Raw genomic sequence first — 104346 nt, 5'->3', positions numbered from 1 at the left:
GCTACAGTGTAAGTAGCCTATGGAATCCAATGTTCTTCAGACAATGGTTGTCCCAAATCAGTCGCTATGACAACTCTGTGTTTGTGCCAAAGCTGGGCATCCACTGGTAATGTGTTGGACAGTCGCATTAAATTCATTGCATACTCTACATTTCATATTTATTTATATATTTATTTATTTCAAAATCACAGATTGACTTCTCCCAGGAAGCGCTGCTTAGTCAAACCCAACGAGAGGTTTTCGGAGAATGTGAACAATGCAGCCTTCTGCGTTACACCCATTGTCAGAAGGGCTGTATTCCTGGCAGCAAACCGGGTACTCTCCCAATGTCAGTCAACAGATTGGGAGTTTTCGGGCCTATTCAAACCAGTTTGTGTTTATCATTTTCCACGATGACTTTTACAGAACAACATCAATGTATTTTGGGAACTTGTTGTCTGGTGGGATTAAGCCCCATCCACAGGTACCAAGGGTACCCAATTCCATTACGTTGTAATTGGTACCATGGGTAAAACTGAGAAATTTGTCTTTGTGTAATTAGGGTAAGCATTGACTGCGAGATTTACATGCATAATAGAATTGAGGTGAGGCGGTGTCTGTTTGTACGAGTTTGGACTAATGTCTGTTTCATAGGATAGACACAATTTTTATGGATAACAACTTCTTTAATACTGTACAGTATTAAAGAAGTTGTTATCCATAAAAATTGTGTCTATCTTGTCATCCGTCAACTTCTAAGTAATGCCTATCAAACAAGTTGTCTGTTTCATAGTACTATCCAACTGAGAGTAACAAGAAGTACCGTCTTTTAACGTATTTTGGTATGATGTGAGATCGAAAGACCTACATTCTGCTCTCTGGGCAGACGCTCTACCCACCAGATCACGGACGCAGGGTTTAGCTTCGACTTGAATGAAACCTGTCTCCGAATGGATCATTAAAACACCAGGTGTGTCATCAGTGTTCACAAATAGGGTAAGCATATCCTGCTCTACCGGTAACACCCGCCACTCACACAATTTGCATAAAACAGCATGCGTTTGATGCCTGACACCACACTGCAGTACTCCTGCCATGCGACGGCTATATGTAAACAAGGCAGATAATGAAGTGATGGATCAGAAATCCAGACACAACGATATTTTTTATTTTGTTGAAACTAAAAACGCTATGTTAATTTTAAATTACATGTGCTATGTACAAGTGCAGATATTCTGCTGCTTATAAATAAAGAAATATGTTCGTTAAGAGTAAAGAAGTAGACAAGTTCTCATAGCCACTGTCCAACATAGTCAAACACAAATGTCAAACACGGAAGTTAATTCATAATTTTGATTGGTTTACTTCAGCAGATTATTGACAGGTGAACGACTGACTGGATCTAGAACGAACGAACTGTTTTGTATCGAAGAAGAAGAAAAAAAATAATGCCAAAAAAAGATGCCAGGTGCTGTTCAGATGCAAACAATTGTTTCGAGTGACAGTGGGTGAACAGTTTGTTTTTGCCAAACGTTAATGGTCATGTTTAGTATTCTTAAACAAGAAGGGGTGTGTCGACCCTCCGATCCTTCAGCCCACCCTTCCTTTGACATGTTTCATGTTTCCATAATACGATCAAATACCGGCTCTACAAGTGTGTGTATTTATACCCCTACTTACTGAAGGCAATCTGGTATCACATATCCTGGTGCAACAAGCCCTGTCAACATTGTACTCCAACATTCGTTGAAGTTTTCTGTGTTGACATCTACCTAGGCTTTGTCGATAAGGTGAGAAATGTTGATGATGATACAGTTGCATTAGATTTACATTTAAAGACATTTGTCTCACCTCAAAGTACACAAACACGTATTGTAGAGTGTGGAATGTAGATTGAGTCTACGCTCCAGCAGACAAGTATGTCCCTGTGCGCCATATCGGTTGGCTGGTACATAGAGATTATATGCTGAACGTTGTTTCGTATCGTAAATGACTATAGTTAATCTATCATGGTCAACTGAAAACATTGGGTGTTCTTTAACTTTATTTGAGTAGTATACAGTAAAGTCCCGTTAATCCGACATTGTTGTTTGCATATGATTATGTCGGATTATCGAATATGTCGGATAAACGAAATTAAGTAGAATCAACGTTCGTGGTCGAAAATCGGACAACTAAACGATAGATAACGAAACAAACACGTAATAAAAATAATATAAATGAAATATTCATATTGTTATGTCACATTGTATTGTATTAGCGCATGTTGGATTTATTGCTTACATGAGATCCTTCCTCACAATGAAGTAAGGTTTTGATTTAAGAAAAATGTAATATGAGTTTGTAAAAAATAGGGCGTTTGTACTAATCAGACGAATATCCAATTTTATCTACTACATACTTACAGTGCTTTCAGAATTGACTTATCCTTCAGCATTCCTATATCATTTGAAGTGTTGTATTCATGCATATAATTGGTTAGCTTTGCATGTTAAGGTCAAGAATTATGAAATTAGCATGCCTGCAGGTGATAACGTCAATTACTTGAGATTTTATGACAGGATATTCACTTCAGAACACCTGACAGCTTGACAAGGCCAACAGTTGCATAATATTTTATTTGACGTTTGTGAAAGTGTAAGGTCACCATAGTTAAATAAATGTTCAAACTTGCTATAACAACCTATTTTTTTAATAATGGATAACGGTCAATACTGACAGGGACTAAAGGTTATATAATATTGGAGAATGTATACGTTCTGAGGAGGTCTTTCAAAACGAATTATTAACGTCTTCTTCCCCAGATGCCATGAACCATGCATGAAACCGATCCACCCATGGTGGTTTTCACACGCCACAATTCCCTACATGCACTTGTTTATCTGTTACGAATCACCTAGACACTGGGCTCTGTGTCAACTGGGACAGCACGGTTGTTGAATAGGACATTATTCGGTTACTGTTGACTGTGACACATGTGATGTTTTTCTTCTTCTTATAAATGGGCCCAAAAAGCTATCACACACAAGTAATGTGTTCATTGCGATGTTTAAATGTCTTGTTTAATGTAACAGTGGGGCTATTTCTTATCTCCATTTCATGTATAGCATAGGTTTCTATGGTGACTATAGACTATTGACAGATTGTCCAGAAATCAAGGTGGCTTTAGGAAAATGTGGTTAAATTCTGAACTTATAGTAACTTGAACAACAAGTAATATGATCATAGAAGGCGTTTTATTTCATGAAAAAGCTTGTGGCGAACAATTACTTAGCGACGTGCATGCAATGTAGATAGTTTGAATTACATTGAGTTACGCAAACCCCTGGTATCGCCACTTTGTATAACTTTATTTCCCTCGCTTGAGGTAGAAATATGGTATGCTACAGTATACGTATACTTTGAACACTTTGTTCCATACTGTATAAATGCATTGTACATTCATTGTCCACAAAAGTAATGTTCATATCTTAAGCCACAAAATGCGTACAGTTTAGTATTAATTAGTGGCAACGCATTAAAAACAACAAACGAATCATGTCTAGTGGAAGTCTTTGTTCTACACTGAAGTGCTTTTGTTACAAATATATGTTACCTGTCCATGCGTGCGTATATGTTAGGTAAGGTAGGATGGGGTTTAACGTCGCGTCTGCTTGTACTTGTCCGGACTAATGCTGATTTTATAGAGCTTGTCTACTGATACATCATGCCGCAGTTTAACATGAATTCCTCACTCAGACACAGTATACTGATTCAAAGCCGATCAGTCCTTGTTTTAGCCCCTAAAAGCTGAGCGCCAGGAAGGGTAATAACAAGTACCACCTTTTAAGGTATTTTGGTATGTCGTGGCCGGGGTTCATATCCCGGACCTTCCGGTCTGCGGATGGATGCTGTACCATTAGACCACGGAGGCAGCCGCGTATATGTCAAGTTCACAATATGCGGTATCAATACTCTGTTATTGTGTTCTGCATACATTAAAGGAACCCGCTACTTGTACAGAATACCATTCAAATTCAAATCAACATATCATGGTTCCATCACCTTCAGACCTAGTATATCATATATTATACAACTATATGTTCTGCTTTCTGCTACAATACTGGATGTTAAGGGTCGTGTCCATAAGATGTTACTGGATGCATACATAGTTGACTGTAGAGAATTGCATGTTGGTAATTTTGATCTGGAGGAACGGGTTACAAATAGTCATATAAGGACATGTACATGTACATAAGAACTAATGGATGTAGTTCTCCCAGTTATTACTTTTCTATGGGTGGCTGAAAAGTTCTATGAAGGTCTGCGTTTCGGTGGTAGTTCACCTGTAGAATTCCTTTTGAATACCAGAAAACCGAACCCATCAACTTGTCAGTTGATGGAACAGGTTTTGCCTTCGTCTTCGGAGTTGCCGTTCCATGTTTCCACTGCATTGACTGATGTTTAGGCTCTGTTTGACATTGTGAACCCAAGACTCATCCATGGTTGCAACTCGCTCAACAAAATCATCTAGGTGTCCTCTTCCCAGACATAATGAACCTGGAGCGTCTAAAGCCTTGGAGCCCAGCATGCTTAAACCTGTTCATTCCTAAGAATGTTGTCAACTCTCTTCAGAGAAATGCACAGTCGTCGATCAGTCATAACCTAATGCTGTACTTTATCAACATTTTCATCTTCCCGCGGCTCTCTCTTCCCTCTTTAAGACTCTGCAATTGCTGTCACCGCCCTGTACAACGTAACGCGTGTTTGTTTGTGTTAGGCACTAAACGAGTTTTCGGTTACAATCAGGTATAATGTTCACATATTTCAGTAGACATAGAGCAATGATATGTGGATGAGTGTACATATGAAGTAGAGGTGATTGATTTTTAACAGTAGTGTTGTTTAAAGGTTGCATGGGCAAGGCGAGTAAGTACGCTTACAGCATACGACCAATGTGTCATCTGTAAAAATACAATTCCCACATGTTATTTTGAACGTTTTAGGGAAATCAGTGGATTTTGATGTGTTTTGTTAATGAAATGTTCATAAATACTAGTATTTCCCCAAAACGTAACAATCTAAAAAAAACATTATACATTCGTGAACTGTCTCTTGCTAATGAATAGGCCTACTATATGTGACAATATAAAAATAGATTGTCATCATTCTAAGAAATACCTAATGCAGTCCACTTCAAACAGATTATCAGATGAAATGCATCTTACAGTATATGAGTATAAACTTGTTGGATGTTTGTGGCCAAAGATAAGGTTTTTTAATGCTTTATAGACACAACAGGGTGTCCTGCTGAGGACAGTCATTTGTGTAATCTATGGACAAATATTTTAACAGAGGAATGGTCTTGTTACTTTCTTTCATTGAATTATATAATATTTTCAAGCAGGACATGTCAAGAATGACTGAATGTTTTAATCGCTATACTATCGGCATGGATATTTGCCTTTAGTTGATAACATAATGGTACACATACCAATGATATATTTTATATTTCATACATAGTGTATTTAGATTTTTATTTGCATTTGTTGTAAGATCTTAATTCTATTATGGCTACTCTGTGATTGTGGGATTCAAAAGAAATATCTGATGTGAATTTGAGTAAGAAATAGCTTTGCATGTATATATAAACCAATATCATGAATTGGATAAAGAAATTACTTAATGTATAAATCAGTTTATCCAAATATTGTTTTTTTTACCAGAGGACAGACAATGAATTAGGATCAGGGGTTTAAATATTCAAATCTATTGCAGCTACCACAACCTCAACTCCAAGGGAGACACACAAGATGGCGACAACGCCGTCAGCGCCGGCACAGGTTATTCTGACCTGTCTCCTAATGCTGCTCACATGTATACAACTAACAACACAGCAAGTCAGTTTTTACAGTAAGTATACTATTGAATGTCAGTGCAGCACTTCTATACACTTTGGTTTTATCAGGTTTGTCCTGGAGCAGCTACTGAGATTAGTGTCTAAAGATTGGAAAGTGAGTGCTTTGAGAAATACTGACTAATAGAGTAAATTTTACTCGGAGAGAAGAATGTCCTATTCTAGTGTTGGCAATTAGTCTGGATGTTATCATCAAACATTTTGCTCCATCCTATAAATCATCATATAGTTGGTTTATAATTTTCTGTATTTTACGTCATATAACCTGTTTTTATGAAGAGGATCAATACCGTACTTGATAAATGATAAGAATCCTATTTCTTGAATATAAATACTTTATATTTTGTATATTGAATTTGAAGAAGACTTATTATTTTAAGATCAAAGATCTAATATATTTGTATATCAACATGACTCAACAATGCTGAACACACATGTTAATAGCATTATTTTTTAACTTATCCTGCATTACTCACTCCTCAATGCATTTGATGCTGTCTTTTGACTGAAAGACGAAGCTGTAAGAGGTCTAGCTGCAGAAGATGTTGTTCCAATCAGTGGTGTAGCATTACCCTCATACAGCTGCTACGTGACCCGGAAGTGGTGACGACCCATATGCCGAACGTCCCACTGTCCTACTGTCAACGTCTACCTGCTTACGGCCACTTCCCTTGACCGCTTGGTCAACAGTTACCTTACCAGCCTTACCACATCATGTCCTGCCTGCCTCTTGTATGGATCCTTCGTGGATGCAAGCTTGGATGCAGCTGCTACATCCTCTCCGTCTACGGTCTCAGTGGTAGTTGTGGTGCCTCCTGGGACGTCGGCTCCACTGGCGGCTCCAAGCTTATTGGCAGTCCCGACGGCATCGACGCCTACTGTCAACTCCTTGATTCATCTCACGGTGCCAACTGTACTACCGTCCTTTCCAGTCATCATCTCATCAGCAGCGCCACCGGCGCTCTCCTCATCTGCCTTTTTAACGACAGATTATCCGCCTTCTCTCCCAGTTCGTCTCAACGCAGCGCTACATCGACCAGATCTCGTCGGTGTTCTCGGAGTCGCTCTCACGTCAGTAGAAGTGAACGTATCTCCTCTTAGGATGCCTTCGTCCCGAACTATGAACCTCCCTCTCAGGACTTGGACATACATCTTGGATGGCAGACAGGTTGGCCTCCATAGCGCCGTCCTCGGGACCGGACGTGGACAAGAAGGACACTATCTGGTCCCACCCGACGTCTCTTCCTCCTGATCATCTGTTGACAGTACTCACTTCGGCTCTCGACGAAGAATTTGTGAAGTTTCGCTCACTTAGTCACTTGGTTGCCGGTGAGAAATTGATTCGTGGAGCTCAGAAATCTCGTCAGGGAGGATCAACTAGAACTTCCGGTTTGGCCAAACCTTCTGCTTCACCAACACAACATGCTACTGCATCCGACCACCGACAGGTTTCGTCTGCACGCATGGTGCATTTCCTACCTATGCTTCCCACCAATTCTTGGCTGAATTCCTACTCTTCCTGCGACGCAACCGTCACCTCAAAGGTTCGACTATTTCTACATACCTAGTTGCCATACCTAGGTGCTAGCTATTCCGGAAAATACCGGAACTAGAACCTTTGCTGCGCTCGTTTCGTCTGGAAGATCAAAAGGCCAAGTTCAGACCTCCGGCCGTTGTTGTGGACGACCCCCTTTCATCCATTGCATTCTTCTTTTAACGACCTTACCAAGAAAAACATTGTTTCTTTTGGCGTTGGCTATGGCCACAAGGGTAAGCGAACCACATGACGTTTCCCGTGTCCGGTTTGAGCAGGGAGCTCCCAGGACAGCCAGACAGGTCATTCACCTTCCTTCCACTTGCATCGATCGTGAAGTGGAGCTGTTATTTATTATGCCTTATTATTAGGCTGTACGATGTTTTCTCTGTCTTTCTATGACGTTCCTTCACAAACAGAGGTCAATCGTAATACAATCTCCCCCTTGCTGCGGGCGGTCATTCTTCAGGCATACAAAGCAGCCGAACAGTCATCTCAGCACTTATGAGATTAGTCATTCTGAATCAGCTTAACTATCTCCCTGTAAACATGGTAAATTAAAACATTATCATCTATAATAGAATAAGTAATTGAACATTTTGATATTAAAATATTTTGTTATATTAAAAATGCATTGAAAACAGTAGGATCATTCAGTAAACAGTTTGGGTGGCTATAGTACAGTACACACATATAATTGCAATATAACAGAAATGTTGAATTTTATCTGCCTCTCATTCTCATTTGAAAATACGATTTAGTTGTGTTGGTATGTTAGTGTAGCAGTGTCTATATGACGCCAACAGTATGACCACCGTGTTTTAATTGGTTACGGTGAAAAATCCCACTGTGATCACTCTTCATTTTTCCATTCCCACTGTGACCACTCATCGTTGATTGGGATCTTTAAATAAAAAATATAAAATATCACAAAGTATTCATATTATACATTTATTTACCGTTTGCATTCCAAATGTTTTGTGTGTTTATTTTTCATAGTTCACTATTCATTTCACTTTAATTGTCAAACGTTAACGGCTCCGCATGCTGGAAACATCTGAACCAATCAAGCAAAATGTCTGACCTGTAATGTTTACCGGCTACAATGTCACCTCTAAAAAATCTTAATCTTAATTTCCCTAATTTACTGCTCACATGTGCGGAGTAGATTCTACGAACCACAATACTTAAGAAGGCTTTAAAAACAAGACAGAAGGTTTCTTTATCAGTTCAGAATTAGTTGCTAATCCATCCTTACTCAATTACTTAATTAATTGCGATCAGTTGTCCCAGTGTGGACACTGTGACTTCATCCAATTTCCAGTGTGGACACTGTGTTCAGTGAGGCGGAGATAGGTCGGTGGCCACACTAGGAGGTTACCCGACACATTCCTGTGTGCTGATGGCACCCCTGTTGCTCGTATATGTGACGGGATTTTACAGTGTCCAGATGTCCAGATGTCAGATGAGAAGGATTGTTCCATGAATGGATTAGGTACACCAAACTTGGATTTTCTGATCAATAGATATGGTTTCTATGCTTGGTTTAGATGGATATGTAAAAGGAACATACAGAGTGTGCAGTTGTAAGAGTACTTAATGTACATCTTGCTGCCTGCAGAGGATGATGGATAGATTTATTTCAAGAAAGTGCCTGATGTGTTTCTTATATCTTGGTAATGAAAGATTGATGGATCTGGGTTGATGTTTATGTTGTTGGTCTACTGTTGTTCAAATATGCATGGATTAAACCTGTTTCAACATGTTCAAGCATGTAAATTTAACCTGTGGATTGGCATGATATGCATACATTTGATATTACTGTCTTCTATTTGTTTTGTTGAATACACTTTCTGAATTACCCCTTTTGCATGCAAAGTTCAATAAGGCGTGATGTCATGGTGATTACCATGATCCGAGAATGTCATGGAATGTTATTGCTGTGGTCCTATAACATCTATAATCAAATGTATATTTTTTTAACATTCTATTCTAAATTCAATCATTTTTCTGTGTTCATGATGTTCAAAGATGAACTTTCTATTGTAATCATGTTCTATATATTTATATCTCGTCCAAGAAGGAATACAATGTAAAGGTCATTCATGCAATACATGTCAATATAATTGTTTGGAACTGCACAAAAATAAGGCCTGGGATATTTTGTGTATATGACTTGATCATATTATCATATAAGTTTCATTTTATTGATATGATATTTTTGACAGGGTATTAGATTATATATTAACAATTTCTGTAAAAGATTATGAAGACTTTGTGTTCATGCTTAAGTGTAACCAAAACTCCCCTTGAAAGTGGATGTAACCTTGATGATCTTGGTGATATGTGTTTTGTTTGTTTGTAGACACTTGCGAAGATGCATCAGCTGTGGGAACTTTGAGCGTGTCTATCAAGGAATCAGATACTCAGGCATCGATTGATGGTAAGTTGTATATCTGGATAAACCCAGTGGTATAATTAGAAGATTGTGTGCTTGTTTAACATGATATGCCCATATTTTACTCTTATTTTATAGTGGATATGCAACCTTGCTACATTCATGGGTGCACCGGTGCATCATACTTTTCTATATCGATAAAAGACGAAACGTTTGCTAATGTTACTAACAACTTGTTTAATGACCTCCAGTGTTTTTTGTCAGTCAAATATTGCAAAATGTGTTGCCATATGCATATCAAGTTTAATACTAAGAATACCCGCTAAGAACATGTGTCTACAGCTAGCCTTTCCTTTGGAACATGCGCTGAAATACTTATAGTCAAGACATTTCCACACGATTTGATGTAACTGTGTGTATCGCGATACATATTGTATTGTGACCTTGCTGCATTCACCTCTAATACTTACAGAGAAGCACTACTTCCTTACAGAATGAATGAGAAATGTTGACTGTACTTCATAAATATGTACGATGAGGGACATGAGGTAACAAAGATGGTTTTCGTTTTAGCTTCACCAACAGAATACAGAGCTGGACTCAGCTTGGCAGGCAATACAAATAGTATTGGGCTTCAGTTTGATTCCAATGCTGCTGCAAAGCTTCCTCCTGGGGAGTACTTTGATCTGGAGTCTGGCGTCCGAAGTGGCAGCTTAACTGGAAGGGAATGGTTCCTGAGGCTCAAGAAGCCCATTAACAGAGATGTATGTTCTAAATTACACCTGGCACTTGTGTGTTTCCCACACTGATGCATACTGTTGTTTATGCAATATATATTGGTCAGTCGATAGCATGTTTAATCTTTCTGTTATTACTACATGTACTAGTGACTTTAAGACAGTAAATCATATGATTATCATGGACCAATCTCAAGAAATTTCAAGTAAAACATTCTCTAAGTCCACATGAAGAATTAATGCTCACATTGTTTCCATTCCTTGTCACTGTTTGTCACTGGGATATTAGTTCAGAAACGTCTCTAATACTTCAAAATGCATTTGTGATAGTATTCATAATTTTAGAAATTAACTTGTTTGGGGAAAAGGATCAGGTGTTAAATACAATATTGATCTTTTAGGGTGATCGTCCAGATTCACTTGATGACAATACTGTGTTTGAGTATACCCTCCAGTGTACAGACCTCACCATAAACACTGTAAGTAGTCCTAAATGTTGTTGCGTTTTGTTTAAGTCATGAATGCAATGAAGAATTAATAATTGACATTTTTCCAATGTATTTCTCTATTCGTTTTGACATTGTCATCCTGACCTATATGTAGGTTGATAAACTGTCTTCTAGACTTCAGAATTTGTTTGACATGTTTGACAAAGTCATCCTACCCTCTCCATTGATGATGACATTTTCTCCCAACCTACATAGATATTCACATTGTCAAATATGTTATCCTTTAGCCTTGACACAATCTTCAAGACCTTCATGATATTTTCACACAACCTCTTCATAAGTTTTCTTGCTGTCTTCCTCACTTCTTTCCTGACATCATCGTTGATACCAAACTTGACAGTTATGTTGATAGTATCTTTCTGACATAACATTGAGACCAAGTATTACTGGCACTGACTAGCCGACCTCAATATTGATGCTGATACTGTTGTCAAGACATTGGCATCTGATGTTGACCACATCTTCATAGGACCTTGTCATTGATGGTGACACATTCTTCGTGTGACCTTGACAATTTTGACGCCTTCTTCAAGACTTCAACACTTGTGTCTTCATATGACCTTGACATTAGCATTTACAGTTTGATATAGTCGGTATTCTGCACCTGACTATGAATATTTGCACTGTTTTACTTGCCTCTGTCATAACTACCTTCACTGTTCATCTACACAATGCAGCCATGCATCAAACAACTTTGATTGTTGCTTTTGTTGGTTCTGAGTAGTTGCTTATGTGTCTATCTGCTTTTTGTATATAAAAACTTGGGCTTTGCTTATTAGATTTGTGGAGTAGAAGTCCTATTGTTTGTTTAGCGGTACACACCACTTGGTCTTTTTGCAAATCCTGACGCAGTGAGTAGTATGTAGGGCATGGGCATGAGGGTTGCATGTTGTCACCCTGTGAGAGAGAGAGAGAGAGAGAGAGAGAGAGAGAGAGAGAGAGAGAGAGAGAGAGAGAGAGAGAGAGAGAGAGAGAGAGAGAGAGAGAGAGAGAGAGAGAGTTTAATTATATATTATCATTTGAAACAAATATATTATAAAACGTATAATTACATTGAGATATAAAGCATGTGTACATAATCATTGTTTGAATAAGTTAGCACAGGAAATGGGTCAAATGTAAGAATGCATATAAGCATGTTCACATGTAGCCCAAACATACATGACAAATTTAGTATTAGGATAATGACAAGGACCCTTAGAGCTTTATGCTCAAATTCAAACACTGCATAGCCATGATAGGTAGGCCATACCAATTCTTGTAAACATAATAATTTTTGGGTTTACGATACAGTTGAGAAAGTGTTGAGAAGGTAGCTTCTTGTTTCAGGTATTTGAATAAAAAATTACTTTTGTCCACTTAAATTTATGCAATGTCCAAGAAGATTATGTAGAAAAAGTAATTACCAGATGATTACAGATTATATGATATCTCTTTTCCTTTGAATCACAGAATGGACAAGTATGTATTTTTTTAACTGATGCTTACTAATATTTTCCAGTTTTCATTACTTTTATTGAACCAGTTTAGGGTGTTTCTAGGTTTTCTACTATTTTTAGCTGAAACCTTAACCTGTTGAATTAGTCCTAGCTAATGTCATGAATTTATTACCATCTTATACCAGCAGTATTGCTATTTGCCAGACGTGTTAATTTGATTTCTGATGAGACTTTCATTCCAACTCATCTCACTTAGAAAACATTCACATCACTTGATTTAGTCACAACTTTAGCATGTTTAGCCCTCCACTGATGCCTTGCCTTGTAAGACAAGATCGCCTTTTTTCTTGTTTTACATATGAGCCTCACTTTGGAAGTGTTAACAAATATCTTTTTTGAAATATGTATTTGATTGACCAAAGACTTACTTTTGACACATTTGCATTTGTTTTGTTGTTTTGTTTTTTTCAAGAGTTAACATCAAATCTTATCCATCTTATATTTGTCTATATTTTTTTTAAATTTTGCTACCTGTGTCTTAGCACATTTGCCAAGAAAAAATCAACTTATGAAGACCAATAGGTCTGGATTAAGTTCCTGTTGCAATGGTAGATGTAAAATAAACAACTGCTAAAATGATACTGAAATACAACCTCAGGCTACTAGACTCACAGAACATAGTTTCCTTTTTCCTTTTTTACCATTTTCTTTGGATCACATAAAGGACAAGTTTGAATCTTTGGATTTAATGTTACTAATATTTTCAATTTGCATTACTTTTATTGAAACAGTTTGGAGTGTCTAACTTTGCTATTGTTGCTGAATCTGTGTAAGTTAATGTCATGAATGTTTTTGCATCTGATATGACGCTTGTTAACGAAAAGCTACATGGCTCAGCAGTCTTGCTATTTGCAGGACATGTTCCTTTAGTTCGTTATGAGATTTTCATTTCAACCCATGTGTCATTAATGTGATTAACCAGGTTGATGCATATATTTTTGTTCTTTTTTATCTTTTTTTTTAGTTTAAGAATTAGATGACTTTTATCCAACAGAGATTTTCTTTTAATGTGTTGTATCGATAATGTTTTCGGGTACAATGGACTTAAATGTTTATCAAGAACACAAATACATAAAATTTGATCTTTTGAAAATGCCTTTCATTATTTTGAAACATTTAGACTAATGCTTATTAGTAGATCAGTATCATTGCATACTGTTTAGCTGAGCCATCATGTAATACAACATACATTTGGTACATTTGTCTTCAGGTCATATAAAGCAGGTATATTGAAAATACTTTTGATGATACAGAATCCCAGTTTACAAGATTATGTTTCATTCCCAAATGTCTGGTGTAAGGGACTGTCTTTTATTTTTATTTTTATGATACGCAGATGATTTGTCATTTATGCCTCAAGATAATTATTTTTTAAGAATGCTTTACGCATTTAAAATTGCAATTACTGTCCTTCAGGCAGTTGCATATGTCATCAGGACCTGTGGCAAATTATGAATATCATACAGGTTTTAATTGTCATTTTTGTCTTCTTAGGCTCATTTCATCTTGCTGAGGGTTCAGATTTTGGATGTCAACGACAACAGTCCAGTGTTCAGTAAGGCTCCCTATGCTGTCTCTGTCAATGAGGTAAGTTGATAATACCTGGTAGATAGAGAGAGATGATAAAAACTAGATAGTTCACTCTTATTTGGGGGCTTCAATTGCTGTAAAGTCACCTGCAATTGCCAGCAAATGTGACATTAAGCATGGACATTACACTTGCCCACAAACCTTAAATCAAGCTTGTCTCAAGTTTATCGTTTTTCCCAATTATGATTTTGTGGAATGTTCAAATGTTATCACTATTTAATCTAGTACACTTTTAAAGTTAATTTCCCTCTTGCCTTAATCAGAATTCCTTTCTTTGTTTCAGCTTACTCCAATTGGTACAACAGTGTTTCGAGATGTTACAGCCACGGACTTGGACTTCGATTTCAACAAGAACATTGTGTTTGATATTCTTCCTGTAAGAGTTGCTTTCTACATTACTCATGTTCTTTCTTATACAGCAGTGTAAAGGAAAACAAAACTTCATAAATCATTCTATTTAACATTGTTTGTATGGTTTTAATTTATATGTCTTTTTCAAACAAATTAAATGTCTATTTGAGCAATCGATAATAGTTAGTATGACTTACTCTTTCAGAGTGCAGGATCAGATAAATTTGCTATTGATATCCCATCCTTGGGATATGTGACAGTCAAAAATACTCTGGATTTCGAGGTCATGAATGCAGCTGGAAACACCAACTACGTCCTGTCAATCAGAGCAAGGGTATGTATGCAGCATAGAATGTGATATAAATTGCAATTTATCTAAGATGTCTTAATGAAGCTGTTCGTAGCAATGTTCTTTTGATCATGTCTACAAAATACATGTCAACAATTTCTTTCTTCCTGTAGGATTCTGCTGTACCACCAGAGGTTCAAAGAAGCAGTACAACCACCCTGAACATCACAATAACAGATGGAGATGACCAGAAGCCCATCTTTGAATATCCAACATGTTACACTGATACTGCAAATAAATGTTTCAACCCATCCTACTCAGCATCCATCGTATCGGGACAGTCGGTAAGTTTGTCTGAAATACCAAGTTATCTTTTGCTGACATTGGGTTCAAATTTAAGTATCCTCGTGTTAACGGTTTAAGAGCACCTAAGAAGTATTTCTGATTACATGTCTTATATTCCCAATACACTAATATTAGGTCTTACCTTTGAGAACATGTTGTTAGCACTTGGATGGTCAAATAACCATCCATGTCTTGTTAATTTTAGAGTGATAATGCTTCATCGAGTGAAACGAGTCAGTCAGGAGCCATCTTGTTACCGTCACATGATTTCAAGCCCCTCCATTACAGTCAAATGCATTATTAGTGCTTACAAAATCATCATCAGTTCAAGTTTGTTTCAAATGTTTTTGATGTATGTTTTCATTAACGTAGTGAATCTCTTACCTCAAATAACTTATTTTGTGGCACAAGCTTAGCGACAAGTGACGAACACTTTAGTGTGTTCAGTGGGCTTTGAACCGTCTACCTTGATTGCTTCATTAAGCACATGGTTACATATTGTTTAGGGGCTCAAAAATAGGTGAGGCTCGAAGACATGTTGCATAGGGGTATATTTGACGAAAATGTCTGATTTGATGTAATTAACGAGGGACTGATTTACACCAGGAAGAAACACATTGATACTAATGCGTAGCGGGGGTAGATTTATAGGATTTCTACTAGCCCGAATAGTGACAACATAAAGCAGTACCCCCCAAAATGTTTGAAAATTCAACTAGCCCTTAGGATATCTTTAACATTAACAAAACTGGTCTGGGCTTGCGGGCCAGTGCTAATTGCTACGCAGGGGCCAAGAGTCAGGGGGAGTCGTCATATATTTTGAGGGATATCTTCAGGGAACACAGCTTCAGATAACTTTGTTGAAAATGTGTGAGATCAGTGATGATAAACATCGTAATCTGTGTTCCAGCTTGGCGAGATTTCTGTATTTCCAATTCCTGCTTCCAACCCCAATGTTGCCATCAACATCCAGGCCAGGGATCAGGACACTCTCAACAGCCCCATTACCTTCACAGTGGAACTGAGTGAGCATTCCGTCACCTACATATGAATACCAGTGACTATTTTATAAACATCCAAACGTCACCATCTTACAAATTTGTTAAAAAGGGTACTTTCCTTCTATCTCAATTCCTAATTTATAAGTGGCAGGGGGAATCCAGTCCAATAATGCCTTGAAGAATTGCCTTTCTGAGTGTGCCAGGGTTCTATGATAATGGCTACTATTCACAGAATCTTACTGATGTTGATCATTGGTTTATCAGCAAAATACCAAGCACACTATGTGATTGATATCATGAGCATCGCTCGACACAATTGGGATACGATGACATGCATCAACTAAGTCAGCGAGTCTGACCACCAGATCTCGCTAGTCCCCTCTTACGACAAGCATGGGTTGCTAAAGACCCATTCTAACTCGCATCTTCATGGGTTTAATATAAATGAAAAAGCGTTCAAAGACGCACTTGAAAATTCACATGATGCTAAGTTGATGTATAGTCTAATAATTTCAAAAACATCCAGGCATGATAAAAAGAATGAGTACTGTTGCGACAAGTTTCTTATATAGTTATACCAAGGAATTCCGCCCATCCCTTTGTGTAGAACCTATTACTTGAAAACTACGCTATGGATTCTTTACAAATTTAGGGAACAGTCTCCATACTTTAAAAGAGGTACAGTGCAAAGGTTGTGTATTTGAAAATATGAATTTTTGCAAGTTTTGAACAGAAAGTTTGTTTTACTTCAACACTTGTGCGACCTGTAACTTGAGAACTGCTTTATGGATTCTTTTCGAATTCCAGGAACACTTTCTATACCAATAGGAGAGGTGCCGTGCAAAGTTTGGTTTTGATGTGTGTATTTTCTGAGAAAACATGATTTTTTTCATGTTTCGAAATTATTGTTTTTTTAACTTCATCATTTGTGCTACCTATAACTTGAAAATTTCTGTCTGATTTTTTTAAAATCGGGGATACAGTTTTTTTACCAGTAGGAGAGGTGTAGTGCAAAGTTTGAGTTCGCTAAGTTGATTTTCTGAGAAAATATTGCTTTTTCATGTTTTGAACTTAGAAATATGCTGGGAGTCAAAGTCAGGGGTATTTGTGAGCCCTGTGCACTTATTGCCTTGTTTCTATCAGTGTTAGTTCAAAACTGAAATAATACAAGAGACATGTTTTTTTCGTCAGCTGAACCTCGTGGATATGAGAATAGATTTCAAGTGACAAGTGAGCAAATCTCAGGTACCAGCACCTACAGGGCACGGCTTCAATTGGTAACAGGCATTGACAGAAGTCAAGTTAGAGATCTGAAAGTCATTATTCGGGTAAGATTTCAGAACTAAATGAACTTTCCTTCAACTCAATGTCATTATGCTAGTTATATGCACATGATGTAAAAAGTTCATGTTAACTTATATTCATAGACTACATGGTACTCTTATGACCATTTGACTTGAAGTTCTCAGGTGTGAACATAGGGAAGGGAACAAAGAATCATGTCCCTGTTCCTAGATCCTGTTATTGAAATTCTCCTGGAAACAAGTGGGACTTCGATTTGATTGAGAATTGTGTCTGTTTTTAGAATTCATCTTGAAACTGTTTAATATTTGTTAACATAATCTCTTAATGACTTGTTTATTGTTTAGAAGTATGCTATCCAGGATCCAGATGTTTGCATCTTTGTTGATTCACTGGTGTCTTAGGGCAAAGAAAATATTTTCTTACATATAGAACTACACCTATATACATGAAGGCATTGTTACCCTAACCTTGGATTTTGTTTCCCAGGCACGAGAATCCTCTGCCAATGCGCGATACAACCGTGCTGTTGTGTATCTGACTGTGGCCCAAGCAAACAATAACCCACCCTCTGTGTCAACATCCATCGGCTCTCCGATTGGGTACATCCGAGAAGATGCTCTGGCCCGAGCTTTTGTCAAAGACCAGCCGCTTCAAAATCCTCTAAAGCTTGTAGTTACAGATGCAGATATTGTAAGTTGAAAGATTAAATGTGATACAGATCAAGATATTGTGAGTGAGTGAGTGAGTGAGTGAGTGAGTGAGTGAGTGAGTGAGTGAGTGAGTGAGTGAGTGAGTGAGTGAATAAATATTGTCTAATGCTGCAATCATCAATGTTCCAGTTACGTCACAGTGACTTGTCAACAATCGGGTTTGGATCAGTCAAACCAGTAGTTGATATCATGAGTAAAGTCCAATGCTGCTGGGATGCAATGACACTCAATTAACCAGGTCACCAACCCTCACAACCTGTTCAACTTTTCTGAGGCAAATTCTACTTGGAAATCCTGATGGGATGAACATGATATAATAAGTTGATGGATAAACAGTTTTATGTCACACATACTGTACACTGGCAAATGAAATGTTGAAATGGAGGAGGTAATGCAGACCATAAACGTTTCTTTGTGTCCTGTTGTTTCAGGCTGCTGGAGACACCCGCCAGAGGTATACATATGAAGTTACACCGTCAAGTCCATTCTTTGTGGATAACGATGGTTTCATCCGAGTAACAGCTGGAAACTTGGATTATGAGTCTGTGCAACAGTACACATTTAATGTGAGTAGCAGTCGCAGTGGGAAGAGATCAAGGAACTCCTAACTTTTCACTTTTAACAATGCAGAAATAAGTCGTGAACATTACATCTAAGTTTATATCTCCAGTGAAATCTGATACTGCTTAGCTTATTTATTTGCTTTGTGTGGGATTTGCTTCTGATGGTATGCCATAATTTGTTTCTTCTGTTTAGGTGATTGTGCGGGAGCAGGACACCACACAGCAGCGCTCAGGAAGCATCAGCCTGACAGTCAATGTTGTGGACATCAATGACAACACTCCATTCTTTGTTGGAATCCCGTACAGTAGATCTTTGCCTGAAGGGGACTACACACAAGGAGCTGGAGAATTTATTGCCCCTATAGGTCATCGCTTGTTTGTAATAAGGATATTGTATCATTAGCATTAAGAGTGAATCCAGCTATTGATGAGCCATATAAGGTGACTTTACAGAAGTGTGTTGGACCACTTGCTTTATCCTCAACTGATATACTTTCATGTTGAAAGCAAATGAAAGCAGTGCAGTGGTGCACCAATTTCAAATTGTTTCTTGTAGAATAGATGAAAATATACTTCATGGCTCTTTAACATCAAGCTGGGGATTGACAGAAACATAATTGGTTGCTGATTTACTCCTGTAGGTACAAGCCCAGGACCGTGACTCAGTGGACACAAGTATTACGTATGAGATTCAGAGCGTCTCTACCGGAGGTGCTGGCAAGTTTACGATAAGTAGTACCAATGGACAGTTGCTTCTTCGGGCCGTGGTTGGACTTGGTGAGGAGTACACGATCATTGTCAATGCTACTGACAGCACCGTACCAAAAAGGAGGTACTTGACTTTATGTTTTTGATTGATTTGATTTTGATTAGCAGGGTTAGAAACTAACAGTTTTCGTCCGCTAGTCCTTATAATGATAACATATAGGAAAACCCTTAAAAAGGGAAAATTTCTACTAGTCCTTATGATACCTTTACCATTGGGCAGTTTGGCAAGGACTATAGGACTAGTGCCAGTTTCTAACGCTGATTAGTAAAAATAATATTAGAAAATTGCATCCTGTCTGCTTTTAATGTGTTAGTGAGAACCTGTATAAGTTTACTGGTCAGTCACTTCGGAAGTGATTTCATATTCAGAAATTATTTTTATGTATTTATGTTTCCAGTTTCATGGAAAAGGAATAATTTAATAGAATAAACCAAATGATTGTAGTTGAACTATGAGTGAGATATTTTTCTTCTGTTATTGTTAATCCAATCTATTGTTTATCCACTAGGCATGAAGGACCTGCATTATTAATGGCATATTTGCGTTATATAATTGGCAAAATTTAAAAAGGCTATATGTTCTATAGATATGAACCAAATTGTATTAAAGCTTTGCATATGTCAGTGTTTGATTCCAATCATGCCACTAAGGTCAGCTGTCACAAGATTGGCCTAAGTTTGATTGCTGTTAATTTCAACCAAATCATGAAATTAATGTTTTAATGTATTGAGGTTCTTGTGAAACAGATTATTTGCCTTTTGATAAACTTGTCCAGTTCCCTTCTGTGATTGTTCTGACTGTTATTGTCCTTGTTGCAGTGCCTCAGTACCTGTCTATGTCACAGTAACATCCTCTGGCAACAAAGACCCCCAGATTCCAGCAGGACTGTACACAGTCTATGTCAGTGAAGGCATTGATGCTAACAGGGATATCTTCACTATACCGGTTTGTTGACTCTGTGGATGACATTTATAGTAATAGTTGATCATTAATTTCGTGCTTCTTAAATTGTAAGAATAAAGTGCTTTCCTTCAGAACCTATTTTTTTATGTTTTTTTATGATTAATACTGTTTGCAGTATTTACTTATTTTATTTGGATTTATTGAATCATATTTATTAGTAATGTTATTGTATATAGTGCACTCATGGAAATATTGAGTTTGTGACAAGAATGTTGATATTTCATAGTTATGAGAGACAATGCAGGGAGATGAGGTGATTAGAGGATATTCTACTGAGTAGTGGAACACATTTTAATGTTTAGACTTTTCTTATGATGTGAAAACAAAGATAATGTTAGATTAGTAATTTCTTTTACTATTCATGCTGATCATTCTGAAGAATGTTTAGACAATTTTGATGACATCTTTTGCAGGCTACAGATCCAGATAATCAGCCTCTTACATTTTCCATTATTAATGGAAATAATGGCAATACATTCTCTATAAACAAGTGAGTTTTTGTCATTACTTTTCTATTTGAAATTTTGACATTGCTTTTGGAACAGCAATGTTAAAAGTTAGGAAGTGTTCTAGGTACTGTTTTTAAGGAGAATGTCCAATAGTGTAGATGCTATCACATGAAGACAAGTTGTATTTGTAGAATGTCCAATAGTGCAGATAGTATCACATGAAGACAAGTTGTATTTGTAGAATGTCCAATAGTGCAGATAGTATCACATGAAGACAAGTTGTATTTGTAGAATGTCCAAAAGTATAGATAGTATCACATGAAGACAAGTTGTATTTGTAGAATGTCCAATAGTGCAGATAGTATCACATGAAGACAAGTTGTATTTGTAGAATGTCCAATAGTGTAGATGGTATCACATGAAGACAAGTTGTATTTGTAGAATGTCCAATAGTGCAGATAGTATCACATGAAGACAAGTTGTATTTGTAGAATGTCCAATAGTGCAGATAGTATCACATGAAGACAAGTTGTATTTGTAGAATGTCCAATAGTGCAGATAGTATCACATGAAGACAAGTTGTATTTGTAGAATGTCCAATAGTGCAGATAGTATCGCATGAAAACAAGTTGTATTTGTAGAATCAAATGATAACCACTGGTTTGACAGCTACAGAGGTTCAACAATAGTAATGATAGCATCAGATATTTGCCATTGGTATTGCTATTGTCACAGGTTTGATAATGATGTTGATGTTCTTTTTCAGTAACGGCATTGTGAGCAACCGTGTGACACTTAATCGAGAGACAGTACCGGAGTACAACCTCACCATCACTGCTGCGGATCTCGGATCTTCTGTAAGTGCCACTTCCAAATTAAGATAAGTTACTATGTACACATGACTATGTGCAGAACTGTATCATGTCTCTTACAATTATGAGCAAATTCACTTAAATGAAGCATGACTTGAATGTGGGAACATGTTACTTTTACAGCCAGCATCCACTGTGTTGAGAGTCATTGTCACCGATGTCAACGACAACTCCCCAGTCTTCCTCAACAGTATCAATAATAGATACTTCTTCAATGTCCAGGAGGCTCAAACACCCCCTGCTACAGTGGGAAATGTTGCTGTAGGTATTTCTAAGTGGCTATAGTATTGTTCTTCTTAATGTCAAGCTAGGTTAAGGTGTGGAAGTGATTGATTGTTCTACATATGTTAATGCAATGCCAAACATACAGAATTCCAGTTATACCAGCTTGTATTTTTCTTGTTATTATGTCAGGCCAGGTTATGGTGTGGAAGTGGCTGATTGTTCTACATATGTTAATGCAATGCCAAACATACAGAATTCTAGTTATTCCAGCTTGGTATATTCAATAGAATTGTTTTTTATGATTTCAGGCTGTGGATGGTGACCAGAGTGGTACACCCCAGGCGACTGTCATATATGACATGGTTGGACAAAATTCATTGTATGTAAAAATTCCTTGTTGAAATTTGTTTATTGTGGAGAAATGTAGAGACTAATCCTGTTTTCTTTGTCATTTACTATGTACCTTGATATCAAATGACCCAAAACATTAACCTGTGTATAAAGTTGGATCAGTGATCATAATGAAAAGAACTTTAAGTTTTTTTGAAAACATGTTTTATTTGAAATTGAACTCTTAAAAGTAGTGTCAAAACATGTCAAAATGTCAAACTCCCTTTCCAAAATTGATGATTAAATTTGTTTATTAGTTAAAGATATTCAGTGATAAGAAAAACTAAAGAAAATATTTGGGGACCAAAGACAGACAGACAGACAAACAGACACATATATAAGAACAATCATCTTGAATGTGACGTTAAACCCCATTTCATCTCACCTCAACAGTTTAATTTCAATGCACATTTGTGAAGTTTTCAATGATAAAATTGTGTCATTGTCTTGTTTCTTCCCAGCTTCCGTATTGATGGTCAGACTGGCGCTATTACTACACTTGTTCCTCTGGACTTTGAGACCCAGAAACAGCATGAGTTCACAGTGAGGGCGAGTGACTCGGGGGCTTCACCCAGGGCAAATGTAGCAACAGTTGTCGTCAGTGTCATTGATACACAGGACAGCATACCACTGTTTGTTAACGTTGACTATGAAGGATCGATACAAGAAAACCTCAACGGAACATCTGTCCTCACAGTTTCGGTAAATTACTACTGTGAATCATTTCACCTTTGCTTAAATATGTTCATCCATCTGTGAACACCTTGAATTGTTCCACCATTACCATGATATTTCATGAAATATTTGTTAATCCAGATGGCTCCATGACCTCAATGACCACGTATTCACTTTTAAGGCTCTTTCCTCCCACATGATTGTTGCATTCATCAAGATGAACAGGTGTGTAACATAAACGTTTGTGATTTTCAGGCAATTGATGCAGACCAGACAGACAACATTGTCTACCAGTTTGCTGGCGGAGAGTTCCAATCATTTTCCATCAACCCATCAACTGGTGTTATCAGTACTGTCATACCACTAGACTACGAAACTAAGAACCTGTACACTTTGACCGTGACAACATCTGATGGGGTGAACACAAACACTCTGTCATCCACTGCCACTGTCACCATCAGTGTTATTGTAAGTAGAACTTTTTGGTTGCCACTATTTTATTGATGATCAGGACCTAATATTCCTCAGGTAGATATTGTAACTTTTACAATTGTATTGTCAGTATGGATTCTCTATTCAAAAACTATAAAAATCTGTTTACATATTAGTTACATAGTTGATCTTGTTGATGCCACATAAGTAGAAAATTGCCAAACTCAAATTCTGTATTTCAGGACCAAAATGACTTTACCCCAGTGCTAAGAACCACCAATGGTGTTGACGCTATCACAGTATTGGAGAATCTAGCTATCAGTGAACAGCTGGTAGACATTGATGCAGCGGACAATGACCCACCGGTAAGTAGAGCATGCACAAAGGTTTCGTTTAATGTTAACTGGTTTCGTACAGGCTTGAAAAAGCTTTGAATTTTAAGGTCCATCTTAAAAAGCCTTGATTTTTGTGTGTGTGTCAACCATGAAAAGCCTTGAAAATCACAAAATTACGTTGAAAAGCCTTGAATTTGTACAAATTGACTGGTTAATCAAAATATTAAAGCGCACAAGAATATCTACCAAAGATGTTTAATTGAGATTTATCCCATTGTTAGATTTGTGTGACAAACACCCTGAAGAATTCATGACAGACTTAAGTTATTCTTTTGTTGGGTGAAAAATAAATCTTCTTTGAAAATGTGTGATGGTCATACTGCTCTTTAGGTCTTACTAATATTTAGCATGCTGGATTTAATAATGGCAGCCTTGAAAATCTTTAAAAAGGCCTTGGATTTTGGTGTTTACATCTTTATGAACCTTGGTTAAGCATGTTATGTGTGGCAGTTGATTGTAAATTTTTAGAATGTTGTACTTGGGGATGCTGTATTAACTTTGGTTTCCTCATGCATTTTTTTAAAATGTTTCAGAACACCCCTAACAGCCGTGTGATGTTCAGTATCGGCAGTGTGGTACCCACCTCTGGCAGACCACTGTTTTTTATCAACCCCACCACAGGACAACTTGTGTTGAGCAACCCATTCACCGATGATCCTCGTGTACCTACATATACGGTGAGGCCTAGTTACTGGTTTTGTTTTTCATATACCAATACAAATAGTGTCATCCCTTTACATGTTTCAGTTCATCAGAGTAATTACAGTGTAGCGGTATGTAACATTGTTTTAGGTCACCGTCGTAGGCACCAATGAAGGAACTCCACAACGAGCTGGAGTTATCACTATAACAGTAACGGTGATCAGGAACACGGCACCTGTGTTCAACCCCACTACTCTCCAGGCTAATATTGATGAGAACAGCATCACTCAGGTCGTTCCCGTCATCACAGCCACTGCCACTGATACTGACACTGCTGTGAGTACTTTGTTATACATTTTTATGTTCAATATATCACACTCATAAAGTATGTAATGTCATCCTAATTCAGATATGTTTTGAGAAATATCTATTTTAGAGTGTTAAACACATATAGAACAATTACATTTATCTGGAAGAAATAGATGTACACTAACATGGTTTTGTTAAGCTTCCAAATCCTCTGAGACCACCAGTACCCTTTGACTTATTGCAGAGCCCCTTCAATGTGCTGACCTACACACTGCGTGGTGATGGACCTGCTATTGATTATTTCCAAGTCAACTCTGCCAGTGGAGAAATTCAAACCCGAGCCTTACTACCGTCAACTACTGATAGATCATTCACTGTAAGTAGTGCCATAAGAAACATCTTATTGTGCAGAGTGACAATACTAATATCTGGCATGAGTTTATATGTTGTGCAGTGTATGTTCAGGAATATGTACAACAACTGACAGATCATTCACTGTAAGTTGAGTGAAAACAAACATCTTATTGTGCAGAGTGACAATACTAATATCTGGCATGAGTTTATATGTAGTGCTACAACTGATCAGGAATATGTACATTTATGGTGCAGTATATGTTCGGGAATATGTACAAATATTTCTCTTATCTAAGCTAAGTATTGAAGATCACTTCTCTCTATCTCTGTGTATTCAGTAATTCAGTGGATCACAACTTCAACTGTTTCAAGATTACATTTCATGTATTTAGAATAATGCAATATAAGCATCACAATGATAACATGTCCTGTACCTGCTACATGTGTACTCTACAGCTTCGTATTCGAGCAACCGATGGCGGTGGACTGTATGCTGACTTGCAGATTGATCTTACTGTCAACAAGAACCTCAATGCACCCAGTCTGAATCAACAGAACTACACTGAGACCATCTTTGAGAATCGTGCTTTGGGATCTGCCATTGTTACTATCAGGGCTACTGATGCTGACAGACAGGTAGAGTAAAAACATCTTTTCATTCTTTCTTTTTATCATTTTATTTTTGTATTGTGTGATCACATAATGATTCTGTTGTTATACTTCCATACTTGATATTTTCTCATTGAATGTGTTTTGTTTTGCAGCCCCCTCACAATCAGCTGTCTTACAATATAACGGGAGAGGCCACTGCTCAGCAGTTCTTTGCTGTCAACAGTCGGGGTGAGATCTACCTTATTAGATCTCCTGCAGAAAACCAAGCTATCAGCGCATTTAATGTGAGTTCCACTAAAACTACTTTTGGAGTAACAGAGCTGTAAAAAACTTTATTCAGTGGGTACCTTAATAATGCATCTAACAACCACATTTGTCTTTCACAGTAGTTGTTTACAAAACTCAGGTCCACTGTTGATACATGGTATTGCATATTGTACAGATGCAGTGACTTTCCTTTGTTTCAGATGATCGTGGATGTCCGTGACCAAGGCCTTCCAACCAACAGGCCAGCAAATCCCAACCCAGCCTATGTCATCATCAATGTGATACGCAATGCCAACCCACCCGTCTTTTTCACTAGAGAATACAACCGGGTCATTCCAGAGAACACAACAATAGGCCAGTCTGTTGAAAGAGTAGTCGCTACAGATGCTGATACACAGGTACTTGTTTATTCAGAAATATCATTTACTGACTAATAGTGTAAACTATGGACGATGGTAATTTAATAGACCAAACCAATGTTCCAATGATTACATCCATTTGATCACAAACAATGTGTTGTATGATGATATATATAGATTGACTGATTTTATCATTTATATTTGGGTTATATTGAAACTACTATTAACACATCATAATAAACAAGTCATAATTTCTTGTATACTTAAAGATCAATTTGTCGATGTAAAGAAAGACAAGTGAATTTTCAATACCAATTATTTGAGGATCAGATGACAGATAAAGAAAAACATGACTTGGATCAAACAAAAGGATGCCGTTGCCAATGTCTTCTGGTTATATATAGAAAGTAAACTGAAGATTAACTTTATGTAGTACTTCTCAGTAGTGGTTGCAGATTACTGATCAAGTGAAATACTATTTGAAGGTCGCTTTTCTTTTAACATTACAGGGAAACTTTGGTACACTGAGATACAGCATTATTGGCGATGGGACTGCTGATGACATCTTTCAAATAAACGAGAACAGTGGAATTGTTTCAGTGAAAACAAGCCTGACAACCACACCCATCAACGACTTTACAGTAAGTATGAAGAAGCCTCATTCAGTGAATATATGTAAGGTGTTCAGATAAGTTTTAACCAAGTTTGTATCTAGGTATTTACTTGCAGAAGTCATGATAAACAGGTAAGTTTTCCTTCTTGGTTCCATTTGTAGTCTCACTGTTCTGTGTTGATTGATTCCAGGTCCGTATTGTGGCACAAGATGGCGGATCCCCTCCACGGTCTGCCACAGCACTGCTGTATGTAACAGTTACAAGAAACTTTGCACGGCCACTTTGGAGTTCTGCAACTTATGCGACTAGCATCCCAGAGACAGCCCCAGTGCTTGAGAATATCCTGCGTGTCACAGCCACAGATAGCGACGCTCAGGTATTGATTACCTCCCTTGAAAAAATCCAAGTTACTAATGTGTTTAAGTTGTAACCTTGCATCATCAAGTTTTGAACATTATTACACTTCAGCCCCCCAACAATGAAGTGTCCTATGAGCTTGTCGGAGATGCCATTCAACTGTATTACTTTGAAATTGTCAGTTCCACTGGCGATATCCGCCCCAGACGTCCGCTCACACTGGATACATCCAGAAGAAGTCGGTTTGATGTGAGTTGTTAAAGGAATATGACTTCCATATACACATATTAATCTGCTTTTGTTGGATTTAACCTTCATTCATTTTTCTGATGTACCTACCTGTAATCATGCTATAATCGAGTAAGATCAGAGAGAGATTTCCTCAATGTCATATCACTCAGTACTAAGAATATATGGACCTTTTGAGAGTTTGAACTTGTTTGTTTCAGTTTGTTGTGAACGCTCGAGACAATGGCAGCCCACGTCTCAGTGCTGCATTCAATGCCTCTGTGACAGTATCAGTGTACAGAAACAACAATGCCCCTCGGTTCATCCAGGATCCCTACTCCATTACAGTAAATCAGGGCCTAGGCAGCGGCACGGTGATCTCTGTCAGGGCAGTTGATGATGACCCTACTGTAAGTGAAATCACCATGAATATTTGGCAACTATTAATAGCAAAAAGACTGATCTTGATCCTGTGATCATTAAATAGCTGTAAGTGCATTGTTTTGATGGACCAAGACTTACCCTTTGACAACTATGACAGGCTATGATGAACTTTTGTAACAAGATCATTGAGTAATGTCCATATATTTCTTCTGTGGAATAACTTATTGCATTTTAATTCTTATATTCTTTACTTGTGACATACCTGTATTAAATGTAATATTAATAAATATATTAATAAAACAACTGAAGTATTATCCTCTTATAATAATAAATCACTCTTTACATTATTTTACATCATTAATGAAACTTGAGGAAATTTACTGTTTTCTTCCATTTTATTTTTGTCAGAAGGGGTTGACATTGTCATATATTCCATATTTCCTTCACAGACTGAATTCAACCAGATCACATATTCCATTGAGGGTCCAGCAAACGCTCTAGCTCTGTTTACAATCGATGGGTCAGGCAATATTCAGCCAACAAACCCTGCAGCTATCAACAGTGCCTCCCAGACAGGTTATAAGGTATTTGTGAAACCTAGTATCCCATTTTTACTGATAGGGACACTGCATAAATCACACAGGTGTCGGAGTCGTGTCATAGTTTGCAAGTGTCAAACTCCGGGGGTACTGACTTTGAAACACACTACCTGCAGTTCCCATTATGTAACGATGAGCAGGAGGGGTTGCAGTCGTAAGGAGTCTGTTTCAAGACTTAGATCAAATATATAAGATTATACTTACTTTAAGCACTTCAAAACGTTAGTCATTTTTTATTCAAGACGTGTTATACATTCGACATATTTGCATTTTCTTGATGTGCAATCTTACAGATTTATGTACGAGTCGAGGACAATGGCAGTCCCAAACTGTATGACTTTGCCCTTGTTGAACTCACAATCAACCGGAACCTCAACCCGCCAGTCTTCAACCCAGTCAACTATGAAAAGGCCATTCTGGAGACCAGGCCAGTTGGAGACGTTGTTCTCAGAGTGACAGCTTCCGATGCTGATAACCTTGTAAGCGTTGGTTATATTTTTAAAATTTAAGCTGTTAAAAAACTGATATATTTGTGTCATTAGACAAACTCTATCTCTTGTGAAATGAAATATGTCCTGTAAGAAATTGCAACAATAAATTGATTCGTCAGTCCTTTGGTGTGGTGAAAGATTTTGAAACTGTTTTTTTTAGCTTTTGATTCCTGTGCAAGGGCGTGTAAACTGTCTGTTTGGTTAAAGGTCTTCATAAGCATCAGCTTAAGTATTATAAATTGGATTATCCTCAATAGAATATGAAATTGAACCACGATTTTATGTTACGATGTGTGTCATGTGCAGGGTTTATGAAGAGTCATCATGTTTTCAGTCAGCTACAATGTATCAACGTTTGCCATATGCCTCGGATACCTTTATGAGGTACATATATTTTAGCCCTAAGACAAGTTCAGTTGTATCAACGACATATACGAGGTAAGGTGTCATGAGAGTCTGTGAAGGTAAATGAGACTATGTTATCCATGGTTAGATTGTGTACAGGTCGCCAGTGCATTGCAGGAGAGCTACACTTACTATTTGTGTAAGTGGCGGGTGCTACTGCTAGATTAGGACATTACCTTTCCGCGAACGCCTGGTCTCATCACTGATTTACAGTGATCCATTTATATATTTTCCAGCACTATGTTGTCTTTTACGCACAAGGGAACCTGTTGCGGTTGATAATCAAGACTGATTGTTTTGGGTTTGGATGTATTTCTTAGACAGATGGTGTAGCTAAAGTCAAAACGTTGATGACTACCGTTGATGTGATTGGTCTCACAACAATTTCCACCAGTGGCTTTGGTTGTGTTGATAAAATGTGTTAACATCTTCTTTTTCCTTTCTGGTGTCCATTGTGTTACCTGATTGTAACCTTGATTTCTATGCTCGATGAATGTTTTCCAAGTCCAAATTCACTCACGACTAGTGTTATAAGTAGGACAGGATATATGAACTGCTTTCGAAAACAACTGTTACGATTTACATTGATTCATGAGTATAGAAATAAGACTTCCGTTTTGTTTGTTGACTTTTTTGCTGTCCGTTGTGACAGATTCATCAATATAAAGAGTCGTGTACATAGAAGATATTGAAGGTTTAATATCTTCTTAATCCAGGCCCCATACAACACTGTGCAGTATGAGATCAACAGCCTCCTGTCCAGTCCTCTTGGACGCCTGTACTTCGTGGTGGATCCAAACACTGGCGACGTCAGCCTTAGGTGCTATCTGGAATCGGACACAAGTAACACTAGTGTATACACAGTGAGTTAAATCACCACACATTAATAAAAAGCAGAAAATCACATCAATTTGGGTATAAATATAAATCTAATTTTGCTTATTCTAATTGTCAATGTCATAATTATCAAGAGATCCCGTACAGATCCCGTACAGATCCCTGGTCTGTAATGTTATGCTAGATAACAGACCTGCAATGTTGGTAAGTGCGACATAAAATAACACTCATTTGTATCGGCTCTTCATCTGTCCCACTATCCACTAAAAAACACCGTGTCCCTGCCTGCCTGCAACATACTGGTCTGACTCTTACTAACTTGCTGATGTAATTTGCATGGAGATTATACAAATGTATTTTGATTATACTATTAGGTTGCAGTTTTTTAGCAACATTATATTTTGCCTGTTTTCCAGTTGGTTGTTGATGCAGTAGATGGAGGTGGTAGAAGGGCAAACCTGCCTGCCAATGTTAAAATCACCGTGGACAGAAAGACACCGCTGCAGCCACCTAAGGACAACAATACCATGTCACTCAGAGCCTCTGTCTGTTGTCAGGAACCTCTACCACCGTACTGGGGTGGAAGCAGTAAGACTTATATCACTTAGGTACTCGGCACCAAAGGTACTCGAGTTCCATCATATAAAACAATGATATTTAAACAGTCACAATTTGCTAAAAACTTTAATTTACAATACTATCTGGTTAAAATATGTCATAAGCGTCTTCATCTGTCCGAGGTAGATTTCCATGAAGAGGAAAGTCTTCACGCATGCAAAATATATTCTGTGATTATTTGAATTCCAGCTGAGCACATTACTATCCTGATACTGTAGTGCTGTTTTTCAATGTTCTGAAGAAATCAATTTTAATAGGTTGATATTCTCGCTAAAGGGAACGACCATAAAATTTGCTAAGGAAGTTCAAATCTAGAAAGTGTCAGTCCATCTATCCACGGGGTCCGGTACATGTCAATGAATGAGTTGGATGGAAGTGTGTGTCTGTGAATATATATTTATCACTGTGTTCATGTTTACATGTATTATTCGTATTTTTGTTGTCAGTTGTCAAACTATGCTTCGATTGATAATTATATATTGATATCAATATTATATTTTACAATGTTTAACACATATACCTTTTCTTCAGAACAACTGTTTTGCTCAACCATTTCCAATGCTGTTTTTGCAGTTGACGCAGACAATGTGCAATGGTAGAATATAACTGTATGTGTATTCTAGTCATTTGTGTATTCAATCATCTTATGCACTGAGGGAATACAATATCGGAATACTAAATGTGTATGAGGAAACAAGTATCATGCAAGGGGGATATTTATTTATTTATTTATTATTTTATTTATTTATTTATTTATTTATTTATTTATTTATTTATTTATTTATTTATTTATTCATTCATTCATTCATTCATTCATTCATTCATTCATTCATTCATTCATTCATTCATTCATTCATTCATTCATTCATTCATTCATTCATTCATTCATTCATTCATTCATTCATTCATTTATTTATTTATTTATTTATTTATTTATTTATTTATACGTTGCTATTCCTGTGCAGTTTTGAATTAGGTATTAAAACATACACCATATATGTTTAACTTGCAAAGTCACTACCATAGGTCTTAACTACTAAGTAAGATGTCAGATAAATTAGAAACATTGCTTGCTAAGAAATTGCACAATGTTTGATTCTATCATAATGTCATTGCTAAGAAATATTATCAAACAGGTTATACTGTAGGTATAAAACTGACCCTTTGCCGTAGCACTGTTTTTATCATTATAAATATGAAAAGAGCTTTGTCGCTTTTATGTAACCCTGGGCTTGTTCACTTCTCTCTTTTTTCAGGGATCCAATCATATGATAGTCAGCGCTATTTTGCCTTGTTTACGCCCAATAAACCCTGCCACTCCAAACTATCTCGCGTAGGCTGATATCACCATGGCAATCTGGAGTAGCTTTAGGACTCAAATGTTTCATGAATCATCACTGTTGCTTTCTACAATTAACTGCGTTTTCTCTTTTCTGATAGAGCATCCATGTATCAGGTGAGTCACATCAAATGTCACAGGTAAGCGTAAACGTGAACCAAGGATATGCCACACCCTGCCGAAACAATGGACATAGCGCATCCTAATAAAATGCCTATGGGTAATGGCGGCAAAGACAAAGAGTCGACTCATGAAATAGATTGGTGAGCTGGAAAATATACGGTGGGTAACATACTAGTATATGGCCCAAAGTGATTACTTTCGTCAGTTGAATACCATAAAGAAGCATGGGTTCCTGTAATGTATTCACAAAGCCAGCAGTATTGGGGCAAATCAAACACACTTAGAATTTGTTCAAAGTTCAACCAAAAAGGAATCTGCTGATAGAATGCCAAGGGGAGCCGTGCTTCTCGATTATAGCAGGTCATATCGGGGCCTTCCTCACGTTCAGCTTCATTCAACAGAAAGGTAAAACATGTAAGTTATACAATTATAGATAAAGAAATAATAACATGAAAGTTGATTCATCATCTAAATTTGGTGTATGGTAGTGTATTAACGCTCGTCATACTCATTTGAGAACACTGTGAAACATTACAGATTTATGTGCGGACCGAGGACAATGGCAGTCCCAAACTGTATGACATCGCCCTTGTTGAACTCACCATCAACCGGAACCAGAACCGGAACCTTCTAGAGACCAGGCCAACTGGAGACGTTGTTCTCAGAGTGACATCTTCGGATGTTGATAACCAGGTAAACGGTTGTTGTAAAGTCAGTTGCTGTCACTCAGACATAACCAATCATTATCATGTTACCAACTGCTGATTGTGTCAGAGAGTAGATATTTGTTTAAGAAATATTGTTTTTATTTCATTATGTCCACTATTCACGAGCTAGTTCTAACAATCATGACATTGCAGCTTCGGATCAGATAACTGAAAAAGCGAATGTGGCATGCACGACACAACCGCGCGTTTACAGTGTCAGTAGGTTTAAGGAAAATGCATTTATCTAAAATATGTGATACACCCTACCAGAAAGAAGACACAACTGTAATATATCAGTTAAGCATAGATATAGGCAATAATTCAGAACTCCGTTTTTCAACGTCCACATTTGATAAAACATTTTATTCCTTTTTTTTCAATATTTTGTACAGGACCCATGTGACCGATCGAAAAGGAGTCGCCCTACCTGTTTCCTGACACACCTGGAGGCATCCCTAATAATTAAAGTGTCCACACTCTCTCACACACGCGAAGGGCCCCCATTATTAAACACGTGAAAGAAGTCGACTTATGAGAATAGGATGGTTGATTGTGTGTCAACGTGTATGGTTGTTCATTACTTCAGTCACTAGTTTGCCCGACCCGTGAAGATCCAGGTTAGAATAGGCCTTTAGCAACCCATGCTTGTCATAAGAGGCGACTAAAGGGATCGGGTGGTCAGACTCGCTGACTTGGTTGATGCATATCATCGTATCCAAATTGTCTTGATTCTATTCTTTACAGACCGCCGTCACATAGCTGGAACATTGCTGAGTCGGCTTTAAAAAACAACAAACAACCAGTTTTCCTTGTCAAGATTTGTTTGTTTACAGACCGTAACTAGCTACAATATAGCTGAATACAACATTAAAAACGCATTCACTCAGATCTTGTGTACATTGTTTATCTTATGAATTTATTTACATATTTGTAACCCAATAAACAATTGTTGTTAAATTGTTGATTGTTGTCTCTCAATATAAGGATTCCTGTACATTGATGAGTGAGTGAGTGAGTATGGTTTTACGCCGCTTTAAGCAATATTCCAGCAATATCACGGCGGGGGACTCCAGAAATGGGCTTCACACATTGTACCCATGTCGGGAATCGAACCCGGGTCTTCGGCGTGACGAGCGAACGCTTTAACCACTAGGCTACCCGACCGCCCCTTGTATATTGATGATTATTTAGTCTCAAGTAAACAAGTACTATAACCCAGAAGTACACGTGTCAACCTTGTAACACTGTCCAATGTAACTGTATAGTCATCTCTTTTCCAAACATCCGGTATCATCATTGTAATTTGACGCTACATGTTCGCCACTTAAAGACCACAAAACGCCATTTTCTTTGGGACAGCGTGTTTCAAACGCTTGTCAGACCTCACCCAGCAATATCTACCTAAATTCTACCTGTAATCACACTGGCCCCATACGTTCATTTAGAAGACAAATACTGTGTGTGTCTATTTCCGGGATTTTATCGAGTATTTGCATCCTGGAAATTTTTATCTTTGAGATGAATTTCCAAGATGCAAATACTCGATAAAATCCCGGAAATAGACACACATAGTATTTATCGACATTTAAAACCTATTGTTATCGATATTGTAAACCTATTGCTTACTTCAGGGAATGCAAATCATATTTTCACCCTTTGACATTTGGTCATGTGACCCAAATTAGCCAATCACAACACAGAACACACTTTCTATAGGTTTACAATATACAGCATCTATCAACAAATTGCATAATACTCTTAATTCGCATCTATATCAAACACTCGTTTCCCGCGATGGTGCCGAAATCATTGCAAAACACAGATATAGCCTAATTCATGATACCAGTAAGGGCCGATAGCTATTTTAGCTCTGAACAAAATGCAAATAGAATGTGTGGGTGATAATTTTGACACCTTTGGTGATATTTTCCTTTTTCTCCGTATGTTATATAGAAGCATCACTACATTAATTGTTTGATCTTGGTACAAGTGACATATTAAATAATGCCACAAATCAGGCAAGTATGTTAACTGAGGAAGACATTTGCCTAAACCATGCATCAGTGCTATTAACTTTTGACGTGACTCCAAAATCTGAAGACGATGTCCATTCCTCTTTTGTACTGTGGTGACCATAGATATAGTGACATACCTATCTTCAGCGGTTCAGGTCAGTTTGTCGAAAATGAAAGCAAATGCCGTCTGATGTTTACTGAGAAAACAATATATAAAATTCTGGACTCTTTGATGACATCTATGTAAAATGTGGGGATAAGACATTGAGCCAAGAAGAAGGCATCCCCATGGGCACCAATTGCGCTCCCCTTTCTTTATGCATTTGAATGAGAATGTCTGCTCGGATTGGCAAAGTCAAAACAAGCTTAATTTGGCCATGACATTCAACATAAGCTTCAGGTACATTTGTATATCGATGATCTGATGTCGTTCAAGAAACATCAAATACCAATTCCCTTTCACCGGTTTACCCGTGGATGGACCTCTGTGTGAAAACCACAAGCATGGCGGTTATAAATTGATTGAGCCACTCCATCATGTCACTTAAGATTCTGTGTTTGTGCCAAAGCTGGGCATCCACTGGCAATATGTTGGTCAGTCTCAATAAATTCATTGCATACTCTACATTTCATTACATTACATTTTGATGCAAAATCACACATTGACGGTTTCGAGTCGGAAGTGACTGGGCCTGAGCAGCAAACAGAAAGCCTTCTGTTTCACTTTTCAGGCCAGCAGACTTCATCCAAGCGAGGGGGTCCGCAGGGTTACTGATTGATCCTCTCCACACACTGCAAATAAATTCGATGCAGTGGTCGTTCATCAGATAGCCTCTTCTTGAAAAACTTAGTCTGGGTGATTTGATATGGCACTTCACTTGGTTGACACTTATTCTGTACCGTCCAGCGGTACGGTACCATCAACAATATCAACATTGATATTGAGATTATGTCCCACATCCTTTGCTCGTATAAGAAAACTGTGGAATGCCTTGTTTTCATCATGAGTCTTCACGTGCTTCACAAGAGGATCATCAGAGAAATAAATGTGTGTAAAAGTGCACAATACAATTATATCATGAAGAGCCTCCACGTTAATTAAACCACGCCCTCCCATTATGACGCGACTGAGGGAAGAGCGAGGGTGGTGAGATCTATTGTCTGACATGATTCTTCATGTAAGGGTGTCAATACCCTGAATTTCTCGTTTCATCCAATCAACAGGACCAAAAGAATATGAAAGGCGATTACAGCATCAGTATTTGTGGCTTTGACTTGACTGCGAGCGTTCAGCTCTGAACTCAAGATTTTCAAGTGCATATGTGCGTGTACGTGTGCGTGTGCATGTGCATGTGCGTGTCCGGATTAATAGAGATTACGTCATGAGTCAAAGAAAACAAATATGAGTAACAGCTTCTTTGTTTACCATAAAGCCTAAAGCGGAAAATCACTGACTAAGACCCTTTTCACCCAATGTGTATCACAAATAGATCAATCAAAGCAGGGCACTTTCGACATCAAGGGCCAAAAAGCCTACTTGACTGGCTACAAGTGTTGGAACGGCAGTAGTTGTCACACCCCAGCTTCACGTGTAGCCCTGTAGATTTATAGTGGGGGGTTTCTAATTTGAAGAAGACATCCCGTCTATGCCATGTCCATGTTGAATTGCCATGGTGTCGTAAAGAACAGAGGGCACGGGTAGCCCAGTCGTCTGAGGCGCCACAATTCGGTATGTAGAATTGCGTCCCTATTCTTGAACCTATGGTTGTGGGTTCGAATCCAAGCTCCCCTAATGTTTCTAGGATTGTCAGCACCATACCCATGCCCGTGGCTGTCCCCAATGTGGTAAACGTCTTAGACCTGCATCACTTCGGGATTTCCTCCTACATTAAGCTGACACGTCGTGTTATAGATGGAATGCTGTTAAAAGCGGCGTTAAACCCAACTCACTCACACACGTTAACAATATATACTGGAAAACGAGTACCGCTTTGTATTGGCACGAGGGGCAAAGTCTGATCCATCAGCTGGCAAGTTATATGAATTCGGGTTTATGGGATTCCAAAGGACTGGTTGACTACATCCCGAAAGGTCAGGCCATTAATGTAGATATTATGCTAACCTGCTTAGCTAACTGTGTGTGACTTAATCGGTACAATTGTTTACCTTTCCTTTGCAGTCAATCTTCCAATTCAAAAAAGGGTATTTATTGATAATTGATGATGATGAGATGAGAATGAGAATGGAGATGGAAATGTGAATGGTAGTTTTGATCTAGGATGAATTAACATTTATTGTGATCCTTACAAGGAGAAAGGCTACTACACCAGTGAGGTTCAGGTACTCCATCATCGTTGGCAGAAGTGTGTTGACCTCGAATATTTTAATATCGTATAATTGGAAGACTCTATTAATGAAGTGTACAAAGTAAAACGAATGTTACCTATCTTTCCCAAATATCAATGTCCAGCTATATATCTCCTAGTGTAACCAGTGTATATACCTATCACCGTCCTTGCAACTTATACCCAGCTATCTCTCGAACTATACCCCGTATGGATGTTACCTATCACTTCCCTTCTCTTGAATATCAGGTTATCTCTTGAAATGTTAGTACGCTTACCTCAAGGGGCACAACCCGGCTGTTAAATCGTTGTATAAAAACAACCGTTCAAGTGTTTTCGTAAAGGGCCATTTAACCGATGATTTCCTTATCCATAGCGGTGTAACGCAAGGTTGCTGATGATATTAATGACCTGAACTGTGGTATCAATATTGATGGGTCTATGCTGAGTATGCTGTTATATGCCGATGACATCGCATGAAGACTCACTTTGATAGCGCATGCTGCATTGTGTAGATAACTGGTGCAAAAAACGGCGTTCAAGCATTCATATGAAGAAGACTAAAATTGTCCACCGTAGAGGGGCGGTCGGGTAGCCTAGTGGTTAAAGCGTTCGCTCGTCACGCCGAAGACCCGGGTTCGATTCCCGACATGGGTACAATGTTCGAAGCCCATTTCTGGAGTCCCCCGCCGTGATATTGCTGGAATATTGCTAAAAGCGGCCTAAAACCATACTCACTCACTCACTCACTTACTCCACCGTAGAATGCAATCTGTACACCAATCTAGCTAAGTTTTTAAATGTGGAGACGTTTGCTTAGAATATAGTCATGCCTATAAATATTTGGGTCTTTGGCCATATGAGCATTTAGACTTATATTTTACAGATATGGAAATTGTAAAATCTGCAGGAAGAGCACTCAGCGCCATAATAGGTAAATTTAGATCGATTGGCGACATGCCTAACGAGATATTGAACTGTGTATAATAATCTTATCCATCCCATTTTGACATACGGTTCAGCTGTATGGGGGTTCTGAAAGATGCACCAATGACAATCAGAATAAGGCATGTCGGTTTTTCTTTGGTGTGGGCAGAAAATCTCCTGATCTGGCGATCCGAGGTGAGATGGGCAGTGTTTCGTGTTTCACTGAACAACGTATTGAAATTATTCGGGGTTTTCCTGGAGAGTATATACTGTTCCGTTTTATCGTATCATTAGTTCTAATAAAATTTGGTCTTTAAGATAGAGAGAATGGTGTTATCAAATTACAAAACACTCTTCATATACCACATGATAACATACATTATTGTTCGTTTCCTGATATTGAAGAAAAACCACTAAAAATATGATTGATCACGAAATGTGGCCAAGAGGTCTTGGGATATCACAGGCTTAGTTAACGGTAATAAGCTTAGGACATAACAGGCAGTTCAAAACTACCCTCTTTCTATCTGTGGAGCCTTACATTCGCACTGTTATGTGTAGATCCCAACGTGGTACAGTAGCCTAATTCAGATGTGGAACTTTGACATTAGAAGTTGAGGTTGGTAGATTTACTAGACACCTTTAGAAAATCGTATATGCAAATACTGTAAAGGTCAAACTGTTGAGGATGAAGTACGTTTCATAGCAAGCTGTGATCTTTATTCAGACATTAGATATTCGTTATGGAGATCTGTAACTGAGGTGTATCGTAACTTCCCGAAACTATCACGTGCTGACCAGTTGAACATTTTAATGCGTTCTGATGCCATTGTAAAATTCCTGGCTGCCTATCTTTCTATGATGTTTAGACTAACGAAATCGTTTGTGTTATAATGATCTCTGTATACTGATATTTAATATGTACATGTACATATTGTGAAATATTTACGATATTTATAGACGTGTAATTCGAAGCATGTAATGCTACGTTAGTATGAGTACGGAGACATGTAGGCGGTTATGCATGTAGTTACAGTTATAGTGGGATGGATGTAAGGGAATGGTAGGAGGGTGTATGTATGTAACCTAGAATACGGATACACGAGGGCGGATATAGTTATAGTTCGCTGGATGTTGGGGAATGGTGGGAGGATGGAGTCTGAATGTAAGCATGCGCATGGATCCATGATGGCTGACATAGACATAGTCAATATGTGGTAGGGATATGGTTGGGAGAGATGAATATGTGTATGTGTCTGTCAGTGTGTGTGTGTGGGTGTGGGTGTGGGTGTTGTGTAAAAAGGTGCCCTTTTACAGTATGACACGTACCAATCGTTGTTGTAAACGAAGCCGTTAGTGACACCAAGAGCAACTTCACAACTTCCCTCTTGTCTCTGTTATCAACAGAATAAACAGAACGGTTGCCTCTTGCAGTAAGTTTCATTTACGTTATAGTATTGCTGCCGGTCGGACATCACTGCAAGAAAACATGAAGACGAATGGGAAAAATCAGAGACGTTCAGTGGATATCTTTGAGTCGGGTGACCTATTCACAGGAAGGGGAGTTCGTCCACTGGTAAAGAAAAGAAAACGCACCAAATCCAAATCAATCCAAAAGATGAATGTCAAGACAAAAGCCTCTCGACAGGCTAAACCCAAGCTACAAACAAAAATCCTGTCTCAGATGGAAGCTACAATCAATCGAGTAAAGGCTGAAATATAGGCTGAACGTAAAAGGAAGAACCCGCACACGCACGCACGCACGCACGCACGCACACACGCACACAGATACGTACTCACACGCACGCACACACACACACACACACACACACACACACACACACACACACACACACACCACACAAACACACACACAAACACACACACACACACACACACACACACACACACACACACACACACACACACACGCACACCACGCACACACACACACACACACATACCCATTTTGTTGATCGCTTTACTTTAAGAAAGGTTACAGAGTGAGAGATGAATGTTTCGAGAAGCTGGCTCGATGACTGATTCACTAACAGTTTAAAGGGTATGTGAGTTTACAAATGCAACAGATTTCATATATTGTTAAGAGAGCAAATATTTTAGTATATTTGTCATGATGAGATATAACAAATAAACAATTTCAAATTTTAAGATTCAGTTGCATTGTAATATTCGTAAATTCATTTTTGAATATTTTTTGCGGGGCTTTTTGTTGTGAAGGACAACGACCCAAACATATCTTGATAATATGTCAATACAAACGAGGAGGTAACGTATACCATCGTTCTGCTTGGTGTATCGCGATAAATCGGCTAAATCCAGGTCAAACATGTAGACGTCGAAATCTATGCTTGACTGGCTTGTGTAGGCTGTAAGCATCTCGATCGTTTAGAAACTGCTTCACGCGACTCAGTCTGAACCGATCTTTGTCGCGTCTTTTCAATGTCTTATGGAATTTAACAGGTCCATAAAAAGCGCCAGGTTTACAGGAGTTAAAGTAATAATCTTCCAGAGTTTTCTTATCACTATCGCTAAAAGACAGTTGCTTTGACGTAGACATGATTCAAATGAATGAAAGTGAAACAGTCTTCTTGCTATATACAAAAAACATTTTATTAACAAATATATGGTTTCGCAGATTTATATATAAATTTTATGATGAGTAGCATATATATTATTAGGATGAAATACATGTTATGTTCGTTACAGTGTATGTTAAACATACACACCTTCTAAATGTAACATTTTTACAACTCTCGGTTTCAGTTCATTGATCGAATTCGAAGCATTTTGTCACCGCCTCTACTGCCGTTATAAGGACTGTATGAACAGCCGTTGATGTGGATTTTTATACCCATTCAGCAGGGGAGCCTACATGCCTAAATGCAGGATCCTGTGCTGCACGTTTTTTACCTGCGGTTGCGTTTGGATGAAGCTGTAAAATTGATCCCCAAACGCTACGTTTATGTGCTTTGCATGTGTTTTCGCGAATTATAGACACATCATCTTTCTGTTTGACTTATTTGGTTCTCATTTTATATTATCATTTTAGATATTTGGTAAAAAGTGGTTTAACATCTATGTCAAGTTTCTTTTTTTAAAGAGTATACATACACCATTCCGTCGCTCATCTGATTTTGTGAAGGCTGAGGAGGAAGCCACTTTGACAAAACAGCCACTCGCAGTCAACTATAATCTTTGTTTTCACACGCTAAATTTCGTGTTTGGTATCCCCACACTACTCTATTTCAATAATAAACCGGTTCAACAAGTGGATGTATTTATATCCCTGTCCATTGAAGGAAAACTAGTATATTACCGGGTCAACATTGTACCCCAACAATCACTGAAGTTTACCGTGTTAACATCTACCTGGAAGTTGTCGATAAGGTGAGAAATGGCACATATTTGAGTATGTAGATGATGATATTATTGTATTAGGTTTGCATTTGAAGACATTTGTCTTACCTCAAAGTACACAAACGCATGTTTGAAAGAAATCGGAATGTAAAATGAATCTGGTCACGCACCAGCCGACAAGTTTGTCTCTGTCCGCCATATCGGTTGACTGGTACATAGAAGTTATGTGCTGAGCGTCTCGTTTTCGTCACGTAGATATACTATATTTGAAGGATTTCATCTCACCCCAAGGTACACAGGCACATGTTTGAGAGTGATCGGACTGTTTTTGTTTGTTTTTTGTTTAACGCCGCACTCAGCAATATACCAGCTATATGAAGGAGGTGAATAATCGATTTTGGACCAGAAAATCCAGTGACAGACACCGTGAGCATCGATCTATGGAATTCAGATACGATGACATGCATCAACCAAGTCAGCAAGCCGGAACACACACACACACACACACACACACACACACACACACACACACACACACACACACACACACACACACACACACACACACACACACACACACACACACACACACACACACACACACACACACACACACACACACACACATCGAGACAGAGACACACACACATCGAGACAGAGATACACAACGACAGAGACACACACAAAAAGACACACACGGAGACAGAGACACACAGAGAGAGACAGACAGACACACACACACAGACACAAATACAGAGACACACACATACACAGACACAAATAGACAGCGACTCAGAGACAGGAACACACAGAGACACACACGGAGACAGAGACAAACACACACAGTGACAGATATACACAGAAACAGAGACACACAGAGGCAGAGACACGCGCAAAGAGACACACAAACACACACCGTGACACAGCCACACAGAGACATACACACAGACACTGATATACACAGACACACACATAGAGACACATACAGGCACACACACAGAGACACACACAGGCACATACAGACAGAGACATACAACAACAGAGAGAGACACACACCCATAGAGACAGAAACACAAAGACACACACATAGAGACATAGACACACAAACACACAGAGACAGATGGACACACACAGGGAGACAGAGAAACACACACACAGATAGAGACACACACAGAGACAAACACACACACACACAGGGGGACAGAGAGTCACACAGAGAGACCGAGACAGACACACCGGCAGAGAGGCACACAGAAACACACACACAGATGCACAGAGAGACACAGAGAGAGACACACACACATACCCACGCAGAGACAGAGACACACAGAAACACACACTTACAGAGGCACACAGAGACACAGAGAGAGAGACACACACAGAACCACGCAGAGACAGAGACACACAGAAACACACACACGGATGCGCACAGAGACACAGAGAGAGACACGCAGAGACAGACACACAAACAGAGACACACGGAGACACACACGCAGTGAGGGAGAGAGAGAGACACACACACATGGACACACATAAAGAGACATACACACAAACAGAGACAGAGAAACACAGAGACTGAGACACACAGAGACAGAGACACACAGAAACAGAGACACACAGAGACAGAGACTTACAGAAACAGAGACACACAGAGACACAGAGACTGAGTCACACAAACACACACACAGGGGCACAGAGAGAGAGACACACGCACAGACACAAACACAGAGACACACACAGGAACACACACAGAGACACACACGCAGACAAAGACACACAAAGACACACAGAGACAGAGACACACGGAGACAGAGAGACACAGACACACATACACAGACACACACATACATAGACACACACACACACACACACACACACACACACAGAGTCATGCCCCCCTCTTCTCCCAATGGCTACTTCAGCCTTTGTCGTGTATGAAAACTGATAGGACATAACTGTTGAATGTCTTGCAGCATCTAATATAACTGATCAAATATAAACAGTCATAAAATTGTTTTATTTAATTCACGAACGCCTCATTATGTTCACTTGAGATGTATCCTATATGAAGCTTGGGCTCTTCTCATTTTTTAGGTATTGTAACGTTTCCAAAATGAAGTAAGGCATGCAATAGTTGCAATAAGTGGATGGTTGAAATCATGCTGTAGACATGTTGTGGATTGTTAGAAATGATCAGTTCATTGATATTCAACTATCTTGAAAAGCATCCGTATTTGAAGTTTTGTCTTTATATCGATAAATTATTGATATGAATATGTACATTGTACGAGAAAACTGTCAAGCCTTCATCGTTAGCGTATGACAAACAAACCAGTAGTGTATATTATGTTATTTGTAGAAATATAAAAAATCAACGCCAGAGAACAACCATTCCCTGAAAGACTTAAAAGCAATGACAATTTTATGATTCAACCATTACAATGAAGAATGCTTGATTCTGATTGGTTAAAAAGAGGTTTCGTTTTTGCAACAGAAACCTCTTAAGTATATTGACCCTTTTTACACAAAAAACGTGCGTATGAATACATTGATAGCCTACATATGGATCAATAAAAAGATGTCTGCTGGGTCTCTAAAAAACTTAATATGCGGCTGAGCGTCTTATAGAGTAACTACGGTATATTTGATATGGGATGCTTTTGGTGATGATTTTGACGTTCTAGTCCGTACCTCTGACTGCTTTGATGAGATTACAAGACTAAACGAAGCATATCTTTTGCATACAAATGATAACTTTTATGAAACTGCCAGGGACATGTTTGGTGTTGAACATGTAATTTCCTCATTTAAACAAACGATAATGAAAATATTGAATATAACACTATAAAAAAAGTGTTTTGAAAAACTTTATATTCATGACAACATGTTGTTTTCAAACCTTTTTGTGATCTATATTTATTGCCACCATATTTAGGATTTGGCGGAGGGGATTTGAAAGTCCATGAAAACACTCCTCCCTTCGAAAGACCACGCACACTGACAAGTGTCCCGACGTCACTGAAGTCATAGCACAGGAACTTGATCCCCACAGCTTATCAAATTTGATGAAATTCATATCAGAACACGCACAATTAAGCAAAACAAACACGAACCGCTGTGTCGGGGCCACAACTGTCACATTTCTTTCACATTGCATCGAATGCCACACTATCTTGAATCCCTCTTGTAGAAATGAGGGCTCGTCAGCTGCAGCGTAAAAATCACATACGCCATGTGGTTCCATTGCCTATCACCTTGTACCGGCAGGCTCATTCCCAGTAAATCTACAGGATAATGTTGAACCATATCATAGATCGGGATGCCATTGGCAGCCATTTTATGACTGTTGTGAGTTGTGAAAAACCGCGATGCCCGTCATGTTCTTTACACATCCCAGTTGGGGTCGGAGAGACATTTATTTTGAATTTGTATTACTTGCTTGGGCTAATTGCTGACTAAATAGACTTACACGTGTAAAATGAATAGTAGAATGTTAATTAATCAAGTTTGTTGGAGAAATAGTTCAATGTTAATGAATAAAGTTTGTTGGAGAAAGTTCGTTCAGCATTTACAAGCTATTTCTACAACCTGTCACCCCTACAATGGGAAATGGCATATTCGATTTCCAAGAAATGACTTGTCGCGCTTATTACCAAAAATGACTTAGTGAGTCCTCACAGTGCACAACATGTTGCAGTGAAATTATAACATATCTTTGGACTAAGTTTGGAGAGTTACTTGTCAATTTCTTTTTGAAAAACTATGTGTTTTGAACCCTCAATTAGAACTAGTCAAGACTATTGGATGTTTGATTTTGAACTTAAGTATATTTGCAACATGTACAACTACCTGTGACCCCTTTGCGGAATGGTCTTAGATACTGGACCTTTGTATGCTGTGTAGTTTTTGACCGTTTTCAAAGCGCTCTTACTGTCATGGGAGACTGGAAAGAAACCTCCTGTGTTTAGAATTTGATGTAGTCCCACTGTGGAGTAGATTCCTCTCATTTAAATTTGAAACCGATGGCTTAAGTGCCAGGTTTCAAAATGTATAAATCTACCGAGGGACTACTCTGCAGTGGGACTACATCAAATTTCAAAACAAATAGGTTTATCTGCTAATTGACGTATGCTGTTACAATGTGAACCTGGTGTATGTAAAAGTTGAATACCACTTGACACTAAACTAATCCCATTTCTGCATGTTGTCGATCTATCTTAAATTTGTTCCTTTATTCTATTCACAATCATTCTGATATTCATATAATTTGCATAACGTATTTCATAGAATTGCTGTTTTTCATATATTGACTGTATAATACTCTATTTACGATATAGCACGATCTTGTCAGTATCTAGCATCAGTCTGTCAATAAATAAAATTGACAAAGCCCTTTCCATATTCATTTCACGATTCGGACTATACCAGGAGCATGTGTTTATGAATCACTATCAAATAGTGATGATTGATGATACCAGGTGTTCGCGAAAAGGTGAGCGTATCCTGCCCCACCGGTGGCACCTTCCACAAACACATGCAAAGGCAAGTGAATTGTTAAAAAAAGGATTTCCCCGGAACATATGGTACAATTACAAATAGGAAAGTGCATCACTTTTGTCACTGATGCTTCAAATTTGGAAAGCTGTTCTGGTGCTTTGGATGATGTAATCTTGATCAAACAACTTCTGACGTTCTTGAAATCTTCGTAGAGAGCATGCTTGGTGCCTACATTTCAACTTTTGAGGTACAAACTCTGGAGCTTCTTTGATATTGCTCGAAATAAAGGGATAGTTCACCATTGGAAAGTTGAAGTCATCCCCCGTCACATACAGTCTTGCACGGAGTTGGATGTCACTTTGAATCTTTACGCATAGATCTACATGTGAAACAGACGAGGTGGTCTCTTTGGTTGCCTTTATTTCTAGTTCGGGTGGGTAAATCAGTTAAAAATGGAATTGGCTATTTGATGGTTATTGAACGAATTCAATCATTGATATACCCGAATTCGACTTCTTGGCCAAATTACCTTGTTTTGACTTTGCCAGTCCGAGCAGAAAAAATCCTATTCATATGCATAAAGAAATAGTTCAGCAAGAAGGGGAGCACAATTGGTTTCCCTATGTCTTACCCCAAAAGTTTAAATACAGGTACTCAATGAGGACGTCCAGCATTTTGCATTTTGTTGAAAACGTCCGCTCGCATTTGCTTTCATTCTTGATAAATTGACCTAAACCTCTGAAGACTACATCTATAATCTATAGTCTCACACCCACCCTTTTCATACAGACTTGTGGACAGGTCTGTGTCACACAGAATCTATATGAATAGTTCTATATACAAGTATGATGTGGTTTCGTTGCACTCTTATTTCCATGTTCATTATTAAGCCTTGTTTGACAACGGTAAAAGGGTCTATACCGAAACGTCGCCTTCACAGTAAATAAAGAAGTTTTTTTTCTATAAATTGTGTCTACTTTGTCTACTTTGTCTACAAGGTTTTGGTTTGAAAACAAACAAATGTGGGTACATGTATGAGTTGTTTATTAGATAACTTTGACACATTTAAATTGCTGGTCAGGTTACCCACTGAAGCATTCATTTTAGTCTCCACGTTGAAGGAATTAACCACATATTCGCTGCAATGTAACGAATAGCCATTATTTTGTGGATAGTTACAATAAATATTCTAATTTACTTCAGGTAGCCCCCAGATAGATGCACGTGATGGTGACTATGCCATCAGTTCCGACACCGGTCCCAGTGGCCTGTGTCCTAGTCCTGGTGTATGTACAGCTAACAACACAAGCCACCCCTCCTCCTTGTAACCGTAAGTATTCTGTTCAAGACGGCCGGGGTTATACATGCCTGTTGAAGAAGGCATTGGTGAGAATCGTGCAAAGAACTAGGTTTCAGCAAACGTTTATTATGATTTTGTAAATGGCTTTTGTTACTTTAACAAATTGTTTATAAGTAGGACTAATATATAGATATATGAGCTCTTCACAAAATGAAACGCAACACGTATATTTTGGGCCATAAAAGCAAAATAGAGCGGACCAAGAGGTGCAGAATGAAGCGGTTCAATGTGTTATAGTGTCAGTGACAAATTTCCCTGATCAAAATGATCACAAGGACATGCAAACCATTAGACGGGAAACATGTACGATTCGGAAAAACGCACCCAGTGCATTAACAAAAGGGCCGTGGAGCTGCACGTACTGCACGTGCAGCAGCACTATGAACGGTATTAAAGTGCAGGGTTTTTCATTTCCTAGCATCTGCGTCAATCGAACAGTGACAGTTCAACGATATGCCAAGATTAACAGAAGTGCACAGAAACAACGTCACCGGCCGCTTGCAGGCAGGGGAATCCCGATCAGCTGTAGCCAGGGTTTTCAATGTAGCGCCCAGCACCATCACAAGGCTATGGGATCGGTTTCAACAGCATGGGTCAACATGTAATCGGCCAAGGTCGGGACGACCAAGAGTAAAAAATCCCAGGATCCCAGGATCGCTACATACCACTGCGCAACCTGCGTGAAAGGACGACCACAGTCACCTCAATCGCATCCCAAATACCCGGACTACGCAGAATATCCGACCAGGCCGTGCGAAACCGTTTAAGAGCAACAGGTCTACGAGCAAGACCTCGGGGAGAACGTTACGGCGGAAACTGCATACAGGAAGTGGACAGGTTTGGTGGGGGTAGCGTTATGATATGGGCGGATCTCTCTCATCATAGCAGGACAGGTTTTGGTCCATATCGAAGGCAATCTTACGGCTCAACGATACAACAACGAAATTCTCCTGCCACGCGTCCTCCCAATTGCAGCCAACTGCAACGGTGTATTCCAGCTGGACAACTCTCGACCGCATACAGCACGGATCACAAGAACCTGTCTAATCAACAACAACGTTGATGTTCTTCCCTGGGCATGGCCCTCCAGATCCCCGTATTTGAACCCGATCGAGCACCTTTTGGATAAATTAAATAGACGGCTACTCCGACGTCAACCACAACCCCAAACGTTGCAGCAGTTGGCTTTTGCGTTGCAGGCCGAGTCGGCTACCATTCTCAAGGATGTGATTCGCATACTTGTCTCTTCCATGAGCAGGAGATGTCAGGCCGCTATCGCATCCAACGGGAGACATACGCGTTATTGATGGTAGCTGACCTTCACCTTGGACTTTTCCTATGTACTGATAACTAAGATGACTACAATCACCAAGTGCTTTCTCTACAACATGTTTGGCTCAATAGCTTGTACGGTTCCTCGTATAAATGTATTTTCCCACCTCACACAAATCTGGCTTTGCGTTTCTTATTTTGAAGGGTGTCTATAGTGCATTTGGTTATTCCCATTTTTTTCTCCAAACAAAACGGTCGGAAAATCGATGGCGCCTTGGTGGGGTTATAGTGACGATGTGAAAAAGGTGTGTGAAATGTCACATATCAAAAGAAGAACTAAGGATATTTAGCAAACATTACAAAAAAGAAAAAAACCCTCTTTAGGTTGAATACATTTATTACAGTCAGCAACATTCACATCAGGTTAAATGGCGTTATATTACAAAACATTAGTGTTGAGAGTTCTCCTTTGTTTCACAAAGACAAGCAGTGCAGTGAATACAGACACTGTTCCCGCAGGGCCAAAATATCAATGAATCTAACATTGTTCCATACTATTCCGTCATAGCATTCAAATGTCATTTTTACACATGTTCAGAGATGTTCCGTGATGAATGTTCGAGTTAGGGATCGCAAGCATGTGCAATCACACGGATGACTAACTACTTGGTGACAACAATCATGTATTACAATACAAGAAGTCAAGAACATTGAAAATAAGATACATAATAGGCTACATTTCCATGATGGACAATGTTTTTGGCAAAGCCAACCTTATTTACAATTAAACCCGACGTAATCATTCCACATATTTATCGTCAAAATAGCACAATATTATACTCACAAAAGCCTCCTTCTTATACAGGTCTCACGACAGTGAAAGATCAGCTGTCTTAAAACTGCCATGGCATGGCTTTATATATTAACGTCAGAGACAAAATGCATATTTTTCACATTTCAAAATTGTGTTTGGGCGACCCGTTCCAGTATTAAGGATGGCATCTACCCCCACTAAAATACATCCCAAAAGTAAGCATGATGAAAGAGCACATGATATGACAAAGGTGTTCTGATGGTGTATACTTGGTGACAACATTATAAGATAGGATAACTATTTAGATATCTTTTTCTTTTCCCCCTTATATAATCAATATGATGGATAGTAAATTTGAATGAGTTTCGCATTATATTTCATTACCAATGACCATCAAAATGCAAGTGGACCCAACATGTTGAGAAAGTACACATAGAGCATTCCATCCCATTCCATCACAAGCTAGCAGAGTTGGGTCTATTTCCTGCCATTCAACTCCAAACTAACAAGTCTTTGTCCCAGAGGAACCTATTCAGTCCTTAATTGATTTTTTGCAAGAATCAATATAATTCTGAGCCTGCTATGTTTTTAGTGTAAGCAAGTAATAAAAACAATTACCTGTTAAAATTGTATAATGATTATAACCCTGTTTCATCCAGTAAACAAATTTCGATTTTTCGGTACAAATATCCGGTAATTATTTTTTGATGGGATGTACGTCAATTCTCGCTGCTATACAGTTATTTTCCCGAGCGTCAAAGCCGTCCCCGTCATGAGACACATAGAATATCCTATTGGTTATATACTTTTTGTGTAGTTGTCTACTGGAAAATTGATTTATTTAATTACAAATGTAAAACCTTGAAGCGTAAATTCTCCCTACCTAAAACACAGGGACGGTTCACCACCCCTTGTAACTGCGAAAGTAGTTTTGTGTTTGCAAAATCTAGAAAAATAAAAACCAAAAGTATCAAAAGATATTTGGGGTCACGAAAATTCTCTTTCATACATTTACATGTGATTTTATACAACATCAACATTAATAAATGTATTCTTTAAAACTACGAGACCGCTGTTGGAAGCGAAAGAATACACGCTGATCTTGTAACAGTCTTGATTGACGAGTTAAATGAGAAATTACTTTTTTATAAGGAAACATTTTCAAGAGAATAACGGCAAGAAGTGATATTAACCCCATAATTGACCATCTGTCATTATTTCGCCTTGTAAATGTGAAATAAACGTGAAAAGGAAGCCAGCAGTTTGTGTACGGGCTAGACACTAACCATAAAGGGAGACAATTTGAGGGGAGGTAAATCTTGTATGACAATAGTTCCCCAAAAGTGTTATATTCACTGCAGTGTAATATCAAGTGTTATGTTCACTGCAATAAAAAAATCACTTTTCTCAGCTTCTGAAAGCTCAGCCTTTCACACTGAAGTATATCATAAATGATACGGAAATGGTACCAGTGTAAAAGGCAGTGTTTTTGACATTGAGTTTTCCTACTCTGATATAGAATGTATAAGCAGTTGGTTGTACATGTGTTGTAAAATTCATAAATGCTATTCTTGAGCCATAAAATTAGAAGATAGAATAACTATTTAAATGTTTTGTCCTGTCCCTCATATAATCAATATTATGGATGGAACATGTAGATAGTTTTCTATTTAATTGATTAGCAGTGAATACTTGGATGAATTATATCAACATCCGTGTCCTTTTGTAATAAAGGCAATTTGTATATGGATACAGCATGAGGTTAATGAACACACAGAGTCTTACATCCCAGCAAAGTGGGTCTTTTTCCTGCCATTCCAGTTTAAGTTGACAGTGGCTTTCCAGGGAAACTCATTCAGTCCTTACCATTATTCCAAGATTCAATACAAGTGTGAACATGCGAATTGTTTTCTTTCTTGTGGGAACATGTGATAGAATCAGTTACCTGTTAATCTTCCTTAATTGCTAATGTTAATTGTGTTTGTCCAGTACAAATATCCTGCCATTTGTGTGTAGCAGGATGCTATTTGATCAGAAAGAAGGAAATGGTACTAGTGTATTAAGCAATGTATTTGGCATATATGTTTCCCACGCTGGGAATGATATAGAATCAATGATCAGCTGTATAATTCATACACTCTTCAAAAAAAAAGAAACGGACAGGTAGATTTTTAGTAAATTTAGTCGATATATTTATGTAATAGATACAAATATGAAATTTTGGAGCTCGATAGTCACATATTGTCGTTGTACAAAGGCACTGAAAACTGTTCTTTGTCATGTCACAAAAGGCCACAAGGTTGCGCTGAATTCAGTATCTCGTGTGACCACCCCGGTCAGCAATCACCCCGGACGTTGACGTACACGTCGATCGAGTTCATCTCAGAAGTGTTCGATTGGGTTGAGATCTGGAGATCTCGACGGCCGGGACAAGCCGTTGATGTTGGCATTATGAAGGTAGTCTATCGTGACATGAAACACCTCCCTCTGGCGGTCAATGATTGGAAGAAAGTGAGATTGAAGAATTTGATTCATGTAGCGATTTGCTGTCAAATTTCCTGAACCACAACCAAGTCAGATCTCGTGGTGTGGAATATGACCCCCCAAAACCATGACATCCGTTTCTCAAATTCAAAGGCTGTAAGGTATGGCACCAACGCAAGCGTCGCTGTCGATAGATCTGTTGCAAAACAAGGACGATAACTGGTCTTCTAGGTCGGATTCCAGCCTCGCGAAGAAGGTTCCTGACAGTCTGGTCCGATATGCTCCTCAACCAGGGATGAGCCCTGCAGTGGTAACACTTGGTCGGCCGGTTCTTGGACGGTCTGCAGTGGAATTGAACTGTGTGTATCGGCCCCAGAGGCGGCAAATGGTGCTGTGGTGGACGTTGAAGTGGCGTGCAACAGAAGACTGCAATTCCCCTCCCCTCCTATGACGATGTTCCGATTGACAGCGCTGTCTCGGCATTTTCGAACTTGAAAAATGTTGACAAATGAATGACAAATTATTGGCTCATGCTTGCCTTTTAATAGCCACTACCACGGGTTACGAATGCCATAACTTGCACGTGCATTTTGATTCTCAGTTTTCTTCAATGACAATTTTGAAAAGTGTGAAAACAATGCAGCTCAAGACATTGCAAATCGATAATGACTGCGTTTTGACGCACCGTTTGTCGAATATCAGGCAACCAACATCTTCCAATAACATATATCCAATTAATATAATGGCTATTTTGTGTAGTCAGGCAGGTTCAATGAACTACATACTACCTCAGCGTTACCTTTTTTGAAGAGTGTACATGCTAATGTAGACCTATTTTAAATAATACACTATCTCACGTGTAAAAATTCCATAATTATGGAATCTTTATAATTAAATCTAACGTTGAGTATATGTACAGCAGACTATATGGGACCTGAACATATACAGTGAATATACACTGCAAACACGAAAACGTCGTTTTTTCCGTATATGGTCTTTAGACGGAAAAACGACTAAAAATTCATTAAAATTGATTAATTGGATAGCGTCTAGAAAGTGTCCGGAAAAGCGTCGAGTTTTTCAAGCGTAAAATGGACGGAAAAACGATGCTTTTTGCTCCGCCTTGTACAACTGTTAACGGCCAATCAGATGGCGCTGGTCCCCCGACGCACGTAATGCCCAAGGGTTCCTTTCGGAAGCATTAGGTTTCGTATTTCTGGCATGCCTTGCTCTAGTATCTGTCTCGCGAAGTGCAGCGAGATTTGCTGATTAGTCAGTTTTAGGATATGTAACATGTCAATGGAATCCAGACACGCGGCAAGAAGTCAAACGAAACCATGTTACCAAGTTTATTGAGATAACATATCTCTCCGCTATGCACATTTACCTCTATCGGATAATGGGTTGTGTTTCATTTGGTTTTAACAGTAACTAATTTTGCAATGTGAAGTTTACACGATATACGGCTTTTCCATAGGACGAGAGGTCGGTCACAGGACGTGTTTCACGTGACTGTATTCTTGAAATGACGTAAACACTGACTACTTCCACATTCCTGGGGAAAGCCCTGGGAATTCCATAGTACGAATTCATACAGAAGCGTTGTTTCTCATCATTTAGAGCCTTTAATTTTGAACGTAGCGTCTTAGCATACTCTGGGAGTCATAGAGTTTTGGTTGCATGCACGTGCAAGGATGCCCTCGCTACAACCCATCCTAGAGAAAAAAACAACCCCAAAATCCAAACTATAGTAGTGACAATCTACAGCAATCTATGAATTTACCTTAGTATCTATTTGACACTTTACTATCACCTGTCAATGATGGGCCAATTGATCAGTGATGAAAAAGGCTTGAAATCGCCACAGGTTAATTAACAACTTCGGAAATATCTCCTGTCATGTTTATCGTGTCGGCCATTTTGACGTCTTGTACTTGATGTAAATGTCTAACGACTCTCTGTCATTGTGATTGACTTACTGAGGTAGTTCTTAACAGACTTTCTCATCTTAGGAGGTTATTTTTTGGAAAACATTTCTTGTAAACAAACTAAAACAGATGTTCCTCGCTTTTGGAGGAACTATTTTATTCCGAAATGGCCTATTAAAGCTAATATTAAGTCAAGGCACCATGCGTTTATATGATCTGTTATTATATGTGTTTAACGAATACGGTTTTGGGCGCAAATAAAATACACTGACGCAAGTGTATTCTAATCAAATCAATTGGATACCGGTAATTGAATATGCTTTATTTTACATTTTACGTAACATCACTACACACAATTTGGACAGTTGCAGTAACACACTACGGTGATTAAAACACCACTTTGAACAGTATTTCAGTTGTATCACGGTGTATCAGACTGATGTGGGATAAAAATCCGAAGTGGTTCAGGCCATCCAACCGGTGTTCGCGAAAAGGTGAGCGTATCCTGCCACACAGGTGGCACCCGTCAAAAACATGGACGAGTATATGAAATCAGAAGCTGCTATAGCGCATTTTTACATTTTATCTTTTAATTGGCATGTTAGACTTCTATTTCATAACTCAGTTTTATTTGCACGGATCACTATGGAATCTTGGAAGGGACATTGTCGCGTTGACGTATTGTCGCATTTACGCCCTTACAAAAACAAGCAAAACGTGTCAAAATTAACCAAAGCGCGACAATTCGACAACGCGACATTTTGGCCATTTGTCGCATTGTCGCGTTGTCGCTCTTTGAATAATCTTTTTCTATATTTTACTAAAGGCCGACAATGCCGTAACGCGACATTTTCAATGTCAAAAGTATTCTCGTTGTCGCATTGTCGCCCCACAAATGTGTATAAAGGCGTAAAGTTCAGTTAATGTTACAGTTAGAGAGCGGTAACCAAGTTACATCTGTCGTAGAAGTTCAACCTGATACATGTACGCCTTGAACTGAAAACACAAGTCCGTTCGCGAGTCCATAACGGTTTATTGTGAGCTCTTCTCTAAAAGTGCTTAGTGTTCAACTTCCAGTTCGAAACAGGCTGTAAACATCAACAATCCACATTCCTCTAGTGCAGTGATCGTCCGGAAGATCTTACTCTTGACTGTATAAGACAACTGACGGGTGCACGCCTGACCTGTGACCTCATTACACCCCCCCACCCCCCCACCCCTCCATCCCCACACACACATGAGGTGTTTGCCAAAGGGAGAGGGGCCCAGCAGGGAGCTCACGACACACTGTAAACTGCATGTTGTATACAGTATATTGCAGTTGATATACTGTATACTGCATGTCATACTGATTTCAGGAAAAGTTACAACTTTCAAGATTCAAGATTCAATTTGCATTTATTTCATATACAACAGACCGACGTCATATATCACTGGAATACTGCTGAGAGCGGCGTTAAAACAATTTGTTTTCATAATGGAGCGCTGCAGTCATTTAAAATAGAACCGTATACATGTATAGTACCAAGCCAACCACTCTGTCTCGACTATTCAGCAGAAAAAATATATATTAACCAGCTGTGAGGAGAGATAAAAGATTTTTATAAGCAGTCAAATAGGGATGATAAAGGACCCCTCATTGATTATGTTCCTGTTTACTTAAGAGCAGAGTTGGCCATGTTTGATGATATAACCAAAATCCAGGAGCTCCGGCGAGGGGGCAAACTGGTCTTGTTATTGTGTGGTATGAGCTGTGACGTAGGCCTAAGAGAATAAAGTGAAAAAGGAGACCAACGCAAGGCTGCAATGATTGGGAAAGTCTAGATATCCACAGCTCTAGCCTGAAATTAAGCATTTTTCTGTCCTCCTTTTTTTAAATTTTGTTTATTTTGTAGACATGGATAGACCAACCAGGAAAGAAATTGATGGAATATTAATATCACATGTCACCAATGATCCAGTTAAATTCATCACACAATAACATATTAGTATTTGATATTACCAGATACCATATTAGATAATAATAATAATAATAATAGATCTATTATATGGTCTCTGATATTACGAAGGACATGATCAGGTACATTATCACTGTAGTAATGTACATACTAGTCAATCTGATTATAAGTTTTATTATAGTGTAGCGCGGCATCAACGATTATTGTATGATATCCTACCTTGTCATCGATGTATTGACATCAAACAATGGACGATAATTCGAAATTCTTATTCGAGCTATAAATAGCTTCAATAGAGACAGTACCAGTGTCAGTAAAATTTTCGTAGTTAAAAATATGTATCTACATAATATAATCTAAAGGAGCCAAGAACAATATTGTTTTATTAATGTTTACTTCCATGGATAGAATTGAGGCGATCTAGGCTTGCCAAATCGTTCTATACTTGAGCTGGATTCCTTTTAAATTTATTCTCTATGGTCTGGGAGACGTACAAGGGTGTCACAGTCAGTATCGCATGGAGAACTGACATTTGGGAGAATCCAGCTGGGGCCAGTGTGGGTCAGTGGAATCGGATATATTGTGGAGTTTCGGGTTTGGGCTGTTTGCTGAATAGAACAAGGACTCACGAACAAGGGCACAATGCAGAGATTAAAGCATCACCACCTCTGTTTATATCAGATATGTTATTGTGATTTGAAATCTCTTTTGAACAATTGCCAGTTATAGTATACTCATGGTAGAATACGTTATTTTCTATGTTGCTTTTTGAATTATCCACAAATAATGAGAACTACAATATAAACATATATCTGGAGATATACAATAATACTACTGAAGGGCATATCTGAAAAATGGGACTAATCGACTAATATTTCTTTCTTAAAAACTGTCCGTTACAGGCATTCTAACCGTTATACTATACTTTGTATAGTTTAAAAGTTAAGAAATATTGCATTTCAAATAATAGCCAAATTGTGTATCTTTCTACATTTTGAATTCATTATAATTTCTGCAATAAAACCTTAACATCAAATAGTGATATAAACGAATATGATCTATACTGTGATAAATGAATTATTAATTTCGTATTATGAATTAAATGAGTGAGTGAGTATAGTTTTACGCCGCTTTTATTAGCAATATTCCAGCAATATCACGGCGGGGGACACCAGAAATGGGCTTCACACATTGTACCCATGTCGGGAATGGAACCCGGGTCTTCAGCGTGACGAGCGAACGCTTTAACCACTAGGCTACCCGACCGCCCCTATTATGAATTAAATAAATTGAAATATGATAGTACAAACAAGTTATTTTAATCTGTTCGTGTGAGTAGGTAACAAAAGATCGAGGCAACTCACTAACGTAACCATTTGTGAAAAATCAAATATTAAGTTTAGGGGTTTGAACATGTGCATTGAATAACAGATAAGAAAGCAACGCAATGATTAAATTATGAATCAAATTATTTTATAAATAAAACTAAATATATCGAAAATAAAAGTTTAATTTCTTATTGTTGGAAGGTGTTTAATAATAGTTTTTGTTTGCTTGTTGTTAAACGCCGCACCCAACAATATACCAGCTATATGACGGCGGTTTGTAAATAATCCAGTCTGGGCCAGACAATCCAGTTATTGACATCAAGAGCACCTATCTACGCAATTGGGATACGATGACATGCATCAACCAAGTCAGCGAGTCTGACCACCCGATTATGTTAGTCGCCTTCGTACAAGCATGGGTTGTTGAAGGCCTATTCTAACCCGGATCTTCACGGTTATTCTTTTTAATAATAAGGTACAATGAAATTCTGTATATGTCCATAATAAGTGTGTATAAGTAAATGGATAATAAATCCATACAAGCCAATTAAAAGGGTTAGACTGCATATCGTTCAATGATGAACTCTTTTACAAGTCCATATTTCAAGACATGTATTTGATATTCATAATAACTCCACAAAAGCTACACAATGGCGACAAAACCGTACCAGCATCACAGATACCTATAATACATTTTTGAACATGAGATACATATAATTACTTTAAAGTTAACTCATGTATCTAAAAAGTAAATTAGAAGGATTAAATATATACACTTCCGACATTTATCGTATTTCTGTTCGTTTGGAGAGAGAAGTAGTGACAGTAGTGACTGGTATCTGACAGGTGTCGAGTCGCTGTCTCAGATGGCTCTGATTTCGTAGCTCTAAAGATCACGGCGGCGATACAGACAGTGAAGTAGTTTGTCTCACAGTCCCTGAACAATATTATTTTCCCTTCCGCCTAGGTCTTACTGCAATGCAAGCCTAGATGTTCAACAGGTTCAGGCTGAAATTTCCATCTCACTGGGGCTCCTTTTTAATTTAAATATAGTTTCTCGTTTTAACCAAAATAATATATTTTCAGAGACTAAGCGTTTGTCTAACCGTGAAGTACAACTATCCAAAAGATCCCATGCATGTCTATATTTCTTCAGACAGACTCTCCATGTTCATATCGATATGTATCAAAAGACAAATGAATAAAATATTACAGCACTGGCGAATAGGTTATATGCGCATGCCAGCGTCGATCCTACAATATCCTTTTGCGCAAAATACATATATACTGATGAATTAACGTAATAATGCTACGCAAATATATGTCCAGATGTATACATCAGCCAAGAGACTTTCTTCATTTTGCCAAATTTTAGGCTGTATTGGACATATTTGTTTCGGGGTCTGTATGACAGACAAACCTAATGCTTTTAAGTATAAAGATAAGTAAGTATAGCAGTTGTATATATTCAAATATGTTTGTGATTAACCCGACCTTGAAAAACAATGAAGGATGAGTGGTAACTATTTATGTCTTTATTTCAAATTAGAATGATAGCACATCAGGAAAGCATAGCACTTTAATATACGTATCTTGTTAGCCCCTATAGTGTTTTAAGTAAGAGCAACATGTATATCGAGAGTATAGGTTTGGTGCGTGACTTATCACACATTACTGTCAGAAAGTGTGCATATTCTGTTTATCGGCAATAAATGACACAAGGCGATTCATGCAGGTAAACACGATTTACTTCAGAACTAGTATAGATTACTTTAGGTTAGGGGATAATGTATGTGATTAACAGAACTTTGGATTTCGGCAAGCTTCGTGCTCAGGGGGTTGTTAGGGCGGGTGTAAAGGATTCGGGTCCTGGCTTGGGCTTTGTGTTTGACGTGTAGACGGCATTTCCAGGTTTGACGTATCAATGACCAAAATGATGTCTGATGCAATTCTCTATTTTGAATTGTACCGTTTGTTTCCGTGCCTTTTCAGGTGAACACTTGGCTTGTCTTTGCATGTGTTTGTGGCGGGTGCCACTAGTTGATCAGGATGAGCTCGCCTTTTTGCGAGCACCCAGTGTCATCATTTTTTATGGTGAATAATGACACATGCTCCCGGTGTTGTCGGAATCGTGCAGTTGGCGCTACTTTTGGCAAGGGTTTCTTATGATGATGGAACGGCCCATGTCGTTTTTGTCAACTGATAAACATGAGATATAATGTCATATATAATGTATATGGTCACAAACCGTGAGTGGGTGTTGTTTTTTGTACGATAAACAACGACCACGAATCGTTTATTTCTTATATGAGATATCAACATTGCGTACAGCCTATTTAAGGGTGTTAAATTAGGAAAAAGTACACGCTTTAAAAATATTTACCCGTACTTAAATAATGATGACACCCTGAATAGAATCCGACCGCGGCAATGCCCGATAAATCCATTTTATGAACAGGAGGGTTTGAATTTGGTCTTTCCCGCATATTCTCACAATTTTCTCGTCGATTATCTGTACCTTTTCTCCCAATACCGATTGTCATTTCGCTCTCACTTTCGGATGCGATTGTTCGGGCATTGCATTTATCTACCTTCCCCAGCTACATCTATTGGGAACAACTCACTAGACACTTCCCTCTCACAAACAACGTCAAATTAACGACGTCCTCAAGTTGCGAGTGCATGTTCGAATCTCCATAAATGACGTCATGATCGAACAATGTTTTATCGTGAAATTAATATCGCTTCCATCTTCTTTGTTCTTCTCGATTTATCGCGTAGCTGTCTTATATCATCAAATGTCAATTTCTCATTGCTTTATCATGACGTATCCGTGTCATAACCAATCATGTAGCAATAGCATACACCAATATAGTTGATTTCGGCATAGAATAGTGTCATGATATATGATTATCCTTTGGTTTGCAATATTTCTGATTGATAAATCAACATATGCATACTTTTAAGAATAGCGACTATACATTTTTATATCACTCTATCAGGTCTCTGTAACATTGGCAAAATAAAACAAATTTAATAATACAACTGAACCTAAATGTATGTATGTTGTTATATCCTTAAGTTGCTGAGTGCGGCATTAGACAATAAACATAAACATAATATCTTTAATAATTATATTAACAATGCCGATGCTAAAAAATAATCTCCAAAATATCCATACCTCTTTCTCTATGTTTAATATGAAAACATAATAACTCTTTTCAATAGTCTGAAGGAATACTAATGACAATAATATCATAATGATATCATCATTATTTATCCTCAACTGAAGTAGTCCTCAACACTATACGTTCAGTGAAGAAACCCATGAACATATTATCTATGTAACATACATCAATAGAAATTAGATGAACAGTTGAAGTTACCAAATGATATTATTCGGTCGAACGTCTATCAGCCAATACTACATTATTTAATTGTGAGTCTACAATGATTTTTGCAAGGCTACTCTCATTAAATGTCATGACGCATTTTAGGCCAGGGTTCTATACTCGCATTATTGCGGTAATTTCATGATTTACGGTATTCATGAAGAACATTTCACGTGGGACCAACAGCGGGAATTATGACTATCGACTATATTTTATATTTAGTTAGCTCAAATGATCTATTGGTTTGATTTATTGTTATGGTATCCACAAAATAAGTAGGATCAGGTTTTTTTCCCGTTTTTGTTGTTCTTTGTGTAACGCCGCACGCAGCAATATTCCAGCTATATAACGGTTGTCTGTAAATAATCGAGTCTGGACCAGACAATCCAGTGATTGATATCACGAGCATCGATCCACGCAATTGATATACAATGACATGCATCAACCAAGTCAGCGAGCCTGACCACCCGATCCCTTTCGTCGTCTCTTACGACAAGCATAGTCGCCTATAACGGCAAGAATGGGTTGCTGAAGACCTACGCTACCCTGGATCTTCAACGATCAAGTGGGATTCAACTGATATATTAAGATGAAATAAAACTGAATTATATGTGCTGTTTACATATCAAAGTTTGCCAAAATGTTACAAAATGTTTGGCCACAGCAAGGCTACGTATTCACAGCATATTGTTCTAGGCACAGTATAACTCATGATTCTGGACTGAGGGAGGGCCGTACCTTGGCAATATGGGACGAGAAAACTGCAGGGGGCGAGGGCAGTTAAGTTGATGGTACAGACAGATAACAGAGATCATTTTACAAATGTGAAACCTCATTCCACAAAGGAAGAGGCGAAAGCTGAAACTTGGTGAGATTTACAGAACAAAGGCAGTTATTTCTAGTTTCTTACTGACTCTCGGGGATACATTTAATATAACAATTAATGTGTGTGTGTGTGTGTGTGTGTGTGTGTGTGTGTGTGTGTGTGTGTGTGTGTGTGTGTGTGTGTGTGTGTGTGTGTGTGTGTGTGTGTGTGTGTGTGTGTGTGTGTGTGTGTGTGTGTGTGTGTGTGTGTTGGCGAATGATGAAAACCAACACGGCCACCAGTCACTAAATTTACGTCACAATAATTCTGTCTTCTTTCTTTTGTCACCTGAAATAACATCCCCTCCTGCACTTGTGCTTCCTACTCAAGTTACCAAACACACCCTGTTTACACACGTACAAGATATATATTACGCTGGGGAGAATTTATGATTATACGTTGATACGTCTAACTGCTGGGCTGGTATGCAATGCCATATTTCTTATCGCCAGGGGTCACAGATGTGATACCAATCTCCCTCAAGGAGACGTCTGATTAAACTCTTTGCTTCGTCAATGCTTCGTCTTGCCCAAACTGGTAACTGGTACCACTAGCAACGATACAATGGCGTACAAAGACTTACGATGATTCAAGCATTCGTCACTCGATTTCCATTTTCTTGCATTTAGAAAGCACGATTGATTGGTTGATTGATTGAGTTGTTTGATTGAGTTGTTTTATTAAAGTGTTTTATTGAGTTGTTTTATTAAATTGTTTGATTGAGTTGTTTTATTGATCGATTGATTTGTTATATTGATTTATATGTATTGTTTTATGAAGTTGATTGATTGTTTTATTGATTGTTTTTATTGGTGAGTGAGTGAGTGAGTGAGTGAGTGAGTGAGTGAGTGAGTGAGTGAGTGAGTGAGTGAGTGCCACTGGTATGTCCGGATCTGGGTGCGGGTCACCGGCTCAGCGTCACAGATCTAGATATATCTATGCAGGAATAGGTCATCCATGCGGATAGCGTAATCTCGAGGTGGAATCATTACACTATTTCACATAACCGTTAACGTACTTCTTGAATGTTGTCACGCCATTCATTCAGACAGATCTCGAAGATATGTTAATATTTATGTGAGGACAACTGATTGGACATCGCGAGGCCGGTTCACAATCCGTATGAATAGCCCATTGCATCTCCTGTACAAAACCTTTCTTTTGTACGTAGAGAATGCCGCGCATGAATGTATTAATGGGATTCCCAGGTACATGGGGCCTTTTCGGCAGGAATAACCACACAGAGGAGACTTAAATGAGGATCGGGTGAACATAACGTGGTACCTGGTAGATTGTGTGTCATCAAACCGGACAACTTTGGTCTTTGACTGATTGTGGCGTAAAACACACTTATTCATTTACTTGTATCGGAAATTGAATGTTCATCTTAATTGTTATTGATGAACACGTAATATATTTTTAAAGAAATAAAACACTGACATAATAACTACAACTTTATGTGAGTACGAGTAGCTCTATTGGAGATGGAGATGAATAAGTGTTATAAAGTTGTAAGATTCTTCACAACCGTGTAGCTATCCAAAAGAGATAGTGACCTAAAATAGGCAAATGTCATACGATTTCACTTGTCCACCATCTTGGATGCAAGGCGAAAACATTTCAGTGCGTTTGAAGCTACTGAGAATGCCCCCTGCAGAGTTGGACGAACATTCTGTGGTAGCGCGGCGGTGTTGACCAGAGGCTGTCAGCAGTATTTCCTGTCCAGGTTAATTAGGTCTCTGTGTGTGTCAGTGTGCGTGCGTGCGTGTGTTCATGCGTGCGTGCGTGCGTGTATGTGTGTGTGTGTGTGTGTGTGTGTGTGTGTGTGTGTGTGTGTGTGTGTGTTGGAGATGGGTGGGGTGGGTGGAGAGTGGGGGGATAGATGATGGATTTAACAACACGTAAGGTCATCTTGAGCGGGACGGTTTTCGTAGATGGATTAGCATATGAACTATGATTCTCTTTAGGTAGAAAATAAAGATCCACGATGTTCGACCTGGTAGAAGTGTTATCAAACCGCACAGCATTGGTCTTTGATTGACTGTGGCGCCAAACAAACTCATTCATGTACTTGATCTGAATGTCCGTCTTAATTGTTATGGATAGTCACGGGGCCGTGATCCAGAGAACAGGGTGTCATTAGATAAAAATGAAGTAATAATAGGATTACCAGAAAAAACGGGGTATAACACCCAAGCCAATAAGCTTCGCTCAGGAACATCAGAGTAAGTCAGTACACGGATGAAAACTGCCCCATAAGTATGTATGACAGGCTAGTCGGGTATTGCTAACTGTATATGTGAAAACAAAGTTATTAAAATGCATAGCAAAACTGATGAAAGTCACCAATAAACGTGTATAAGTGTTATATCGTCACTGCAAAAATAATGAGTGTTTGTATTTTGCATTAACATTCAAATACGTGATATCTGTATTAGCGATATTGTCTACGTTCCACCGGTGAGTAAGCGTTTGGCTTACTATCTCGTAGTATAAATGTTGCAAGAACTTGTATTTCTGAAGACATCACGACACAGTTTTTACGATGCATCACGTCTGCACTAGCGCTTGATAAGAACCTTGTGTTTGGGTATTTCAGTAGTTTAAATTGCAGCTCTTGATATTGTTGATTAAACTTTGATACTATGAACAATATCATGTTATATGAGAGTATGACCTTAGAACGGTAACATGCGTTAATGTATATCTGGTATATATATATATATAGGATGACATAAATAGAACAATGTGTAGTACGCACAGATTAGTGTATAGGCAACATTAGTAATTAAATTCAACACCTCTCCTTTTAAGAATACAATGTATAATTCTGGCGCACTTCCATTTGACTATATAGCATACAGTAAGCTTTCGGGTCCCGTTTGGATCGGTTTGGGTGGCAGCTTAGATATCCATAGAATAGGTTCATCTCGGAATATCCCATATAACTGGGTCTCCTCCTCAATTTAAATGGAGTTACTTGTTTCTTTCAAAACTATAAAGTTTTAGAGACTAAGCATTAGTCAGAATGGACATCACCAGTTTGGAATTTGAAACTAATCTGTTTACAGTAACAGGACACTGCTTAAGTGCCATGTGCAAATGAGAAAGTGGAATCCCGTTATTATAAACATTAAAATAAGCAATATCGGAAAAATGTATCTGCATATAATATCTGGCAATATACACCAAGATCACCTTCTACAAAAATAAGTTTTAAAAGCCGGTTGATATTCGTTTGCGTATTTGACGATTATATAACTTTCGAAAGTATAAATCCCTTTCCTACACTCAGACGTTCCTGAGCCTTGCGATTTCCTAATTATTTTGACTAAATTTATTACCGTTATCATTGTATTAGTTAATGGGAAATGCGTGCCGATCAAGTACGTGCAATACATTAAAGCGACCTTATACGATTCCGAACTTATCACGAGACTGTGTTTATGAATCATTGTCAAATAGTGGTGACATATGGAAAACAATACGCGAAGTCGCGCATCCACAGAACGGACAATTTGGACAAGGCATTAAGCAATCCGCATGCGCAGAACGAATGATTTCAGTACTTCCGCTAAGCGCTTAGAGTACAGCGTCAAACTCGGGCCTGTAAGCTAACACGCGAGAACTGACCAATGAAATCTGAGAAGTAGGAAATCCCGATAGAGGCTGTTGCTTGATTGACAATGTCGATCAAGAAAGGGAGGAGCTTGTTGATATCGTTCTCTCCCAGAAAATTCCGATGTCAAATAACGACGTTATTTTGGACGGAAAAACGATGGTTTGAAAGCGTCCAAATAACGTCGTCTTTCCGTCCAATGACCATATACGAAAAAAACCCAACGTTTTCGTGTTTGCAGTGATACGCGATACGTTAAAGAGACGTTCCAACTGACAGTTTGCATGAATAATACAATGTGCTTTTGTTTATGAGCACCCTTTGGTCACTATTCCAGCTGGAGACAACCTCTATGCCCCAGTCTTCACTGATTCAGAGGTGCGCAAGACCATTCCAGAAACATTACCTACAGGCGCCAGCGTCGCATCACTGAGAGCTTCAGACAACGACACTGTGGTTTGTTTCATGTCCAGTCTTCTTATTCAGGAGTAGTTCAAGATATCTGATCTACCTTAACTTTACCAAGGTAACCAGGTAATGTTGCAAGATACAACATGGTACATAGTATGCTGATGCTCGGGTTCATTGTCGTTCCCATAAAAGTAATTTCCTTGTTATCATGATCGTATTTACTGTATGTATCATATCTATGAAATGTGCTTTTGCATGTAGGGTAACATGAACTTGCTCAGAATGCCGTTTAAACATTACAGTGTAACTTTGGAACACTGACGTACACCATTACCGGCGATGGATCTGCAGTTACCTATTTCCAAATAGACCAGGACACAGGAACAGTTTCTGTGAGAACTAGCCTGACCAACACATCCATCACTGACTTCACTGTAAGTAGGAACAAGTATTACAATACATAGCACGGATATTTCAGGCCATGTTTTGATCAGCTTGAAAACGTAGTACATTGCCTTTTTTGTGTAGGAGGTTTTAGAGAACGAAAAGAATGACAGAAAGAAAGTTTCTCTTATTTCCTTTTATAGTCTATGTAGTCTATTTTTTGTTTACCCGGGGAGGTCGGGTAGCCTTGTGGTTAAAGCGTTCGCTCGTTCCGAAGACCCGGGTTCGAATCCCGACATGGGTGCAACGTGTGAAGCCCATTTCTGGTGTCCCCCGCCGTGATATTGCTGGAATATTGCTAAAAGCGGTGAAAAGGATACTCACTCACTAACTCTGTTTACCCAGTTGTCTCAAAATGTTTTTCATCAGAGATATTAAGATATAGAAAACAATAGCTGAAATAATGGAAACAACCGTTTAGGTTTGTCGTCATTATTTGTTTTTGTCTCATTGCGCTCCATTGATTGTTTTCAGGTTCGTATTGTGGCACAAGATGGCAGCTCCCCTCCATGGATTGCCACAGCATTGCTGTATGTAACGGTTACAAGAAACTTTGTAGGCCCAGTATGGAGTTCTACAACTTATGCGACCAGCATTCTGGAAACAACCCCAGTGCTGGAAAATATACTGATGGTCACAGCCACAGATAGCGATGCTCAGGTATTGATTACCTCCCTTGAAAAAATCCAAGTTACTAATGTGTTGGAACATTGCATCATCAAGTTTTGAACATTATTACAAACGTCATATCTTACATTTCAGCCCCCCAACAATGAAGTGTCCTATGAGCTTGTAGGAGATGCCATTCAACTGTATTACTTTGAGATTGTCAGTTCCACTGGCGATATCCGCCTCAAGCGTCCGCTCACACTGGATACAGCCAGAAGAAATCGGTTTGATGTTAGTTGACCGAGTTAAAAGGCATATTTCTTCTTATAATCCATGCACAGCTTCAGTTTACTCTGTAAGTTTCCATTCGTTTTTCCTTAACATTGATTTGTTAAAATAATATTTGTATCATCTGTATTTGAAAGATGTATTTCCCTACATGTATGATACATCCTAAAAATATGATGAATGTATTTCTTGTACACAGATGCAAGTGGTGGCCCGTGACCATGGTTCCCCATCACTGGACAGCACTCCTGCTTCTGTGACCATCAATGTACGGCGCAACGACTTCCCTCCAGTTTTCAACAATGAGCCATATACAACCGATCTGCGGGAAGATGCCAGTGTGAATGATACTGTCTTCACAGTAAATGCCGTGGACAGGGATCTTGTTGCTCCTTTCAACACCATTAAGTTTACTCTCATTGGTGATGACACAGCTCCTGTCTACTTTGATATCCGTCAAACTGATAACAACAATTCACAGATTTACGTCAAAGCACCAGTCTTGAATGATGACAAGACAACTTATATTGTGAGTGTATATGCAAGCTTTTATGCTGAAATGGGTCAGCATTGCCTGAATCGGATAAGCATGTAATTGTATGTTCATCTTGCTCTAAGTATGATGTATATTGTGTCTCATTATATCTTTGTGCAGTGAAGAACTGTTAAGTTACCCGTGTTTGGTTTCTATTTTCATGAATACACTTTTTTCATAAACATTGAACAAACGAGATAGGAAAGAACTACTTCATTTTACGGCTGGGTGGATTTTTGTGTTTCAGATTATATAACCAGCATATTTTGTGTTGCATGTTTCAATGTTTCAGTGTTTCACATACAAATCACAAATTCACTCGTTTAGTGTAGCTTTATTAATTTGCATTTTAATGGTCAAACTGGACTTCTAAACTTAAGGAAAATAACTCATACTCAAAGTAAAAATTACAAAAAAATGTTACTTTTTCAATTCTGCAAATATTTTTCAAGTATGATCAATGGGAGGTTAATACTGTTGTACACATTTTGATTATCTAAACTAAACTGTCCAAAGATTTGTCTGAAAAACAGCTGTATTGATAAAACAAGAAAACAAATCAGATTTCTTTTAGCACAATAGAATAAGTATGTAATTCCGTGAACAAGTGAATACTGCAAATTACTTTCATATTGTTGAATTCTTCTTCATTACTGTATGATACTCGGTAGTGCTCATTGTAACTCATGGCTCATAACATTTAATGTGGTCCCAAGGTGAGAGTCCAAGCTGCTGATGGAGGTATTCCTGGCGAGTCCGACACGACCACTGTTCGCATCACAGTCAACAGGAATCTGTTTGCTCCTCGCTTTGATCCAATTGATTACAACATCACTATTTCCGAGACTCAGGCTTTGGGACTGTCCATCTTCCAAGTGACTGCCACTGATCGCGACAGCAAGGTAATCAGGAATAGAGATTCTTCTAAGATTAATTATATTTCTGAATGTTATATTTTAATTGTTGTATAGTTGTTAGCTACACGATTTTCTCACATTTTGAAATATTGAGGGTGGTGAAATGTTTCAGGATTGTATTTAATTCAAATACCATTTTCTTTGCAATGAACTTTGCTGTCTTAGTATTCTGTTATCTGTTGTTGGTTCTCAATCTCATTTGAATGCTCTTCATAGTGGGACAATGAAGCATGTAGAGGCGAAAATATTTTTTCTGCTTTTCTGCACAACTATATTGCCATGATGTTTGTGTAATTCAGTCTCCCCACCGTGATGTACGATATGAAGCAACGGGAGATGGCACTGCACTCACATACTTCAACATCTTTTCCGATAGTGGTACGCTGTATGTACAGAGAGACCTACGCACTGATACACAGAAAAGGATCAGATATACTACATTATTCCTTCTACATATTCCTTGTCTGTTACGTGTCTCTGTATTTGTGTTAGGACAAGATAAGATACAGTTTGAACTCGGAAGTGATCCAGAGAGATGTGAGTATCGGTCCTGTTGGCTACTTCTACATTGACACAGACACCGGACTCATCACGCTGAGAAGGAGCGTCCTTGGGAGTGGAATTAATCAGTTCACGGTCAGTACCTTCTCTGTATGCTAACCAAAAGTACTTTCAGGTCATCATTTCTTGGGTGATGATTCTGACATTACTTCATCTGTAGCTACTGATCTTGAATTTGTGTTTTGCTACTGTATTATGTATGACAAATTACATTTCATGATGCATATTGTTATATTATTCCTCGTGAGTGTGAGACATTTTTACTTTTAATTGTTGACTTGCTAATAAAGTTTTTACATTGAAACATCTGACTTTTTTGACAGCTTGGTATCACTGCCTGTGATAATGGCTATCCAGTCCGCTGCATCAACACCACAGCAACAATTTCCATCAACCGTGATGGTCAGTCACCCGTTTGGCAGAATACCCCCTACACCATTCAGATCCAGGAGACTCATGCTGTCAGCTCATTTGTTTTGGCAGTCCGGGCTGTTGACCCAGACTTGAAGGTATTTTTCTCGCAAAAAAGACCATTTCTTACCTTTCAAGAAATGGTTCTATTTGTCTCATGATTCTCTCTACCTGCAAAAGATTTGTACTTAAGTACTTTCATAATATTCTTTTTTATTTACTTTGTGGGTATGTGCAATGTAAAGACTGGTATGTGGAAAATTCCTTAGAATAGAAGTACTTTCAGAGTTAGCAATATTTATTAAATATGTTTTAATAGGGATATTAGGTACAAGCTTCACTGCCTCCGTGTCCTTTTAAATGTTGTGTGTGTTGGCCCATGAACCAAGGTGAGTGAGTGAGTTTGATTTTACAGCGCTTTTAGCAATAATCCAGCAATATCACGGCGGGGGACACCAGAAATGGGCTTCACACATTGTACCCATGTCGGGAATGGAACCCGGGTCTTCGGCGTGACGAGCGAACGCTTTAACCACTAGGCTAGCCGACTGCCCCCCCCCCCCCCCCCCCCATGAACCAAGGACCTTAATAGTAGGCATGGCAGAGATGAACTTATGACAATTAATGGTTAGTCTGCTCGTTATAAGTTCCTTCCATGAAGAGATGTTTTTTACTCTATTTCAGCCTGGTAGCCAGGTGGTGTATGAGTTTGTTGATCGGCCTGCCTTCTTTGCCATTGATCGCTTTTCTGGGAACATCACTCTGGAAAACAGTATTCTCTATTATTCCAGCGTACAGTACAATGTAAGTAGTCCCCACATATCCTATTACAAGACAGTGTTATGCTTTGTACAGTTTTCTTTTGTACAGTGCCAAGGATTCTTTCTTATATGTGAATGTTGATTTCTTCACCAGTTCCAAGTTCGAGCATATGACCGTTTGGATCAGCCTCGAAGTGTGCTAGCTGATGTGACAGTGTTTGTCATCAGGAATGTCAATGCTCCAGTCTTCCTTCTTCAGCCATATCAGACAACAATCTCCGAGTACCATGTTGTAGGCTCTGGGGTGCTCAATACTACAGCTGTGGATCTGGATGGGGTAAGAAGACCTTTTCTTGTCAGTTAATCACTGTGTTGTGAAGCTATTTCCATTGGTTCTGCACAATTTGTAATCTCTGTCTCAATATTGAAAAATAAAGATATTGTCAACCATTGCATAAATGTATCCTCATGTAATGTTTTATGATGAAACTTACCTCTGTTTCTTTGGTATAATTCAAGGTAATTGAAATGCCAAAAGAAAACCTGTGATAGATGTTTGTATGTTTCATTCCACTTTTGCATATTTTATTGACAATAGACTTTTATCAATATTGTTTCTTCTGTTCAGGATGTGCCACTCTACTCCTTTGTGAACCCATCAAATCAGTTTGCCACCGGGTTCTATATTGACCCTCGTAATGGAATCATCTACCTGAGGAGCTCGATGGAGAGGACCCCTATCACTCTCTTCAATGTAATATATAACTATCATTAGTCCTATCATTTCTCCAGTAAATTGGTTCAAGATATTTGAAATATATTATTGCAATTTAACTTCTCTTAATCATGAAGACAGGTACTGTGTTTCAAGAAGAAACAACTTAATAATGACATCCTTTCCTCAGGTGACCATCTCAGCATCGGATCAAAGACTTGTGTCTCCCAGAAGTAGCAGTACATATGCTGAAATACGAGTGGATCTAGATGACACCCCACAGTTCACCCAGAACCAATATAGTCAACGGATTGAGGAGAGCTTTACTGTTGGCACCTCAGTCACTACTGTCCAGGCCATTGATGCTGATATAGAGGTGACTACCTCTTCATAATTGCTTGGCTTACATTTTTAATTATAGTAGATATTTTACAGTTATAGATTGAATACGGAAATTAATATGTTGAAACTAATATTTCTTTCATATTTCAGGGTGAAATTCGTTATGGTATTGATGGTCTCTACCCAGCTGAATCCTTCTTCAGCATTGAGCCCCAGAGTGGCGTAATATCTCTCCAACACGACATCAAGAATGAGCCCCTGCAGCTGTCCAGATACACTGTAAATACATAATGATTTCTTTCAAGCTAACACACATGAGTATTAAGGGCTGCATAATATAATTAGACTTTTAGGCATTTATTTGAACTAATACACAGCATGCTGATGTAAAGTAATCCAACAAAGGTAATGGGTACATTCCTGGTGCAAATGATCGGTATTTCCAGCCATCCTTCCTAGTTTGAGAAATTGTTTGTCATTGCAATTGTGTACTACATCATGCAAACCACCACCCTTTCAGCTCCGAGTATTTGCTTATGATACTGCACACCCTACCCGCCGAGGATCATCCTCCGTGCTTCTGAACCTGGTCCGAGATCCCAATGCTCCACGCTTTATCCCAAGTGATCAGTATGAAGCAACTGTAAATGTGAACCTGCCAATTGGAGGAAGAGTTGAAAATACCACTGCAATTGATCTTGATGGAGTAAGTATATTTTTCAATGAGAAAACTAATGGCATGTTGTTTCCAGGATTTTAAAAAGCATACATTTATGATTACTTGTCAGTGCCGGTATGCAATGCCTTATCTTTCTATCTGATACATTGTTGATATGATATGCACTGTAATGTTTAGGTAGTGTTGTAAAATGTTATCATCAGCTTATGCAGTGCCTGTTTTAAAAATGCCATGTTGTCTCATGGATAATGAGATATGTTGTTACATTGTAGTGTACTGTCATTAGGATATGTAAATCTCAACTTACATAATTCCATGGTATCTTCAGGCTACTTAGACCTATAGTTATATAAGGCATATTATTCACTTGATTTGTAAAGCTGCAGCTAGATGATGCCATGTAAACTTCAGGATACATAACCCAAGGTGCATACTGTCGTGTTATACACAAGATATGTAGAATTGTGCTGTACATTTCCATGTTACCCTGAGGATTTGAAGAAGTGTTTTGACACAATGCTTTTAATTTCAAGTTATGTAGAAATGTTGTTATGTAATGTCTTGCTAATTTCAGGAAATGTAGAGGTGTTGTGTAATGCCATTTGCCATTCTTTACATGCAATAGTGTACTTATACCATGACCTGTTTCTTCAGGACAAAGTGACATATCGTGTGGTAAATACCTTCACCAACACACTGAAGTACTTCTATCTGGACCCAGAAACCGGTGATGTCCATGTCCGTGCTCCACTCACATCAGCACCTGAGAACTTCTATAATGTAAGATACGACAAATGTCATCCAATATTGTGATGTATCAAGCAGTTTTTCTTAAAATACAGTCAGCATGCAGAGATGCCAACCATTACACTTTTGAGCCTAAAATTACACTATTACACATGTCCTTCTAAAATCATGACGTTATTTTCCAGAATTATTTATGGATGGTTTTGTTATTTTCTTTTGAGCTTTAATCATATAAATCATCCAAATTTAAGCGGATATTTCTCCTGCTTAGTTTTAGATATATCGCCCTATGTTTCAAATAGTGATACTGTCACTTGTGGCTATGTTACTAGCATCAATGCATGTGTACCCATGTTTCACATACGGCTGGGCATAATGAAAATGTTGAAGTAAAAACCTGCATCATGGTACAATTAACATTACGCTATTTCACATGAAATTACCCTCTTTACTCCACTGATTACTCCAAAGCTTCAGTTAGGGTTGGCATCACTGAGCATGTCATGTAGATCTGTTACCATTTACTGTACCCCAACAGCATTCTCTAGTTGCTGTATTTGTTTATTGAACATGGTTTTATTAATAAGCAGGTTTTCAAGGTGTATATACACTTTTCTTTTGATGATATTATTTCTTTTCAGTAAGTTGGAATAGGGATCAAAACTACTGAATACCAGTAGAAATGATTAGTTCGTAAAATCAGTTTATAATGGTGAAGTTGTCATGACCAGTGGCTGCTTATCTAGATACATTACTTTGTAGGGTGATAAGTGCACATACCATCTTGTTTGTAAAGCAAGTAGATAGCTAATCATTTTGTAATACACAGGACCGTAATGGTAGTGCATTTGTTAGTATTATTATCAATTTTAATATGTATGGTCAGAATACATTGTTTTATTTGAACTAACACTTTGAATTGCTTTGACATTGTGTCAAATGCTTTCTTAAGCTTCTATATGAGTCGCCCTAAACTTGTTTAGTCCGGTTGGCCTGAAGGGTCTGAGGGTACAGTGATTACACCTTCCTTCTCCCTTGTTTTCATAGTCTTTAAATCCTTGGCATTTTTTGCTTATCCTGTACCACCTGATGGAGTCAGCTGAAATTTAGTTTAGTTTCTAACCATAAAGAGGGTTAAGCTTGTTCTAGGCATTCAATCTGTTTTCCATCTATATTTTTCTGAAATTGTCTCATCAAACACCAAAAGGCTTACAAGGCTGAAATGTTTTTGTGATTGAATGATGAATGAATGATTTCAAAGTTCAGGTGGAGATACAGTTGCGTAAGACGCAGTAAATTTGTCTAAGACCATGCATCAAAAGCCAAATATAACAGCTGGCAGCAGTCTTGACAATAATCAGAAAATAATCATTTTGCTGTTGATTTGGTTGTAATATGTATAAGAGGACTTTGCCCTATATTTGGCCTGTGCAAACAAATTACAAACACATTCTTTCCCTTAACGTATGATTGTTTTCTTATATATGTAGTTATAAAAAGATATTGGCCAAAATGAGCTGCACCATTCTTTTCAGTTCATTTAGAACAAAAAGGGCATCCTGTTTCCGACAACTTTAATGAAATAGGTTTCACAGATAGTTCACACTAATGTTACGTCTGAGTCAGCAGAGTTTAAGGTTTCTCCTGTGCAACCCTGAATATTTGTGTGTATAAGTTTATTTTGCCTTACATTTCAACAAATGTGTATTTTTCACTTGGTAGAAAATATATGCTTAGTTGTACTGCACCTATTTTTTAACTGAATAGTTGAAAAGTTTTTCTTTGCTATTAGGTTACCCGACCTGTAATCTCCTAGAATTTGTGCTGATAAGAAGATAGATCTTATCATGCTTGCTGCCTTGTGAAAGTTACATTATGGTCATATCTGTGTCAGTTCCTAATACCAAATTTTGAGTCTATATATTTTTATATATAATTGATTTACCCATTGAATGATTCAGTATGAAATTCAATATCCTCATAATATAAACCATTTTCAAAATTATTATTATGGTTTTATGTCTCGCTTTTCTTTGACCAAAATTGTGAAAAGTGTCCATATGTATGCCTCCTCAATATCTTTTCTTTAATAGACATGTTCAGACAGGCACTATGATGCATATTCACAAACAAGAGTGGTACTTATCTGTTTAACTTATTAGATTTAAGCAAATATTTTAAACACCCAAGCTCTCTGCTTTAACAAGACAGTATCTGAAGTAACCTGTTTGTATTTAGTATCAGTTGTCTTTTACCTGGATTGCTCTCCATGACCCTGGTGGCATTGAAGTGATGAAGAAAATGCGATTGTCATGTGATGGTCAACTGATAATGTATGAAACATTACAAAATTAGAAAGGAAGTAAATTCAAGCAAGCATTCTTCTATCCTATCTTGAACATTCTCCCAAATATCTGAGAATAGAATAGTGTACTCCTACCTTTAAGAATATGGAGTTCATTTCCATCCATGGAAACAGGGATATCAATTTTTGTTTCCTCGGTGCTTCAAAGTTGGTGCATTGAATGCAGTTTGTTAGTTTTACAGTTGAACAAATATTTACCATATTGGTTGTGTCACTTGTGCAATATTTTACTGTTGAATAGTACCAATGAATGTTAATGCATTCGATATTTATAAAGTTTGTAGCTCAATCTCTATTGTGAGCTGTCTAATTGCCTTACCTGTGTTCTCACTATCCCATAACGATCACTCTTATGGTTGCTCTTACAGAGACTAAGATCCTCCTGGAGATATGTCGCATGTTAATGTCACCCAAAGCTTTATGTGTCATTTTTGTAATTGGTTATAGATGGTGATTGAGGCATCTGATGGCCGTGGAGGAGCTGCCAATGCAACAGTTACAATAGAGATCAACCGACCACGAAACCGTAATACCACTTTTATTGGCCAGCCATATAATGCCAATATCCTTGTTAGTCAACCAGCCAACACGTATGTGACGAGAGTCTCGGCAACAGATCCAGATCTTCAGGTATGTCTGTCGCAGGATCACTTTTACAGATCTGCTACGTGTAGTTGTCACAATGTTTGTTGTGTATGTTGGAAATTCCATGTTGTGTATGAGTTGGTATCATTGCTTCAGGGGAGTATTGAGTATGAGGCAGTTGGCGTGTACCCAGCTCCTGACTTCTTCCGTCTGAATAAGACCACTGGAGAAATACATGTGTCGAAGAACCTCACTACTGACAGCCTGAGAACATCCAGATACACAGTAAGAATACCTTTTCATTTTATGCAATCAATTGCTCCTTTAGTAAACAACAATCAGCATAGTTTATCATTATTCCACATTTTGTGTACTTAATACAAATGTAAACATTGTACACAATTATGGTTATCAAGTAGCGCAATATTGCTGGAATCTTGTAATAATTTGCACTGTTTTTCGCTGTCTGACAGATATCCTGTTTAAAACAACTCTGTTTTCTAGCAATTTATTCTGTGCATCACCGTTTTAATGTTGGTACAGTGAAGAATTCTGTCATTTTCCAGCTCCGTGTGCAAGCATATGATACAGCATTCCCAAATATGCGTGCCAGTGAGGATGTGGTCATCTTTGTAAACCTCAATCCAAGCACCCCAGTATTTGCTGAAGGAGAGTACAGAATCACCATTCCTGAGACCTATCCAATCAACAGCATGCTGCTGACAGTCAACGCCTCTGATGCTGATAGGGTAGGAATTTGGACCACATCTGTATTTTATGCAGTTATGATGATGTCCTTGTAGGAGGGCTTCTGTTACTGCAATGAGTATTTGATTTAATTGTATACATGTGTGTTGGCCAGGACTCCATCCAGTACTACATTCTTCAAGATACTGAGGGCCAGACAGCTTCTAGATACTTCTCTCTGGGAACCACTTCTGGCATCGTCTTTACCCGCAGTAACTTACAAGCCCCAGGAACAGCTAACTTCTTCAGGGTGAGTCCAATGTATAGAGGATCTACAGATATATGAGTAATTACAGATAATCTGACCCAAGTGAATGAATGGTGTAAGCTGCCCATGAAGATCTGGGGTAGAACAGGTCTTCAGCAACCCATGCTTGCAGTAAAAGGCGACTATGCTTGTAAGGGGAGACTTACAGGATCGGGTGGTCAGGATCACTAACTTAGTTGATGCATGTCATCATATCCAAAATGTGTAGATCAATGCTCATGATATCAGATAACTGGATTGTCTGGTCCAGATTCTATTAATGAAAGACTGCCGTCATATAGCCGGAATATTGCTGAGTATGGCATTAAAAAATAAAGAAATGGTGTAAGCCCCGAGCCTTTGGTGAAGAACTTAAAATATTCCTTCACAATGGACTGATAGTCTGTAAATCCAAGTTTCTAGAAGGTGGTTCTGTATATTTTTACTCATTGTCATTTTGAGAAACTATGTAAATATAAGGAATATCAGTCCTACAGAGAACATCACTGAAATCAGCTTGTTGTTCAGATGACATAATGTTATTCATTTGTGTTGTCATGAAAAATGGTTGACATTATCACATATTGTTTTCAACAACGAAGCAATGTCACGTTATATTGCTACGACTGACCAATCAGCATTGAGTATTGATAAGACTATGGGTAGTATTGTCTTTATGATGTATCCAAGTATATACAGGGCCAATTTGATCTGGACATTGTGGTACATTTAAGTTTGTTTTACGTACTGTACATTCTTTGTGAAGTGCCTAGCAGCCTTTGTCAAGCAGGTTGAAACATGGTTTGGTTTCATATGTTTCTTGGTTTGGTTTCAGTTTGCTGTACAAGCAATCGACAATGGGTCCCCTCGTCGAATAAGTCAAGCATATGTTTATGTTACCATTGAACGAGATGCTGGTGCTCCAATATTCAGCCAGGTTGAATACCAGACAAACATCCCAGAGAACACTGCAGTAAATGACACACAACCAGTCCTTACAATATTTGCTAATGACGCAGACAGAAAGGTATGTGCATGGGTATTATTCTGTTACAGCAGTACTTTCAATTCTGTTTCAGTACGGTAGCTTGATTTCTTTTGAAAGGTAAATAGAGTGATTTGGGGATAAATAGAGGTGTACGATGGATGTCTGTTATTTTTGAAAATTTTGCTAAATGTTGTACTATTTCATGAATGATTTGTGACAATTATTTTTTGTGTCATACCAGGGAACCGTGAAATATGTGATTACTGGTGATGGCCTGGGAATGGCTTTCTTCTGGATGGATAATGGAAGACTATATGTCAGACGCCCACTCACATCCACATCAACTTCCAGATTTGATGTAAGTAGGCTATCTGTGGTGACCACGTGGAACTTACATGTTAAAATAGGTGTCTGGCATGCTGTGTTAACAGGACAAGGCATCTGAATGGATCAGGTGGTCAGGTTCTCTCACTTCGTTAACTGCATGTTGACTTCGGTGATGTACTCTGATGGCATGGGATGTTGATCATAATATCAATCACAGGTTTCTGACAATCCCTTGATTGAGGTCATATAGCTGGTATATTGCTGTGTGTGACATTTAACTATCAGACCAATGGTGTTGTTGATTGATTAAATTTTGATGAGTAGAGATAGCCGTGGTATGTGGTAGCTCAGTTACAAATCATGGAGCCAACCTTTCCTTCATTTTCAGATGACAGTTGCAGCGTACGACTCTGATTTCCCCCTGAACAGAGGGACAGCAAGAATAACCGTCTATGTTGACCGTAATGTTGGGGTACCTCAGTTCACCACCACTCAGTACAGTGCTCAAGTGTTTGAGTTCACCAACACAGGAACCTCAGTACTTCGTGTGAATGCATCAGACAGTGATGGGGTGAGTGTGCAATATTTTCTCTTTTGTCTTCAGTAACAATGATAGTAAGGCACACCGAACAGATTGTGATGCTGGTCAGAATCATATCAGTAGAGTTCAAATTGCACTCTCGTATGAAGGGCTTGACCCTGTTCTGTCAAGGGAAGGTTCTTGATCAGAAAAGATATTACTTCACTACCTTGATACAGTGGTAGAAATTGGCACTACTCCTTGTCAAACTTCTGAATAATTAAGGTATCATAAGGACCAGCAGAAATTTGCTAGTATTAAGGGTTTTGCTATATGATATCATTATAAGGACTAGTGGACAAAAACAGTCACTGTTGCTGTGTTAACTGATTTTTTTTTTCTCAAAAGGTATCTAACTTGTGTAATGCTGATGTGCATTGTTTGTTGCAGGACACTGTGCGGTACGGTATGGTTCTGCCTAATGATCAGGCTCAGACATACTTCTTCATCGATGATCGAACTGGTGAAATCTATGTTAGGAGATCCTTGTCTCTCAACACCCAGTCCCAATATGTGGTAAGTACTGGCAACATGAGTGGAAAGCGATTACCATTTCATTTGGAATGTTTCAATTTGGCCTCAACCTTCACTTTGCCTGTTTCTTGGCAGCAATCTTAATGTGGAACTTCTCCATTTCATTGTTTCTGTTACAGTTCCAAGTTCGTGCAAGTGATCAGAGAGATCCACCAAGGGTGTCTGATACTCAAGTTGTTATACAAGTTGTGAGGGATGACCAACCACGCTTCGTGGGCACACCATACTTCGCTAGTGCATCTGAGACAAACGCTGTGGACACAGTCATCTTTGATGTCAATGCAATAGATGATAATCTAAGGGTAGGTGTTTTATGCTGGCATTAAAATACACAGTTTTGAGTTTTGTATAATAAAAGCTTGTTATGTAAAGTGTTCTGAAATGATACTGTAGTCTGTCTGTACTTACTTACACATATTATCTATTCCTGTATGGTATTTTGCAGGGTCAGCTAGTCTATGAAATCGTTGGAGACATCCCAGCTCCAAGCTATTTCAAGATCAACTCAACAACTGGAGTCATCTCTGTCCGATCAAATCTCACAACTGTTCAGACCCGGCAGTTCACAGTAAGTCATCTTACAGGTTCATCGTCCAGTTCTTGCTGGTGTCTATCATTGTCAGCCCCAGGTAAATCATCATGAGAACTAAACATAAATCATAACTTCATAAATCATGTAGTTTGAAGTTGTTATTTCTAATAAACTTTATTTCTGTTCCTTACAGCTTCGTGTGTCTGTCTACGATTCGGAGATCCCATCAGTGCGTAATACTGAAACAGTCACCATTGGGGTGAATGTCAACAGCAATGCCCCCAAGTTCACCCTCAACCCTTATGTCATCAATATCAGTGAAGACAAGCAAGTTGGAACCCTTGTCACCACGGTCACAGCTGTAGATCCAGATGGGGTAGGAGGAGATACAATAACTTATAACTTTATGATGGCATTGAAAACTACCATAAATCCAGTATCATTTCCTCACAGACAGTTTAATAATGATGAAATTTGATAACATGACAAAAACACAAGTTACAGACCATATGTATGTTTTCAGGACAGAGTAACCTACAATCTTGAGGCCACCACAAATGCTGGCAGCTATTTCTTCCTTAATGGAGCAACTGGAGATGTCTTCCTCATACGCTCTGTGCAGAATATTCCCACCACGCAGTTCACGGTATGAATATTTCAAAATAAGCATATGATACGTTAACCTAATTCTATTACTATTACTTTTGCACTTTTTTTAATTGTGGATCACATATTTTGGTTTTGTTTATTGCATGGTGGTACTTTCATATTTATATTATTACATATTTTATTTCATCATGTGCTTTTGCAGCTGCCAGTGCGGGCATTTGACAGACCAATTCTGACCCAGGAAGATCGTAGCCAAGTCATCATCAACATTCAGAAGGATCAATTCCCGCCAGAGTTCCTTGGAACCCCCTACGTTGCTAGTGGAGTGTCAGAAATTGGCTCTCTGGGAACAATCATCTACAGTGGCGTAACAGCAAGAGATCCAGATCTGAAGGTGAACAGCCACAATGTAGTTCAGAATTTGAATATGGTTAACGTCAAAGATATGTATTTTCAATTTTGTCTAAGTTCACACATTTGAATTGCTTATACGTTGTTGTTTTCTCCAGGGCTCCCTTGTGTACGAAGCCACAGGTATCTACCCTGCACAGACCTTCTTTGGTGTCAACAGAAACGATGGCAGAATCAACATTACACAGGATCTGAAGAATGATGGTTTAGGACGTGATTCTTACACTGTAAGTATGTCGAGCAGTCTACTACGTTTCAGTTGATCCGATAGGCAGTATACAGGTATGCAGTATATACACAGGGTTGTGTATCATGTCTGTTTATGAAAGTGGAGCATGAAGCCAATGTGTTCCGATCTTTGGGGAACAAAATTTACTTGAAAACTCAATGATTTGAATCTAAATATTTAACTTGTTGCTTTTATTTACCAGTACATTTTCTCATAGGTTCATTATTTTATGTACACAAATTTCACCAAATAGCCTCCAGCTGTTGATGGTAACCTAACAATAGTTTTATATAAGGTTAAAGAAAGTTAACAGACAGACAGGATCCAACATCAGAGGATTTGATGATCTGGTACATCAAACTGACAGAGTACTTTGTGATATGCTAACAAGTTAACAAAGTTTGTTGTTTTCTGTGGAGTTTCATTCCTACAATATTTTGTGATAAGCATGAAGCATTGAAAGCACGATTTCCATTTCATTATTCCTAGGACTCAACTATAGACTGTGTAGTTTAAAGTTTCTTTCTTTTTGTATTTCAGCTCCAAATAACTGTGTATGACAGCCAGATGCCTGATGTCCGCGTGACTGAAACTGTGCAGATCAACGTAGTGCGTAACGCCAACAATCCGCTGTTCTCGCAGTCGACCTACACAAACACCATACTGGAGACTCACCAGTTGGCAGTGCCTGTCATTAATATAAATGCAACTGATCAGGACAGGGTAAGTAATCAAGGTTCCTTTTATTACGTACATGTACATGAATTGATTCTTCTTGCTCCTTAATGATTGTTAATGGCAATAATTTTTGTCGTTAGGATACTGTCATTTATCAACTGACATCTGATCTGAATGGTGCGGATGGCCTGTCCTACTTCTATATTGTGAGGGAAACTGGAGTTATCTACCCTCGAAGGCAACTCCTGGGCTTAGGAGGACGCACATACACGGTAGGATCAGTATGGTTGCCTGTCTCTATAGCAAACTTCGATTGAATATAATTAACCCATTGTGTTCTTATATTTCTACTAGTAAATTCATGTCATTTCTTGTATCATGAGTCACTGGAAGAAAAACAGCACGTAGCAATGTTTCACAGCTATTTCTTTCTTGCATGTTTTCTAGATGAATGTGAGGGCTACAGACAGTGGCCGTCCTGCAAAGAGCTCTGATGTGAATGTCAATATTATCATCACTGGCATCCAAAGGCCATCCTTTGGCAGCAACAGATTCGACACAACTGTTCGAGAAGATCGTCCAGTCACTACCAACATATATACTTTGTCCGCAAGCAAAGCTAATATTGCTGTACGTATATTTCTACTTGATGAGTAATCCATTAATATACAATAACCAGATACATAATAGATACATGAAACTAATAAGGTCCAAATGGATGTATTTCAATGACTGTGGTTACCTTATTTATTAAAGAATACTCAAGGTTGATTGAGTGTGTAAGATTCAGTATTGAAATTCTGTTGACAAACTAGCTGTTGTATGACAGGGCGCATTGTAATATGAAGTACTTTTGTTTTCAGGGAACCATGGTTTATGAAGTCCAAGGAGAGGGTCTAGCCCCATACTTCTTTGCCGTCAACCAGACAACTGGCATTGTGTCAATTCGCAGGGACCTCCGCTCAGGGCGTGATGCACAATACACTGTGAGCAGGGCTTTGTCACTGTTAAAGAGTTGAATTGTTAACTCTCGATTCTGAGACATCACTCACATGATTAAGGCAGCCATACTATTCGAAACTTGTCAGTGTTCATGTTTTGCTATAAACTTTGGTAAAAGTAATTGACTAATGAACCATGTTTTTAAGGTAACAGAGTGTACATGTGTATTCTGTTGCATTGACTGAGTTCCCAAGTATCTTTCTTTTTCAGCTTCGTGTTCGAGCCTATGACTCTGAGTTTCCTACATTCTGGGTTGAGAGTACTTTGGTGATCACTGTGACAAGGAATCCATCATCTCCATTGATTATCGGAGGACCATATGTCGCCACCATTCAGGACAACGCAGGTCTTGGTACCACTGTTACTAATCTAGTCAGTGCACAGGATGCAGACCAAAATGTAAGAACCAGTCAACGTGTAATGAGTTGGTTTCAGTTTTATATAAGTATATTCTTTTGTAATGCTTGCGTTCATGCACTCATGTAACATATGTGTATGATTGTGTTCAGGACAAGTTGACTTTCACCATCACTGGAGATGCACGATGCCAGGAAACCTTCTACATGAATCCTGACACTGGCGTGGTCCTCCTCAGCAAGAACATACGTGTGGCCACTACTCCCAGTTTCACCGTGAGTGCTCCATGAAGCATAGTCTCATTCTGAAATTAATAGAAAATCCAATAAGTATATGTCAGCCCTGCATTCACTGCATTCTTCTCACAAAGGGACACATCAAAAGCTCTGCAATTAGCATCCCTTTGTTCTATCGATAAACATGGGTTTGATCCTAGATTCGCCAGGTTGTCATTTGTCCACCATATTCGTAGATTTCACCAAAATAGTAATCCTCTAAGACCTGCATCACTTCAAGATTTCCTTGCATGTTAAGCTTTCCTTTCACTTTTCAAAGCAGTGTTGGAATGACTCTGTTGTTAAGTAGTAGAGTGTCTGTCCAGTGGGCAGAAGGTCGGGTGTTTGATTCCCAGTCGTGTCATACCAATAGACATTAAAAGATGGTGCGTGTTGTAACCATGCCTGGCACTTGGTATTAGGGGCTAAAACAAAGGCTGGTTTGGTGGTACACTGTATACACACACACACCACACCACACCACACCACACCACACCACCACACCACACCACACACACACACACACACACACACACACACACACACACACACACACACACCCATCGCTGTAAAAGTGGAATAATCTTGAACGCGACGTTAAACCCCATTTCACCTTCGCCTCACCTCAAAGCGGTGTTAACTAAACTCAGTCACTCACTCACTCTGTATGAGAACATTCTGTATCACAGAGCAAGCATTCCACACAGACATAGATAGAGTGTTCAATGAAATGTCTTGAAAGCTTGACTGCCTTTACTGCATGCAGGCATACTCAAATATAAAACGATGAAATAATTTGTGAGGAAGATTTTGATAAGAATTTCCCAATGTGATAACAACTATTATCAGAACATTAATAACACGTATGAATAGGTGTCAGCCCTGGACAATCGTTGTTATCACATTTAGGGCTAGTTGAGTGAAACGCATTGAAATGACTTTATTGGCTTTGAAACTTTAAGACACATAATTCCTTGAACATGTTATGCTGCTATGTGCCGATCGTTAGAAATGTTTACCAATGATTCAATCACTGTTTCAGTGTAGCATCCAAGTAACAGACAATGGCTTCCCAACTGCCAATGTAGATACTACAACACTTCAAGTCAATGTCGGCTCAATCCAGTTCCCCCAGTTTACACAGAATGAGTATTTTGCCACGGTTGATGAGAAGAACCCTATCAGTACATTTGTTGTTGATGTACAAGCTACAAAGACTCCACCGGTGAGTTTATGATCCCTCTCAATGTTTCTATTTAATTTCAGTAAATCAATCAATATTTTCAGTATTAGTGTGCCTGCCTCTTTGGAGTTGAATGTGTACAACATATTCTCAGAAATAGATTACAGAAGTTGCAATGACTATTCTCTCACTTTGCTTCAGGGTAACATGGTGTATGAGGTTGTTGGAGAATACCCAGCACCGACATTCTTTGGTGTCAATAACCGTACTGGTAGAGTTACTGTTATCAGTGATCTACGACCAGACGGCAACCGCGAATACAAGGTATGTAGATAATCAGACAAAACATTTAATGATAACTAGCTATTATATTGAACTTTTCCTATTTATCCTTCCAATTTCAATTGAAAAATCCTTTTAACAGATGCGTTAAGGTAATAATTGTAAGCTTTTTCAATATGCCAGCCTACAAAATGTTTGTTAATTGTGATAAAATATTTTTTCCCTTGACAGCTCCTGGTGGCTGGTTATGATTCCTTGTACCCAGATCTGAGAAGCACCTCTACAGTCCGCATCACTGTAAACAGAAATGGATTTGGCCCTGAGTTCAGTCCTCCCAGCGTTACCCTGGAGTTGCCAGAGACAACCAGCACAACCTCTTGGTCTCGGCCAATCAATGTCACAGACAGGGATAGTGTATGTAGACTCTGTCTTTGTTATTGCCTTCTTTGATGATATTGTATGACCTAAGAGTGACATCTAATATGTGACACTGAATAATACTTGATGTTATTTCCTTACAATTTTACAGACCGTCACAACCTGTGAGATCAGTGGCACTGCCAAATCACAAGAATTCTTTGCTGTCGATTCCCGCACTTGTTTGCTGACTCTCAAGAAGAACTTGACAGCAGACACTGACCGTACAACGAGATATGATGTGAGTTTGGACAAATCATAGGCTATATAACCATGATCTTGATCAATTTTTTGCAATGATGCATATACTTTAGTCAGATGCTAATTCTAGTAAATTTGTATATGTGTGTTGTTTCAGATCACAATTCTTGCTAAAGACAATGGAAATCCTGCTCGAAACGGTACAACACTGGTGACAGTGAACGTTCCACGTGACACAGCCATTCCTATAATCCGTAACCTGCCTGCATCAGTAACCATTGAGGAGTCTGCACAACCTACAGACCTTGTGTATACCTTGGACCCATTTGATGCTGATCAAGACGTATGTTGACTGTTAACTTTTTCATTTTGTCACAATATAGTATACTATTACAATTCCATTCTTCCTTTTTATCATCTCACCTCTGATTCAGGCATAATGTAGTGGAAATATTTAAAAATGTTGAAAAAGCAAATACATATTAATACATTTTCAAAATTGCAGCTACACTGACAAAGCTAGTCAGTAAAGTTGTCAGTTGTCACATTCTTGTTATTCTGAGATTTCAATCAGTACCATTTTTTTCAAGCAATATTTGAGTTATTTTCTTGTAAATGTTAATTTTTATGTTTAATAGGGGAATGTACGATGCCAAATGACTGGAGATTGGCCTTCATCCACTTTCTTCACTCTTGATGGTGCTACTGGACAAGTAAGGATCAACAACTCTCCAAAACTTGATACTGTCAGCAGAGCTGAATACAAGGTAAGGATTCCCTGGTTTGTCACAGGTACAGTCATATGTCATTCTTTCTATGTCAATATGTTCGTCACTTGTCTAACGACAGACAAGGCATGTCAAGGCATGGTTGTGTGAATTTATCCTTCTGTCCAATCACAAGCTAGGTCATATTTCACTGAAACGTAGACTAAGATCATGAAATCATTTCACCTGAAGTATGAAAGAAATCTATCATTATGATCAGTTAACAATATTAAATCAATATGGAAGGTTATACCTGTTATTATTACTCGATGTTGGTTACCTGAACAAAACATAACAAAATTAGAGCAAATCAGATTCATGGTAACACCTTTGCTATGGTTGCTCAACTTCGTCCCGTTTGGCTACCTGCTTATCTTTCAGTTCTTGTTTCTTGTAGGTACGGGTTCAGTGTTATGATACGGCCTGGCCACTCAATAAGGCAGAGGGTGTGCTCACCATCAACGTCCGACGCAACCCTGCCTTCCCTGTATTTACCAACACCCCATACACAAGGAGCATTCCTGATACCTTCCCCTTGGGCAACACAGTCTTACAACTCTCGGGACAGGACTCGGATGGGGTGAGTTCAATTTGGAGATTAAGGAATGTCTACAGTATGTTTTATTTTTAGTTGATGACTATCTGAGAATTCAGTTTATGAAAAGCCAATCTAAGAAGAAAATGTTACAGTCTGGGATGTGTTTTTTTAGGATGCTGTAACCTTCAGCAACCAAGGTAGTGACACGGACAAGAGCTTTTTCTATGTCAACCCAACAACTGGTGTTGTTGTTCTGCTGAAAGATTTGAGATCTACTGACAGCACATCATTTGAGGTAGGATCATGTTATTAGCAACTCTAGGTTAAGCTTTGAATCCATTTGACTTTTTGTCACTGTTCAGAGAGTGTTGATTCCGGAATAAAATTGGTCCCAAAAACCTATGAGAGGCAACTAACTTAGTCAGTTGGTCAGGCTCTGTGATTTGATTGATCGTGTATCATTGTGACCTGAATTTGTTATACATGTGCTCTAAATATCAAACACCTGTTTGTCTGGTCCATTTCAATTACATACAGGCCTCTGTGCTATGACTTGACTTTGGCTGTAGGCAACAAACAAATGCATAACATCATATTTTCATTCCTATTTTCTAAACCATTACATCACATTGTCTTGTGATGCTGGGAAGCTTGGTTAACAGATAATGTACGAAATGCTTCCACCCAGCTTCACGTTAGTGAGGAAATCATTAGAAAAATTATAGTTACATGTATACTTAACGCCAAAAGAAATGTGAATACCATACATGTTGGGTAATATATGAAGTCTTACTCCCATTCAAGAGATATAAGATTGGTTTGATGCACAAATGAACATACTGGTATGTTGTGTGAACCGATGCTTATGAACATATCTCGTCATTTGTCTTGTGCAGGATTAGGGTGTAAATTAGTGTTTGGAAATCACGTGCAACATATAATGATAAAAATAAAGTCACTCTGTGGTAACACTTGACTGATTGCTAGTTTTGTCATTCATTGGTACACATTGGAAACATCTCTTCTTGACGTACATACTTCTCTATTTGTTTCTATGGTTCACGTTTCTTTTGGTGGTGAGTATATATGACGTATACAGGATATTATATTACTTTGTCTTGCAGGGACAAGGTTCTCCGTTGTTTGTCAGTTCAGGCTTCATAACACCAAGATATTCCACTGTTTGTGTTATAGCCCAGATATTTTTCTTCACATTTGACTTTGCTCAATACAGTTCCAAGTGCAAGTTTCCGATGGTCGTGGAAAAACTGGTGATGCTATTGTGAGGATAACAGTGACTAAGAACAGCGGCCCCCCTGTGTTCAGCAATCGTCCATATAACACGAGAATCCCAGTCACACAGCCTGTTGGAACTCGTGTACTCTCCCTCTCCGTCAGTGACCCAGATCGTGTGGTATGTTCTGAATGCAGTCATAGTTTTGCATTTCAACTACTTGCACTTACGATGCCTAATGTTTTTTTCATCTAGTTGATTCAAAGTATGTTCTATTATCCTGTAAAATTCACACAAATTCAATTCCATTCTACGTAATCATATTCCGCTACAGTGTTTATTATCATGTGACTGTTTGTAATATGTAACTGTTCCATTATTTGAATTTTTCACACACAGGGAACAGTTGTTTGCCATCTTGAGGGCTATGAACCTGGACAAACCTACTTTGAGCTAAACAATGTTACTCATGCCATCAATGTTCGGGCCAACCTAACTCAAAACCCACAACCGGATGTTAATTATGTGGTAAGCTGTGTTTTAAAAAGTTATTTTTTTCATCGGAATATGTTCTTTTTTTCCCCCACAAATGTTTTATTCTGAATATTCAAAATGAATTTTTGCTTTTACTTCTCATTACAGCTCCTAGTGAAGTGTTTTGATTCTGGTAACCCTGGTGAAGTGTCTTACACTACTGCAACCATCACAGTTGACCGCAATCTGGCCAGCCCACGATTTTCACCTACTCAATACACAGCTAACATCAATGACTATGACCCTAAAGGAACAAATGTTGTTGCTGTCACTGCCACTGACAGTGATCCATTGGTGAGTAAAACATACCTCTGAGAAAATTGGGATAATGGATTTGAAGCAGAGATGTTTTCAAGGTTTAATCACATGATGTTCTCAGTCCTTCTAATTATCTATGTAAAACGACCAGGTTTTATGTCCGGAGTCGAAGAAGATATCCTTGACTGTTACAGGCCCCAGAGAATCAAATCATGTTCAGCCTGAGTGATGGAAGCCGTGCTGCCAATGACTACTTCACAGTTCACCCCTTCACTGGTCTGATCACAGTCAGTAGGCGTGTGTCTGAAGATCCTACCACACAGAACAGATACATAGTAAGTCCCATGCACAGGCGATATAATATCAGTATTATGTTCTAAAGAATGTGGATGCCCTCATAACCCAGAGTGTCCCTAAATAGTGTCAGATCATTGCTCCTATAATAGATGTGTAACTTGTGACACTGACTAGCAGCACGGTCTGGAAATGTTTTCACTGATACATTTTTAAGGAATGGAGAGTTACAAGAATATTCCCCTACTTAAACCCTACTTTTACACTTCGACAAGATGTTCTGTTGTGGAAAATATTTGAAACATACACCAGAACTCTTTGTTGTCTGTATTTATACTGCGTGAATCTCCCTTGCGTGATGCACGAGGAATGCGTTCTCTGCCGCTGTTGCACGTGCGCCAAGCTCCGTCGCGAGCTGACATTTACAATGCATGGTTCACAGCTCTTCATAATTTCGTTGGGTCCTAAACTAGTATTTATCTATCGCTTGCACATTGTCAATACATGCTGACGGGAATAATAGGAAAGAAAGGGCACCGAACAAGGATATATACATTACCTGATTTGTTTTTTCTCGTCAAAGGCTTATCTAATTGCTTTAAATATAAACCTTGTTGTAGGTAACCTGCTCTAACACAAAATATACTGAACAACAAAAGTACCTGTGACATTGAATAAGATTTAATGCAAAGTTATGTTTTTGACCAAATCTGAAACAATTTAGGTTTGCAACAGATAAAAGACTCCCGTAAGTGTTCAAATGGTTTAATTGGCCATACTGACTTTACGAATCAATAGCGTGGGTGTCCACCTCTGGTTCCGATGCAAGCAACACTTCTTCGTCTCATGGAATGGACCAGGCGTCGCAAAAGTCCTATGGGATATGTGTCAATATCTGCTGGAACATGTTTCGAAGTTCCAGGAGTGTCTGTGGACCACGTGGTTGACGTCGAAGGCGCCGATCCATCTAATCCTATATGTGCTCGATTGGTGAGAGATCAGGGGAGCGAGCCGGCCAGGGGATGACATTCACGTTGTTATGTTGAAGGGAATCCTGAACAAGTCGAGCAATATGAGGCCGTGCGTTGTCATGTTAAAAGGTAATGCCTGGGCCATGAGAAGCGAAAACGGTAGAACAACAGGGCCGATGATCTCGTCGCGGTGGCGCTGTCCATTGAGATTTCCCTCTACCACTATCAAACAGGTCCTCTGTCTTGCTGTAATCCCACCCGATACCATAACGCTGCCGCCCCCGAACCGATCTTCTTCCATGACACAATGATTGACGTAACGTACACTCGATCAATCGCTGTGACAACGAGACTCGTCAGTGAATAGAACTTGTCCCCAATGCATGGCCGTCCAGCGTTGACGCTGTCTGCACCACTGTAGACGTGCTTGACTGTGGTTTCCTGTCAAATTGGCACGTCTGGCAGGTCTTCTGGCGACAATCCCTGCACATCTGAGGCGGCGATGTACGGTTTGAGAAGATATTCGACGAAGGCCAGGGATGCTTCTTGCAGTCACTGTTGCTGGCTGGAATCGATTTCGTAGGTGTGTTGTTCGAATCCAGTTGACTTGTCGATTATTGGTTACGCGTGGCCTACCACTCCGAGGATGGTCTCTGACTGCATTCATCTGTTGCCAACGTTGCCGTAAACACCAAATGGTGTTTCTGTGGACGTTAAATTGTCTTGCAACATCACGTTGACTCGATCCTGCTTCAAGCATATCAATGGCTCGCAGACGCTCATTTTCGGACAGGCGTGGCATTTCATAATGTTGAAACGTGTATGTCTTGAATAAAGATTGAGTGGATGTATCTGTTTGCTCTGTCATCTGTCATGAGTTGCATAATTGAAGGGAAGTAACTCTTCCAGTATGAAGCTGGTTTCAGTTATACGGAAATTCGTTTTTCGGACAAATTGTGAAATGACGCAAGTGTCCGTATAAACGAGGCACGACTGTAATTGCGTAATTTTGTTGTTTTGTCCGAGTGGTTGTTGTCAGCACGATGCTAAACAATGCCAAAGCCAAAACAAAGCCAAACTTCACTTGTTTGAAAAATACACTAAAATATTGGTGTCACGGGAACTTTTGTTGTTGAGTATATATACAAATAATTTTGAGCTTTTAAGCATTATACAAAATTATGAAAATATTTTATAATTCATTATACACTATACATTCATGTTCCGCCATGGCTGAGGTTGATTATTACACGTTCTCAAATCAAACAATGCGTATTCGAACCCCGCATGTTTTCGGAAAAAATTGAAGTTATTCACTTTTCAATAAATGTACAAAATGGTTCCATCTTTTCCAAGTGGAAATTAATTCAAATGTTGGTTCAAGATAATGAATAGTGTGAATGATGTGTTTTAATTTGAAGACATAAGGTGTAAAAATAAGGAATAAAGCAGAGGTATGCCTGTTGACAGATAAATGACCAGTCCACTGCTGGGATATTTCTAATAAGAATTGTAGGATTTTCATCATCGTAATTTCTCTGTTTAAATTATCTGGACCAGAAAGTCTTGTCTTTTGTGCTTATGTTAACTATCTTCATTTGCCTCAGTTTTCAGTGGTGTCTACAAAAACATTAAAAATGACATGGGACTTTCAATTGCACAAATTATTGCAGGTTATAGAGCTAATCATTCAATTATTGATCTGAGTTTTTCAAAATTTTCAAGTTGTTCATCCATATATCTTATCCTTACTTTGTACTTCACTTCTAAATGCCTCTTAAAGAAGATTTGATTTCTAGATTGAAATCTGTCCATTCATCTACTGAATCAAAATCGTCAATTAATATTTATACTTTTTCGCAAGCACAAGGGTTGTTGATATTCTGGGAATCTTATTTTAAATGGGTCACTAGAGACTCATTCAAAATACGATACCAGTCTGCATTTAAAATATAATCCTCATTTCCCACCATGTCATTAGCCTGCTCATCAACCTACCCATAGAATTCTAGTGAGTCTAAATTGGGACCATAAATATTCGTAAGTGCTACGAGGGCTGGTTAACAAGTTCTAAGCCTGACTAACTTTCAACTATGGCCATAAACAAAGTGAACTAGTCACTGTAGTACACTGTTTGAATTTTCACTGCAAGTGTATTTGATCTGTTGAGGACGTTTGTGTATTAGTGACAGCCAGTTGAACATGATAGGACAAATGAACACAGAAATGGAAAAGAACGAGTACCGAGCACACATCAAGTTAATGACTTGTCACAAGTGTATGGGGATAAGTGCCCTAGCTATTCCACTGTTAAATATTTGCCAGCCATGTTTAAGGCTGTGCAAACAAGTCTTGATGATGACCCTAGGTGTGGAGGTCCCTCAACTTTCTTCAAGAAAGATTCAGTCAAGGAGAAAGAAAAGCTTATACTGTCAGATAAACGTATTACCGTTGCTGGACTGTAGGAAGACACATGTCTAAGCCATGAGTCCATTGAAACCTTTATTCATGAACATTTACAGATGAATAAGATATCTGCTCGTTGGGTGCCAAAGTTTCCAAATTCTGACAGAAAAAGTTGAGAATTAATTGAGGAGGATTTCGTCAAATTCAAAAAGAGAATAGTCATGAGAATGGTGAAACATGGGTCTACCACAATGATCCCGAGTCGAAAGTAAAAGCCACTGTATTCTGGCATGCAAAGGGTGTGATCCTTGTTACTTAGAAAGTTAAAAGACGATTACCGTTGCCTACAATGCTAATTTGCTTCATCGCCTGAGATATTCTATCAAAGAAAAGCGGCAAGGAATGCTGACTACTGGAGTTCTACTACTTCATGACAATGCCTCTCTACTTACAAAGGCTGCTAAACGACAATGTGGGTTCGAAGTGCTTCCTCACCCTCCATACTCGCCAGACCTGACACCAAGTGATTTCCACCTGTTTCCTAAACTGAAGAACACCTTCGTGGAAAGTGCTATGACGACACTGGTGACCTCAAAGCTGCCTTGAATGGGTTTTTCAGGGTGGCTTCACCTTTTAGTCCACATTTTTGTTGAACAATATGGCAACAACCCTGGACTGGCTGTTTTTGGAATTGAAGAGGAAATCAAATCCCCATTGTGATCTTATCTTGGTTCCTGTTCTTATGTTAAATTTGTATCCTGTAGTAGATAAAATGAACATGCTTTAAATTGTAAAAAAGTTTGAAACGCCCTTTCTCTTAGCATTATCTTGCAGTCCTCTACAGTTCATAGAGCAGCAGGTAAAACCTTACTTAGCCATTGTCAATAATAGGTGTGTTCATATACAAAGAGACCATATGAAAGATTGAATTTACACACTTCCTAAACGTACATACACTTTTACAACTATCTGATCAAGGAAAACATTTAAAGCAAAAAATGACTGAAATTAAACCCACAGTTGCTACTACAAACTGTAAAGCATCGCATGATACAAACTGGCACCATGTAGGTACCGCCAGAAAAGGGGGTTAAATATACACACAAAAACATTGGTATTGACATTGGTATATAACATAGAGAGGACAAAGAACAAAGTGTCAGTGTGGTCAGAATTGCCTGAATCTGATAAGAATATAATGTAATCTTTATTGTATGTTTATCTTGCCCCTAGTATAATGTATATTGTGTCTCATTATATATTAGTGAAGAACTGAAGTTACCTGTGTTTTGTTTCTTTTTTCAGGGGTACACTTTGTTTTTGTTTTATCCTCTCTTAAATTATGATAGGCGAAGTAAAATGAACTACTTCATTTTTGGGATGGGGGAGAATTTTTGTGTTTCAGATTATGTATCCAGCATTTTGTGTGTCATGTTTCAATGTTTCACATACTGATCTCAAATGCACTCGTTTAGTGTAGCTTTATTAATTTGCATCGTATGGTCAAACTAGGCTTCTAACCTTAAGGAAATCAAATCATACCCAGTGTTAAAAATTACAAAAATGTACATTTTTCAGTTCTGAAATATTTTTCAAGAATGATCCATGTCAAGTTAATGCTGTTGTACACATTTTGATTCTCTGAACAAAACTGTCAAAAGATTTGTCTAAATAAAATAAGCTGTATTGTAAAACAAGAAAACAAATCTGATTTCTTTCAGCACAATAGTGTAATTCTGTGGACAAGTGAATACTGCAAATTACTTTCCTATTGTTGAATTCTTCTTCATTACTGTATGATACTCGGTAGTACTCAATTTAACTCATGGCTCATAACACTTAATGTGATCCCAAGGTGAGAGTCCGAGCTGCTGATGGAGGTATTCCAAGCAAGTCCGACACGACCACTATTCTCATCACAGTCAACAAGAATCTGTTTGCTCCTCGCTTTGATCCAATTGATTACAACATCACCATTTCCGAGACTCAGGCTTTGGGATTGTCCATCTTCCAAGTGACTGCTACTGATCGCGACAGCAAGGTAATCGTGAATAGAGATCCTAGTAAGATATAAATTTGGTTTTGATTGTTATTTTTCAGTCAAAGTAAAGTTGCTAGCTAAATGGTTGTTTATTCTCATTTTTAAACTTGACTTTGGATTCTGGTTGTAGAGACTATATTGTATTATAGAGGCTATATTGTATGTGATCAGGTACGTACATGTGTTAAATCGGCCCACTTAATGGCACAATTGTTTTATTTTGTCAGATTTGAGAATCTTAGAGAAAAGAAATCTCAAACAATGAAACAAACAAACTGCAAACAATTAAGAATTGACTTTCACTTTGTGTGGGTTCATTGGAGTATGGGCCAAACTGTATGAACGTCGGAGTTTGCACAGAAAGTGAAAGCCAATTCATGTATTTTTGTCCACATTTTGTTACCACAACGGATATTGGCCTTGATCTGTACACAATTTTATTTAGTAAGTGTGACTTCATGTTTACACCAACAGTCATACAACAAGCAGCTATATCGAGGAATAAAATAGTTCCTCAAAAAGAGAGATGACATGAGAGTGTGTATGAACAACACATGTATTTAAATAACATCACCGTTAAGTTAAGATAGGTCTGTTAAGAACGTGAAAGTCAGTCACAATGGCTGATACATTTACATCAAAACACCAAACTTGCCGACACGATCAACGTGATTTCGGAATTTGTTGATAAACCTGTGGTGGTTACATGTTTAGGTCATCATTGATCAACTGTTCCATCATTGAAAGGTGATAAAAGATGTGTCAAATATACACGAAGATAAATTCATAGATTGCTGTATACTGTCACTGTCAGCCTCGACACTGATCGAGTCGATACTATGACAGTTTGGGTGTGCATTTCTTCGTTTTGTTCACTAGGATGAGTCGTAGCGAGGATATTCGTGAACGATATTGCAGTCAAACTCTCTGACGTTTCCAAATGTATACTTAAACACTGAGTTCAAGATTAAAGGGTCTGTTGAGCAGAAACAACGTTTCTGTATGTATTTGTGCTGGGGAATTCCCAGGGCTTCCCTAGGAATCTGGAAGTAGTTGGTGTGTTTTCATCATTTCGAGAACACGATCTCGTGAAAAACGTATGAACGTCAAATTGCGTCGTTTATACACTTACGAATGTCTATATCGCGCTCAGGTGACCGACCTCTCGTCCAATGGAAAAGCCATATGCCATGTAAACTTCAAATTCAAACATTATTAAAAATTGACACATTGTTTTCAAAGTGGTTTTCAAGGATGCTTAATGCACTCGGAACAAATCATTTAAATACTTTGGATGATTTGAAACAAATGATAATTGTATTTCAGGACATCCTTAAATGTCACAAAACTCCCTTTAGCCTGCTGAATTGTTTTCACACTTCATACCCCTGTCTGAGCTATTAATTATCCTTACATTTTCAAACATACAGAGGTTAAGACCAAAGCGAACATAAGATTTGTAAAAAAATTTCAACATACCTGAATTACGTGATTGAATGTGGAATGCGTTTTATAGTAGGAACCTGTGTAAATCGTTAAATTTGAGCAAATTGATCATTTTCAATTATCATATCTTCGATGTCTTAACTGATGTCAAATCGCATTTGTAATCGCTAAACAAAGGCGAATGTACATTCTAAACAATTTCCCAAAATTGATTATGCAAACATTAGACAGAATAATAACTTAAATTTCGAGGTCATCATGACAGTTGTGGAAATGAGAATATTAGGGTTGATCTAACGTGTCATGTTATAAAATGTGCAGGATACAATAAACGACTTATAAATATTCAACAACCCTAATTTCAAGTGTTTTGGTTGAATGTTTTCGATACACAAATATACAAATCCTGTGTCGTAATGCCAGCAGACCTACGAAAATCAAACATGGCGGGCTTCGCCCAACCTCAGCATAACTTATTGCTATTTTAATATCAACAAAGTTTACATTGCCTTCATATATATGCCTTGGCAAAAGTTGGATATCTTCTTAATTGAACAGTGTTTCATTTGTCATTTTCTTTTTGATCTGACGAGAGATAAATGAAAATAAAGATCGTGACATCTGACAGTAATGTTTCACTACGTGCAAAGGTCACCGGATGGAATGTCACAGGTAGGGGCAGTATGCTGATAATCTTTCGTAACAAAACAATAACCGTACATTTGGAAATATTTTGCTTGTCATATCCAGAATATACACAAATCACCACATAGTATCAGTAATAACACTAATATGAAATTACAATTCATGTATGACGATATAATGGGCGTATTATTATATCCGTATACAGTGTATGATACCGTCCCTCGAAACGGTTGTAGATTATCAACATGCAACATGCAATTTTCTCAGTATCTTTTATTTGAACTTATGTGGATATATCTCAGGAACACGAATAGATGTCGGGTTGAATGTAAAGAGGCGTGATTCATGTAACTGCGATGTATGATGGTTTTTGTTTTCACTATAATAATTGTGCCCCACGCAATACGTCTGTAGGATAGATATCGTAGATCGGCAATGATCAGCCTCAACAACAGGTGCGCGAAAATGGGCGTCACAGAATGTGTTTCAACATAACATCCATGCGTTGCTGAATATGATAAGATATACGCAGTAGTTTTGCAATTCGGGGTATTGTCATGATTTTGGCTTTTATAATACATTTATGGATTCTAGCAAGATTTTAAAACAATTTCACATTCAATAAATTAAATTACCTCCATGTTTGTATATGGATGATCGATTTGTTAATGCTTCGTCATTTACAGCTGTTTCCAGATTTTAACATTTTCAGTTATATTTTTATTTATATATGTTGCCATTTTTTCCACAATGATTATGGCTATAGACACTTAATATTGATCAATGCATCAGCACAGTGTAACTGATCAATCTTCATTGATTACCTTTCATCTGAACATAATTTATTTATCAAGGTGCTCACGTGCACTTCGCGATGTAAATTGTTTTACCACAAAAATATAGATCTTGATTATTGACCAGATCGTCTTAACTGCGTGCCATTTTGCTAGTGAAATGAGAGCGAAATGTGATTGGTCAATTCGAGAGACATAAAAGGGACATAACTCGTAATAGCCACTGGTGGCGCTACGATCGAGCTTAGAAATTCCGGTCTGGCTCGGCAAGGGTGGAAACTTTACTTTCATGGTCAGTTAACTCCCTTGCCCCGGGAAGATGCACCAGCCTTGAAGGTGACATCAGTTGATGGGCTTCAGATAATTCAGTCAGTGTAGATCCTCATAGTGTTCCCATATCTCAGTCTCCTGGATGACATGAAAAGCGATGGCCCTGTCGACATGATTACCCTTGCCAGGCATATTCTTTCATATCTGACACACCCTGTGACTTTGTCACCTCATGTGGTTTATTTTGCATACATGTACTGCCATTAACCTGTTTTTCCTTTGTATGCAATCACAGAACCATACATTCCTCAGTTGACTTGTATAAAAGTGCACCTGCCATATGAAACAAAAATTGTCAAGAAAAGTAATATTTTCAATAAAAATAGTGTTTGTCATTCCTTGGATACTCTTCGGGTAAAATTTGCTTCAGTGTCATGAAAATAGGAAAAGGATTTGTCTTTGACTCACATCAAACCATGTGACAAGCTAGATAGAATTATAACTTTAAAAGCCCTCATTTCTGAGGTGTATACATATTTTAAATTATTTTTTTTCTACTTTTAGGACAAAATTTATTACAAAATTTTCTATCACTTTCCTATCAAAACAATGCAATTAACTTAGGTACGTCTGAAGAGCCCTTAACCCTAAAGTGGTCTTAAATTTCAAAATTACAAATATTTTGATATTTTGTCATGATCTGAATTATTTTGCTATTGAATCGTTTTAGTAGGATTTGGCATATGATCACATATCTTCAACTATTATTTGTTTTTGTTCAACTAAATATATCGTGAGTTAGCTATAGGCCAAGCTCTCATGCTCCATCTACACTTGTCAACAGTATGCCTATGTCCGAAAGTTTATCAAACGAATTCTTTTACAATCATAAATGTGAGATAATTTTGACAATTTTGACAAAATGTATGTTAGTTATTCTTGAAAATTACACTAGATGCAACAAGAGGATTGTAATAGTATTACAGGATCACTATGCATGTGGAGTTGTTTGAATACCGCCGTTGCCATGATTGTGCCCGATTCAGCCAATCGATGATGTAATGATTCAGAATGGATTTTCTGTGTTATGCATACCATACATAATTTAAATGATACATAAAGCCTACATGGTAAATAGTTATTGCGAGTTTTATGTGTGGGTCATTATGCTATTTGCACGTGAGCGGCTAAATTTAGTGACAAATTCTGTCGTATGGGTTCGACACTTTCATTGAGAGTATTAATGAAGTGACAAAACCAAACACAGTATTTCTTATAGTATTCCAGTATATGATACTCAATCTTAATACCTAACATCTGCCAGTGCCATTACTCATGTGGGGGTCGACTTCCGCTTTCCAATAGTCAAGTTTCCCTTTTTAATGAGTTATGTCCCGGCAGCTCCAACCTTCGGTGTCTACATTTCACATATATAGTTACACATATGTACACTTACATACATGTATATACATAGATACATCACACACACACACACACACACACACACACACACACACACACGCACTTCAACAACCCATGCTTGCCGTAAAATACGACTATGCTTGTCGTAAGAGAGACTAACTGGTCCGGGTGGTCAGGCTCGCATGTCATTGTATCTCAATTGCGTAGAACGATGCTCATGATATCCATCATTGCATTATCTGGTCCAGACTCCATTATATACTGATCGCCGTCAAGCAGCTGTAATATTAATAAGTGCGGCGTTTAACAACAAACAAATAAAACATACATGGATAAATTCACTCCCGAAGGGGTTTTACAAGTAAATCCTAAACCCTTACCAAAGTGATGAATGTTTCAGTTCCATGAAGACATGTGTACATAGAAGGTATTGAAGTTTTAATGTCTTCTTAATCCAGGCCCCATACAACACTGTGCAGTATGAGATCAACCGCCCCCTGTCCAGTCCTCTTGGACGCCTGTACTTCATGGTGGATCCAAACACTGGCGACGTCAGCCTTAGGTGCTATCTGGAATCGGACACAAGTAACACTAGTGTATACACAGTAAGTTGAATCACCACACATTAATGAAAAGCAGAAAATCACATCAGTTTGAGATATAAATATAATTTCGCTTATTCTAATTATAAATGTCATAATTATCAAGAGATCCCGTATTCATATTCCCCGTTTGAAGTCCGGGGAAGAATAGGTCCCAGCACCTAGTCCTGGTATGTAATGTTATGCTAAGTAATAGACCTGTAATGTTGGTTAGAGCGACATAAAATAACATTCACACACTCATTTGTATCGGCTCTTCATATGTCCCACGGTTCACCAACAAACACCGTGCCCATGTCTGCCTGCCTGCAACATACTGGTCTGAGTCTTACCAGCTTGCTTATGTAATTTGCATGGAGATTATACAAATTCATTTTAATTATACTATCAGGTTGAAGTATTTTTAGCAACATTATATGTTGCCCGTTTTCCAGCTGGTTGTTGATGCAGTAGATGGAACTGGAAGAAGGGCAAACCTGCCTGCCAATGTTAAAATCACCGTGGACAGAAAGACACCGCTGCAGCCACCTAAGGACAACAATACCATGTCACTCAGAGCCTCTGTCTGTTGTCAGGAACCTCTACCACCGTACTGGGGTGGAATCAGTAAGACTTATATCACTTAGGTACTCGGCACCAAAGGTACTCGAGTTCCATCATATAAAACAATGATATTTAAACAGTCATAATTTGCTAAAAACTTTAATATACAATACTATCTGGTTAAAATATGTCATAAGCGTCTTCATCTGTCCGAGGTAGATTTCCATGAAGAGGAAGTCTTCACGCATGCAAATTATATTCTGTGATTATTTGAATTCCAGCTGAGCACATTACTATCCTGATACTGTAGTGCTGTTTTTCAATGATCTGATGAAATTAATTTTAGTAGGTTGATATTCTCCCTTAAGGGAACGACCATAAAACTTGCTAAGGAAGTTCAAATCTAGAAAGTGTCAGTCCATCACCTGTCCATGGGGACCGGTACATGTCAATGAATGAGTTGGATGGAAGTGTGTGTCTGTGAATATATATTTATCACTGTGTTCATGTTTACATGTATTATTCGTATTTTTGTTGTCAGTTGTCAAACTATGCTTCGATTGATAATTATATATTGATATCAATATTACATGGTTAACACATATACCTTTTCTTCAGAACAACTGTTTTGCTCAACCATTTCCAATGCTGTTTTTGAAGTTGACACAAACGACGTACTCCTCTCTTTTTGCAGGGATCCAATCATATGATTGTCAGCAGTATTTTGCCTTGTGTACGTCCAATAAACCCTGCCACTCCAAACTATCTCGCGTAGGCTGTTATCACCATGGCAATCTGGAGTAGCTTTAGGACTCAAATGTTTCATGAATAATCACTGTTGCTTTTTACAATTAACTGCGTTTTACTCTTTTCTAATAGAGCATCCATATATCAGGTAAGTCACATTAAATGTGACAGGTAAGCGTAAACGTGAACCAAGGATTTGGCACACCCCGCCGAACAATGGACATGACGCACCCTAATAAAATGACTAAGGATAATGGCGACCAAGACAAAGAGTCGACCCATGAAATATATTGGTGAGCTGGAAAATATACGGTGGGTAACATACTAGTATATGTCACAAAGGGATTTCTTTCGTCAGTTTAATACCACAAAGAAGCATGGGCTCCTGTCGTGTATTCACCAAGCCAGCAGTATTGGGGCAAATCAAACACACTTAGATTTTGTTCAAAGTTCAACCAGAAAGGAATCTGCTGATAGAATGCCAAGGGGAGCCGTGCTTCTCGATTATAGCAGGTCATATCGGGGCCTTCCTCACGTTCAGCTTCATTCAACAGAAAGGTAAACCATGTAAGTTATACAATTATAGATAAAGAAATAATAACATGAAAGTTGATTCATCATCTCAATTTGGTGTATGGTAGTGTATTAACGTTCGTCATACTCATTTGAGAACACTGTGAAACATTACAGATTTATGTGCGGACCGAGGACACTGGCAGTCCCAAACTGTATGACATCGCCCTTGTTGAACTCACCATCAACCGGAACCAGAACCGGAACCTTCTAGAGACCAGGCCAACTGGAGACGTTGTTCTAAGAGTGACATCTTCGGATGCCGATAACCAGGTAAACGGTTGTTGTAAAGTCAGCTGCTGTCACTCAGACATAACCAATCATTATCATGTTACCAACTGCTGATTGTGTCAGAGAGTAGATATTTGTTTAAGAAATATTGTTTTTATTTCATTATGTCCACTATTCACGAGCTGGTTCTAACAATCATGACATTGCAGCTTCGGATCAGATAACTGAAAAAGCGAATGTGGCATGCACGACACAACCGCGCGTTTACAGTGTCAGTAGGTGTAAGGAAAATGCATTTATCTAAAATATGTGATACACCCTACCAGAAAGAAGACACAATTGTAATATATCGGTTAAGCATAGATATAGGCAATAATTCAGAACTCCGTTTTTCAACGTCCACATTTGATAAAACATTTTATTCCTTTTTTTTCAATATTTTGTACAGGACCCATGTGACCGATCGAAAAGGAGTCGCCCTACCTGTTTCCTGACACACCTGGAGGCATCCCTAATAGTTAAAGTGTCCACACTCTCTCACACACGCGAAGGGCCCCCAGTATTAAACCCGTGAAAGAAGTCGACTTATGAGAATAGGATGGTTACAGAGTTTGACCTGGTTGATTGTGTGTCAACGTGTATGGTTGTTCATTACTTCAGTCACTAGTTTGCCCAACCCGTGAAGATCCGGGTTAGAATAGGCCTTTAGCAACCCATGCTTGTCATAAGAGGCGACTAAAGGGATCGGGTGGTCAGACTCGCTGACTTGGTTGATGCATATCATCGTATCCAAATTGTCTTGATTCTATTCTTTACAGACCGCCGTCACATAGCTGGAACATTGCTGAGTCGGCGTTAAAAAACAACAAACAACCAGTTTTCCTTGTCAAGATTTGTTTGTTTACAGACCGTAACTAGCTACAATATAGCTGAATACAACATTAAAAACGCATTCACTCAGATCTTGTGTACATTGTTTATCTTATGAATTTATTTACATATTTGTAACCCAATAAACAATTGTTGTTAAATTGTTGATTGTTGTCTCTCAATATAAGGATTCCTGTACATTGATGAGTGAGTGAGTGAGTATGGTTTTACGCCGCTTTAAGCAATATTCCAGCAATATCACGGCGGGGGACTCCAGAAATGGGCTTCACACATTGTACCCATGTCGGGAATCGAACCCGGGTCTTCGGCGTGACGAGCGAACGCTTTAACCACTAGGCTACCCGACCGCCCCTTGTATATTGATGATTATTTAGTCTCAAGTAAACAAGTACTATAACCCAGAAGTACGCGTGTCAACCTTGTAACACTGTCCAATGTAACTGTATAGTCATCTCTTTTCCAAACATCCGGTATCATCATTGTAATTTGACGCTACATGTTCGCCACTTAAAGACCACAAAACGCCATTTTCTTTGGGACAGCGTGTTTCAAACGCTTGTCAGACCTCACCCAGCAATATCTACCTAAATTCTACCTGTAATCACACTGGCCCCATACGTTCATTTAGAAGACAAATACTGTGTGTGTCTATTTCCGGGATTTTTTCGAGTATTTGCATCCTGGAAATTTTTATCTTTGAGATGAATTTCCAAGATGCAAATACTCGATAAAATCCCGGAAATAGACACACATAGTATTTATCGACATTTAAAACCTATTGTTATCGATATTGTAAACCTATTGCTTGCTTCAGGGAATGCAAATCATATTTTCACCCTTTGACATTTGGTCATGTGACCCAAATTAGCCAATCACAACACAGAACACACTTTCTATTGGTTTACAATATACAGCATCTATCAACAAATTGCATAATACTCTTAATTCGCATCTATATCAAACACTCGTTTCCCGCGATGGTGCCGAAATCATTACAAAACACAGATATAGCCTAATTCATGATACCAGTAAGGGCCGATAGCTATTTTAGCTCTGAACAAAATGCAAATAGAATGTGTGGGTGATAATTTTGACACCTTTGGTGATATTTTCCTTTTCCTCCGTATGTTATATAGAAGCATCATTACATTAATTGTTTGATCAAAGAACTTGGTACAAGTGACATATTAAATAATGCCACATATCAGGCAAGTATGTTAACTGAGGAAGAAATTTGCCTAAACCATGCATCAGTGCTATTAACTTTTGACGTGACTCCAAAATCTGAAGACGATGTCCATTCCTCTTTTGTACTGTGGTGACCATAGATATGGTGACATACCTATCTTCAGCGGTTCAGGTCAGTTTGTCGAAAATGAAAGCAAATGCCGTCTGATGTTTACTGAGAAAACAATATATAAAATTCTGGACTCTTTGATGACATCTATGTAAAATGTGGGGGTAAGACATTGAGCCAAGAAGAAGGCATCCCCATGGGCACCAATTGCGCTCCCCTTTCTTTATGCATTTGAATGGGAATGTCTGCTCGGATTGGCAAAGTCAAAACAAGGCAATTTGGCCATGACATTCAACATAAGCTTCAGGTACATTTGTATATCGATGATCTGATGTCGTTCAAGAAACATCAAATACCAATTCCCTTTCACCGGTTTACCCGTGGATGGACCTCTGTGTGAAAACCACAAGCATGGCGAAGACGGTTATAAAATGATTGAGCCACTCCATCATGTCACTTAAGATACTGTGTTTGTGCCAAAGCTGGGCATCCACTGGCAATATGTTGGACAGTCTCAATAAATTCATTGCATACTCTACATTTCATTACATTACATTTTGATGCAAAATC

The 104346-nt window shown here is 38.4% G+C and overlaps 3 protein-coding genes and 1 long non-coding RNA gene across 5 annotated transcripts; all 4 read left to right on the top strand.

Annotated features, from left to right (window-relative positions):
- The first annotated feature begins 13839 nt into the window (after nucleotides 1–13839).
- LOC139467548 (cadherin-99C-like) lies at nucleotides 13840–24972 on the top strand. Its single transcript, XM_071249082.1, has 22 exons — nucleotides 13840–13848; nucleotides 14047–14139; nucleotides 14426–14518; nucleotides 14699–14827; nucleotides 14956–15126; nucleotides 16038–16152; nucleotides 17320–17456; nucleotides 17920–18123; nucleotides 18575–18709; nucleotides 18900–19085; nucleotides 19348–19538; nucleotides 20294–20420; nucleotides 20852–20928; nucleotides 21654–21744; nucleotides 21883–22020; nucleotides 22293–22363; nucleotides 22836–23076; nucleotides 23305–23517; nucleotides 23724–23846; nucleotides 24410–24553; nucleotides 24669–24854; nucleotides 24955–24972. The coding sequence occupies exons 1-22, from the start codon at nucleotides 13840–13842 to the stop codon at nucleotides 24970–24972; spliced, it is 2892 nt and encodes a 963-aa protein (XP_071105183.1).
- A 1023-nt stretch (nucleotides 24973–25995) lies between these two features.
- On the top strand, nucleotides 25996–26982 carry LOC139467921 (uncharacterized). Its single transcript, XR_011653655.1, has 3 exons — nucleotides 25996–26077; nucleotides 26261–26458; nucleotides 26929–26982. It is a non-coding gene; the product is annotated as an uncharacterized lncRNA (long non-coding RNA).
- An 84-nt stretch (nucleotides 26983–27066) lies between these two features.
- LOC139467547 (protocadherin gamma-B1-like) lies at nucleotides 27067–30942 on the top strand. The gene is made up of 8 exons (XM_071249081.1): nucleotides 27067–27084; nucleotides 27224–27409; nucleotides 27502–27639; nucleotides 27840–28028; nucleotides 28452–28586; nucleotides 28895–29080; nucleotides 30214–30360; nucleotides 30751–30942. The coding sequence occupies exons 1-8, from the start codon at nucleotides 27067–27069 to the stop codon at nucleotides 30940–30942; spliced, it is 1191 nt and encodes a 396-aa protein (XP_071105182.1).
- A 10794-nt stretch (nucleotides 30943–41736) lies between these two features.
- Nucleotides 41737–102585, top strand: LOC139467920 (protocadherin Fat 4-like). 2 transcript variants are annotated; one of them, XM_071249508.1, is made up of 53 exons: nucleotides 41737–41816; nucleotides 47487–47613; nucleotides 65641–65759; nucleotides 66017–66148; nucleotides 66633–66818; nucleotides 66921–67058; nucleotides 67255–67584; nucleotides 68307–68492; nucleotides 69000–69143; nucleotides 69392–69577; nucleotides 70164–70283; nucleotides 70395–70577; nucleotides 70869–70994; nucleotides 71146–71331; nucleotides 71448–71576; nucleotides 71818–72003; nucleotides 72631–72756; nucleotides 75536–75718; nucleotides 75830–75958; nucleotides 76240–76422; nucleotides 76536–76670; nucleotides 77503–77694; nucleotides 77897–78013; nucleotides 78371–78553; nucleotides 78953–79078; nucleotides 79216–79398; nucleotides 79542–79664; nucleotides 79822–80004; nucleotides 80152–80274; nucleotides 80440–80631; nucleotides 80747–80875; nucleotides 81418–81600; nucleotides 81696–81827; nucleotides 82003–82185; nucleotides 82419–82541; nucleotides 82768–82956; nucleotides 83067–83189; nucleotides 84232–84414; nucleotides 84574–84696; nucleotides 84886–85068; nucleotides 85184–85312; nucleotides 85430–85615; nucleotides 85911–86039; nucleotides 86437–86619; nucleotides 86750–86872; nucleotides 87812–87991; nucleotides 88211–88339; nucleotides 88454–88639; nucleotides 88798–88938; nucleotides 94130–94315; nucleotides 99351–99497; nucleotides 99929–101630; nucleotides 102037–102585. In XM_071249508.1, the coding sequence occupies exons 2-52, from the start codon at nucleotides 47502–47504 to the stop codon at nucleotides 100118–100120; spliced, it is 8103 nt and encodes a 2700-aa protein (XP_071105609.1). In that variant the 5' UTR covers nucleotides 41737–41816; nucleotides 47487–47501; the 3' UTR covers nucleotides 100121–101630; nucleotides 102037–102585. The 2 variants fall into 2 exon arrangements, with proteins under 2 accessions (XP_071105609.1, XP_071105610.1); XM_071249509.1 differs by lacking the exons at nucleotides 94130–94315; nucleotides 99351–99497; nucleotides 99929–101630; nucleotides 102037–102585 and adding an exon at nucleotides 89696–89951.
- The last annotated feature ends 1761 nt before the right edge of the window (nucleotides 102586–104346 follow it).

This window comes from Haliotis cracherodii, unplaced genomic scaffold (assembly GCF_022045235.1).
Source record: "Haliotis cracherodii isolate W230 unplaced genomic scaffold, xgHalCrac1.p SCAF_2, whole genome shotgun sequence".
Classification (NCBI taxonomy): Eukaryota; Metazoa; Mollusca; class Gastropoda; order Lepetellida; family Haliotidae; genus Haliotis; species Haliotis cracherodii.
The sequence above is the reverse complement of the archived record's forward strand: the minus strand, read 5'-3'. Positions and strand labels throughout refer to the sequence as shown.

Bases quoted from the DNA above. Each gene is read 5' to 3' on its own strand.
- LOC139467920 (XM_071249508.1), top strand. From the start codon at position 47,502: ATGCACGTGATGGTGACTATGCCATCAGTTCCGACACCGGTCCCAGTG. The intron at 79,079-79,215 runs GTAAGTACTGGC...TTTCTGTTACAG, and splicing joins ACACCCAGTCCCAATATGTG to TTCCAAGTTCGTGCAAGTGA. The intron at 80,275-80,439 runs GTATGAATATTT...GTGCTTTTGCAG, and splicing joins TTCCCACCACGCAGTTCACG to CTGCCAGTGCGGGCATTTGA.
- LOC139467547 (XM_071249081.1), top strand. The intron at 27,640-27,839 runs GTGAGTTGTTAA...TGTTTGTTTCAG, and splicing joins CCAGAAGAAGTCGGTTTGAT to TTTGTTGTGAACGCTCGAGA. The intron at 28,029-28,451 runs GTAAGTGAAATC...TTTCCTTCACAG, and splicing joins CAGTTGATGATGACCCTACT to ACTGAATTCAACCAGATCAC.
- LOC139467548 (XM_071249082.1), top strand. The intron at 19,086-19,347 runs GTAATAAGGATA...TTACTCCTGTAG, and splicing joins CTATAGGTCATCGCTTGTTT to GTACAAGCCCAGGACCGTGA. The intron at 23,518-23,723 runs GTAAGTAGAACT...TCTGTATTTCAG, and splicing joins CTGTCACCATCAGTGTTATT to GACCAAAATGACTTTACCCC.